Source organism: Pteronotus mesoamericanus, unplaced genomic scaffold (genome assembly GCF_021234165.1).
Source record: "Pteronotus mesoamericanus isolate MK-2021 breed Mesoamerican mustached bat unplaced genomic scaffold, CSHL_Meso_final scaffold_533, whole genome shotgun sequence".
NCBI classification, from domain to species: domain Eukaryota; kingdom Metazoa; phylum Chordata; class Mammalia; order Chiroptera; family Mormoopidae; genus Pteronotus; species Pteronotus mesoamericanus.
Window position 1 is genome coordinate 6,598,036 of NW_026555320.1, and position 139,931 is coordinate 6,737,966.

General features: G+C 58.2%; 1 protein-coding gene across 1 annotated transcript; it reads right to left on the bottom strand.

Moving 5' to 3' along the window:
* Window positions 1-79,731: 79,731 nt before the first annotated feature.
* On the bottom strand, window positions 79,732-111,482 carry LRRN1 (leucine rich repeat neuronal 1). Its single transcript, XM_054594533.1, has 2 exons — window positions 111,083-111,482; window positions 79,732-82,891 (listed from the first exon to the last, which is right to left on the bottom strand). Exon 2 carries the CDS (start codon window positions 82,619-82,621, stop codon window positions 80,471-80,473), a length of 2,151 nt encoding a protein of 716 aa, XP_054450508.1. The 5' UTR covers window positions 82,622-82,891; window positions 111,083-111,482; the 3' UTR covers window positions 79,732-80,470.
* Window positions 111,483-139,931: the final 28,449 nt, after the last annotated feature.

A 139,931-nucleotide genomic window follows, 5' to 3' on the forward strand; every position in this document is an offset into this window, starting at 1 on the left:
ATTCTGGGGGGCGACGTGGGGCGCTGTCCCTCCGTGGCCGCCCGTGCCTGCTGGTTTCAGATTCAGTTTGGACAATGGGCGGCACCCTCCGGACACCAGGATTCCGGAAGGGGCGGGGGTGGGCGGGCTGTTTTCAGGGTGAGGGCGGGCGAGCGTAGCGTGGGTGAACACCGCCCCCCGCCGCGGGGCTGCCCAGGCGGGCTCAGCAGGCTCTTGCCCAGCGGCCGTGGGGACAGAGGGTCATTATTCATGGGCTCAGGCTCCTCTCCAAGAGGCTCCATGCCCGGCCTGCCCACCGCCCAGGCTCAGGCTGACCTCCCAGCTCCATGTGACCATTTCCTTAAGGGAGCAGCGGGCCGCTGGGTGACAGATGCACTGTGGTGGCCGTCTCACTTCCTAGGGGGGCCCCGAGGTGTCCTCCTAGGACACAGAGTCCATGCCCATACCTGCTCTCCTGCCACCACAAAGGCAACCAGCATCCCCTCGGACCCGGAGCCCATTTTCCAGCTCCCATCCGGGGGGCTCATGGGTCCCCTCCTGGGATGGGTCCCCTAGAAGCGGCCACCACACAGGATGCTGGGATGACCTGGCGAAGGCCCGTTATGGAGCTAGCAGCAAGATCAAGGCCGGGGCTGCCCTTCGTGGTGTGTTTGTTATAAACAAGTCCGCCTCAAGACCGATGGCCAGGGAACAGCGGCGCCCCTGCGGCTGGGGTGCCCAGGTCTGGGGACAGTTAAAGACAGAAATGACCTACAGCACTTGTTAAAGAAGGCGAGGAACACTTGCCTGAAGGGGGACCCTGCAGTGGGCTTCTGCGGCAGGGGAGGGGGTCCCCCGAGCACAGCAAGGAAAAGTGGGAACGCAGAGCCGGGGGCGGGGCAGGGTCAGCGTCTGCGAAAGGGCTAAGAGGGAGCGCGAGGGGCCCGGAGGTTTGCGGGGCCCCCTGACCTCAGGGCGTCCTTGCTGAAGGCCGGCTGGGAACACGGGGCGTTCCGCAGGGGATGGCAGAGGACAAGCCCCTCAGCCGTGGAAGGTGGTGAGATACTGGGGGAGGGGGTCGTGGCTTGCCCGACGCAGCAGAGTTCTGGTTAAAACCAGACCCGAGTTGGGGCCTGTTGCGGGGTGGGGGTGGGGGGGAAGAGCGCTCTGATTGGCTGCCTTAAATTTGGTGGAGGAGAGTCGCTGTCCTAAGGAGGGGTGGGGGTGGGCGTGGCCTGCGTTAGGAGTTCCCCACGTGGCTCATGGGAAGACCTCGGCCTCGATGAAGTCCATGCCCCGGAGATTCTGTGGCTCAGAGAAGGGATGGTCCTAGGTGAGGCGCAGCCGCGGACCCAGGCAGTCGGAGGCTGGCTGCCCCTGGCCGCCCCGGGCTCCCCGTGGCGCTGGCCCGTCACGTAGAAAAGGGGCCACCGGATCCGGCGGGGACTGACAGGGTGCTGCCCCAGGACGGGCGTGAGGAGGGCCATGTCTGGGACTGAAAGCACCTGGCCAGGGGACAATGACAGGAAAGAGAAGACCTCCAGGAGCTCAGCTCCTCCAGGAATGGGGATTCAGTCGCCTTATCAGCAAAGAGCACCATCCGCGGGGAAGCGGGCAGGGGTGCGGGCGGACGCAGGGGTGTCGGAGGGAGCCTGCGCCGCGCTGGCCCGTGGGGGCCCTGCGCCCAGCTCCCGCACAGGAGCCGGTGAGCTGGCACGTGGCTTTTTTATGGGGACTGGTTATCCTGCCTTTTACTCTGATATCTCTTAGAGGAGCCCCATGGGTCTTGTGTTTTAGGGTGCGGTTGGGAAGGTGACCGAACTGAGGTCCTTCCGTCCTCGTTTGGTATCTTTTCAACCAGGCTCCAGACAAGAGTGGGTGAGTAGGGGGTGCAGGGTCGTGTTGGATGTCTTCTGTTTCCCTGTTCGGGCGCACTGTTCACCCTCTGCCCCGGGCTCTGTGCCCCGGGGGCTCTCCGGCTTGGGCTGGCTGCCCGAGGCAGCCCCGTGCCCTCTGGTCCCAGGTGGGCCCAGTTGGAGGAGGAGGGGGTGGGAGGCGGGAGCTGCAGGTCAGGAGGCAGGTAGAGAGTGAGGCCAGAGCGCACTCCACCCTCTGTATCCGAGGGTGCAGCATCTGTGGATATGGAGGCCCAACTGAGTGACTAGAGCTTTGGGGGGTTTGGTGTTGGCCAGGGACCACCGCGCCGCTTCCCCTGGCTCACCCCCTACCACGTCGTGGGGGGCGGCTGCTTCACCTGCGGAAACCCAAGGCTCCAGATGCCGTTGGCTGGCCTCTCCCGAGTGCCTGGGTGCTGTCGTCAGCCCCTGGTGGCCCTGGCATTCTCGCTGGGCGACCTTGAACTCTGCCGGCACCTTGCTGCGGAGCTTTCGGCACAGGGAGCAACGCACGCCCGTCTCTCAGCGCCATGGCTGGCACTTGGTATGCACCCAGAATGATCTTTTTGTCCCTTCCAAATTCTTTTCAACTCTTAGTTCAAATGCTTGCTTAAGGAATTAGCCCTGTTTGAGGACATAAATGAGATAATGTAGGGGAACGTGCTTTGTAAAATGTAAATCTCTCTGTAAAGGCAAGGTAAAGTTGTAGTAGACTCCCTGAACCTTAAAAGTGTCATTTAAAAACACCCCGGTCCCGCCAGCCTGGCCTCAGTCCCAGGCAGTGACCGTTTTCCCAGGCGAGGAGTCGGGTCCGAGCTGCCGATTCCCACGCAGTCTCGTTGAGTTAAACGACTCTGCTCCTTGTCGTCGTCAGCACCAGGCCTTTGGGTTTGGATTTCCCGTTCCCATCTTCTCTTCTTTCTGGCTCAACGGAGCACGAGGAGCAAGATGAACAGACGGAGAGGTAATTGCTTCTTTGTCTCATTGCAGAAAAAAGCAAAAAAAAAAAAAGGCAATGAGGAAAAGTGTGCAGAATGTGGAAGAGCCCCCGAGCCCGCACCTGGCTTCCCCAGGACCCTCTGGTGCGGGAAGGGGACGGCGGGGCAGGTGAGCCGGCCTGACTGTCCTCTCTGCAGCTGCAGTCCCCTTGGTCAGAGCTGTTAGGCGCCTTGAGGGACAGGCGCTGCAGGCCCGGCCGTGGCCGGGCGCTTCTGTCTGCACGGGCCCGTGGCCTCTCGGGCGTCTCCTTCCTTGCGCTGCATGCGCCCCGCCCGTGGCAGGCGACTCACCTCTCTGTCTACGGCTCCAGGCTGCTTTACTCTCCTTCCAAATGAATCATTTGTAGAGAGGTCCGAGCAAGAAACGGAGCCTTTGTTCCGTAATACCGGGCGGGACACGGTCCTGCTCGGGCGGCAGCGCTGGCCTGGAGGCCGCGGCCAAGGGCGTGCGTTCGACAGACACACGGCCCTGGTCCCTCTCACCCCCAGTTCCTCGCGCGGCCGCTTCTTACCGGCTTCAGTTCCTTGTCTGTCAAATGGGGCTAATGATGGTGTCTTGTTGGGACAATGAAATGCCAAGGGTCAAGGAATTCACCACTCTGTTGCCAGCAAAGGGCTTCCCCAGCCCCGCCCCTCCCCTTTACCTGGCTTCCCTCTTACCTTCCCGGACGCCCTCAGCGGCGCCTCCTCCGCACCCTGACCACGTGCCCCCTCGGTGTGCCAATCACCTACAGCGTCTGCTTCTTTCTCCTCACCCTGTTCATTCCCCCAATGCTCCGGCATGTCGCGGCCTTGTCTGAGGTTATTTAACGAGTGCTTCAGGAGCCTGTGTCACGCACACGATCCTTCGGAATGGGGCGGGGCGAGGACACCGCCGAAGGGCGGCCTGGCGGGACAGCCTTGTGCACCTGGTGGGGACAGGGCGGCCCGGAGGTGACAGGCACAGAGCCGGTGACATGCTGCCTGGGTTTGACCCTTGGCTCCTTCCTCTGCGCTCTGTGTGGTTGCAGGTGAGTCTCTGAGTCCCCCGGTTTTCTCATCTATAAAAGTGGGGACAACCACCTCACATGAGTATCAAAAGGGTTTGATTAACGACTGTACACGAGGTGCTTCTAACAGTGTCTAGATCAGAGGAGACGCTCAGTTATAAAGGCTGGGGAGCTAGGCTCCAACGCCCGTTCCTTCGTTTCCTCAAAGTTGGGGATCTCTGGCGCCATAGGGTGATGCAGGCAGAGAAAAGAGCCCGGAACTTGCAGCTGGAGGACTCGAACCCCAAGACTCGAGACAAGTTAGCTCACCCCTTGGACCCTCAGCGTTCATGCCTTTGACCACCGTTTACTCTCAGAAGCCACCCCAGTGTCCGCCTGCCTCCCGCACCTGAGCCCTCACCTCAGCGCCGGGCACCACGCCGAGGCTCAGGGTTGTTGTTATTTTTGTTGTTTGCTTGCCGATGGCCCTGGAACACTGGGTCAAGAAGGCCGGGCAAGGAGATGACAGGCCGTCCGCCTGTCACCTGTGATGTGAGCTCTGGGAGCATCTCATAAATATCGCGTGGTGCCAGGGACAGGCAGGCTCTGGAGGCAGGAGGGCTGTGGCGGTCAGCACGGGGCAGAGGGCGAGGGGTCTTTATTTTATTTTTAAAAATTACTTATTTTAAGAGAGAGGGGAAGGGAGGGAGAAAGAGAAGGAGAGAAACATCAGTGTGGTTGCCTCTCTCGCGCCCCCTGCTCGGGACCTGGCCCGCAACCCAGGCAGGTGCCCTGACTGGGAATCGAACCAGCGACCCTTTGGTTCGCAGGCTGGCGCTTGGTCCACCGAGCCACACCAGCCAGGGCGAGGGTGACGTACCTTTAAAAGCAAGCGAATAAACTGTTTTAACTGTTTGCTACAGCACTCGCACGCTTCAGAGGTGTGAGCACTGATGCCAGACGGGGCCAAAAATATAGGTATTTTACATAGATATATATATATATATATAATTGGACAGGGTGGGCATTGTTATGGCATTTTTGCTGCTGTCAGCAAGCTTTTCAGTTTCTACTAAGCTTATGTTTCTGTTGACGATTTCTGGGCCCAAGACTGACATTTGAAAACACTTCGTCATTTAAATTGGAGCGGTGTCGTGCCAGGGGAGGCACGATGGCGCTGGAAGCCGAGCTCGGGGCCCGCACCGAAGTGAGGCTGCCGGGCGGTCCTGGCCCTGCCGCCGGCGCGCGAGTGTTTAAAAGTTGTTTATTTCCCAGCGTGTCGGCCACGCAAACGGCGTTGCTCGAAAGGTCACGCCGCCTTTCCTCCGATGTGACTGGCTTTACTGGCCTTTATTAGTTCTCAGACGTTCTCTTCGGAACGTGCGTCCATGGGTTGCTTTGGAACCTGATCTGGCGGACACTGATTTTGCAGAGGATGACAGTTTCCCACCTACTGAGAAGGTGACCGCAGGGCTTCCGCAGTGTTTGGGAGACAGGGATTATGGTAAGACTTCACTTTTCACTGGAAGGTGTCATATTGTTTTCTAAGCTTATGCATGTTTCCTCTTTGTCTTATCCCAGGAGGAGAAATTCTTAGCCGGCCCGGCCACGCGGAGATAGGGACCGCTCCCGACGTTTCGTGTGCGTCTTAGACACTGTTTGCCTCCGCCCTCCCGCCCACGCTACGTGACAGGCTTACCTCCCTTCCAGTTCTGAAGTCTCGCGGCTGTCCCTTCCCCCCTTCCAAGGCCCTGTCACGATGGGGAGAGGGGACAACGGGGACTCTAGCTGGGATGGGGCTTCTAGTCCGGCTCCTCGTTGTGCTGCCGAGTGTGCCTCCCTCGTAGCCGCTGCGACCTCGTCGCCTCTCCTGCGAATAACAGCGGCTCTGCCCGTTTCTCAGAGAAGCGGCGAGAGGCCGATTCCACGTGCAGACTCACTGGAAGCGCCGAGAAACGGCAGGCGGTTAAGTAACCGGCTCCAGGTAGCTGCCCCAGTGGCGTCCGCCTCCCCAGCCCGTGGTGCTGTCAGCACCTCTGGGCGAGTTCGTGAGCTGCGAGTCCCCTGGGGCACCCGGGGCCGGGGGTGGCCCCAGACCAGCCGAGGGTCGGTGTCAGGATGGCGGGTGAGGACTCACGGCTCCTCGCCCGCGGTCCCGCCCCGTCCTCCTGGGCTGCTGGGCTCCTCACCTTCCGGGAGGACCCGCTGGAGCCTCACTGACCGTTTAGCCCAACCTGCCGAGTCAGCGAACGGGCATCGGCGAGGTGACCTTTACAGACCGGACCCCCACCAGGGGTCGGTCGCCTTCCTGCCCGTCCCGTGCCACCAGGTGACCCTGCGGGGTCGTGTCGTTTCCCATCCAGCTTTCCTACGTGTAACGTGAAGAGGTTGGACTATAGATCTAGATGTTTTCTGTAACCTCTTTCAACCTGTTAATAATAATACTGTCTGAAAACTGAGTTCATTATGGGTTGTTTCATGGGTCGAATTGCGTCTCCACCTTAAAAAAGATACGTTGAGTGTTGCCCGCAGGGCCTCCCGCGGGACCTCATTTGGAAAGGGTCCAACTGCCGATGGGAGCGGTTAGGATGAGCTCGCGCTGGGGTAGCGCGGGCCCCGAACCCCGTGTCCTTGTGAAGCGGTGTCCCAGTGAAGCCACCGATGCCCGGGGGCCCCGGGGAGGGCGGGGGCAGAGGTCGCAGTGGCGCACCTATAATGCGGGGAAGGAAGGCCCCGGAGGCCCTGGGCGGCCGGGAGGGGCCCTGCCACAGGCCCCAGGGAGCCCCGGGCCCGCTGGCGCCCCGACTCTGGGCTCCTGCCCTCCAGAGCCGAGGGACATTCGTCTCTGCCTCGGGGAGCACCCGGTCCGTGGCGCTCGGAGGAGGCGACCCCGGCAAACGCACACAGGCTGCCGCGCGGACAGATGGGGCCGGCGGGTGAGGCACCTTGTGGAAACGACATTGCCCCGTGGGGACCCGTGGCTGTGTCAGCCGGGGTCCCGGGGGAAGCGTGAGCCTTTCTCTGGGCCCGTTTGCCGCATCCGCTGCGGGGACAGAGATACAGAAGCCGGGTCGCCTCCCGTAGGGGACGGTGCCCACAGCCAGCTGTCCCGGCGGCGTGAAGGGTGCGGGGACGGAGGGAGTCCGCGAGCCGCGGGGTCTCACCCTCTGGTAGCCCCCCCGCCAGCAGGCCTGGCCCGGTGTCCTGGAGTCGGGAGGCGGGAGGAGCGGGGGCCGCCCTCCCTCCCTCTGAGGACAAGAGCGGCGCCCGCTCCGCAGCCCGGCCACGAGGAGGCGGCGAGAAAGCCAGGCCCCCCGCTGGTTGCAGGGCCTGTGCGGGCTCGCCCAGCAGGGAAGGGGGGCCTCCGGGGTTGGCTGTTGTGTTCTAGGTTCCGACTCCTCATGCCTCGTCTGACGGCAAGGGGTTGTCTGCCATCAGTCACGGAGCCCAGCGTGAGGTTTACTGCCCCCTTAGAGAACTTGTACCCGCCCGTGAGTGACAGCCACGGAGCCCTGGGCTGCATCTCCCCGGCTGGGGTGGGCGGCACGGCGAAGGGACGGGCTCGCTGCTCCTGTGGCCTCCCCGCTGGGCCGCCTGAGGGCTCGGCTTTGTTGGAAGGCGGTTCAGGGATGTCAGGGCCCGGGGAGGCCGTCCCCTGCGCCCCCCGGACTCACGGAGCCAAAGAACGTCCGGGCCGGTCCCCAGAGAGCTCCGGGTCCCCGCCTGCCACTTACAAATGGGGATGACGACAGGGTGAGGGAGGACAGCGAGGCGAGCCGGTCACGGTGCCGGGGGACATGGCGGTGACGAGGGCAGGCAAGTCCCTGCTCCTACAGAGCTTGTGACCCAGCGAGGGGGGCGGACACACGACGGGGAGACACGTGATTCCCAGGGGAACAAGGTACAGCGACAAAGAAAGAGACCTCGAGGGGCTATTTTACAAAGGTGGCCAGGCAGGGCCCGCTGAAGGGGTGGCGCTTCAGCGGAGACTTGAATTATGTAAAGGCACCGGCCGAGCAAAAGCCTGGGACAGGCGTGTGCTGGACAGAGGAAACCTCGAGGTCAAAGTCTCTAAGTCAGCGACACACGTGTGTGTTTGAAGCCGGTGAGGCAGAAGCCCAGCGAGCGAGGCTGGCATTGCCCGTCATCTCATGTTATTCTTCCAGCGGTCCCGCAGAATGGACAGCGTTATCCCCACGTGTCAGCCAGATACAAGCAGGAGAGCAGAACCGGTAGGATGGGTGGGTGGGTCGATAGACGGGTAGACTGAGAGAGAGAGAGAGAGAGAGAGAGAGAGAGAGAGATGTAGGTAGGTAGGCAGGTAAGTAGATAGGTAGACAGGTAGATAGGTAGATGGATGGATGGATAGGCAGATAGACAGACAGACAGCAAGGAGCTAGCTTACAGAGGCAGGGGGCGGGGCAAGCCTGAGACCTGCCGGGCTGGCGCTCAGGAAGGGGAGGCGGGAGCTCGTGGGCACGCGCTGAAGGCGCAGGTGGGGCTTCTTCCCCAGGAAGGGGGCCTCAGTTCTGCTCCCAAGGACTTTCAGTGGGTCAAGTGGCCCCCCCATCCCGCCGGATTATTTTAGGATGATCTGCTTGACTTACGTCAACTATGGGTGTTAATGGCAGGTATGAGATTCCTTCACAGCAAGACCTACATCATCATACAGAGTTGAACAGACGATGGCCAAGCTTCCCTAGTCGTCGGGCTCCACTTACAGGCGCAGGAACAGAGGCGCGGGGAGGGAGGAGGCTGCCAAGCGGGCCATGCGGGCTTTTTCTTTCCCGTTACAATATCCTCTGTTTTTCAGGTTTTTAAATTTCAAGTTCTTAAAATAATGTTTGCATCAGGATCCAAAGAAAGGGCCCGGATGGATTTACCGAGAGTGATCCAACTGATAGAGTGTTTAAAACCCAAGAGTGAAGAAGCCCTTCGCCGCCTTTTCCCCCTTGGAGCCTCGTCATGAATAATTTCACATGTGCATAAGGCTTTGATTTTTAAGAAAGTCAGTGATGGTAGAGTTTTCTTCTTTAATTCTTCGTTCGGGATTGCAAGAAGCCTAGGTTTTTAACATCCATTTCCAGCCCTGAGGCCAGACATGTTCCTGGTTTAATGACAGAGTTGAACTTTCATCTTTCTTTAATTGAGCAGCGGTAATTCGTACCTGGGATCAGTAGCCAGCATGTCGTGAAGTCTCCTGCCCTTGAACCGCAGTAACGATACCAGGTACTTCGTAGACTATGCGGTCATCGCTGCGATGTGCCTCTGTTTCAATTTGTTGGTGATTATTGTCAGTGCTTCATGATGAATGGGGTCTGGAATGTGTCACGGGAGAGCTATGTTCCTTTTGGTGGCAGCGGGCACATTGAGGGAGTGGAGGCCAGCGAGGAGGCAGACGCTGGCTTCCTGGGCCCACGGTTTGAGTGACAATCCGACACCGACAGGTCAGGATGCTCCACGGCGCGGAGCGGGGCGGGGATCAGGGATCCCGAGGAAGTGCCAGCCCCGGGCCCTGCGGGTGTGCGTGCGAACGGAGGGAGGCGAGCGCGGCCTCACTGTTTTCTTCCCTGAAGTCACGCTCCGGGAAGACAGAGCCATTATTAGAGGTCCCATCTAACCACCGAACGGACGGCCCTCGTGGGAAAGCCCCGTAGGGGCCGATGGCTACCGGGCCTGGCTCTGCCCTGAGTTTCTAGCGTGGAGAAGAGTGTTGGGCGACAGACGGACTGCAGCCTCGGAGGGGCCGGCGCCGTGTGCCCAGGACGCCGCCAGCCCGTCTCGGGGAAGCCGGCCCTCGTGCGTCCAGCCAGCTCTGCCCCGCCTGGAGGGAACAGGCACAGGGCTGCTGGGTTTGTATCGCTTTTAGGCAGAATTACTTTTTCATGGTAAGAAAAGGTTACACATTTAGAGTTGAAAGAAACACAGGGTTTGAATAGAATGCGTTTTCCCTGCGGTATTCAGAATGGGCTTTAAATGCCAGCCCTGAGCCCGAATTACACAGAGGGCCTATCGCTGTGGGGAAGCCAAGCACGAGGCAGGAAGGGGGGAGCGGGGAGCAGGGCCTCCAGAGAGGGCTCGGCGGTGTTTACCTTAATCAAGAAGAGCTGGGACCGGGCAGGCGTGCAGACCATGGCGCGTCCCTGCTGGTGGCCGCCCGCGGGATGGCGGGGTCTGGGGACCGCGCGTGTAGGGCAGAGAGCAGCTAAAGCAAGTTTCCCTGGAAAAGCGGAGTTTGCGGGTCAGGAGCCCAGCAGAGGAGAGCAGGCACCTTGCGGAGGATCTGAGCGAGGCGCTGTTCAGGGGTGCGCGGCCGGCGGGGGCCGAGTGTTGGGGGAAGGCACGCAGGAGGCTGCCGTGCCCTCGGGAGGAGGGCCCAGGAGCCCGCGTTTCTGTCAGGAAGCCCGGATGATTCTGAGGCGGGTGGTGGGCTAGCGACACCTTCCGAAGCAGCGGTTGACGACTGAGGTTAGACACCCCCATGGGCCCGCCTGCGCGAGGGCACCTTCAGGGTTTCCCTGCGGGCGGGGGGGGGGACCGAGGGACCTGAGGCTGTGTCCGGCTCGGGACGAGAAGAGCCGCATCGTCCCTGAAGACGTTGGTCCAAAGAGGCTGCGCATTTGCTCCGTCTAAACTCGGCGGCCGTCGCCTGAAGTCGATGTCGTGTTTCCTGGGCTGCCCGTGCTTCTGGCTCTCGGCCCGTCTGTGGGCAGGGCTGTCTTACCCAGGGTTCTGTCTCTGGAACAGTGGGGCTCTCACGTTTCTGTGCTCCCCCGCCCGTCCAGCTTGGCCTCACAGAGCGCCTGCCGCCCCGCTCCAGGCACCACCGGGGAGGCCGGGCGGCAGAGCATCGCCGCGCACCGAAGGAGCGGCCCGCTGCGCTTTCTTCTTTGAGGCCTCGTGGACTGTACCTATAACTCATGTAATATTTACTCTATGCAAAGTGCCCTCTATCACTTAGTGATGGTGGTGGTGGTGATGGTGGTGATGGTGGTGATGGTGATGGTGGTGGTGATGGTGGTGGTGGCGGTGACGAAGGCTCACTGTATGCACTGTCGACACATCCTGTCCGTTTTATCTCGTGCTGTTCTCTCAGCATCCCTTGAGGGAAGCAGTCCTAGGATTCTCACTTTAGAGTCAAAGCTAATTACCTTCTTCAAGGTCACCCCACTACTTAAGGCAGTTCGAGTCCCAGGACTGTAAACTACGACTGAATAGCATTATTTCCATCTTTCAGCCAAACAAATCAGGGGACAGGGGAAAATTAAGTAAGGTGTCCAAGGCCACTCAGCTGGCAGTTCTAGGACTTGTTCCAAGTTTCCTGCCCTCTGTTTGGAGGTGGTAATGTTAGGGCAGAATCACAGGGAATCAGAAAGAGCTCGTTTACACCACGATGCTGTCGGGCACTGCCTGCGTGACCTGGGGCGCACTGTGGCCGCCCTCAAATATCAGTCCACGCCCCTCGAAGACGGGGACGACCATGCCTACGTCCTGGCGGTCGGCAGGGTAGAGGCGGTGCGTGTGAAATGCTTGTGGGCGTGGCTGCAGCCATTATTGGTGGCTGCCCCTTCCAGCTGCCCCCTCAAGTGAGAGCCTGGGCCTGCTGGGATGGGGGTCTAGTGAAATTGCCGCGCCATATGTCGGGCTGCGGGCTGCACCCCAAATCCGACTCGTCGGCACTGCGTCTGTAGCTGAGCTGCGAGCGACTTCCCAAGGGTCACCATTAAACACCGCCCACCCCGTCACGCCGCGCTGCGTCCCCGCAGACCAGTGCAGCAGACACTGTCCCCACCGGGGACGATGAAGCTCAAGCTGCCGAAAGCAGCCAGACGAGCAAGAACAGCCTCTCCCCGTCCTGTTGTTCAGAGTGCGTCGGGGAGCGGGCAGGCCGCGGCCAGGGGCCTGAACTCGAGGCGGGAGCGCTCGGCATCTGCGTCTCCTTCCGCTTTCCTGAAGGGCTCGGCGGAGCTTCCAGAGAACGGGAATGTACGCTCCGGAGCCCCGTCGCCCTACACGAATTTAATGTGGGTCACACGTGCAAGCTGGATTTATTTTACCTTTCCTGGCAGGGGCCACGTTTTAAAAGTGGGAAGAAACAGGTGAAATTAATTTTAACAATATAGCCAATAATCTATTTTAGTTAAGCCAATACACTCAAACTGTTACGATTTTAACATATAACATACAATATTTAACACAGACATGATCAACAACTATCTCACAGTATTTTCATGCCAAGGCTTGAAAATCTGGCATGCAGTTCATGCTTATTGCGTATGTCACGTGGGCCCGCCGTGTTCTGTGCATAGCTTGTGGCCACTGAGAGGCCTGGAGACGCCCTGAGCCCACGGGAAGGCCCGGCCCCTCCCTGGGGGGAGGCTGGGGCCCGTGGGCACTGTCCAGGACCGACCGCTCAGTCAACATGGTGAGGAGTGACGTGGTACCAGCCAGGAGGAGCCAAAAGAGTTGTTTCGCAGGATCGAGCTTCTGGGGGTGGGGGTGGGGGACGCACAGAAGGCTGACACCTCTGACCAGTCCCCTGGGCTCAGCCCTTTCCCGCTTCAAACCCCGCTCTCCCTGGCTCCCTGCCGTGCGGCGGGCTGGACGGGTGCTCGGGCAGGTCTGGGTGTGCCGGGGCCGTGTTGCCCCACAGGCTCTGGCCGGGCTCCCGAGGGTGTTTATCACGTAGACACGCCACGGCGGTCCACGCTCGGAATCGAACCGGAGCACTCCTTTCTGTTCGCCAGGTAAGACCCTGCTGGGAAAGCGGTCCTGTCCCTCCTGAGATGGCCTAACGCTGTTTTCGCCTCCGGGGTGAGGAGCAAGGCCTGTCTTTTCTTGGCAGAAGGCTCGTTTCGTCAGCGGTGACAGTTCTAGTGCCGACACTGTGCCTCTGTGTCCGTGTTCGCGCGAGGCCATCGACCTTCACAACTTCATTACCCACCAGTTAGTTCCGAGCGTGCTCTGCGTCTGCTCTGCGGCAGCTGTCCCCTGGGGAGAGGACCGGCGCGCAGGAAGGTCTCACGCCCGCCTGCCTGGGGTGACGGTGGACTGAGGCCCAGGCTCCCTGGATAGGGACTCTGATCGAGCGCGGCCTCTCGGGTCTCTGAGGACAAATGGCTTCCTGCCCTCACGGCCTTCTGTCTGCCCCCTGTCCCTGCCCCTGCCGTGGGGCCGCCTGTGAGTGTGGATGCTCGGGCCCCGGGACCGGGGCCTTGGGTGTCGGTCTGAGCGCCGCCTCTCGGCATAGGACCTCGAGCGCAAAGGCTCCAGGCCTCAGCTTGTCCGTGTTGGGCACGGGCCTGAGGAGCTCCCTGCCCTGGAACTGCGGGAGGCTGCGGCCTCGGGTCACTTCCAGTCTTAGCTTCGTTATCGATTTTGGAGTAAAAACGGCTAACGCCGCGTCCCTAAGTCTGTGATCCCCAGCACTGGTCTGTCGATGACATCTAGGCCTTCTTCCCCCGGAGACTCGGTTAGGGCTTTGTTTTTAAAAGACTCCAGGTGTGACATTCACAGTCACCAAGCAGCCGCCCCGCCAGCGACGCTGCGGGGAGGGCACGGCAGCGCGTGTCCTGAAAACTGGGCCGCGTGAGTCTCCGTCATCACGACACAGGGCACGGTGGCGGCCGTGGCACGCGCAGGGCGGGAGGGCAGGGCCCAGTGTGTTGGGGCTCGCAACCGCCGCACCGGCTCGTTGGAGGGCTTCTTGCTCGGGGGGAGCAGCGGGATTTGCGGGTGCGTCCTGAGAGACGACGTCTCACCTTCAGTAAATGAGGACACACGCCGGAGCAGTAGCAAGGGCTGCATTTGCTTCCGCGCCCCGTGCCCATGGCTCTGCCCTAACGATGGTGCAGCCAAGGGTCGGATCCCCGTGTGGGCCTGGCCAGGCTGACCGCTGACCGCGCTCCTTGGCCCCTCTCACAAAGGGTTGCTGTGCCACGGGGTCCCACGCACTGCGGATTTAAGCCTGCCCTCGCCGCTTGCACGGTGACGATCATCCCCGCCTGGCCCCCCTTCGCTCTGCTCCCTGTTGCAGCCCATCTGCCAGGCCCAGCCTTGCCAAGCGCGTTTTGAATCACGCCTCCTGCTCCATCACGCCAATACAGCCCAGCACGCCGCGGTATTCATCTCCACAATGAGATAATATTTGTGAAACATTGGATCCGAAACCATAAACACCGCGTAGCCATTATTATTATTGATCACACCACCCGCGGAGTGGGGATCTTAGGGCGCAACATGGCTGGGATGCAGTGGGATGTTTAAAGAGCAAAAACAGCGCTTCGCAGTAAAGCCTTGCTCCCCCGGGGTGCGACGCACAGGCTTTCCGGGGCGCAGGGCTCTTTGCGCTGCTCACCCTGGGGCTTTGGGTGGGCGAACTGCTTGGGCATGGTCAGACTCGGCCACGACCCCAGGGAGAACGACCCAGATCTGGTGCATTGGGCATGGCTACTACTTAAGGCCTCGTTCCCAGAGCCCAATAGGCTGTTTTATTTCGTTGGTGTGCTTGCTCACTCGCTCGCTCACAGCCTGTTTCTCCCATGAGGACAAACTTTGTTTTCCCAGAAGTCATATAACGCCTGACATCTAACAAGGGCTCCGTCGGCCTCTGTCGTTTGGCCGGCACACAGGAAAATGCCCCCGTGGGGCGGGGAAGGTGTCACACTTGGTGCATAGCCTGGAGTTTTAGACTGTCCGCGGGCCGTAGGAGCTTGAAATAATCCAGGAAATCTGTGCGGGCTTCACGTGGAAGCCTTTCAAGGCCGTGCTGGTCCCGGCTGGGAGGCGCCCGGCTGCTTTTGGAGGACGCGTGCTGCCCTGCCTGGGGCAGGCCCGAGGCTCGGCAGACGTGCCTCCACATCGACGGACAGCTCTCTGGCCGTCGAGGGGGCTTCTGAGATTCCCACAGACGCAGCAACCCTTGAAAGAAGCCGGGCCACTTGGAAACCATGTTTCTCGTGCCTGCTCCGTTTTGAAAGTACTGCTGTTGCTCGAGATCTCAGGACGAAAGGCGGACGGCTTTGGGGGGGTTTTCCCAGGGAAGGTGGGACCCGGCCCCCCGGATGGCATACGGTAGCTGATCGATGAATGCTTGGTGGCGGAGGAAAGAGTCGCATTTTTTTATTGCAATCAGTAGGCCATCTTACGGCGTTCAAACCCTACGCGAGCGCCTTCCCGCATCACACGGGGTGGGCCTGTGTGACCAGCGGGCTGAGGGGAAAGGGCCGAGTGTGGCCCCTGAGGCTAGGTCACGGCCCCTCACGGCTTGCCTCTTGCTCTTTCCCGGGCCGTCCACTCTTGGGGAGATCAGCGGCCGGGTCGGGGAGACACGCAGGCAGCCGGTGGAGAGGGCCACGCAGTGACAGCGTCCAGCCACCGTCCCCGTTGTGAGCCCTCTGGGCAGTCGGTCCTCCGCCCTCCGCCAGGCCCTCGGCCGGTGCTGCCCAGGCAGCTGCGCCGCTTCGACCCCCCGACTCACGGCCACTGCGAGGTGGCCCGTGCTCGGTGTTTAGAGCGACCGCGTTTTGGGGCACTGTGTCCCACGGCAGCTGATCGGAGGCGCCCGCAGGGCGAGAGCGGTGGCCCTGACCGAGCCTCACGGACGCCGGCCTCCGTCCCGGCGCCTGGGCGCGTCTCTCCCCGGCCCTGCTCCCTCCTGCGGCGGCCGACCCGGCGTCCGCCACGTCGCTGGCCAGCGTGTCCCCCGCTCGCTGATGTGTCTCTGTTTGGATTTCCTGTTGGCATTTGGAGGTGTGGTCGCCTGATGGTGAGGTAGTAAGTCTTTCTCTCCCCCTACCCAGTTGCTTTATTTCCTTTTCCAAAGCTTTAATAAATAGTCAATTCATTTTTAAATGATTTTGGTTTCACATATTTAAATATTTAACATACCTGCAATTTGTTCTGGTGTCTAGTTAACCCCTCCGCGGGTGTGACCTTTACCTCATTTCTATACAATCTAGACCTTCCTCTCCCCTCATACTATGGATGGCACGGAAGACCTTCAGAGATCGCTATGGTCACTGTGGATTACACAGCCTTGTGTCCTTTATTTTGGCAACCTGCCACTTTGCCAAAGAAAACTTACACTGGTCTGTTTTGAATAAAGCCCTGCCAGTTGCTACCTAATACGCTGTGTTTACAAGTTCCTTGCCACTTAAGTTTCAGAGAGGCCTATTTTAGATTTTCTGTGATCATCAACGCCCACGGGTCTGTGACGTCATACATGCCAGCTTGTTCGGCGACTCCCCCGGGAAACGCCCCTGGCGCGCACACACCGCCGCGGCCTCCTCGCTCCCTTTGGGTCAGTGGCGGAGCGGCCAGCCTGAAGTTGCAGGAACGTCAACGCTCCGTTTTCTTTGAATTCATACCCTTCCTGGCGTTGACATTTCATCGCCCTCATTGGTAAGCCTACTAGCAGCGTCCTTAATGAAGAAAACAAGATACACCAGTTCTATTGGTCCCTTTCTTGAAGTTTGGCTGATGTTCAACAGAAAATATGTGTTTGGTGGGAGACGTTGAATTTGTGGAACCATCAGCTTCCGGCTCCTGCGGTCAGAGTCGGCGCCGGGGGTGCGGGGAGTCAGCGGCCTGCGCTGGGGACGGCTTCCCGGCAGTGACATTGGGCCGCGTCCCAGGCGGCCGCTGTCCTGGCGTTTCATCTGTGCCATGTCAGAACGGGTTGGCGCTGTTGCCGGCTCTGCAGCGGGGACTTCTGACAGTTCCTGTTACTTGTTTCCCCTAAAGCCAGGCCTTTCTTTTACACGGTGGACCTCTGCCCTTTCTGCTGGAGGGTTTTGAAGTTGGAAGAAGTCACCGTGGCCCCGCGGCCTCCCAGCGCTGCCCTTACCAGCAGGGTGTCCGGCCACCGAGCAGCGCCGGCTGGTGTCGTAGCCACGGGCGGGGGAGAGCTGTTCCTGGTGACTTGGGAACTCTTACCTTCTTCTCAACGCCTCGCGTGTCTTGTGCTTCAGCGGCTGAATCGCTGTTCCATGCCTTGTTAATGTCACCTCACCAGCTCGCTGTGACCTTCGCTCCACGGCTACAATTTCTCGACATCCAATTTCGTTGGCTTTCTCTTCCTCAGACAGGCTGTGCCTTCTGCCACCCCAGGGCATTGACCGCAGGGCTTCTTCCCCCAGAACGCCCTCCTCCTCGCTCCCCGCCTGCCGCCCAGCGACAGCAGCTTCCCCCGCGACGTGAGCAGAAGCTCTGTCTCCTCAAGGGGGGTCGCCGCGCTCGGTCCGCGCTCCAAGGGGCCATCAGTGTTTAGTTCCCAACCGTTCATTCGCTCGATTACCCCACGCTCACGTCTCTCCCTGGACCACACGTTCCATTGGAACAAGGACTGGGGGTCCGGTTGGGCCCAGCATTCTGTTCTTAGCATCGCGGGCCTGGTCCGGCACACGTAGGCACTTGAGTCCTTGGTGGGTGTTTGTGAAGGCCCAATGGGATCACTTTTGGGGACAGTGCACCAGGACTCCCACATAATCTCTTCGTGCGGGCGAGGGGAAAATACAGGGGAGCCCACGACAGCTTCTAACAATTGAAAAGAAAACTCGGCCTTCCCCAGGGGCGGGCCGGGGTCGGAGCGAGGAAGAGCTGCTGGAACCCCCGCTCCGCGTGTCCTCGCCGTGCCTGCCGGCCTGGGGGACCTGCGGGTTGCCCCGCGCTGCCGCCCAGAGCAGCTGGGGTGGCCTGCAGGGCGGGCAGGGCTGCCTGCAGGGAGTGGGGGTGTGGAGTTAATGGGACCCTGAGGCAGGATTCCTGTCATGTGCCTGGCCAGGCGTTACTCCGGGGAGTGTGTGAGCCTGCGCGCGTGTGTGAGTGTGAGCGCGGGTGTAGGCCGCGGCCCGCCCCCGGTAAGAACTGGGCCGGCCGGAGCGTCTCGACAAGGGGCCCCGGGAGCTCGGACGGTCTGCAGAGGCTGGGACTCTTTGACAAAGGTCCGAGAACGCTCCGACACAGCCCCACAGCTGCCACAGCCGCAAGGCCCTCTCAGGCGGCACCCCGGGGGCCGGCAGCTCGCCGGACACGGAGTGTCCGTGCGGGGGGGCTGAGGCTCTACCGTGAGCCCTCGGAACGCCCGGAGGCGGAAACCTGGTCTGGGAGCAGGCGGTGAACATGCAGGTAAAGTATACAAACGTATTTCGTGTCTGTAACAACAGGCTCCGGTGGAAGTAAGGCCCGCTGGAGTGCGGTTGGTAGGGCAAGACTGTGGGTGTGCACACTTACAGTTTTAGTATGAACATTTCACCTAAAATGTCCTAGGGTGTGCTGAGTGTGACATTGTTGTTACAGAATGACATGCTTATGAATTTGTACTAAAAGATTTTGTAATAAAAAAGGCGTTATTGGCACTGGACCTGGTGTAGTACACATAAGTTTACTTGTGTATAACATATAGTCAACATGTAACATATTTACTATCTAACACAACATATAAGTATATATAAATACATAAATTTATAATTTATATTTATCAGCATAGATACTGTATATTCAAAATATGCATATTTTAAAACTACTTCTCTACATATGATATGTATATTATCAATATATATGCCTTTTTCTGTATATCTAATCTGTACCTACCTAAAGAAGCATTTGGAAGACACATAGTAAAATATATATTATATAATATATTTAAAAATCTCTCTACAAAATAAAATGCTCTGCATGTATTATGATATACGTATTATATATATTCCTCTCTCTCTATGTACCTGTACATCTATACGATGTCTAGATACACAGAGAAAGGCAATTTAGAATGCATATATACTTGGGATATATGTGTACTTTGGAATATATACGTGTGTCTATATACAAAATATGTATTGCAGAGACTCATGTAACCTGGGAGACACCAGATGTCATGGGGGAAAGACACATAAATTTACAGAGCTGCACGTGTATATTTTAACCTTCCCTTTATACTGGTTATCAAGAAGCACTGTTTCCTCCTTGATAAGCATTATCAGGGGACCGGGTTGGGGAGGTGTTGCAGGAACTGGAGCAAACAGCCAGGCCGGGCACCCTCAGCCCCGGGACCTCGCACAGGCCCGCAGGCGCAGGCGTGTGGCTTCCCCTGTGGCGGCCAGGCTCGGGGCAGGGCACAGTTCCCCGCAGGCTGGGCGCCGGATTCTGGGGCACGGGTCCCTACGCTTGGCTTTAGGGGAACCATTAGGGAAGCACCACTCCTCCCTGCTGCCGCGGTCGACCAGCCGGGACCGGCCGGGGCCGGGGCACGGCAGCACCCGGAGCCGGGCCTCCCCTCCCCGACCCCGCCGCATGCTGTTAACTCAGCATTTCTGCTTCGGGGGCGGGGCAGCCCCAGACCCTCCCCTGGCGTGATTGACAGGCTGGAGCCCAAGCCCACCGGCCAGCGAGGGGCGGGATCTGTCACAACAGTGTTCAGCTGGGGAAGCTGGCAGGATGGGGCGCGGCGGCTGGGGTGCAAGACTTGCCATCAGTGACCAAGACGAATGGTCTTAAGCGACAGGCCATTGCCGGGTTTGGAGCTTTGCAGAAAGTTACCTTCTCTCTTGGGGGACCTGCCTCTCAGCGACAGTCCTGGGTACGGGGATCCCTCCGCGCCGGGAGCACAGGGAGGCAGGCGGCCGGGGAGGGCGTGTGGAGCGGGGAGGGTCAGCACGCTGGGCCTCCTGCCACTGCCTCCCCACCCCGGGCTTACCCCCCGGGGCCAAGGTGCGATCACAGATGTGTTCATTCCAGATCCTTCCCCACACCCTCCAGCCCTTCGTCTGCTTTCCTCGGGAGGGGCGGAGCCCGTGGGGTTGGCCTGGCGCCTCCGGAGGATTCTGCTCCTTGGCAACAGCAGTGAGTGCCCAAGGAACCCCAGTGTAAGGGCAAGGTTTCCTCTCGGGTCCAGGGGCCCTCTCCGTGGGCGGCGAGGGGTTCGAAGCCGTGCACACAGCGCGCCTTGTGCACCCCTGTGCGGGCCGCCTCTTTCAGCTCTTTTGGAAGAATCAACTCTTGTTTTAAATTATGAAGAGAAATAACACCCGTTTCGGGCGCACGTCTTGTGCATTTCCGGTTTTATGGCCGTCGTTGGGGGCCCTGCCGCCTGGACAGTCAGTCACAGTTCGCCAAAGCCCCGGCTGCGAATGACAATGGCCGCACGTGTCAGCGTGGAGGAGAAAGTTACAGAATTGACTTCGAATGAAACTGCGCGACAGATGCCGTTCCTGGAAATGAACTATTTCTATGCCTTTAAACGTGTGGATTTGGCAGGAAGGTGTCCGAAGCCGTGCTTTTGGATGAAACAGCCTTTCGATCCCCACGGAGCGCGAAGGCCCCCGGGATCTGGCTGTGCCGAGGCCCCGACCGCGGGCTCCCGGGCAAGACCTCGCGGTGCCGCTGGAGAAACCCACCCTCGCCTGCACTTTCCTCTTGCTTTGAATTTACTTTCCCGCCATCTTTGCCTGTAAAAGTCTTTCTATGCTCACCATCTCTGCTACTGAAGAAGAAGCCTTTCGTAGCCGGTGAGCCCGTGTGATGGGCGGGGCCGGCTCTGAGTGGCGGCGCGCGCACCCTGGCTCGCTGGCCCGTGCGCTTCCGTCCCCTGCTCGGGGCTGCGCGGCGGCAGGCGGGCCAGCTGCCGGGACAGGTGTGGCTTGTGTGCCGTAAAAAGTCAGCAAAGGGCAAGGCCCTGTCAGAGAGGAGCAGGTGCCACGAAGGACGTCAAATAGGGTAAAGTGACAGAGGGTGACTGGGAATGGGGGCAGCTTTTAGAGAAAGTGATGCGGAGGCTTTTTGAGCTGGCCCGGGTCTCCCGGGAACCTGTCCGCTGAGCGGGCCGGCGGCTCCCTCGTCTCCGCCCGCACCTGCGAAAACCACGGGGCGGCGCGGTCCCTCCCGGCGTCCTGTGCGTCCCATCCCGCAGGGGCTGGGGAGGAGCTTCTGCCCGGGACTGCCGTGCCCTCCTTCCAGGCTCTTCTCCTGATGCCCTGCCCCGCCGGCCAATTCCTGCTTTCTGTCCGCCTGTTCTTCCCTTTGTCCATTTTCTCACAGCGTGGGGCGGGTGGCGGGGCGCCTGCAAGGCGGGAAAACAGACACCCAAAATACAGAGTGCCTATCTGGGAGCGACCAGAGCGCTGTTTACTTCCTCCTCTCCTGCTTCCCTTTCCTCCTCCTCCTCCTCAATAGCAGGACCAAGCCCTGGTTCTTCCCTGCTAACCGGCTGGCGCGCCTCACCCTGGCAGGGGTGCCCTCCGAGGCTGCTCTAGCCCACCCACGGCCGGGCAGGCACCCACCTCTCCCGCCGGCACCCTGCGCCACCCTCTCCTGGTGGAGGGGGTCACCCCCTGCCCTCTCGCTGTGCGACCTGCTTCCCTGCCACCCTGCTCCTCACGCCTCTGCCCGGAACCCCGCCGGGACCCGCACCCTCGGGGAGCGGCCGGGGCTGCAGCCCTTGCTCCGCTCGGCGCCACGGGTCTCACCCGCAAACGGAGGGGACACACCTCGCTCAGCTCCTTGGGTGGCTGTGAAGATGGGCGTGGAGGCTTCGGTGGGGGGGGCCTGGCCCTCAGGAAGCGCCCCCAGGGGCGAGCCTTCATGGGCCCCGCTGGGAATTCGCTTCTGCTTTCTGCACAGAAGTCTTTCTGCCCTTCTTCCATGCGGGGTGGTGGGGGGGGGGTCCTCTCTGCCTCCCCGCCTTCTGATTCTGTGACATCTGTAGAATTATTTGGTTGCCTGAGGGCATGTTAAAGGTCCCCAAGGACAGGTGACATGCTCTGGAGGACAGACATCAGCCCCAGCATGGAGCTGAGGTGCATGGCCCGAGGACGGAATCGGAGTTGTCTGCCTCCATCATTTTGTTGGCGTGGCCGTGGGTTCTGGAGGGTTCTGCTGATTTAACGGGTGGCCCACGCCTTTCTCCCTGCGCGGAGACACTGGTATCCAAAGGTGTAACCATGTCCGGCTGCCGGGCTCTGGGTGACGCGAGGGCTGGGCCGCACGCTCAGCAACGACGCGGAGCCCCCTTCGCGTCCCCCCAGAAGGCCAGGACGCGGGCGCTCTGACTGGGCCCCGGGGGGGTCTGCTTTCACGAATGTCCGTCCTCGGTGAGGCGCTGTGAAGAGAAGTTTCCTTCCTCATTTTCAGGGGGCAGGATCAGCAGATTTTCTTTTAAACTGCAAAGAATCTCACTTGCATTTTGCCTCACAAATACCTATCATTAGGCCAGAATTCAGAAAAGCGGGCTTCTGTTTGCAGTGAATGACATTAATTCCACAGTGTCTCCTAAGAAGGTTGAAAGGAAGGATTGATCACTTATTCATGCAAAACCAACTCACATGAATCATTTATTTACCTTGTTCTGGCAACTTCGCAGAGCTCATTTATACACGCCGCGGGCCGCAGGTAAAGCCCCAGCTCGGAGGGCGGTTTACCCTCCTCCCTAAAGGCACGGCGGCCGCGCGAACACACGCTCTCCAATAGCAAATCAATAGGTAACCATGGAAATGGCTCTACGACGGGACACGATTTCCTGATAAACAAATCATCAGAAACGATCGACCGCAAGCTGGAGGGGCTGGGGCCTGAACCCTCGCCACGCCGCCTCGGTGCACACAGAGGAGAAAACGCACCAGGAGAGCGTTGCCGGCAGCCACAGCGAGAGCGAGCGTCCCCTCTGACTCCTGACGTCGGTGGGGGTTTCTCGAGCCCTGCTCTGGGAGGGCTAGCTAAGGGTCTTACCGCTGGTGGCAGGAAGACTGTTCCCAAGCACAGGAGGCCCGAATTCTTGCCCTAGCCTCACTCCAAGCAGCCGTGAGGCCTTTGAAGGGCAATGTAACCTCACGGGGCCGCGGTTTCCTTGTCTGGTATATGAGGGGCTGACGAGCCCAGGCCAGCGGGCAGGTCTGTGGCCGCTCGCCTCCCGCCCCCTTCCTTGGAACACATGACTGATCAACTTTGGCATTCTTTACCCCCCGAGCCTGGACAGGCCTCAGAATCCTTATTAACACACGTCTCCGGGCAGCTGCTTCCGATGGGCCAGGGTCGTCACATCTAAGACAGCCGTTGGCTTCTCTGTGCCCTTGAAGGCTCACCGAGCCCTGAGGTTGTAAGAATTTGCAAACTGCCTGTCAGTGCAGAATGTCTGTTCATGACCTTTCAGCTAGACTGCAACTCAGAGTCCCAATGACAACAACAAAACAGTTAGAAATCTAATTATATTATCTATATTAAGCTAAGGGAATTGTTTGGTCTTATTAATGAGGCAAGATATTTATTTCCAGGAAAAAAAATTAGCCTTGAGCCTCCGACAGACACAAGTGCAGCGAGGTTTGCTGCGCTGGGAGGCTGCCGCTCTTTCTGTGGCTCAGAGACCCAACTTCGGAGCAGCGTTTGCTCTGCGCCTGCCTACTCCTCCGTCAACAGCAGAGGGCAGCACCTCTGTTGCCAGGCGTCCCGGGAGGGGGCCGTGGTGCAGATGCGTGGGCTTGTACGCAGGGGGTGCAAACATGTGCGGTGGGGGCTGCGGCGCCCGGAGAGCACGCTCACCTGTGACGTGGACCCAGCCCCCTGGGCGAGGGTGTCGAATCGTCCCTTCCGGCTTTTCCAGAAGCCGCCCTCACCCTCCTTGTAGGCCGCTTACTTCCACGTTCTGGCGTCTCCTGTTGACCCTGTTCATCAACATGATGAACGCGTGGCGGCGCTACGCGGGCGCAAAGAGCCCGGCTTCGGGCTGCTGCCGGTGCAGACGTGACCCCGCGTGACCCGGGGCCTCCGAGACCTCGGGGGCCTCCAACGTCAAGCAAACACACACGCAGGGCGCTCCCCAGCGCCTCACAGGCGGCCGTGGCCATCCGACGACCTCAGCGCCTCTGAGGGCGTCGGAGGACACAGGCTGCGGAACAACTACCAGTCGCTCCAGGCCGTCATTGTGGATGTGAATCCAGCTTTTAGGTCACGTCAAGTACGCGCGCCACGTTGAGTCTCTTTTTGCCTGGTAGCACGCATCCGTGAGAGGGTGGTCTTGGCTGCCAGGTGCCCGGGGCGTCCCTGGCCCTGAACGGGCACGGCGGGGTCCGCAGGGCTTGTGGGAACAGTCCCCGAATCGTGACCGAAGGCTACCACCGGTACCTCGCCCCGTCAGACCGACGGTTCCTCGTCTCCGCGGGTGTTTGGTGGTGCCCGCGTCCCTCTCAACGATAATCTCACGCACAGATAAGAAAGTCTATCTGCATATACAATTTCACACGGGAAACAAATCAATATAGCTCCCTATGTTTAATACAAAGGGCTAGCACATGTAAAGTAATACAAAAATAACATGATAAATCTTTCAAACGGGTAGGCTCGTGGGCCTGCTGACACCAAAGGACTGGACAAGCCGCCCCAGGCTCGAACGCTGCCCCGTGCAACTGGCCATCTTTTACTGGGGGGGGCCACTTCTTCCTAGTACCACACAGGCACCCCGGGAACGACTGCGCGTTTGGAATTACTGTTAACAGCAAGTCCAGGCCTCCAGTTTCTGCCATTGGGTAGCGGGGAGAAGGGGCAACGTGAAGCGTGCGGTGACCTAGGTGTTCTTGGGATTGAGGCTTGAGTGCCAGGCCGTTTCACAGCGCATCTGCAGACCTCCGGGACGGCCGCTGGGATAGGTCTTTGACCCTGGAATTGAGCAGCTGGAGCAGCTCACTAGGTCCAAGGAGAGGCAAGGCCCTCAGGCCCTTCGGCGCACAGCAGAGGTGAAGAAGATCGTTATTTGTAGGGCGGGCGGCTGTGCTCCGCTCAGATGATTGACGCGTGTCGCCAGGCGGGACAGCAAGGCGCGGAAGCTGGGGATTTGCGAAGCCGTCCTTTCTGCTGACTGCCTCGTTGCACTTTTTGTCCGTAGACTCATCTCTCATTTTCATACTGCGCCGTGGCTGTAAGACCTTTTTAATGGACTGAATGACCGGCAATGAAAGCAAGCACAGGCGGTCACTTTCTGCCCTTGGCACATTAGTTTGATACGACTACGTCGCAACGAGCTATCTGCCTCTCAGGGCCACCCGACACGCGCTCTGAGCACGTGACAAGCAAAGGGCCTGCATGTAGGAGCGTGTCAGCGCGGGGTTCCAAGTAAGCGCAGAGCGACTGCCCACGGATGTCTCTGGCTCCCAGTCAGGGATTTATCTGCGTGGAAATATTCCCTGGGGGAAGGAGGTTCAATTCTGCAAATTATTCTTCCTCGTATGAGCGAGGGCACAGCTGCCTGTTTCCCCGCCGGACGGGCCCAGCGCGTGTCCGCTCTCTGTGCCCCTCGGCCCCCGGCTTCCTGTAGACATTGTCGCTCACTCCTTCCTGTGTGTGTCAAACATACGATGACCTACAGGCCAGCTGTCCTCGCGACCTTCATGCACACGTTCAGAGACGGACATGCCCGTAAACCCGTAATTAAAATGCTCTCTGGCAAGAGAGGCAAAGACGGGTGCGTAAACAAGAGGCACGATAACTTCTCCTGAGAGCCTGAGAAGCGGCGGTGCCGGCGACCCATTGGCGGGGGCCGGGGCAGGGGGAGGGCCTCCCGGGGGCTCAGCGTGGGTAACCGCAAGGGGCCGGGGCGATGCCCTGCGGGATGCGGGACACGGGGCGCAGGGGTGGCGAAGGGCGTGCTGCTGTGAGGGCGCTCCGTCGGGCCCGGCGTGCGGACAAGCGGAGGCCCCCTCGTTCCCGACGCGGACGTCCCTCAGGCTCTCTGCCGGCTGCTCCTCAGACGGGCCGCTCCCGCCCGCGCCTTCGCTCCGTGGCTCCTTCTGTCCGGACACGCCCGCCGCCCTTCGGGGCCTGCCTCCTCCGGGACACCTTCCTCTGCCCTCCGGCACAGGCCGGCGCGGCCCTGCGTTGACCACGTGGCTCCCGGAGCGCACTGACCTTTCCCCGGCTGGGTCGTGCGCCCTCCGGGCGCCGAGACTGCAGATTGTCCTCTTGTTTTGTGTTCTCACCCGGGAGCCTGTGCTCGGCAAAGGTGGGATGGACGTGGGACTGGCTGCTAATGCTCCAAACTGAGTGATTCTTCGCAGGGGAGCAGCTTGGTGCAGTGGAGGCGCCCGGAGGAGAATGCTGAAACCAAGGCCCACTTCGCGCTGCTCCCTGGCCGGGGCCTGGGCTGGGGGGGGGGGAGGAGTTTAGCAGCCTTTGTTTCAGGTGTTCCAGCATCTTCTAGTGGTAAAGAAGGCCGCTCTCTCGCCTCCCCGGGCTCGACAGGACCGGCCTGCCGCCTGCCATATGGACGGACCCCCACGCCCTCGGACTAGACCCTGGCCCAAGCCAGCACTGCCCGCCGGCTCTAGTCTGTTCACGCGGGTAACTTGAAACAGCAGGAGAACATTTTTCTGGTTATAAAAATAATATATTATTATTGTAGAAAATTTGGGGAATAGACATCATTAAGCACCAACAGGAAAATAAGAGCGAGCCCACATGCCACCGCTGAGAAATAACCTCTGTAAAGTCTACGCATTTTAACAAGAACGAGCTCACAGCCGGTTCACTTCTTCCCTGTGAACAGGACATCCTGAGCCTTTAAACATGCTTCTGCGTGATGATTTTTAGTAGCTGTTCTACATGAAAGAAGACCCGTAGTTTACAAAACACACACCCTGCTGAGTTCATTCAGGTGGTGGTAAAATTTCCTGCTTATATGTTCTTTCAAAAAGAGCGACTTTGCACAGGACCTTTCTTCTGCTCACTAGACTGTCGTGAGTAAACGCGATCGCCCCAGATCACACCGAGGATGATTTCCCAGAAGCAGGGCTGTTACATACGTCATGACAGGAGCATTTTCAGAGCTTCAAGCCCGAACCGCACCCCGGAGCCGCTGCGGCCCCGCCGCCTCTGTTCCGCCCTCGAGCCTCCGCCCCGCACACCTGCGGACGGCCCCCTCGGAGTGCCGGGCGCCCCCCCGGTCTGGGCCGCTGGCGCCGGGCAGCCCACCCGCCAGGCCTTTGACGCTGAGGTAGACCCTGCAAGGGATTTCCTAGGAAGTGAAAGGAACGGGCGTATGTGTTGTAGGCGTTTCTAACCCAACCGGGAGAACAAAACGGAGGCCGCTGGAAAAATCAACGGATGACACAGGATAGACCCTATGCGTCTTTCTTCGTAGTAAAGCCGCCCCCCCGCCCTGAGGAGCCGGAGGCCTCTGCTGCCCAGGGTCTCGGGCGGGCGAGAGCCCCTGCCGGGCCTGGTCCCCCCATGCTGCGGGGTGTCCGGACGGCGCCCACCCTCCTCTCTCCTTAAGGGACGGCATCTCGACGCACCGATGGCTTCAACGCCCACCACCTTCTCCCGGACAGCGGCACGGACGGTGACGCCGCGTAAGCCTTGCGGAGCGGCCGGAGGGAGCCTTCCCACACGCGTTGCCTCACGTCCCCCACCCGTAGCCTGTGAGGGGCCGCGTCACCCCTGTGTTAGGAGCGATGGAGCTGGGACCAGAGGGGTCAGGATGGTTCCCCATGGCCATGCAGTGGACGGGGCGGGGGGAGCCGAGGTAGCGACCCAGGCCTGCCGGTCCAGGGCCGTCGGCTCGGACAGGGCACTGCACTGCCTCTCCCGCCGGGAGGGCCGAGGGAACGAGGGCTGAGCCTTTGCCGGGAGAGGTTCCCCGGCCGGGCTCTCCGGTCGGCGTCTAGCTGCTCTCTGCAGCGGCCGCCCCAGGCAGCGGACTGGCCTGTCGTGTGGGGCCGTGACCTCGGGAGTGGCCCTCCTTGGTGTCCCTTGTGGGACTGTCAGAGCAGCTCAGGGCCCTGCCGCCTGCTGGAAGCAGCCTTCCGGGCTCCCCACGCCGGAACACTCCGCCTTGCCCTCAGCCTGGCCTCCAGAGGGCGTCCCTCCTCCGTCCCCAGCCCTGCATCAGGTCACCACCCTGGGCGGGGAGGAGGAAGCCACAAAGCGCCTTGTATTCCATAGCGGAGCACCCAGGCCCTTGGCTCCTGGACAGAGGGACCGAGGCTCGCCCTCTCCCCAGGGTGCCTTCTACAGAGCCGCAGGCTGTGAGACATCGTGTTGCCTTTGCAAAGGTGCAGTCCAGTCCTCTGCAGACGCGAGCAACCCCGAGCTCCCCTTCTCGCGCCCTCCCCGCGGCTCCAGGTGGAAACCAGGCCTCCGCAGTACATTCCTGAGCTAGATGCAAACTCAGCTCTGGCCCGGACCCGTGCAGGAGGTGCGAGGTCTGACATTGTAGGAACTCGAGGGAGATGCCAGCAATGGCTGCCGTGGGCAGCGGACCTCCTGGGAGCAGGTGGACCGCGGTTAGGACGGCGGGGCGTGACCAGGGAGGGCACGGTCAGGGCGGGAGAGCCAGGGCTGCCCAGGACGAGAAAGCTGGGCCGACCGCGGGCCCCTGCCCGGTGCTCGGAGAGGACTTCTTCGCCCCCGGCTGGCGCGTGTCCCCGGCTGCTCTGGGTCACGCGCGCTCTGCGAGGCCACGCCGGCGTCCGCGGATGAGACAGCCCTCGCGCGTGGCCGCTTGCAGGCCGGCGCAGCAACCGCCTCCGGAACAGCGCCCCGCCCCCTCCCCGCCCCTTTCCCAGGAAGCCCGGCGGCCGCAGCGTCAGCGCTCCCTGTGGGGTTGCTGTCCAGGCAGGTGGCCCTGGGTTTCCCTTGTCGGGGTTTTGTTGTTGCTTTGGTTGCAGATATCAGACAGTTATGAGAGCTCAGCCACCACCCGCCGAGAAGTTCCACCCAGGTCTCAGGAGGGGCTGAGGCCCGAGCTCGGGGCGGCGGGGGGCGGGGGGGGGGCGGGGGGGCGGCGCGCGCCGCTTCATCGCTCCATCCAGCTCCCTGCTCACGCTGAGTCTGGCTGTGGTGGTGTCTCTGGAAGCTTCCGGCATTCTTTACAGGTCCAAACATGGGGAACACAGGACTCTCTTTGTTGCTGATCAGTTGGGGAAAGGGTCCCGGGTCTGACCCTCCGTGGAACAAATTGCGTTTTGTGCCCAGATCCGAGCCCAGTGCTGGGGTCAGGGAGGCCGGCTGCTCCGGCTGGTCATCGCTGGCCCTTGAAGTTGGAGGTGAAGTCCGTGCACCCCGGCCGCGTGGGCTGAGCACCGAGGCCACCCGTGGTTCCCAGGAGAAGCGGCGGGGGGACGTTAACAGAAAAGAGGGGAGTGTATGCGAGACAGTGAGAACACAGCCTGCGTTTACCAGAGCGAGTCCTGAGCCCCACGTGTTAGGCTGGACGGTCGTGTGGAGCCAGAGGACCGGCGTTTTCTCCAGAGGGCACTCTGCCGCGGCCAGGGTCCCGGCAGGTCACAGGCCGCTCCTGGGTGCGTGTGCCCGCCTCTCGTGGCTGCTGCAGAGCCCCTGAAGGTGACAGAGGAGCGAAGCGTCACCTGGATCTCCACCAGGAGGAAGTGCAGGGCGCTCTGGATGCGCACGGGATCTGGAGGCAGGCTGAGTCCCCTTCATCACCAGATGTGACTGTGTGAACAGCGGCCGCGAGGCTGCTTCGCTCAGTGTCGCCGTGGCCTCTCTGTCGGAGGAGCGGAGCGTCCTGGTGAAGGACGTGGGCCTCTGAGCTCAGACTGCGCGCATCTGCCTCTTCCCTCTGTCTGCCTTGGGGCTCCAGGGGCGTGGGTGGGGCTGTGCGGGTGAAGGGCTCGGCCCGGCGGGTCCCAGCTGCCGGAGCCCAGGCGGGTCTGTCTGCCAGACGCAGGCTGCGTGCGGGGCGTGTGTTCTCTCAGTGCGCACGGAGCTTCCCCCTGCGTTGCCCTTCCGTGTCCTGGGGCGAGTGGGTCGGCCCACAGTCTTTCCGCGTGTGCTCAGACCGCCAGCGGCCCTGAGGTCACTGCCTCAGCCCACGCACCAGCTGGCCCGGCCCTGCCTGTGGGGGCTCTGAAATGTTTCTGCAACCGGCCGGCCACCCCCACCCCGCCCGCTGCCTGGCGAATCCAGGCACCTCCAGCCGACGCGGGGGCGCTCGCCTGCTCCCAGCCGGTCTGCTCCTTTGCTTTGCTACACGCCCTTGTGCTCGGTGTTGTCCTAATTCCTGAGCAAGGCTCCGCCGTTCAAAGCCCTTTCAGCCTGACCCCAGCCCCCTTCCGTCTGCCAGCCTCGCCCCCGCGGAACATCCCTTCCAACCCCAGCCACGGGCGTCCTTTGAAACCTCCAGGCCGGCAGGCTCCTGCTGCTCTGTTCCTGCTGCCTGTCTGCCGCGCCCGTGTCCCCGTGTGGCCGGCTGCCGCTGAGCTTCTGAAGTTCATTTCCTGCCCCCAGGGCCCCGGGCGCAGGTTCCGCGGCGCGGCGTGCAAGCTCTGACCCGAGCCTCCGTCACACTGCAGCTCGACGACCCTGTCCACAGCACGGGTCCCTGTGAGGCAAGGAACCCGGCGTGTGCACGTTCCTGTGCCTGGGGCCCAGAAAAGCGCTCAAAGCAGCTCATTTCGTGCCGTGGACACAAGGTTGTAAATCAGAAAGTATAAGACACGCTCCTATTAATACATTTGTGTTAACACACCTGGGCTGTTTCCACTTTTTGGCTGTTATGAATAGCACTTCATGAACACGACTGTACAAGTTTCTGTGGGGACATGTTTTCAGTTCTGTGTTTGCACCTGGGAGCGGAATGGCTGGGTTCTGTGGTAGCTCTGTGCTAACTTTCTATTTTATTTTTGTTCTGTTTCATTGTATCCTTTTTATAGTGTTTTTTCCATTGCCATTTATCCCCCGTACCCTCTCCCATACCCCCCCCCCACCCCTCGAGATCACCGCTCTGTCACCCCTGTCCGTGAGTCCTTTTCCTTGTTGGCTTGGTCCTTCTACCTGCCGACTCCCCCCGCCTTAGCGCTCATCTGCTCTCCAGCTGTGAGTCTGTCCCCATTTTCCTTGTTTGTTCAGTTTGTCCATTAGATTCTGCTGTGGGTGAGAGCCTGGGGTGCTTGTCTTTCTCGGACGGGCTTATTTCACGCAGCACAATGTTCTCCCGGTCCATCCCCGCTGTCGCAAGGGGTAAGAGTTTCTTCTTTTCTATGGCCGAGTGGTGTCCACCGTGTCAATGTGCCATGGTTGTTTCATCCACTCATGTACGGGTGGGCACGCGGGCTGCTTCCACGTCGGGGCGCCCGTAAGTCGCGCTGCAGCGGACGCGAGGGTGTGAACGTTCTGCGGAACTGCCGGCGGGGCGGGCGCCCGCCTCCCACCCCCCAGCGATGCCTGAGGACTCCAACGTCTCTGCATCCTTGTCAACACTTGTTCTTGTTTGTTCCTCTGACTCCTGTCGTTGTAGTGAGTGTGACGTGACGGCGCATTGTGGTTTTGCCTTTCAGTTCCATGGTGACTGGTGACCTTGGGCTCCTTTCCTGTGTTCACGGGCCATCTGTGTGTCTTCTTTAAAGACACGTCTGTTCAAATCCTTCCTCCGCTTTTCCATGGCCGCGTGTCCTTGTGCTGAGTTGTAAGCCTTCTTTACGTGTCTTTGCTACAAGTTCCTTATCAGATAGTTCATTGATCAGTATTTCTCATCACTTTTTCATAGACATTTAAAGAAGTATTGATATGCTTTTGTGCATATATACACATAAAGGCTTGAGCCGGTGTCTTGTTTTCATCCTGTGGGTGGTGCTCTCCGTGCGGCTGCACAGACTCATGTCCCATGTCGTCGTCCACGTGAATCTGCACAGGCGTGCGGGTGGCCGCCGCTGATGTGGGCCTCCTGATGAGTCGCGACGCTGGGCCACTGTGAGCAGCAGGACAGCGAGCGCGCCCGCGAGGCTGTTCCCACGCACGGCGCCCGTGTCTCTGCAGGGCGCCCTGAGGAGGGCGCGCTGAGGGTCCGGGCGTCTGCGCTGTATGTTCTCACGTGTGCCCCCTACGTGCCCAAAGGCGCTCTCGTGCTGCACGGGCACGCTATTCTCTTGCCTGCAAGCCAACGTGCAACCTTAAGCGTTCTTGCCTAACGGGTGAATGAAAATGCTGCCTGATTGTTCTAACTTGCCTGGCACTGTCTCCAGAGCATGGCTGCTGTCGTGCCCACCCTTTGGTGTTTAGGGCAGAGCCTGCCTCACCCAGTTCTGCGGTTCTGTCCCTCTCATGGAGCCCCTCGTGGCACGGGATGGGGAGGGGGCCTGGAAGAGCCTAGATTTATGTTCTCGCTCTCCTCTAGGTGGGGACCACCTTGGAAGAAACGTGGCTCTTGAAGGACTTCCCATTGTACTTCGAGGTGACCGTGTTTGAGCCACAATCCGGAGACTTTTAACTTCGCACAGACGTGACATTGTATTTTAATAGTGCTCTTGACAATGCTCCCTTTTCGAGGGACTCTTCAAAAGCATCTCTTGCCAGCGGAGGGCTTTTGTTGGCGGATGTAACCTCGCTGTCCTCTGCGTGCGCTGGGAGAGACAAGGCGTGTCCTCGGGCACCGGGCCCGGGAAGCGCGCCAAGCCTCCCCAGCGCGGGGGAGCGGGCGGCCCGGGCTGCATTTCTCCCTCTGTGCTGCGTGTTAACCAGAAAGGAGGAAGCTTTTCAACGCTCACATCCGGAAGGTGAAGGTTTACAAGATTATGCCTCCGAACTGGCAGTCGTATGAGAAGAAATCACAGAGGATTCAAGAGGGGCGGTGCGGGCTTAGCCGTGAGCAGGGGTTGGGTCATCTCAGAAGTGTCTGGCCAGAGCTCCTGAGCGCCAGGTGTTAGGCAAAAAGTCCAGGTGCGAGAAGCACAGCGTTGGCTGTGGAAGAGGAAGCCAGCTGTCGCGGGCTTCACCGGCGTTGTGACCCGGGCGAGCATGGCCCTGGGCACAGGCCCCGTGGCTGCCAGCGTCGTGGTTCCGGGGACCCCAGCGCTTTGGTGTAAGTGCTCGGGGAGCGATGGGAAGTGGGGGGCTTAGACGGGCGTCAGGACGCGGGAACCTCGGTTGGGACTGCAGCTCAGCCCTCCGCGGTGGGGACAGAGTTTCCTCTCAAAGGGGGATCGGCACACAGCCTTCAGCTGAGCGGCCTCATTGAAGAAGCCACGAGCAGGGAGGTACGCGGGGGCCGCGGGTGGCTCTTCTGTTCTCTCAGGAGCTGACTCACAGCAGGCGGGGCACCTGCAGACACGCGTGGGCCTGAGCTCCCAGCCGAGTGGCCGGAGGAGGCAGGGAGGAGAGTGTCGGCCCTGCCCCGGGCCCCCGAGGCCAGCGCGGCCTTTCTGTCGTCTTTGCTGGGAGCGGGGAGGCAGTGGGCTTGATGCCTGTGAGGCTCCAATTCAATTTGGAGTCCATAATTCAATGAAGAGAGATATAAAAATGGGTGCTTTTTCATTAAAAGGGTAATTACCTGCTTATCTGTGTGCTGGAAGGATGCGCGAGAGCTTATGGATTTTTTGCACAGTTGTAAGCATGTGCGGGGCTGGCGGAGGAATCTCATTCTGCCCTGAGCGGGCTGGAATGACCCCCCGACGGGTGGGCGCTGTCGAGCCGGGGCCTCTGGACGGCAGGAGTGGGTACTGTCCCAGGCTCTCACGAGCCTCGCCCTGTGGGGCACGCCGTCCGTGGAGCGCGCTCACGGAGGAGGGAAGGCCGCGTCCTTTGGGTCCTCTCTAGGTGGAGAGAGCAATGCTAGCCACGTCCTGCATTTCCACGAATTCGAAGACCACGCACGGAGAGCCCACTGCGTGCTCGACCTGGGCGACGCAAAGCCGAGGCAGCAGACGGGACGGAGCTAATTCCCGTTGGCGTTTCGCTGCAAGGCATGTGACGGGTCATAACGCACCCACGTAGATAAGTGATTGCAAATTGTAACAAGTTCTTTGGGGGGAGTCACGCAGGGGCTGCTGCAGGGCGGGGCGGGAGGGGACGGAGGCCCCTTCTCCTGCGTGAGCATCAGGTGTAAACGGAGCCGTTGGCGCTGGAGCAGAGAGAAGGGCGTTCCCCGCGGGGGAGCAGCAGAGAGCGATGGAGGCGGGCAGGGCTGGGCGCCGGTGGGTGCACAGCGGGGCTCGGGAAGGGGGTTGGGGCCCAGTGCCTTCCGGCCTTGAGGGCAGGCAGCCGGGGTTTGGAGTTTACTCTACAAGGTCGCCTGGCTGCTGTGCGGCCGTGTGTTAGAGGAGGGGGGGCTGTAGCAGGGAGGGCAGCTGGCAGGCCGTCGGGGGCGCGGATGCTGGCGGCTGGGACGGAGCTGGTGGCAGGGAAACTAGAGACACACCGAGGTGCACGTCGGGGGTCTCACTGATGGGTGGGACAAGGGCCAGGCTAGGGGAGGACGCGGTGTCTGGGCTGACGTCTGCGCTCGGGCTGGGTGGACGAGGGGAGCGGTAGTGCCACTGAGTGGGGGGAACAACTGTCGGGAGGAGCCGGTCCGTGGTGAGAAGGACGGGACTCGGACGTTGGTGTTTGCGCGTGTCACGCACGCGTGGGACGCCCGGGACCCCACAAGCAGGACTTCGGGCTCTAAGTCTGGGGCTGAGAGAAGGTGCAGAAAGACGTTTGGGCAGCATCAGGCTGTCCGTGACAAAACCTGCGGGAAAGACGGGACGGCAGAGGGAGCGAAGCGGGAGGGAGGGCCCAGGCGTGACCTCCGGGGACTCCCGCCCCTGTCACGCAGTCCCGAGAAGCGCCGAGTTGAGTGGAAGGGTGCCCTTCGGCCACCTCCCGCGGCTCCCGAGCCAGCTCCCGACCGGAGAGGGGTGCGTTCTGCTCCCATTTTTCAGAAATGCGATGCCTTTGGGCGAATCGCTGCCCCTCTCTCTGTCAGTGTCTCTGTCCTTGAAGGGCGGCGTCCGGGGGGCCAGTGTATTGTGACTCGTCCTCACTCAGTGCACTTGGTATTCGGCTCATTTTCCGTTACGTTGGCCGTTTTCTGTAACCCCCTCTTCAAATTGACACTCTTAATTTTAGGTGCGTTACGTTCATGCACCCCTAGATCTTTCTCCCTCGAGGCCGCCCTGTTCTGGCTCCCTGGGGCGGGGCCCTGAGGCCCAGGGGGGCTGAGGAGGGCTAAGGGGGACGGGGCGCGGGGCGCCTCCCGTAGGGACATGATCCTCTCTGTTTTTGCCATTTCTGTTCAACCCTGTTTTCCGGTTCCCGCTGCGTGAGCTTCAGGCATCTGAGGCGCGCCGGTGGGATCGCCCTCCGGCCCCGCTTGGTGCGTGCATTCGGGGCAGGTCGTGACGTGAACCGCGTCCCCGGCTCAGCTCAGTCCCCAGCAGGCCTCCCAACCCCGTTGACCTTGGGGCTGCAGGATGCGTTTCTAGTTGAAACACAGCGGGTGTGTTTGCTGCAAATGGCATTCCAGAGCACTGCCCCAGGACCTCCGCGTGGCGTCGGTCACACACACGTTAACGAACGGACACGGTCAGGTCACTGGTTTTGAAGCGGTCTTAACCAAGCCCTGTCGTGATGCTTTGATGCTCGTTTTTCTTTGCAAGATAGTTCTTCCTGTTGCATTTTCTTTTGTTTCACAATGTACCGTCCAAGACTGCCGAGAAAGGTGGAACAAGTTTTTAAAAATTCATGCTGAAAAACAGAGGCTGCTGGGTAATGAACACAATGGGTAAAATAACAATTAGGTGTCTCATCACAGACTTTCTTCCTTACCCAACAGAGACTAAAACCGCCACTGGGGCCTCTCAGGAGAGCGGGGACGCGATTACTCCGCCACGACGTCCTTCCTGCCACAGGCTAGGCTTTGTCACCATTTTACTTCTTCGACCCGTTGCTGTTCTCAGGATGCAGGGCTCTCGTCACGAAGGACCCGGTGATCGGAGCGGAGGAGGCTGGCTGGAGGGAGAGCAGCCGCCCCTCGCCCCAGGCGGGCTGGCTGAGCCGGGCGACGGAGGGCGAAGCTCAGGGCGCAGGGCGTGGCGCGGAGAGGGACGAGCCTGGGGGGCGGTGCTCGTGCTCAGGCAAAACGGGACGAGACCGGTTTAATTTTGTGGTTCTCCCCGAGGCCCTGGGGCTCAGCGTGGAAACCCCCTCACCTGATCCAAAATCGACCCAGCTGGGCTTGGCTTCTGTGTCTGTGCTTCTAGGAGGCACTGTTTCTTAACTGTAGCGCATGAGAGTGACTGTATTAATTGCCCCACCTCTTTTCCACTTGTAGCGAGTATATTGTAGCCCCCCCAACCCCCCAACACATACCCCAAGGATACAACACCTCCGAGTCCTAACTCTCAGTCCCTGAGAAGGTCACCCGGCTGGAGAAAGCGTCTTTGCGGATGTAATCCAGGGAAGGCTCTCTAGATGATTTCACCCTGGAGTGACCGAGTGAGCCCTGAGTCCAGTGACAAGTGTCCTTGCGAGAAGCGAAGGTGCACACGCACACGTGGGCACAGAGGAGGAGACTGGAGGGCTTTGTCTGGAAGCCAGGCACGGCCGGCTGCTGCCAGAAGCTCGGGAAGGGAGCACGATTTTCCCTCAGAGGCTCCGGCGTCTTGGCTCTGGATTCCGGGTCTCCAGAACTGGGAGGTGACAAATTTCTCTGCGCCGCCTAGTTTGCAGTAATCGGCGACAGCAGCCCCAGGACGGTGTGCCCCATGCCCTCTCTGTTAGGTGACCTGGAGGAGGCGGCGGCGTGCTGGACGGGAGGCAGTGAACTTGAGGGTCAGGGAGCACAGGCTGCGAGCTCCGAGCCGCTCCCAGGCTGTGTGACCTCAGGCGAGCCGCGGGGCGGCCGTGGCTTGGCTGTAAAATGAAGACGTAGGCTTCCCTCCCAAGTCCTTCCAGCTCTAGCCTCGCTCGCCCACGCCTTACCCACGGGCAAGTGAAGTGACAGGTGTCGCCGATCTCCCGTTAGAAACAGTGAAGCCCAGAAGACAGCAGACAGCTCTCCTATGCCGGGCAGAGGAAACCAGACCACAAAACCTTATTAGCTTAACATTCTAGCCTAAGTAGAAATGTCCTTCAGAAGTGACAGTGGAATAAAGACATCCTCAGACGAACGAGAGCCGAGAGCCCTCGTTATCAGCACGTGTACACTCTGAGCGATGACAGAGGACATGTCAGGACGAAGGGACATGCTGGGCCCTCGCACCTGCCCAGAGGGATGGCTCTGCCAGTCGTGGGGAAACACAGAAGGCTCTTAATTCTCTCCTCATGTGCGTATCTCTGACAATTTTTATGGCGAACATAGTAATGCGTCGTGGAGTTAGTAACACACGCAGGAGTTGGGTGGGAGGGCGGCACGGGGGGGCGGGGGAGGCGGGAGGGGCAGCTGGGCGTGGCCGGGCGGCAGGTCCTCCTGCTGCCTGTGAGGTGGCCTCGTGGCATCCGAGGCAGCCCTGATGAGAGGAAGGCGCGGGCTGCCATGGCCGGAGCCCCAAGCCACCCTGCAGGGACAGCCTCCTGCCGTGTCTCCTTGCCTCCGCCCTCGTTTGCTCACTCAGAGCTGTCTCGCTTCTACGCAAAACTCTCCAAACACTCCCCACATCAGAGCCAAGGCTGACGTGTTATAAATCTATATGCACCCGGGTCCGAAATGGCTCCTGGGGCCTCTTGCCCGGAACGCTGCCCGCCCGCCCGCCCCACCCGCCGTGCTGCCGCCCTGCTCGCCCGGCCACATCCTGCCGTCCCTCCGTGGGGCCTCCGCCCCGGTCTTTCCTCTGCCTCCAGCTCCCTCTGTCCCCAGCCCCTGGCTCCCTCCTCTTCCCTTCCCACTCCTTTGCCCGACTTCCCCTTCTCGCCGGCATCTTTCCGAGCTCCGGCTGGAAAGGCAGTCCTGGTGCCCCACACCCCGCCCTCCCCTCGTGGCGCTTGCAGCGTCTGTCTTCCTGGCGGTGCGTTTCCTTGGCTTCATTTCCTTCGCAGTCCTTCTTATGTTCGAAGGCGATGTAAACATCACTAACTCGGTTTAGTCATTCCCAGTCTCGCTCCCCAGAACCCACTATGACGAACGTACCCTCTGCACGAGCAGGTGTCCTCCGTGTTCCTCCTTTGCTCACCGCTGCATCTGCAGGGCCCCGTAGGCCATGGCTACGCCACGCCTGCCGCACTGAGCAGAGGGTCCCCCCGGAAGCTTGGGAACTGCCAGAAGAGCACTGGGACTCGCTTGCTCTGCCGAGCTGCCCTGCATGTTGGGCCCCACATGCCAGGGCACAGAGCGTGGCACGTCCCTACCCGCCAGCCATCTCCCTGTCCCCTCCCCGCCCTCGTTTACGTCAAGACCGCAAGGCGTCAGGAAGCGGTTCCTTATCCAAAAACTAGACTTGACATCCCGGCTCCAGGCTTCTCAGTTGCCCCGACAAATGGGACCACCTGCGTTCGTCTTTAAAGTGTTTGCGTGCCTGGTAGGAGCCGCTCTGAGAAGGTGGTTCTTCTGGATTTCAAAGGGAACCGTGAGCTTCTTGGGTCTGATGTCCAGCTTTCGGAGAAGTCGGCGCCTGAGGCTCTTCTGCTCGGGAGGCTCGGACCGCCCCTCCCTGGCCGAGGAGGGCAGGCGGGCTCACCTCGGTCCACTGACGGGCCTGCCTCAGCCCGGGGGGCAAAGGCGAGGGGCCCACGAGACCTGCTTTCTCCGGGACCAGACTTGAGGGACAGCTAGAGCCCGGCTGCCGTACCCTGGGTCCTGCCCTTTGCAGACGTGCTGTTTGGAGGGCGGGGTGGTTTGCGGGGGACCCCATTTGCCCGGATGAGCTCCAGAGGGACGCATGGGGCACTGACCGCAGCCTCCGGGTGCGGGGCCACGCTCCTGCCGTGCAGCGCACAGAACGGAGGGGCGGCTCGAGGCGGCGGCAGACCTGGGATGGTCTCGGGTTCTGGCTGGCGCTGGAGCTGACTTCGCGGGTGACGGTCACATACCTTTTGGGTAGTGCGTTTGCATCGTGTCTGAAGGCTTGGAGGTTGGGCGGCCCGTTGTTGTTTAACCTGGTTTTGTTTTTGAACTGTGTCCAGGAAATGAATCGTGACTGTTTCCATTATTGAATTTAATTTTCTTTTGAGTTGATTATGAACATGGCGCTGCTTCTCCGCTCCCCTACCTTGTCCCATGTGGCCTGCGAACCGAAGGGTCGCCAGTTCGATGCCCAGTCAGGGCACGTGCCTGGGTTGTGGGCCAGGTCCCCTGTGGGGAACCCCGTGACAGGCAACCACACAGTGATGTTTCCCTCCCTCTCTTTCCCCAAACACAGGGGCCCTACTTCTGCGCTTCTGATACACTAAAGTCAAGCTCGTTGTCGCCGAAACGCTTAGAAAAATGCTGTGTCTCCTGCCTGAGAGTCCTACCTCAGTTCCCTCCACAGGAGCCCCATTCCGGTCATTAAGTCTCAGCTGGGAGGAGCTTTTCTCGACCGTCGTGCCTGTGGGTGCGCGATCCGCTCCCCTGTCCTCATCCCCGTCTGTGACCTCTCTCTTAGCTTGGTAGATCTTCCTCTGCCGTGCAGTCGTTCCGGTCGCTTCTTTTCCATCGGTCCTCTTTTTAGAATCACCAGACCAGCCCTCTCGTGTTCCGTCTCATCGGCCTCTGAGGCCACGGCGCGTAGGAGGCGCTCCGTAGATAGCAGTTGACTCTTCACAGGCACCTTCAGGAAACACACGCTTCTGTGGTCATTTGCACGCCTACATTTATTTCGGAAAAAGTGTCCTGACTTTTTAAAAAGTATTCGGAATGGAGAATGTATGGGGGTAACCTGGGCTCCCCGCCCTGGGATTTTGGCCCATGTCTGTCTCCGCTGATGGGTTGGCCTCCCTCCCTCAGACCCGAGTGGTCTCCTTCCTGCTGACAGGCGAGGCAGCGTGCGAGCACGACACGCGGGCTGTCACGCTCAGGCCCCGGGATGTCATGTTTTATTGATGTTGGCTGTGTGGATGGTACTTAATAAAAAATGAAACGCTCTACAGGGCTTTTCACTCTTCAACAGTTGCTTTTAGTGAGTCAGAGTCGAGATGAGAAAGATTTTTAGATAAACCTACTGGACTAGTGATAGGAGGGTGGCACAGGGAGCCACTCTGTCACCTCCTCCCTGGCTTTAAGAGGGTGTCCCGTTAGTCCCAGGCAATCTTTCTGAACGTTGTGACGCACTTCATGAGAAGAGGTGCTGAGATGGTCCCTAAGGGTTCAGTTTGGGGGGGTGTGTGCTGTCTTCCGAAGTGAACTGTTCTTGCCTCGTCAGGGACGTGTGCTCCTTAGAGCAGCTTGAAATGTGTTTCTTGACGTGGCCGTGATGCCGGGCAGCTCGGGCGGAGGCGCCGTTTGCGCGTCCGGTTGTCTCATCTGGCCGCGGTTTGGGAGCCGCGTCAGAGCGATCGTTTCTATAACTCAACGTTGCTTTGCTTTTTCATTTTAAATGACACTGGGTTGGGAGGAGGGTGTAAAATTTACTGAAAACACTGCCTTAGTTTTAAATCACAAATATATCGAGCGTCTTTAGAAGAATTAAGGCTGAATTCTCTTGGTCGTTTCAGGGCGGTTTGGTGAAGTTGCTGAACTGAAATACCTCTACCGTATGACGGGCCCTTAAGGCACCAGGAGAGGCGGTTCATACCCTCACACGCCAGCCCGTCAGGGGAGGTTCCTTAGGAGCCTCGCTCTTCAGACTCGAAGGCAAGTCCCCCGCAGCCGAAGTCGCCTGGTCAGGGCTCCGTGAGCAGGAGGGCAGAGCTGGGGTTGAATGTGACATCCGCCTGGCCCTGAAAGCCTCCACGGTCCCACCACACTGAACTCCCTTCTTCCGGGTTCGTACCCTCCTAAGCGCCTGCCCCCCCCCCCCCGCCCCCCGCTCCCGCAACATCTGCGAGATCGCGACGAAGGGCAGAGGCCCCGGAAGGGGGCTCCGTGTAAGGCTGCGGCGCTCAGAGGGAGAGTAATCGGAACGCCCCCAGTTTGGGACGCTGATTCCCACACTGGGACCCAGCGTTTCGCAGCAGGGGGAGGATTCCATGGGCACGGCCCACCTCTCGTCCAGCCTCATTTTTCAGGCGCCGAGGTCGGGGTGCCGGCTGCGCAGCCTCCCACCACGAGAAAGAGATGAACCCAGCTGGAACCAGGCTTTTGGCTTCTGAAAAGGCCTTCCAGCCCCGGGGAGACCCGCTCCCCAGCACCCCCAACAGTCCTGAGCTGCTCCTCCCTGCTCAATGTGCTGGCCCTCTGTGATGGCCAGGCAGGTGGCTGGGTGCTTTGTGTGGAGGGGCAGCTCGTAGAGCCCCCGTTTCGCTGCAGTCACCCCTGGGTCTGAGGAAGGCCGCCCACTTGCCTGGCACTGGGCGACTTGGGGGTCCAGCCTCCGTCTCTCGGACCCCAAGCCGCGGTGGCCGCTGGGAGCGGTCAGAGGTAGCTCCCAGCTGCCTTTCTGATTTGGGAGAGGAACCCTGAGAGTCCCCGGATTGAGGGATATTATGGGGACACCCCCAGCCCTCGATGTAGCGCTGCCAGTGCCTCCTTCCCAAGCCGCCCCTGCGGAGGAACGACCTCGTCACGTGTGGCCTGCTGACGCCGGCGCCCAGGATGCCGACCCGTGCTCGATGTTGAGACCCTGCTCCTCAGACTGTTGCTGACTGGGACTCTCATAAGACAGGCAGCGCCCGGCAGCAGCAAGGCCCGCCGGCGTGTGGTTGGTAAGGTGAGAACGTGGGTGCAGCTATTTGTAGTTGTAATATGAACATGTCACTTAGGACGGCATAGCGCGTGCCTGAGTGTGATATTGTTATGTCACAGAATGACATGCTTATGATTTTGAAAATAAAAGGGGCGTTGTTTGGGCCGGACCCGGTCTCTTAGGCTATTTACGGGAAGACGAGGAAGTTCATTTTGAAGCCGGGCGTGTTCCGGCGGGTTTGCCCGAAGGAGGCTGGCGAACGCGCCCCGCTGACCTTCTGAAGGAGCGACCCACTTGAAAGACGGGGGTGGGGGGGGGCGTTCTTCCACTCCCGTATTCCACTGTCTTTCTCCTTTCTTCACCTTGTTCTTGATTCTCAGCCCTCTGTGAACACCACTCTGCGCCCGTCCCGTCCCGTCCTGGGGCCTCCTGGCTCCTCCTCCACCAGCCAGCGGGCGCTGGGTGCTCCCAGGCTCTGCTTCTGCGAATCCACGCCTGCCCTGCCCTCTCCCTTGTGTTCAGGGCTCCGTGTCTCCGACTCCAGTACTCACGTCATGCCGGGGAAACGGCTGCTGAGGACACACCGGCTTGGCCTCCTCGAGCGGTCATGCTGGCGCAGGCGGGACGGCGGCTCGGGGCAGAACAACCGTGAGCCCGCTCTGGCCTTAGCTGATTGGAATCGGTGCAACGGCGAACTTGTAACAAAGGCGAGGGACTCAGCATTGGCGGCTTTGAAGGACCGGTAGACAGGTGGCTTCGTCCTCACTTGGCTGGTTCGGCTTCCGCTGGGACGGACCACGGCCTGGCCGGCACTGACGCCGTCCTCTGCACGTGGGCATTTCTCAGGGTCAGTGTAAAAGGTGTGTGTACACAGGCAGAGCGCTGCCTTTGGCGTTGAGGCTGGAGGACACCACCAGCAGAGGTGGAGTTATAATGGCTGTTTGGTTCCAGGAGTCTCCCCATTGATTCTTTCGGGTTTCCTGCGTCGACAGTCCTGCCGCCTGCAAATGACGCCATCTTTAGGACTTCCTCCCCAGCTTCGAGTCCTTCTCTCGTCTTGTCTTGACTGGCCTTATTGCATTAGCTAGAGCCTCCTGGGTGGTGTTGGGTGGCAGAAGGGGACGTCGTGGCCTTGCCCCTGGTCTGGGTGGGAAAGCTTCGCGTCCCCCTTCCTCAGGAGGTCAGCTGCAGGCTCTGTGCAGATCCCCTTTATCAGGTCGAGGAAGAGCTCCTCTATTCCCGGCTCACGGAGAGGCTGGGTTTTTTCCATTTGTTAATATTATCATGAATGAGTGCTGGATTTTGCCAACTGCTTTTGTATGCATCTATTGATACAATGCTGTGTTTTTTCGGTCTGTCAGTGTGATAGATTATAGTTGAACTGTGCTGGTAGCTGCTGCCATAAGGCCCGGTTGAGCTGTGGAAGAACCAGTCTGGTGTCCAGCGGACACTAATGCAGCCCAAGCGAAAAGACTCCCCTTGTACAATGTCTACGAGACCCTTACCCATGGTTTTAGGTGACTTCGATGATGAAAGACTAGACATATTATACAGATCTCTGGACATCGGTCCTTGGAGTCATTTCCAGCATAATGTACCTCGTTTTATTTCTAGCCATAACTACTGAGAGTCATGAAAATAATTTGGGGGAGAGCCTTGTAATTATTTTATCTACAGATGGTCAATCAAACTAAGATAGAGACATTATTATATGCATTTTCTACTCTTCGGTTTCTGTCTGTCTGTCTGTCTATTTCCTGATATATATGTATAAAGTGTATTATGTATACACTCTAATATACACTCAATTTGCCAGTTTCTATTGTTTAGACCTGTACTTCATCTACAGCTTAGACTATTCCTTGGCGGGTTGCAGTTTTATTGGGTGTCAGGATGGCTTACAGTGTTTCCCCTCAGGGGTTTTGGAACTGAAGCGCCCAGGCGCCCACCCACGCTTAGCACGCGAACTTCATGGTTGCGCACGGAGCACGGCCTTCGTTCTTGGCTGCAACTTGCTCACACCCTGTTTCCCTTTGGCTTCCTCTTCATTGGTTTTGCTCTTTTTTTGGGCCTCTTTTAAGTTTCTTTAAAATCCCTCTAAAATAAGACACAATATACAGAAACAATTAAACGTGCCTTAGAATTCAGTGTTTGCACTTCGCATTATCACGAACTATTTAGAGGTACGTGTAACGCTCTTAGCGCAAACGCAGCCGCCTGCCTGCCTGCGTAAGCAGAAAGACTGTTCCTTGCACTTCATTTGCTGTCTGCTTCTGGCCCCAGGGGATTGTGAAATGGGGGGAAAAGATCAGAGTTTACTTTTCATTTTAAAAATAATTTGCAAGGCTCTGCATACTGAGGTATATTAATTTTTCTAAACATGTTAACAGTCTACTTAAAATGAAATTGGTTTTCACCCTTAAATATTTTGAAGAGGTGGATACAATATCCCAAAGCGTTTCCAAGAAAAAAAATTAGTTCTCCTTGCAAATGTAGCATGCGCAGCGATGTCTAGGCAGCGAATGGATCATAATTCAGGAAGAAGAGCTAAAGGCTATTTTCTGTTTCAACAAGAAGTACGAAGAGTTGGATTTTCCCTAAGGAGCTAATTATTTGCTGAGATTACTACGGTAGCAGATTTTACAAGAAGTTCAAGATCTCTGTAAATAGCCAAAAAAAACCATTTAAATGCAATTCTGAGACCATATAAACCAGTTTGTTTTTAAAAAGTGGCTGAATGTGTATAAATGATTGACTAGGGAGAATTTTTTAATTAAGAAGTTGAGTCGTTCTTACGAAGCAATAGTAAATTTTTTTCCCCCTGATTTTTCAGTTCCTTGGCCTGCTGTTAAAAAGACAAGGATGTTTTATAATTTTCCAGCTGGCATATAAAGTGTGTAGCCTTTCAGAAGATGACTTCATCTGTGCGGTACTAAGATTTGTAGTACTGACCACGCAGAGAGCACTGACACCTTCTGAGAACACCACCTTTGGGGAACTTCCCTCCGCGACGTGTGGCCCTTCCTGTTTCCTGCTGCCCTGACCAGCACCCATTCTCTCTCTGGTTTTCACGCTGACGTTGTGTGGGCGGCCCTGGCTCCTCCTCTGACCCTGAAGGACGCAGCCTCCCGGACTGGGATGCAGACAAAGCCCCCGCACTCTGTCAGGGGCGGGCGCAGGGCCCTGACCAGGGCGTGGTGAGGGGGCGTCCTTCCTGGCCACGTCGCTGGAGTTTCTGGAAGGAGGTGGCTTCTCTCTGCCAGGTGGCTAGACTGAGGGGACGGAAGTGGGGGCCACATGAGGAGAGAGCCCCGCTGAGGATGCTGGGAGAGCAGAGCCCTCGTGCGGGAAGGAGAGCGTCCAGATCTCCTTTGTGAGCCCCTGGATCCAGCCGTTCCTACAGCCCGTTACCCCTGGACCGCGGGCTCTGTGAACCCCCACTCTACCTTGTGCTGAGGCTGGTTGGAACTGTGCTCGTGCAATTAACCAAAGTTCTGGAAGGTTCACATTGAAACTGTGGGTTCTAGAAGGAGATTTAACCATAACATACAGTTTTACTAAGCGGAAGCCTATGTGGTTTTTTTGTTTGTTTTTGTTTTTGTTTGTTTTTGTAGAGGGGATTAGCGAGGCAGTTATCCTGATAATTCAAGGACAAATAGCCTTAACTACTTATCGATTGCCCACCAATTTTTTTGCATTTAAACAATTTTAAATAGCAGAACAATCTGACTCGGACTAATATTAATCTTCAGTGAACAAAAGGAAGAGAGCAACAAGATGACGCGGAAACGGCATCGGCAAGAAGCAGGGAAACAACTCCGCCGGGCGGGCGGGCCGGAGTGGGCGGGGTCTAGCGGCTGCCGGACCTGCGGGCGCTCCGGGGGCGGTGGCCTCGGCCTCGGGGAGCCCCGGACTCCCCTCTGGCCTCCTCAGCGGGCCTCTACATCTTGGTGGCAGCTCCATTTTCGAACCCGTCACATGATTCCCTACAGAACTTTCTGTTGGAGAACATTTTGCTGTCTCCGCTTATGATGAGGATTTAATAATGCATGAGACCGGGGCTCTTCCTTGCCTTCTTTTCGCTGCGCAGTGTTTGTAAAGCTTGGCGGGGTGGGGGGGGGGCGGGGGGGGGGGTGTCAGTGTCACGTCATGGAGGCCACGTGAGGGGTCTCAGGGGTGTCTGTGACTGACCCCGGGGAGTGGGAACTACCTGGGTTCAGCTGGGGGCACTTTTGATTCCTAACAGGATCGTATCATGGAGGCATGATCGTCTATGAGACAAGATCCTTGGGTGTTTGAAGAGAGAGAGCAAACGCTCCCCTCTTTTGCTTTTCCTCGGCTTGGCCCCCACTCTGCTTTCTGTGAGGTGTGGTTTGCTAAGGTTATAGTCGAGGGAAGAGCAAAGAACTGGGAGGGGACTGGGAAGAATGTTTCCATGTGTGATGGGGTTATGTATATACACACACAGAGACGCACATGCACAGTATAGATCTTCCCACGGGCACATGTGGCCGGTCCAGAAAAGGTCCAGCCACTGTTACTGTAACAAGAATAGTTTGCGCGACATTGATGTAAACTGGCAGCCGAGGAGAGTGGACTGGAATGCGCATGTGTGAACAATATGACTTCACTGTATGAGTAGACACTGTTGAGTGAGCACGTGTACTGTGTGCCCGTGACTTTCAAAATGACCGAGTGAGTAGAGCAACGAATCTGCATCACATTTTACATTAAGCTTGAACATTCCTCTGTGGAAACTACTGGGATGACTCAGAGGCCGCGGCTGTGGGCAGCTGGTGATCGGAAGCTTCATCACGACAACACACCTGCTCATGCATCACGTCTCCTACAGAGTTTTTTGGTGAAACGTCAAATCGCCCAGGTGACTCAGCCCCCTACAGCCCAGACCTGGCGCCCTGCGACTTCTGGCTTTTCCCAAAACTAAAAGCACCTTTGGAAGGGAAGAGATTTCAGACCATTGATGAGATTCAGGAAAATACAGCAGGGCAGCTGACGACTGGGAGAACTGTGTGAGGGCCCAAGGTGCCTCCTTTGAAGGGGACAGAGGCGTCCTTGTCCTATGTACAGTGTTTCTTGTGTTTTTGGATCTTCTTCAATAAATGTCTCTATTTTTCCTAGTACATGGCTGGATACCTTCTGGACAGACCTTGTACACTTTTACATATACCCAAACATATACATATATGTATTATACACCTCTACACACACATGCATGCACACCCCCCCCCTTTTTATGTGTTACTCCTTCGATTGGGGTTTGTGGTGTGATCCTGCCTGCCCATGTGCAATAATATGAAGAAAGTCTTTTAAGAAATTGAAAACTAGGTGCATAATTGATCTATTACCCACTGACCACTTGGAGGTCAAAATCACTGAGCCAGGCCTGTTATTGGTTACAGGTTCTGTTTCTGGCTGTTAAAACACTCTCTGGCTCTGTGACCTTGGGCGACACACTTTACTGATCTGGATATTTGCCACAAAGATATATTCTGTGCTAAACTTTTTATTCTCTGCGATTTTTTTAGGTCATTCTAATATTAACACCAGACATATTTTGGGCTGAAGAGCGTGGGAAGTAGTCGCGCTTGGCCTTCGCCAGCATTTGCTCTGGCCTAGTTCGGCGGCGTCCCTGTCCGCGCCTGGGGGGGGCCCTGCCCTCCCACGCACTGTCTCGCCGCGGCGGAATCTGAGCGACAAACCTGCAGTTCCCGCTGCTTATCAAGGAACGTGCGGGTGGGCCGCGCGGCTCCCGGGGGCGCGTGGTTTCCTGGTGATACAGCTTGTCCCTCCGATTACTCCGACCTTGAGTTCTCTCGGCTTGATGATTCCAAATCTGAGCGGTGACAATGTCAAACGTTCCTTGAATATTGCCCCCTGTGATACGGACCCGTTCCTGACGATCAGGTGGGCGTGTGGGCAACACGTTCGGAAGCAACAGCGTTTCTAGAAGCGTTCTGGCTTCTGGAAGCACCGGTGGTGTTTTCCTGCCCGCCAGCCTGCCTCCTTCCACGTGTCCCCCAGATTTCTTATCAACGCTGCCTGGGATACGTGAGCAACCCTGTATTCCTCTGGAAATAGGATTAGTGTCATGTGTCTCTCTGAAATACAGTGGAAAAAAGAGGTTCTAGAACCGCAGTCTTTGGGACCGAGTTAGAATATGAGCGTTCCGGCGCAGTCATGTGCCCAGCTATAAACAACGCTCACTGAGCACCTTTAATGAATCATGTTAAACATGAAAAGAAAGAAGAGACACTTTCAGAGTCGGCGTCACTCCCCTGGCAGGATAAATTCGTAACTCTTACGATGCGGAGGTTCTGGGTGATACGTGTTTCAGGATGCTTAATAAACAGGATTCCTCGGTGTGAGAGCTACCCTGAGCTGGGAGGACCCGCTCTCTGCGGCAGGAGCCTGTCCTGCGTCGACGCTGGCTTTATACACGGGGTGCGGAAGCTGCGCGGGACCTCGTTCACTCCCTGCGGCGCATAGACGGGGAGCTGACTGCTGGGTGAATGACTCGGTTCAAGTGACACAGTGACGGAGAGGAGATAAACTCACAGGTCTAATGATCATTTGTTGACACTTTAAAGGAGGTGTTTTCTTGGAGTCTCCCTTATTTAATGTTTTAGTGACATATAGAAAAAATAGTGGTGTTTAATTCAAAGCTACAGAAGATCAGTGTATGACTAAGCATAGATACTAGTCTCTGCCAAGCATTATTTTTTTCTTTTTTAATACCTAAAGCTCATATGTTCAAAAAGGAAAGAGTCTTTGGCTCCTTTCACTTTTCTTTCATATATCTGGGAAAGTTGGTCATATTTCTTCAGTCTGGAAGGGCTGACAGCTTTTTAAATGATTTTATTCAACATGAAATCACAAGGAATGAGGGGGTGAAGCCTAAAAAGGGCGACTTACAATACACAGACGTAAGAAGGATGACTTAAACGCATCTTTTACAGGGCTGTTCATTTGTTAATACGGTGGCTGTTTCTAATTTCATAAGTATTTAACTTTTTAGCTTGTTAACTCAGTATCACATTTAAAATCATTTTCGGTCTTTATATGACTATTGGTGCATATGTGTACTTTGAGTGGGATTGAATGATGGTTGGCAAAACAACATACATTCAAACTGGAACATAAATACTGAAAAGGTACCTCTGAACATTCAGAAAGTGACCCTGCCCGTCCCACCGCCTTCCGGACCAGAAAAAACGTCACCTGCCCTCTCGAAGCCCTCGCCCGGCACGCTCTCACGCCCAGGGCCAGCAGCTGGCTTTTCCTGGGTTTGACCCTCCTACGGAGGGACTCGTACCCGGGGGCTCTTTAGGGGAAGGCTTTGGTCGTCTCTACCTGTGCCGCTCATCCCTGGCGTCGCGTGTGGCGGTGGCTCGTTCATTCTCATTGTGGCCTGGTGGTCCATTGCATGAAAACGCCTTGACCAACCTCTCTGTCCCCTTGTTGATGGATGCCCAGGGTGCTTGGCTACATCAAGCCCGCTGTTGCGGCTTCACCCGCACGTCCTTCGGTGCATAACCATGGGCGCACTTTGGCGGGGTAAATCCACGGAGGGAAGACAGCCGTAGTGTATGTGTGTGTCCGTTTTCGTCAGTCCTGACGCACAGTGTTCAAATTCGTGCTTCGAACAACAACGTGGACGTGGTAGCTGTTCTTCAGCCTCACTGGTCCTTGGCATGGTCAGCCCACCCAATATCGTCACTCTGGAAGTTTTGTAAAGTAGTTCGTTCTGGTCTGAACGTGCCACTTCCAGAAAAAAAGGCAACCGCACGCACCCAGCCTGCGCAGACCCCGCACGGCTGTGGGACAGGCCGGATGCTCGAAAGCGCTGACATCCACGCAGAGTCCTCGTCTCTGTCAGGCATGGAGACTGAGAGCAAAACACACGTGGGCCGAACACGACCAGCTGTCTGCATGACTCACCGCGGCACAGTGGCCTCAGCACTTCAGGCTGGAGCCAAAAATCTGTAAAAAATGACTTCCATTTCATAGGGACAATAACAAAAAAATGAAATGTCACACCTAGGGATCCAGCTATCGATTCCTGTCTACTTTTCCCTGTCATTGGAGGCAAATTGAAATCTATGCTACTGAACGTAATCAGGGAGGAATGTCTGTTCTTTCCTTTTCTCATCCACTAGGAACGATCGCCTGGAAACCTGATTGGTTTTACACCGCGGGGCGTCCGGAGGAGCGAGGGTGTGCCGAGGCCTGTGGGCCAGGGTGGGCGGGGGCCTGCTGTCGGGCGAGAGAGGAGACTCCGCGCCCCCGCGAGGCTGGCCTCCCCGCAGGAAATGGGTAAGCTGTCTGCCAATGTGCTTTCTCCATTTAACCCCTCGACGTGTGAAATTTTTTTTGGTTCACAGTCCTGCCTTCACCAAGTGAAGGAAACACTAAGGGGAGACACTGTTCTCCTGCTGTGTGGATGCCGAGCTTTCTGGGGCTTGGCCTCCCCATCCCTAAAGCATGGGGGTTCAGGAGAGTGGACCCCGTCGCCTTTGGTGGCTCCGTAATGTGGCTTATCGGTGGGAATTCACGCTCACAGATAAATGACGGATATCAGATTTCTCCTCAGAGTGGATGTGGGAGAGAAGGCAAAACGCGGGGGCTGGGAACCAGGCTGGGAGGCCCTGCGGGCAGCCAGGGGTAGAGAAAGGTGCCCAGGCTTCTTCACCGCTTCACCCCCACGTTTGTCACCCGCCACCGCCACCCACGTGAAATGACACGGAACAGGGCAGGAGGCACGGAGTAACCCAAAACTGGTGTCTCCACTGAAGGACCGGCCTGGGTCCGAATCTTAGCTTTGTCATCTCAGTGGCAGAAGGAGGCTACCGGACGGCTCCAAGCCTCAGTTCGCACACCTGCGATGCGGGGCTCCGGTATCTCCACGGTCGGAGTCCGATGTCCTGGGAAGTGGCGGCCAGGAGGAAGCTGTCCCCAGGGAGGAGGACCCAAGGCCTCCCCAGCCTGGCCTGGCCCCGGACGCCACGGAGCGCCCCTAGCACTGACCATTGGGCCCGGGGCCTGCGGGTGTGAACGTGAAGAAATTGGTCTCGCAGTTCTGAGGCTAGAGGTCCTGGAGGAGGGCGTCGGCAGGACAGGTGACGGGGCGGCCAGGACGACCTGCTCCGTGCCCCTCCCCGCCCCCGGTGGCTTTCCGGCAGGCCGTGGCATTCCGCCGCTGGCAGGGCTGCCTCTCTGAGCTCCGGGCGTGGCTTAATGAACAGTGTGCCCAGCGACTGTCTCCGTTCAGGCCGCTCTAACAAAAATGCCGCAGGCTGGGGGTTTCAGAAACTGGCGTTGGTTTCTCACGGTCGAGAGGCTGGAAGTCCAAGGTCAAAGTGCTCCTGGAGCCGGTTCCTGGGGACGACGCCCCTCCTAAACATACGTCCTTTATTCCTCCATCAGCTCTGTGAGAAATGGTCTTCCTTATCGATCAGCAGAGGACGCTGCCCTCAGAGTTCAAGTAACTCATCCAAGTTGCGTACACAGAAGCGTGGCAAGGAAAGTCAAACCAAGAGAGCGTTTGTTTGAGGGCGCAGGTCCGAACCCCTGGGCGGCCCCAAACGTGCGTGAGGAGCCAGCTCTGCTGCTGGCGTGGTCACCGCCAGGAAAATTAGCGAGGGCGAGTGACAAAGAGGCGCGCCAGGCGCCAAGGCGTCGTGGGGACACGCTCGTCCTTCCCTGGGACCAGCTCTGGTTGGAAATCTAAAACCACAGTGAACCTGCCTTTTTAACTGCTGTGCTTGGATTGTGGCCGGTTTCAGAGTGACCGCCGCCAGAGACACAGACACGTACTGGAAATGTGTGATTGTCAATATTCGTCATTTAAATGTCAGTCCTTCTCACAAAACTCAGGACGGCACGGAGATAAATACCAGACACGTGACCAAATGTCTGCTCTTGAGAAAATACTTCGCCCATGACATCACTTCTATTAAGAGGCTCATCGGACTATTTAAAAGATCCTGACTTATGCTAATATTATTTTTATCAATCAAATGCATATTTTACTAACAACTGACAGGTGCTTTTCGGGAGTCCGTTACAGGAGAATGTGACGCGTGAGCTGCGCTGTGCAGGCGCCAACCAACCAGGAGGAAACAACAGAAAAGGGCACGTTTTTAATGACCTGAAGTTTGGGTCAGAGAAATAAAACAGGGACGTTTTGAGCTAAGAGCCTGCCACAGGCTCGGAGACTTGCGTGAGGCCGGCATTTGTACGTTCTGGGGGCTGCTAATTTGAGAGCAAAAGCGGCTTCTGTGAAACATCGCCTTTTGTGAATTAGACAACATCCAGCCTTCGAACATGAATCATTAACTGCTGCCCTCACCCGAAGGACAAATGTTCTCGCTCTCCCGGGGCCGTGGGAGAGAAAGCAGAGGAAAAGCAGGGCAGACAGGGAGGCGCTCCTGTCTCAGGCTCAGACGACCCGATTGCTTCCGGCAGAGGAAAACCCCGCGGAGGCTTGCTGAGCACGGAGCCACGCGGGAAAGTAGGAGGAAAGCCTTTCAGTTGCAGCCATGGCATCTCACGACAGTTATCAAAAAATAAAAAGTATTAAAAAATGGCTACTTACCCTTGCAGCGGTGACGGGAGGCTAAAGCGTCTCTGGGCCCTGTAAGTGGGGAGCGCGGCACGCGCCGGTGACCTCCACGTCGCCGCTGGGGCTCTGTGTGCGCAGACTGTCACTGAGGGTCCCTGGGACACTCTTGGCAGAAACCGCAGACGCAGAGGGAAATTTCATGGGGTCATTAAACATTTAAATGCTTGGCTTCATAGTTCGCTGCTCCCGAGCGGCCTGACTCTCATTTCGATTCAAGTTTCCATTATTCCTCAGGCCTGTACTGATGATGACTTTTGCATTTATTACATCGCCCGGAGAGGGACATTTTCCCCCTGTGTAGGTTCGCTTTGCCCGTGCTGTGTCTATTGCTGGTAAGAGGGCTTGTCCCGGCCACCCCGAGGGTGGGTCCGACTTCCTGGGAGTGGCTGCCGAGTTACCTCCCTGAAGCCCCGGTGTCCCCGTCCACTGCGCGCATGGCGGGGACAGGGACACCGCCCTACGTTGTGCTGCAGGACTGTGCCCAGGCAGGCTCCGCTCTCCCAGCTCCTGGGGGACACAGCGTCCGAACAGGAAGAGGCGAGGTAAGTCAGGGACGAGGCCCCGCTGCCGTCGAGAGGCTCGGCCCCCAGAGCGGGTGGCCAGCGGCCCGTGAGAAATGGAGGGGGGAGGCCGCACCAAGGACTGACGGCGCTGACACGCTGTGAAGCGAGGGCTGCCGGCCATGAAGACGGCAGACGCGGTGTCACCGCTGTTGTGTTCCCTGGGCCCTCCCTGGACGGGGGCCGGCGACTGGGCTCAGCCCTTCGTCCCGACCCTGCGTCTCCCCCTCCTCCCTTCTCTGCACGTGTCTCCCCGTGCTCGGTTCCGAGGAGGCGTCGCACGGAGTCCCTTTCTCCTGCCTCCTCCCTCCGCCCCTTCAAGTCCCAAGAGAGCGGGTGGCCTGGTGGCATCTTCGCGGTTTTCTGCCTGTTTCGCAGCCGTCCCGCACCCACAGCCTCCCTTCTGAGTTGCCTCCAGGCTCTGCTCCAGCACCCCGGCCCTGGGCGTCTGCCTCTGCTGGGGTCCCCTCCCTCCCAGGTCATGTTCCTGGGACCTATTCCTTGCCTCCAGGGCGGGGTATTTTTCTTTTTCTTTTCTTTGGGGGGCGGGGCTTGTACACGCTCTATTTTACTAAAAGGGTGGCCGTTTGCACTCATGGGTGGCATTTCATGCCGGTCTCCAGGCGAGGAAGCAGAAAGCGCATTCCAGGTAGAAGGGGAGGCCCCAAGCGTGCAGGCCACCAGTGCGGGTGGCAGCCAGCGTGTGTGGCTGACGGCCTTCACTGTGCCGGTGCTTATAGCTGGTTAACAACCACGGCCGGGAGCGCTGTCCACGGTCTCCAGTGTGGGTGCGCAGTCTGAGACCTGGCCGCGGGCGCTAAGGCCTGGTTGCGGGAAGGCATCCTTCTAAGGACTTCCAGATGAGAGCCCACGCAACGATGAGTTTTTGACTTCCATGGACCTTTTCTTTTCAGGGGGGGATAGGTTTTGGGGAGTGGGGCTGTTTTGCCAATAATTCTTATTACTCATAAAATAAGCATTCACCGAATAGTAAGCACTGGGGTATTTAGAAAGAAGGGAGATACAAATGTTTGGAAAGAAATCCTGTTTATCATTTTATTTATGGAGGCAACACATAGCTTCTCTTGATGACAGATCTGGGCTTCTGTCTTCTGTTTGCCTGGAACCAAAGCACAGAATTGATTCAGAAGGGACAGTCATTGGCAAGCAGAACACAAGTGCTCGGACATTGTTGAGTGGCCTTGGCAGGTGCGCAGGCGCTGCGAGCGACATCCCAGGCGCGCGGGCGCTGTGAGCGACGTCGGCAGGCGCGCGGGCGCTGTGAGTGACGTCAGCAGGGGCATGGGCCTGATGAGTGACATCATCACGTGTGCAGGTCCCGTGAGTGAGGTTGCCAGTGAGCGGAACCGGAAGTGGCGACGCCTGCCGCTGAAGAGGTGCGTTAGTGCAGACCGCGAGCCTTGCTTGGTCCCTGCGACCCCTCTGCGCCTCGGCTTCTCCGTCGGTAAAATAACGGGTCCGAATCGGAGCAAGGCCTTCCTGGCTGCAGCTCTGTGCGCCGTCGTCCCCTAGTTGAGGGGTACGCTCTGAGGCCCCACCCCCGGAGTCTGGCCCAGGACGTCAGGAACCTGCGCTTCTCACGCGGGGGGTTCTGGGTCCGATGGTCCGTGGACCAGACTCCGAGCCAGCCGATCTGGGAGCCGTTTAGGTGCCTTTGCAACTCCTTCTAGTTGTCCCACCGCCCCCGTCGAGTCACCGTTTACGGCGCCGTGCCCAAAGCCCCTTTATTCCTCCCCGTCAGTCTCAGTCGGGAGCGTGTCTGCGGAGCGGAGGGCTCCTGTTCGGCGGGCTCCGGGGCGGACCGCCAGGCTAAGGGCCGGCTGCCCGGCGCGGGGCACAGGTCCTCCCCTGCCCGCGGCCCTGCTTCCCTCGCTGGTGTGGGCTGCGCGGCGCTGTGGCTCCCCCCTCGGCCGGGCTCCGCGGCGCGGCTCCCACGTGCCCGTCTCCCCGGGGCACTGCTGTGGGCCGTGGGCGGGGCCGCCCCGGTATTTCTGCCGGGCTGAAACCACAGTGGGTTCCGCTGCTCGCTGTGCTGGTGAGGAACCTCCGTTTCCAAGATGCTGTGTTTTATGTTAAAAAAAAACAAAACCCCAACAGAAAACCAGCTGACAAGACTTCCCCGCGAACCTTCGCAGATGTTGAACAACTGGCTCCCACAGGCAGCCCCTCGCCCTTCCCTAGACCCCACTGGGGTGTGCGTGTCCTTCGGCTGGTCTGTGGGCCCTGCCACTCCGGCTGGCGTGCCCTGCACAGGCCTTTAGTAAGATGACTCCATTTTTCTTACTCCATTTTCACAGGATTTTCAAAGGAATACATTTCACAGGTCTACTGCCAGGTAGTCCTGTTCCAGCTCTCCCTCTCCTTTGAGCGCGCTGGGATTTCTTTTTAAATTTGATGTATACTTCCAATCAGATGGGCTTCCTCCCACCTCTCGCCCAGGTCTCCTAGCTCCCCGCCGTCCACGCAGGCCGCCTGTGACGCTCTACGAACGTGTGTCGCTGCCTTCTGGGAGTCGCGAGAAGCGTGCGTTGTTGCCCTTTGGCTCAAGCTGCAAACTCTGTCGCCGGACTTCCTGTCCGAGACGTGGGCCGGAACCGGCCGGCGTCTGAGAAGAGCGCAGCGCGGGCTGGAGAGACACCACGAAGGCTGAACGCGAAGGGGCCAAGGCGGCGGTGTCGGCGTCCGGAAGCCGAGGTCTGGTCCTGGCTGTGCTGCAGGTGAGTCCTCTCCGCTCGGGCCTCCTTGCGGGGTCTCCGCTTCCTAATCTGTAGACGCGGCGCTTGGGTCAGAGGGGCTCCCGACAGAGCTCCGTGTGTGACAGGCCCCAGGGGGCTGTGGCTGCAGGCGGACGGCCCCACCTTCCAGCCGCAGAGTCGAAAGAAGGGTGCCCTCCTCCCACACAGGTGGCTTAGCCAAGGAGCACGTTTATCCTCTCGTGTGACAGGAAGAGGGGCCGTGGCTCAGTGACTCCGTGGCTCCCGTCATGGGGATCCCTGTGACTTCATTTCCGGCCGAGTGGCAGTCCGGTGACTGCCCAGTGGGCGAGGAGAGACCCCTGGCCAAGCACAGAACGCGGTCCCTTCTCCGGGGGCCGTCTCTCTGTCTGTCCCAGCGAGGCCGAGGGCTCATTCTGCCTGTGGCCCAACTCCGCCCTTAGCCCAGCTCGCGGCCAGTGAGTGTCGCGGGGAGCGGGGGCCTGTTTGACTGAAATGGGTGAGGACCCGGGTGGCCAGCCCGCACGGGACACTTTCGTGCTCGCCCACGTGCTTCAAGAGGGACGGCCCTCAGCCTGGCCTCGCTCCTTTCAAACCAGGCCTCACGTTCCCCTCCAGGCGCCGTCTTGCAAATGGGCCAGCGTTCCCATCACGGCAGTGGCGTCTGGCCAAACCGGGGGGCCGGGTCTCCTTGTGCTTCTGGAGGTGAAAGCTGTCCACGTGGGGAGGAATTCCGTTGCCCCGCCCGGCCCTGGGAGGGCGGGTCGAGCAGAGCAGCCCTCGCATGGTGTCGTTCCATTCAGCGGCCACTTGTCGTTACAGCGTTGTTAAGGGGAAACAGGCAATTCTTGGTGCAGGCCAACTGTCGGTGGCGCTTGCGGGTTCTCCCCACGTCTGCGTGGGTTTTCTCCGGGGACTGCGGTTGGGTCCCCCGCCCCGAAGCTGCGCCGTGACGTGAGCGGGCGTGTCTGAGTTGTCACAGTGTGTGAGTATGGGGTGTGGGCGGCTCTGCGGGGGCGGGGTGTCCTGCCTCTAGCCCTGAGCTCCCGGGGGGCGAGGTCCGGACCCCGCGGCCCTGAGCGAGCCTCGGAGGCTTGGGAAGCCACGATCTGGCTCTCATTCATCTCTCTGAAGCTTGTGTGGGGCCCGCCTTCATTCCAGTGTCTCACATAAGACGTGTTTTTGGTCTGTCTTCGGAAGTGCGGTGATGTTTTTGTGGCCAGAAATATGCTGTGGAAACTTAACTCTTGTGTCTGTCAACTAGCCTACGGTAAAACTGGCTTCATTATATGTCGTTTTGCTTAATGATGCAGTTTCCAAGAACCCACTGACAACATGAAGTGAGGACTTATAGGACAATAAGATATTTGGAGAGGGTGACCATATTCACGTAACTTTTATTGCAGTATATTGTTACTGTTGTTCTGTTTTGTTGTTATTGTTGTTAATCTCTTACTGTGTCTAAGGGAACCTTGTCATAGGCAGGCACGAATAGGCAGTTTTTGGCATCCAGTGGGGATCTTGGGACACATCCTCTGTGGGAAGGGGAGGCTCTTGAGTCTGCAGCCAGCCCCGTGCTCCTGTGAAAGAATCCCCCCAAAGAGCTTTAGGATTTTTATCCCCTGCCTTCTGTCCAGAATGTGCCCCCTCCCTCCTCGGCCCCACAGGGCCCTGGGCCGGGCGGCCGGGCGTGGGAAGTCTAGATCGCTCCGGCTGGGGTCCCAGGCGCCAGCACCCCACGACCCAGGGCAGCAGATGGGGCGTGGGGCTGTGGCCGGTCCCACGCCAGCTCTGTTGGAGTGATCACGGGAGGGGCTGCCGTTCGGTGCCTCGTAACGACATCCTTCAATGGGCCGACTGAAATGTATCTAGTTCCGGGGCTCTCTGAGCAGCCATGACTATATTTCACTCTGTGATTTCTATAAATTCAAGGTGCCAGTTTTTTTTTTTTCCAGCCCCAGAACTCCGATGGACCAATTATTCAAACGCAGATGTAATCAAGTGCGTTTGTTTTCCCCTTTGGCAAGCACGTGCTGCCTGGGCCTGCCAAGACACGCAGGGCCGTCGCCCGATTGGCTGAGCGCGGCTGAGAGATGGGGCTGTCAGGGTTTATTGCTAATTTGGCTGTTAAGCCTTGACAGGCCTCGACGGCAGTGCCCCACGTAATGATATTTAATGTCTGGCCTTGGCTTTGAACTTCCGTCTTCCCGAGTGTGGCAGGCACACACCTTCGCCCTTCATCTGCAGTGTGTCCTCGCTGCTCGGTGGGTATCCTTTGGCGGAGGGCAGTCGGCAGGTGCGGCGGCGGCGTTGGGCCATCGCTCTGTCCCCGTCCTACCTGAGTGTGGTGGTGCACGTTCGGCGTGTGCTGCTCGTGGGTTTTAAGTGACAAGTCTGACTGTGACGTGGGAAGGCTACGGAGGCGGTACGAGGAAGACACGGCGGCCTCGCGGCGCTCCCTGGGATGAGGGTAGGAGGGCCGGCGAAGCCCGAGAACCGTCGGAGTCCGCCCGAGGAGCAGATCGCGGGGAGCGGTAGGGGCTCACGTATCTTTTGAAGAAGCAAGACATATGAAGAGCATTAGGCGGTGTGTGCAGCGCCCAGGACCGCCTGCGTCCGGGTCCCGGCCCCGCTGTGGGCCGCGTGGGTGGCCCCCGTTCCCCCTGTGACAAGAGGTTGGCCACGCAGGACTGTCAAACAGGAACGGGAAGGACAGCAGTTGTTTCTCCCAGACTTGTTGCGTGGAGGTGGCGTGAAGTGACCGCCACGGCCTGGGAAGCCGGTGCCCACCTCATCTCGGCTGTAGTCGCTGTCGGTTGAAGGGCGCGGGACCGTTCAGTAACCGCTGCACAGGAGCCGTGGACAAAGGGGTCCCCGCGGAGCAAAGACGACAGGTTCAAGGGCCAGGCAGCGGTTCTGTCCCGCCTTCCACGCGCGTTCACGGGTTTGCTGCGTGCATAGCGCTGTAATATTGTCCCCAAATGGAATAATAATAAAAAAGGAGCAAGGCCTTGCTCCTGAGAACTCCGTGATCTAGACGTGATCAGACTGAAGGATCGCGAAGGTCTTTCTCTGCATAAAAGTCTGTGATTTGGGGTCTCTTCGCATTCACCAGGGTTATTACCCCCTAATCCCTCCGGGGACTCTGAGGCGACCTGACAGTGAACCCTTGGGTACGAGGACTTCGGACGTGCAGCCAGAATGGCTGAAATGGGGCACGGACAGGAACCGTCCGCCTTGAGCCCACATACTGAGTTATCCAGTCAGTCAGTTTAGAAGATGACCTCAGACGCTGCCCCCTCCGCCCGGCCGCCGCTGGCTCCGGCGCCTTCAACGCGGGCGCCGACAGGCTCTGTCAGAGGCGCCCCCAGCTGCGCCCGCCAGCCCTTCCCGCGTGCTGCAAAGGCTGCTTTCTCAGTCAGAGCGTACTTGGCGCAGAAGAGTCGCTCGCTGTGTTAAAACATCCCAGCGCTGCCGAGTGACAGGAGGTGGCTCCGCCACTCGACACGCGAAGGCTCCGCCTTTCCTCTCCAAAGGCCCTAGGTGGGCAGGGTTGTTTCCTCCTTGAGAACCAGCAGCAGAACGTAATTCCGAGAAGGCGGACGGCACGCCGTCTCGCCCAGCGGTGCGTTCCTGGCGCCCAGCCTGCTGCCTCGGCGGCGGCGGGGCTCCCCGGGGGTCCCCGCAGGGCCGTTTGACCGGCGGCGGCGGAGTGGGAGGGGGCGGGGCTGGCTGTGGGGGTGCCGGGAGAGGCCCGGGTGCTGGTCGACGCCGCAGCCAGCCCGCTGGCTGCTCACGTTGTTCCTTCAGGTCTTTCTTTATGTGGCCAGGTGACAGAGAAGGGAGGGGGTAGAGAAGAACGAAGCGAACGGTATCCTCCAAGGTCCGGGAGGTGGCCTCTGAGTCTGTGTTTATTCTCCCGCCCATTTCATTTCCTCTGCCCTGCGGGAACCGGGAGATGAGCGGCATGAAGGAGGAACACGGGAGTGTTTCTAGATGTCACGCTGGGGTTTTACTCTAGAGAGCTGTGTCCCCCTCAGGGGAGTGTTCTTCAGACCAGCCTTCGAAAAACGGATGCGAAACCCGGTCCCTGTTGGCAGCCTCGCCTCCCCCCCCCTCGCCGCCGCCCCCTGTGACCGTCAGAATTGTGCACACATGACCATGTCTGCAGCTGGACAGACGGCCGTCGGGCGCCTTTGCCTTAGTTTCTTTGTGAGACAAATGTGCAATCCAAGGTCTTGACGTCTGGGGGCCGCCATAAACAGTGTTCGAAACCCCATCGCTTTGTGTCTGCGGTCACTTCGCCAGCATCGGTGAGAGACACGACGGGTCCGCACAGTCCAGAGACCCCCCGATGGTGTCGGTACCGGTCCACTCTTTGGTTTGTAACCACGCCCTTCTCCTTCCTGACGTCTTTTCGTTTCGTTTCCTCTTCCGAAGCCCCCTCGCTGGGCCGCTTCTCTGCCAGACGGCCCGCGGCTCCGTCCGGGTTGCCGTCGGCCCCACACGATGGGCTGCAGGCGGTGTCCTCAACGTTCCACGTGTCGAGACCCTGTCCCCCGGGTGACAGTGTTGGTCAGAAGGCGGGGCTCTGGGAGGTCGGCAAGGCCATGGGGCGGCACACTCACGAAGGGGCTTGGTGCTCTTCGAGGTGCACGAGGGAGCTTGCTCTCCGCTCTCTCCGCCTTCCCGGGGGCACAGGGAGAGGCTGGCGGCCTGCAGCCTGGAGAAGTGTCCCCAGCAGCGCCCGCCCGCGCTGCCGCTGACTCTGAACTTCCAGCTTCTGGTTGCAGCTGTTCATGAGCCACCAGTCGCCTGGATGAAGACACTGCCCGTGCATGCAGATTTTCTTGCTTAGCGCTGGGATGAGTGGGAGGGACGCATCCTCAGAGACACACTTAGCAAGGAGCACAAGCCCCCTTGTCCGCTCCCCCGACGGCCACGACTCCCTGACTCTCCAGGCTCCCCTTGGGTTCCCTTGCTGTGCGACTGCCCTGTTCCTCCACGATTTCCGACCGTCCCCCGCACTTAACTTACCTGACTTTGTTTACTCTTTATTTCTGCTAGCCGACTTTCATATCTCTCCCTCCCGTTTACAAAATCGCCCGTTCAGTGTGGAGCACTGTTAGAGGAAGAGCAAAGGTTTTCCTGGAATTGGCTTCATGAGTGAGGTTCCAGTGCAGACTCTTACAGGGCCCGGGCGGAAGGGCTCAGCTGGTGAACAGGTGGCAATGGGCTGGGCTTTGAAACTCGCCCGGCCCCCTCCCGCCCCCGGACGGGCTGCCGAGGAGTCAGGCACGAGAATCCTCCTCCCAGCGGAAGCGCAAGGATTCTGCCTTCTTCCCTGCTTTTCTTGGCCTTGCATTTCCCACCTGTGACCAATTTTTTCACACAGTTTGTTCTCCTGTTGTTGAGGTTCAGGATAGTTTCTCGCGGTGGGAAATGCCAAGTCAGACCATGTGGCAGGTCTTGCCGAAGGATGGCGTCAACGCGTGACCATGGATGGCGTCGTCAGCCACGGCTGCCGAATGAATGAGAAAAGTTAAATTCCTTTTCAGCGGTCGAGAGAGGCTCCCCCTTGTGATTCGACTTCACGTGATTGATGGCCAGTTTTCCACCCTCTATCTCAACACCTTGGATGTTGGAAACTACCTGCAGCAGAGCACCACTGAAGGCAAGCGACCAGTGTCAGAGAGAAGCATGCTGCTCCGGTCTGAGGCGCAGCGCCGGAGACAGGACAGCCCGCCGGGGACCCCTGTTGGAATCTGGCTGGGTGACCTTGGGCGTATCACTGAACCTTTGAAAGCCTTGTTTTCTTCGCCCCTAAAAGTCAGGTCATAATCTTGCTTTATTTCAGTGAACAAATAAATAACATGATTGATATGAAAGTTTGCAACCTGTAAGGCCTGTTGTGAATCTATTGTCTATGACAATGCACTTTTTTTTTTGTTTGTATGATTTTATTTTGCTTGAAATTTTCTCTCAAAACTGTCACCTTGACTAAATTGTCCCTGAAGATCTCAATCAGGGCTATATTGGACCCGCGTTGCACAGGAGAGTGCTTGCTGTAAGGGATATTTCGTAGGAAATACAATACTTCCCAACAAAGGGCAAGCAAACTTTCCTTTAAAAAGGATCCATGATATGCCTGAAAGACGGAGCAGAACTGTACGCCTGCCGAAGTGGCGCGGGCGCATCCCTTACCTCTCGCTGCACACACGCCCACACTCAGCAGCTTGAAGCAGCATGTGCCTGTCATCGCGCCGTGGCCCCGGGTCAGGACCGGCGCAGTCGGGGGCTCTGGCCGAGCGCCCGGGGGCTGCAGTCAGACGTCCGCTGTGGTGACTGTCAGCGGAGGGCGCGGGTGCGGCTGTTGGCGGGCAGCCTCCATCCCTCGCCAGTGTTTTCTTGGGGCTGCCGTTCACCACGTGGGCCTCTCTGCGGGGGTTGCTTCCGTGTCTTCACAAAACGGTCGTGGCCTCCCCAGAGAGGAGGATCCAGAAGGAGAGGAAGGAGCAGGTAACAGCGTGTTTTATGGCCTCCTCTCTGAGCTCCCACGTCACTAGGTTGCCAGCTACGGACCAAATACCCAGCTCAGCCCGCATTTCAGGTAAACAGCTCATACATTGTTTAGCATAACTATATTCCACGCGACAGTTGGGATGTACTTACACTAAAAGTACTCGTCATTTATCTCACATTTAGCTCGGCATCCTGTTTTTCCCCCTCAGTTCATGGTACCTTCATTTAGAAAACACACTGAATCGCACAGGCTAAAGCCAAGGCTTCCTTTTCTCTGTTTCTCTCCTTCACCTGAGAGACAAAGTCAAATCTACCGTCATCCATTGAGCAGACGGGGTTGCCGGTTGCTCGGAAGAGCCGTCCAGAGTCCAGGTCGGGGCCCCGGGCCCGACTCCGTTGCGGCACTGCCCGCGTCACGTGGTCGGTCAGGCCTGCCTCTTCTCCTGCGTGGGTTTCGGTCCGTAGCCATCGGTCGGTAGAACGCGTCCTGCCGCTGTCCCCTGCCGGTCACCTGAGTGCCGCCAGCTGGCGGGCAGAGCCTGAGCCCCCACCCACCTGCGCCGCTCAGTGCGCGGCAGCGGCTTTATTGGGGGGGGGGCTGCGGCCGCCACCGACTCCCTAATCCCCGCCTAAGGAGGGGTTTTCCTCTGGAACTGTTTTGTTTGTGTTTTTGATTCTTCAAAAAGATTTGTTATGAAAGGGGATCATGCCTCACCGTCCTGCCACGCAGCCCACAGCCTCCTGGAGAGCGAGCCGGGAAGGGTACGCCGCCAGGCGCGGCCTCGCCACCTCTGGGCTCGCCAGGCCCGCGCCGGGCGTCCGCAGAATGAAGGGCGTTTGCTTCTCTGCTGTTTCCTTATTGAAAAAGGACACACGGCTCTGGGAGCCGGCGGCCTCTCTCAGTGCCTCCAGTCACTCCGCACAGCCTGCAAGGTGCGGGGTGAGGGCGGGTCTCCCATGGGGGCTTTTAGGACGTTGCAAAGTCGTTTCTTTACTAAGGGAAAGGACATGCAGAAAGATTGCAGGGAGTCTGGTGGGGAAAAGCCAGCAGAAATGACTAATTACAGTCACCAAAAAAAGAAAAAAGCTCTTAAAAATTTTAAATCCATTTATGTGCGTGTGTGTGTGTGTGTGTGTACAGCTCTCAGCATGAGTGACATAAAAACAGTACTGGAATTGCCTTCCTACTATAATTCAGAGTTGCAGTCTTAATACATAAACAGTGTGCAGTAATTCATATTTTAGCACGACGGTGACTATACATGGTTGATAGATGCATTTACCTCTCATCATAAGGAAGATTATGTGAAAGTTACTAACAATATGAAAACACATTTAATTTTCATTTAAATGCCTGGGCTGTTTCCCTTGGCTTCTTTCGGAATGATTCATAATTGCTCTGTGCCTCAGTTTCCGAGGGAATTCAAGAGGACAGCCATGTCGCGAGAGCCTAAGGTGGCCGTGTCCACCCTTTTCCGCCTCACGCGTCCTGTGTCCATATTTGCCGAATCTGACGCCCTCACGTCCGTCCCCCTCTGCTTGTTAGAAAGCAGTTGCTGAACACCCCAACGCCAGGGGTTCCCCACGGGGAGCGCTCGCTTTTGGCGCCCGCGTGTCTGGGTTAGCTGGGCGTGGCTGGGCCGCTCCGGACACGTGCCCCTCCTGGCAGAAGGCAGGCGTGCGGGGGGCACCCGGCCACGCAGGCACATTTTAAAGTCTCTGCACGGCTCATGTCTGCTAGCATCCCGTCGGCCAGAACAAGCCAGCGGCTGAGTCCAGAGGCAAAGGGCAGACGGGCCGTAGCCAGGGCGTGGGTGCCGAGGGCGTGGGTGCCGAGGAATGGGAGCCGAGGCCAGCGAGGGCCCCACGGTATGTCCGCAGCAGCCCCTGCTCTGTGCCTTCATGCTAGTCTTCATTTGCAAGGCGAAGAAGCTGAATTAGATCAGCAGCTCTCAGCCCCCCATGTGCCACAGTCGCCGGGGAAGCTTTTCACAAGCTTCGGTGGCCTGGATGCCGTCCAAGGCCAATTACCTCGGAGTCCCCCGGGGTAGGGCCGGCAGATCGGCATGTTTGTCAAGCTTTCTGGATGATTCCGAGGTGCAGCAGGACCGGCCAGCACTGTTGATACAGGGTTTCTAGTGTTGCTTTTAGCCTAAACCCAGTCTGGGGCCTGATGGCGCTGGCTGGCTGGCGACGATGACCTGTCTGAGGTGGACCCGCGGATTTGTAGGTTGGAAACGTGTGTCCTTCAGTAATGGCTGAGTCCCCGCGCAGAGCCGCAGCTCCGCTGTCTGCCCGTCCTTTGCTCAGACGCACCCCTGCGTCCCCACGGACGCACCTTCCCCTCCTCCCACCGACCGTGGTCGCCCAAACTTTCTGAAGTGGGCGCGGGCTCTTCCGCCGCCTCCGCGTCGCTCCCTCTCCAGATCCTGACTGAACTGTCCTTCACACGCTACCCCCACCCCTGCCCATTGCCACTTGGAACTGGCGTCACCCTGCTTCCTGTCACGGTTGACACCGACGACCGGCGCACCCCACGGGCCGCCCCGTGCCCCCGCGGCCCGGTGCCCGCCTGTGCCCGGGTCTGCCTTCCACCGCAGCTCTGGAATGGGATGCCACGCAGCTGTTGCCCCGGCGCCTCGGGCGGGCAGCACAAGAGGCCGTTGCTTGGGGCGGGGGGCGGGGGGGGGGTTCCTGCAGGGACCACGGGAACGTTGTGGGACGTCGATCCTAATTCCCCACGGTGGCAGTTCATGGGGACTGGCAAGTTCCTCTGGCACGTTCCTTCATTTTCTTGCTCTCTCATAAGAATTATAATTTGGAGTCTAAGTGAATGGGAAATTTACAGACAGATGCGAGTTCACGGATAGATTCGTTTCATGAGAAATTTCCGGCTTTCCTTTGCTTCCTCTCTCTCCTCTTGCATCCTCGTCCTGTGTATTTAACGCTGTGGCAGCTCATTGCTTCTAAGGCGATTCCCCGCGCCTTTCTCGCTCTGCAGCGGGGATGGGTCCCACTGGTTACGGTCTGTTAGAACGAACTGGCAGACGTTTCTCCTTTCTCAGAGGCGCACGCAGCTTGCTCAGCGCGGACGGCTTCTCCGAGGCAGGGCCAGTGGGGGCGTCCCTTCTCTCATTTAGCCCTGACCGCGGTCCATCGATCAGTGCTATTCCTCGCCGCCCTGTAACACCGCAAATGTTTACAGTTGTCACAAGTAACGTTGGGGCAGCACCTTACTATTTACAATAGGCTTCTACAAACCCCTCGTTTAATCCCAGCCTAGTAACCTGGCAAATGCAAATTCTTTATATGTTCGGTGTGCGAAGATGTAAACGCTGTTAAAGTGCATTCCTAAAAGCTTGCTTTCAAAGGCCTTCGCAAACGGAAGAGACACCCGCGCGAGTGAAGAAGCGGGAACCGCTCCGCTTCGCTAGACCCCGGGACTGGACGCTGGGTCAGAGTCGGGGCTCTTGTGCCTGAAGGGCCACCGTCCCCTTCGTTATGGAAGAGCGAACCATTCATATGATGTCCTGTCCGAAATGTCCTGTCATCCGAAGTGCCCGTCTGATCCCTTCAGTAACGGGGTAGAAACGGGATCTTTTCTTTAACAGTGGGCTTGAAATCTTGGGAAAACAGGTCCCCCTCCCCCAGAGCGCCGCGCTATATGTAAGAGAGGAATTGCGTCCGGGCCCAGGTGGCTGCCTTTTAGTGCAAGACCCCAAGGGTGAGCGTGGCACCTACCAGCTAGTTGCAGGGTCAGTGAGTGACCAAGACGAGTCAACGGAGTCTTCCTTTTATCCGATTCCAGGCCCTCCCTTCTCCCTGCCCCCCAGCCCCTGTGGGGTTTTTACAGATTCCCACGAAATAAGCCTTGCAGCTTGAAGTAGCTAGTGATTTCTCCGGTTTATAGAACACGAACACTTTGCTAGAGTCTGTTGTCAAATATTTTTATTTTTAAAAATAACTCATACCCATCACAGAATTACGATAGATTCAGGACTGGAATGTGCCCCCGAGATCACACATCCCGGTTCCCTTACCGGCCAAGGGGAGGTGTTGTTACTGGGGCGATTCAATGCCGTCCCAGGGGCCCACAGCCACTAGCGGCGGATGGGAGGCCGGAACCCCGGCCTCCTCCCTCCCAGCTCAGTCTCCCTGAAATCTTTCAGTTCATATCTGCCCTTTCTTGCAAATAAGACCAATGCCCATGAAACTCTTTTCTCAGGAAAAGCAGCAAAAGATCCTGACTCAGCTGTAAAAGAGATTTCTTTTTAAGCCAAGGCTTCAGAAACGGCCTTGGAGGGCATGCTCCCTACTTGTGATTAGTTGGGTGCGGTAGCCTCTCGCCAGACAAAAGGGCGTCCAAGGCGCAGGGCCAGGGCGAGAGACCGCTCTGGCCGTCGCCAGCCCACGCTCCTGGATGGACAGAGCAGCCAGCCCTGGCACGGGCCGGCCTCATGGGCCCCGCGAGGCACAGAAATGTCAGCGCCAAACAGCTGGGCCGTTGTTGCCATCTCAGGTTGAAATACAGTAAAAACCAGACAAAGTGCCTACTGTAAATGGCATTTTCTGTATAGCTCTGTGCTACTGACCCTGGAGAATTAGCCTGAATCTTTCCGTTGCTGGGAACCACAGCCTCATCTCTGGGAGGACGTCATGGAACCTTCCTAGCCTACCTCAGGGGAAAACAGCCTACCTCAGGACCGGCTCTCCTGGGCCGGCCCCTCCCCGAGGGTTTTGAAGACGCAACAGCTTGAGTCTCGGTCCGCCTCTGGTTCGGCCGTGGGGCCGAGCGGGCCCCGCCCCTCCACCCTGGGACAGGCCCTTGGCGCCTCCGAAGTGGGACTGGCTGTGACGTCTTCCCCCGAGGCGGTAGCAGCTCCCCACCCCCGCTTAAAACAGGGCTGTATGTGGGCCAGTGATTTGAAAAGTCCTGTCAAGTGAAAATAGCCACGCCTGTGCGGTACCTTTGTAGACAGACTTCTCCATGCCTTAACAGGACGTTTAGCCAGGATTGTGAGCAACACTCTTTCCCTGAGTTGGAAGCGTTCTTCCTGAGCCAGGTACTAAGGTATCAGCCCAGCTCTGCTACTCGCCTAAAAATCCCTGTGTTCCAGTTTTGGCCTCTGGGGACGGGGCCAGAAATGCTGTAAGGCTCTGGGGGGCCGCCACGGGATTCGGATCCGCCCTGCACCGAGCACTGCCCGGGGCCCTCAGGCGCCGCCGCGCATCCTGCGCCCGAGCCGTGTGAGCTCCGCTCCCCGGCACGCTCCGTTGCCAAATTAAATTGTTTCCCTGTGTTTTCTTTTAATAATCCTTGATTTCATGCTTTAAGGCTTGGAGGCGTTGAGAAGGAGCCCTGCTGCTGGGTGTACGTGAGGGTTTCTGTGCAGTCTCAGGGTTTCTGAAGTTGCCAGAAGCTGTAGTCAGAGCAGACCAGCAAGGCCAGAGCGTCTCTGCCTGCGAGGGAAGCAGCCGGAGAGACGCCGAGGTCTTCCTTGGGCCCGTTCTCCCCAGTTCTGTCGGAGGCTCCAGGGCCCCTGTCAGCCTGGTGCCAGAGCCCCTTTCGGAGAAGCTTTGACTCGCGGTGAACTTAACAGGCTGCAGGCTATTGAATGACCGGCTCTTGTCATAACAGCCCCCTCTCTTCTTTGTTTAAAGGATTGAAAAACGGAACTCTTACCGTCGAAAATCCCTGGTTACTTTACCTCAACCCCCCTGGGAGACGCAGGGCTTGAGGAGCAGAGTCTTAGTTTGGTTTCCTTAGAAGCAGAGCAGGAGAAAGGAATCCGAGCGAAAGTGCTTGTATGGGAGGCGATCTCAGGAAACACCATCCCGCGTGAGTGGGGACGCGAGACAAGGCAGGGCCGGGGACGTGCGTCTGCCACGCGTGCGGCCACCGCGGCAGCCGGGGGCTCGGGAGCTGCCAGGGTACACGCGCAGCTGAGAAGAAGAAGATGGCAATTGCTCAGTATATCCTCTAAGTCTGTCTGTTCCTCATTTCAAAACCCCTGGTGCCCCAAGATTTTTCCTTCCTTTTTTGGTGTTTCTTTTTGCCCAGGACGAGCAAGGAGTGATTGACATGCAGCAGTAAGCGTCCGGCACAGTGACACGGTCACACCACGCTGGGTGAACGGCCTTCATCACATGAAGAGAGAGAGAGATGTATATATAAAAGGAACGGCTGCCTGAGGGCAAGAACTCCTGGGATCTGCTCTCTTAAAACGTCCTGTACCCCGCCCAGCGGGGGTAGCCGGGGCCATGGGGCGCCTCGCACCCCTGGGACCCGCTTGTCCTGCCGCCGGGAGTCTGCACCTTCGACGGTCTTCCTCCAGGTCCCTGATCCCTCGCCCTCCACTCCCCTCTGGGACCATAAATCTGATCTTTCTCTTTAAAATGAGTTTGGTGGCTGCTTTTTTTCTTTTTCTTTCTTTTTACTAGATTCCACATATAAGTGAGGTCTTACAGTACTTGTCTTTGTCTGATTTATGTTACTGAGCATAATGCGTTCACATTTATCCACGTTGTGACACATGGTAGGATTCCCTCATGTTTTATGGCCGAATAGTACTCCATTGTGCACGTATGTGTATGTATATGTGTGTGCATTTACATGTACATAAATGTGTGACTCCTCCCTCTGTCCACAGGTGCTTACTGCTTTTCTGTGTCGTGGCTGTTTTGGGGAGACCACACTGAACATGGGGCGCGCCCAGACTTCAGCCAGGCGGGCGGGTGGCCGTTGGGCGGAGTCGGGGGGCATCACAAGGCTGGAGGGCTGTGTCAGCAACGGCGCAGGTCCCCTAGGACCTAGTGGCCAAACCACAACAGCAAAACCACCACCACCGCTCGAAGCCCTGCCAGGACGGTAGGGGTGGGGAGGGGAGTGGGTCGCGGCCCCAGCGTGTGGGCTTGGCCGGCCTGGCCAGCCTCTGAGCCCCGGACCCCCGAGGCGCTTCAGGGCCATGGTCCTGCAGAGTAACTCACACCGGAGTTGGCCTGGCCCTCACGGCCGCGCACTCGGGGGGTGGGGGGGCGGGGCTCAGGAAGAGGCCGCCCATTCTTCCCCAAACTCCTTGTCTTCCCAGAACTCCCATGAATGCGGGCCCTTGGGGTGAGGGGCAGGGTGGGGTGCTCCCCCCAAGGTGGAGTTGGCACTGCCCATAACCGTTGACAAAGAACAAGGCCGCCTGCTACGGCATTCGGGTCCCCGGTCGCGGGGGTGGGGAAGACACGTAACTGCAGGAGATGCCGGAGGGGACAAGCCCTCGGTTAAAGGTTTCAGTTCTAGAACTAGAGGTTCCTGTGCTCAAATGCCCTCTTCCCCGCTTACCAGCTGTGACTTTGGGCAAAGCCCCTAACCCGACTCCCTTCCGTGTGCCCGTCCGTGTAACAGCCGTGAGCGCTGTATGACTCTGTCAGACCGGGAGGAAGGAATGAAGAAAATACAAGTGAAGGGCGTGCAGTGTCGTAGGTGTTTGGCCAGTTTCACTACTGTTAGTATTCAGATTGCGGCGTTGGCTTGGCAAGATTTACTCAGCAAAGTACATTCATCCCCTAGACTGGGAACTGGTTCCTTCCTCTCCTCTGTGATTACGGTTGGAGCCGCCAGGGGGCGGGGGGCGGGCAGCGGGGGTCCCAGGTGGGCTTCCCCGCAGGCTGCCCAAGCAGAGCACCTGTCTGATCGCCTGTCCTCTCCAAGAACCGAGAGAATGTACCACGACCCTGAGCAAACTGCCGATCTTCTGAACCTTCGTTTCTGTGTATGTAAATTGAGATAACGCTTCTCTTACCTCGTTCTGAAGAACCAAGTAACAAGTGAATTACGTGGTAAACCATGTTGTTTCTGTAGCTGTGAGCTCCGTGTTGTTCTTACTACCAACAGTAGGCTTGTGATCATTTTAGTGACTACCGCCCCAAATATCTGACCGCACGAGGCTTTTGAAGCTCGGGTGCACGGAGTCCTGCCCTTTCCTCACGCGGCACCTCCGCGCAGGCCTCAAACGGACAGAACCTCCGTGCAGCCGCGGGCCCCGCTTCGCGAGAGGGCAAGTCCGCGAGGACGCAGGCCACGTCCCCCCCGGTCCCCGCTTTGCCCAGCCCGTGCTCAGGGAGCCTTGCGGAGTTGGTCGGCCGATGACGGTCGCGAGGTCCGCCGGCCACGCCCGGGGGCACCGCTTTTCCAGCGTCACCACTCCTGTGCTGAGATCCACTATGTTTTTCAGAGACACATTTTAAATATGCATCTTTATGACACCCATGCATTTTTCATGGACCGTTTGCATTTCTCAGAATGTGGCGTTTACTTGTACACATGTGTACTTTGCCTGTATCGCGCTATCAATTCGAATTTTTACCTTTGTTTTCCCAAATGGTAAAATCCTACTTCGCCTCAGGAGCCAGCCATGAAATAACCTCTGGAGCTTCCTTCGTTGCTCTTACCAGACGTTGCTCGCACTCTGCCCTCCCTCTGCGAGGCGCTCCACGCGCAGTTCCGTGCGTACCGACCGTAAGGCCCGTCCTGCTACGGGGGCGGGGGGCGTTGTCGCTGTTACGGGACGGGCTCCGGCCGCGACGTGAGTCTCCCTGAGAACGGCGCTTGCAGTGGCTGCGAGCGGCCTCGTGCTGCTGGTTTTACGTGTGTCACCGTGCGTGTTTTTCCAGCGGCCTCCCACGGGGTAGTTGCTAGCACTGTCTCATCCTACAGACGAGGGAAGGGCCCCAGAGGCTTGTTCTTGTCCCGGGTCTCTGCGCAGGGCGAGCCTGTGTCTCCCTTTCGGCTGTTTGGCCCCCGATGTCTTTGCGATGGAAATGACGGTTTTAGTACAGTGCCATCACCTTGAGTATCTCTGGTTCATGCTGCAAGATGCCAGCGTGGCAGATCACTTTTGTGAAAAACAGGGTTTGCCAAAACCGTGTAGGCAGGTCTTGTTCTCTTCTCTGTATGGCGTACAGTGACTGCTGCCTCTCGGTGTTATTTCTTTGGGTAAAACAAAGTCATTTCTTTTAACCTCTCCTTGAAAATTTAATGTCCAACTCCCGGAAGTGCAGCGTTTTCTAGAGAGATGGGGAAGGAGTGAAGTGTGCGAGAGCAGCTGGAAGGACAGGCTGTCAGAGTGGAGCGCGGCTGCGCCGGCCCCTCCGGGGTGTACGGCGCCGCGGGTCCCCACCAGTCGCAGGAGGGCCTTGCACCGGCTGCCTTTGCCTTTTGGGGAAACTTCCCCGCCCGCTCTCGGTGCAGGCATCTCGGAGACCCAGTGCAGTAGTTGACTTTGTGCTGTCTTAAGCGCTTTTGCACTGTAAGATTTCCTGAAATTCTAAGCCTTCAGAAAGTTAGAGCTAAGAGACCTTTCGGGCACCCTGTGTGCGAGGCCCGTGTTTCCGGGGGGAGGGTGTCAATGCCCTGCGAGGTCGCATGGCAGGCGGGCGACAGGCCAGGGCCCAGGCGGGGCCGCCCGCGCTCAGACCCGGAGTGCGGCCCCTCGCTCACGCCGCCGCTTGCCTGTCAGAGTTTTCAAACGTCTCCGAATAGCCCTTCCTGCATTCAGCCAGCACGTGTACAGAATGTCCCCCGTGTGACGTGAATGCTTAAGGTCCTGGGCTACAAAGAGTGAGCTGTGGTCCCGTGTCCTGCCCCACGCCCAGGAGCTCGGGCATGGACAGGAAGCGTGTCCCATGCTGCAGGCGGCGAGCGTCCGCAGGGTCGTGTGCGGCCCACCCTGGGCCTCTCTGTGCCAGACACCCCGACCCAGGTGGGAGGCGAGGGGTGGCGCTGCAGCGCCGTGACGCCCGGAGGAGGGCGGGGAGCACGGAGGCCGGGGGCGTCGCGCCGTGAGGATGAGGGGGCCGCGTGGGTGGGGGGAGCCGTGTGGGGAGTGGTGGGCGAAGCGGCTGAGGCCCGGGCCGGGGCTGAACTGGGCGGGGTGCCAGCTGGTGTCCCCAGGACAGACCTTCTCCCGTGGGCACAGGGGTGGGGGTGGCTGCAGGTGCTTAAGCAGAAGGACCACACAACTGTGACGTGTCTCCAACCCCCGCACGGAGTCGGGCTGGGGCTGGTAGAGCGGAACGCGGACGGAGTTGACTGAAAAGCAGACACCAAATCTAGTGCCGAGTTTCCAGTCACACGTGCGCATTCCCCGTCAGGAACTTTCTGGAAAGCAGCGTGCTTTATTTATGAGCAGTTCAGCAGCGTTTTGGGACAAGCGCAATGTTCTATGTACACGGCAGTGGCTGTCAGCCTGCAGCCTTTGACATGAAGGAGTAGCCTGCTTGTTCTTCCTGTTTCTCTTTTATTTTCTGTGTTTTTACTGAGCTATAATTCACATCCCGTAAAATTTACCTTTTAAAAAAAATACACTTGAGTGGCTTTTGTTCAGTATGTTTGCAGAGTTTTGCCACCACGAGTCCCAGAACATCCCCATTGCCCCAGAGAAGCCCCGGACCTGCCGGTGGTCCTTCCCTGCTCTCCGCTCGCTCCCGCGGCCCCGGCCGCCGCGACCCGCTTCCCGGGGCTTTGCTCCGGGGATCAGGCTTGTCACCCAGAGAGGGCCGTGCAGCCCGTGGTCCTCTGAGGGCGGCCGTGCGCCGGGCCTCGGCGGTCTCCGGGTCCGGCCACGGCATCGCGGGCATCAGCACGTCGCCCTGCTTTGCGGCAGGGAATGTGCCACTGTAGAAATGCACCCCGTTTTCTTGACTTGTTCATCAGCAGATGGCCATTTGGGCTCTTTGGCTTCTTGGCTCTTAGGAATCGTGTCACTAGGAACTTTCCTGTCCAGGTTTTTGTGTGGACGTAGTATTTTCGGTTCCGCTGGGTGCATGCCTGGGAGCGGGACAGCCGGGCGGCCTGGAGGCTCCCTCCAATGCCGTCCCTCCAGCGCGCACTCAGGTAAAGGGAAACGCGGAAGAGGCTGCTGGGCCGGCGCAAGAGGCTCAGAAGGACCATCAGGGGTCCCTGCTGGGCACCGACTTACATCAGCATCAGGGCGCTTTTCTCACCTGCTGCTCAGAGCCCGTGCCTCCTCCTCCACGTTGTGCCGTATCGTGACGTCCCAGTGGTTTTTAGAAGGTTTGCGTCGCCTCCTTCCATGAGTCTAGTATCAGCGGAAATCTGTCGCTTTTCCCAGGCTTGCTCTGCGGGTTCTCGTAGGCTGCCCCTTTGTCTTATCGCTGATGCTCGGGTGTTAACCCTCGTAGAAGATGTTGAGAAGCTAAGTTTTCTCGGTGACACCAACCCAGGACAAGCCCCTGTCCTCACCGGGGCCTTGTTTTCAGTGAAAATAGACCAGGCCATTTATCTCAAATCGCACCCATAGCAGAAAGGAATATTCTAAGAAGCTCCCCGCGGGGAGGCATGCCAGCTGTGCTCCTTTGCCTCTTTCGGTGACCCCCCTCCTGACTCTCAGTGACGAGGTCACCGTGGCGGACGAGCGGGGTCCGCTGCCCTGGGTGGGGAGGAAACGGGCTGCAGTTCCAGCGGTGGCAGCGGCGGGGGGTTCTGCCCCACCTCTGGCGGGTCCCCACGCAGCCGCCCGAGGCGTGGCCGCGAGACCCGCGTTTCCCGACCTCCCCGGGGGACGCGGTCGCAGCCTGTCAGTCAGCAGGTCCATGACCTAAACTCTGTACGCTCTTCCCAGTTTCCAAATTTTGCTGCCGTTAAAACATATGTGAAAGTTGCAAGCATAGCACAGAGAACTCCCAGGCCCTTCCACCCGGGTCTTCCAGGGGCTGACCGTGGACGACATTGGTCTCGTTCTCTCTCTCGGCCTCCCGGACGTTTCAAGGATCAGCTTCAGAGGCGTGAGGAGTCCAGGTCGCGGAGTCTCCGCCCTGCCGCCCTGCCGGAGGGGACCATGTCCTCACGAGAGATGCGCGATGCTCCCCGCGCTCGGAAGCCGCACCGTCTGCCCTCGCCGCACCCCGGGGCGGGCGGGCCGCTGAGGCGCGTTCCTCACGTCTGGAACACAACACTGGAGTTCACATCGAGAAGCTGGAAACCGAATTCTGGCCAGTGGCTGTGCGACAACCTTTTCCTGTTCTTGGCTTCCACCCACGTCTGCCGTGTTAAAGATTTGCGCTCACCGATGGTCCCTCGTCTGTCCCAGAACCCTCTGTAGGATTCTCCCATGCCCTCCAGGTGTTTGAGTGACCGCGTCTTTGTGGATGTGGCCCAGGGCGGCTCTCGCCTCCTGCTAAGTCCCACCTGATGTGGCCACGGTGGCTCCCACCGAAGTGACTTCTAACAGGGGGTCGTTTGCTTGGTTGGTGGCCGTTACTGGTGTAAAGGAGGAAAAGCCAAGGGGAAGCCTCAATGCAGCTACTTCATCTGTGCTGCCATTTACTCGGTGTCGCATGTAGGAGGTTTTCTAAGTTTAAGTGAACAGACTTCATACGGAGAACCGTTGGTGTCATGGAGAAGCCCTTTTGCTGAGTTTGGTGTATTTCCACTTAAAGCAGGGTTGGGTTGGTTCCTTCCCAAACCCCCAGCCCCGCGTGGGCTCGGAGAGACGGTCTGGGTGGAAGCAGCTCGCAGGGACCGGCGCTGGCCGCCTTGCTCCGCGGCGTCTGGCCGGGGCTGGTTTGTGGCCACCGCCCTTCCTGTTGGTAAATGGCGGTAATGAGGGGTGCCCTCTGCCTGCTTCTCAGAAGCGCTGTGGGGACGAAAGACGGGCTGTGTGTGCTCTGCCGGGGGCAGGGGTGTAGGGGGAGACGCGCCGGGAACACGGCCTCCTCTCGCGAGCCCGGCCCGCTGCCTCCCCGGCGCCGAGCCTTCCGTAGCTGCGGGCTCCAGGGTGCGCCGTCCATAGACCGGACACATGGGGACAGCAACAGGTCGTCACCCCCCCAGCCCAGCTGCTCCCGTTGCAGCACTTTTAGTTTCTTCACAGCACTTCTCCGAGGTTTGTTTGTCGTTGGGTAACCCCTGAGGACGTAAGTTCGGGGCGGGCGGGAACCAAGGCTGCTGTCTCCCCTGCGCCCCAGCGCCCGGCTCAGTGCCTGGCATGCAGTAGGGGCTCAGCACACACTTACTTGGTGATCAGTGAATTCATTACATCATCCATGACCTACCCTTGCTGCTCCCTTACGGCAGAACCTGACATCGTTTGCTAAGATGCTTGTGGTTGCCCATGAGCTTTTGAACCCCAGGAACCAGCAGGCCACGTTGCTTGAACGCAGTTTTGAAGACAACGCTTACGGCCCACAGAGCAATAAGCTGACGCGTGGTGCCTAATCCTGGGCCTCTCATCCATCAGGGGGAACTCGTTAAGGAGCGTCCGCCTGGAGACCCGCTAGCGATGAAGTGGACAGTTCAGAACGTGGGTTCTCCTTCTGCAGAGTAATTGGTGTCTTCATTTTTCTGGCGAAGAACCTCCCGCACTTTGTTGTGTTGAGTTGCTGTAAAAAGTGCGTCAGTTTTCATCACGTCTGACCATGTGACCGGTGCACAGTTGCGCAGGCAGGAAGGTGGCAGCGGGGCCTGGGCACCCACGGTGGGATCAGCCCTTTGCCCCAGAGGGACCCTCGCCTGTGGGCCATTGATTTTGGCTCTTGTGCAGCTTCAAGAGACGAGGCGTTTGTGTGTTAAAGTTCCCCACAGCCAGTTTTGAGCACCGGAGTCACCTGTCCCTCCAGCCTCCTTCGTTCCGGTGCCCAAAGCCTGGGATGGGGGCAGGGACGGAGGAAGGTCTCAGTTCCCAAAGGGCAGTGACGCTAGAAACCGCCTTTGTTCCGGAAGGCTGCAGTCTTCTTTCACTTTCTGTGAGAATGCTAGGAGGTCGGGTTTTTTTGGCATGTGTTTTGGATACTTGTTCTGCGGTCGCTCATCCCTTTGTCTCCTGAGGAAGGACATTGATTCCGTGATTCTTATTGTTCAGCCTCTTCCCTGGCTCCCCAAGGTGCACAGAGCAAAACCAGCAAGGCCTCAGCAGGCCCCTGGCACACAGCTCCCTTGTGACTCAGACGTCAGGACAGGGCCGGGGGCCACGCGCGGACCCTGGGATCGAGCACCTCATGCTGCTTCTTGGGCGGCCCTGGGCTGGCCGCTCTGCCGGCCGACGCCGCCTGCTCCCGGGACGTGCAGTCACGGGCCGCTTGGGAGACGCAGTGGCGTTAGGCAAGGGCGGCGCTCGCCGGGGTCCTCGAGCGAGCGACGCGGGGCTCCGTGCACATTGCTGCTCTCGCGGCCCCGCCTGACCGGCCACAGAGCGGGGTCCTGCAGCAGGTGCCCTGGGGTCCGCGTTAGCATTCACGCAGCTTTTCCTCACTCTTTTCCCTCTTTCGTAAGTTCCGATGATTCTCAGTCCCTGAAGCCCTGTCACAGGGGACTCCCCGTCTGGGCGCTTCTAGAAGCCATCCCGCCTCCTTGCTGTCCAGCACTGAGGGACCGCCACGCCCCTCTGAGGGGCAGGAGGCAGCGCCTGAATTGAGGACGCTCGTCTGCCTCCCCCCCGGGTGGCTGCGACCTGAGGATGGGCTGTCCTTCCCCAGGCGACGTGGGGATGAGGTAGCGGCCCTGGGCAGCGGTAACCACCCCAGCAGGCTGCTCGGCCCCGTGACCCTGTCCACACACAGCAAACGCCCAATAAACATTTTTTTTTCAGATTTTTAAAATGTTAAGGTGATATGGAACTTCCCTTATAACACTCAAATTCTGCCTGAAAGTCAATAATACTCTTACTTGGCCCTGACCGGGGTGGCTCAGTTGGGTGGACGTCGTCCCGCGAAGCGGAAGGTTGCCGGGTCTGTTCCACGCCAGGGCACAGGCCCGGGTTGCGGGTTAGGTCCCTGGTCAGGGCACGTGTGAGAGGGAACCGATCGGTGTTTCTCTCCCTCTTGTTCTCCCTCCCTTCTCTTCTCTCTAAAAATAAATAAATTAAATCTTAGAAGAAGAATATCCTGAACTGGGATCTGTCTTTGAAAGTGATACATTTTAATGAGCTGGTGGCTGGTGGAGGTCAAGTTCTTCTCTGTTCCCTGGCGAGAGGGGCCCTGGGCCAGACGCAGGAGGGGAGACGCGGGAGAGGGTTCTTGGCGGATTTGAGAGGGTTTTCTCCACCTGCTGCGCGTGTCCCTTATCAGGAGACCTGCTTTCATCCTAAATTGAAATTCCTCACAAGTGTGTATAGTGAGATTCCAGGAGCCTTCGAGCTCTGAGCCTGGGGAGCTTCGGGGACACGTCAGCTGTGCTCCAGGCTGCGCGTCGATGTTGGTGCAGGGACTGTGCATGTGAGGGCGGGCTGTCTGCAGATTTAATTTTCTTCCCCACGGCAGCTGCCGTTTCCGTTCAAGGCTCAGGTTAAAAACGGCGCGTGGGAAGCAGGGGGCTTCGGGATTTGAAAAGGTTACGATGGATGATTTCTGTCTCGCCACGTTGTCCTTTCACAAGATGGCAGAAAGAAGATGAAGCCCCGTGCATTTTGGGAAAAAACGCCTTTTCTCGAGAAGAGTCGACATGGGCTTGAGAGGGGAGGCCTGTGGGTCTGCTCGGCCCGTTGGCCCGGGCTGGGCGTGGGGCTGCGGGCAGCGGGCAGCGGGCAGCCCGGAGCTTCCGCGCACGTCACGGGAGCCGGAAGCAAGCCTCCCATGGGCGAACGGTGGGCGGCCACAGCTCGTTCGCCTGCGACAGCCTGGTGACGCGACGTAGGAGAATTGGGGGCGGAGGGTGAGCTTAGGGTCCCCATTTGTGAAATTCAGGGGCTCTGAGGTCTTGCTTTGGCTTCCTCATCCGCCGCCTGGGAGACCCCGGCCAAGAGGATGGCTTTCCCAGGTCTCAGCTTCCCCATCGGCAAAAGGGGGGCGTCGAGCTAGCTATGTGGTCTGTAAGGGCGTCTCCCGCTCGCACTTGTCAGCAGGCCTGACGGGGACCCGCGGGCGGAGGCAGCACGTGGTGGCCGGCAGGACGCCCTGCACGTAGGCCGTGGAGACCCGGCTCGCTGCCTGCGCGTCCCGAGGCACAGTGACGGCCCCTTTTCAGCCACACAGTTGGATTAGAGAAATCGGTCTCAAACGTGGCATTTGTTTTTGTATTCATGGCATCTGTTTACTTTGTCATGAATTGAATGGGCACGTTGGGGAAGGCCTGGGGGAAGGCCCTGCCCCCCAGATGGCCTCACATATCAGGGCAGGTGCCCTGAAATCAGAATGTAGCCTGTGCCCGTCGCTCTCCCGGCAGGTGCAGTGACCCCCGCCACCCCCACCCGTGGTCGGTCAGGACTGGCTTCGCTGCCCAGCTCCCCACATCACGTTAAGTTCGCAGGAGGGGGCGCTTGGCTTGGGAAAACAGCGCCATGCCATGTTGCCTTCTCCCAGCCGAAAACCCAACCAATTAGCACAGGCGAGGACAAATAAGCTACAGTATTTTATTGCAGGAGAACAAGTTGAGAGAGGTTCCCAGCTGGCCGGGGAAAGGTAGCTGCCAGCGACACTGGGCTTTCTTGGCCTTGCCATGGGCCCAGAGTGGAGCGCTGGCCGCTTTCCTCCGTCTCCCGACTCCCGAGGGCCGGTCGGGTGCCAGGTTGACAGTAGCGACCTCGGGCCCGAGGACGCCCCCCCCGGGCCTGGCCCGGTGCCCTGGGGCCCTCCCCCTCCCCCCAGCCCCGTGCAGAGCCGCGGCCCTCTGTTAGGCGGTCCACTGCTCCCTGGGAAGGGCGCGTGGAGGCCAGGACCCCCGCAGGAGCGCCCGCAGCTGCGCCTGCGCATCCTCCTCCTCTGCATGCCCACGGGCATTCCCAGGGCAGCCACCCTTGTGCTGACGCCGACCTTGCTAAGAGGCCAGCCCAGGTCGCCATGAGTGCGTGCGCATGTGGCCCTGGCGGCGCAGGACCTGCCGGTGGGCGAAGGGCAGAGGTCCCAGCAGGCAGGCTGGCCTGACCGGGCCAGTCCTGGGCCCAGGACTCCCAGCCAAGGACAGCGATGCTGCTCACGTGCCGTGGAGTCTGGAAGTCCTTTTTTCCTTGAGAAATGGGAGGGAAAGGGGCAGCCTGGCTGCTGTTCTGAGTGCCGCGCGAGACCGGGGATTTAATAAAGAAGGAATCCCCTCAGCCAGCCCTGCCTGCTCCGTCCGGCCCTTCCCCTCGTTGCTGGGCTGGCACCTGCTTGCCGTCTCTTCCCTCCAGCGCCGCCATTCCAGGGGCTGCGGCGGTGGCCCCGGGAGGCAGGTGCCGTGTGCGACACACTCCGCGCCTCTCAGATGAGGCCCCCCCTGCGCTGCTGTTGCCTTTAAACCGCCCCGCCCCTGGGGCGGCCTCCTAACCAGCCCCGCCTCCTCCCCTCCGGCCCTCCCACCCTGTCGCCTGAAGCGCTGGCCTGCGGGAGAGCCTCCGCCCGTCCCCCGGAGGACCCCTGCCGGCTGGGCCGGACCCGCCCCGTTCTCCACCCGCGCCCGCTGGCCCAGGCAGCTGTCCGCACGTCGTGGACGGACGTGGCCATGAGCAGCCGGACAGCTGTTAAACAAGGAGCAACAGGTAACGCGTTAGGGACGCTTCCTGGCTCCCTGTTTTAGTCTTTGATCCGGAGTGTGGCCACGACTGCTGAAGAGTCAGACTGGAACAAAACCTTACGGGACAGGAACGTGACCCCTCTGTCTCTGTTTTCCTCGCCATGTGTAGTTACGCGTAGGACACGGCGATACCCCGTTTTTCTTCATACGAACTTTTCCCTCCATTAGGTCCAGTCAGCAATACTTAAAATATAGAAATCCTGCTCAGTAAAATAGCTTCATTAAAAGAAATATTTCTTCCCTTACAAAAAGAATTCACAACCGTTTAGGGCCCAGTTTTTCAGAGCATCACGCTTCTCCGGTCGCCTTTAGTGGCCACTTTTGGGGATGTGAAAACCATCACCCCCGCCCCCAGCGAGAGAGAGAAAGGATGCGTCGTTGCAAGGGTTCTAGAAAACCAGAACAAAACTAATTTATTACAGTGCTGTCTTCATTATGCACCGCGTGTGCGTGAGTTAAACACAAGAAAATTATTGTCTTTTCTTTTAAAAGTGTCTACTAAAGATAAAAAGAATAAGGTAACAATTAACATGTAGTTTGTTACATTAAAAAATCTGATATACATATTTCTATTGCCTGTTAGCTTGTTCTAAGCCTCTTTAACTATTCCAAAAAACAAAAAGGAGAGGGAGAGAAAAGTCATTGTTCAAAGGCAAACATTCAATTCAGTTGATACAACATTACAGTACAGTCAACTAACATCGTTCAAGGAAGGTAGCAAGTCCGGCCTTCGCTGCTGGGGCGGGAAGTCGGCAGCCCAGGCTGCTCAGGCAGTTCGCGGCGGCTCCGCACCTGCACGTCCGCGGCTGGCCGCGTGGGGCACTCTCCCGGTGGCCGCGGGGGGCGGGGTCACGCCACGGGCAGAAGCACAGGGCGACCCTGACCTGCCATTCATCATTTATTGAGCACTGCAGTTAGAACAGCATGGTTGAGTGGAGCACAACTAAAACAAAATAATAATATAATCATCATGATAATAGCGATAAGGATAAAAATGCAATACACCCTGGAAGCCGAGGGGCGCTGCCGGCCGTGTCAGACCCTTGCGATGCGCTTGACTGGAGACCGAACCGAACCGAACGAAGCTGCTGACACACCCACCCGTCCTCCCACGCTGCTGCCGGCCGGCAGAGCCCGGCACGCGGACGTCGCCCACTCGTTCCCTCTGCAGAATAAAGCAAAAACGTCTTTGTGCTCCTTACTACCAGAAGCAAACGCCCGCCGAGTCACCACATGTAGTAGCTTCTGGACGTGTCCACCTGGGCGGGCTTCGTGTCTGCGGACCCTTCCTTGTCCTTCTCGTTGTCCCCCTCCCAGAGGTTGATGAGCGGCGGGTAGAGCTCGTTCAGCGGGATGGAGGAGGTCTTCTGCATGTACTTCTTCAGTGAGTGGTGGTAGTTCTTCCTCTTCAGCCTCTTGGCCACGTACACGGCCACGGACGCGAGGCTGACGAGGGCGAACAGGCAGCCCATCACGGCCGCCAGGGCGGTGCTGGCCTCCTGGTCGGAGAGGGCCAGCGCGAGGGCGGCGTCCTTGGTCGTCACGTTGACACACGACTTCTGAGTCTGCTGGTGAATGTTGGACACGGTGAGGCACACCTCGTAGTCCGTGGAAGGCTGCAGGTGCGTCAGGTTGTACTCGTGGACGTCCACCGGGACCCGGGCGGTGTAGGTGATGTGGGGGTTGTCAATCTTCATGGTGGCGGACGACCACTTCAGGTTGGACGTCATGACGTTAGAGTTGACTTTCCAGGACACTAAGATGGAATGGGACTCCGTCTGCTTGACGTATATTTTCAGCACCTGGGCACCATCCAGGAAGGTCCCATTCACCTTGATTGTCACCACGCGAGTGTCTGCCCCCTCGACATTTTGGGCGACACAGGTGTATCTCCCGGAATCTTCGGTCCGTATGTTAGATATTTCCAAGGTCCCTTCGCTACTCAGCTTGTACCTGTCCAGCAGCGTCTCCACGGTGATCTTGTTTCCCAGGGGACTGACCCAGTAAATGTCGGGCTCCGGCTCGGCCATGGCCCGGCAGTCCAGCAGCACCGTCGTGCCGATCTCCACGTTCAGGTGGCTGGGGAGCGTGTCGTGAGCGATCATGGGGAGGCACCGGTCCCCGGGGTCCTGGGCGAGGACCTCCTTCACCTGCTGCCCCCGGTACTCGGGCGGCAGGGCGCAGAACATGGACAGGGGCTCCATGAAGCGGATGCTGGTCTTGTTGGAGCTCACCCAGTGGATGACGCAGTCGCACCGCAGCGGGTTGCTGTGGATGCTGATCTCCCGCAGGCTGGGCAGGGACTCCACCGTCTTCTGGTAGACGGCGTTCAGGGCGTTGTTGTTGAGCATCAGGCTTTCCAGGGCGGGGACGCTGCGGAAGGCCAGGCGGTGGATGTAGGACAGCTTGGGGTTGTTGGTGGCCTCGAGCTTGGTGAGCTCGGGCAGGTTGTCGAGTGCGTAGCGGTCCACGGACACCAGCTCGCCCATGTTGTTGAGTCCCAGCTCTTTCAGCCGGAGCATGTCCTTGAAGTCCCCCTCTTGGATTTTGTGGATGGGGTTTTTGTTGAGGTCTAAGAACTTCAGATTCGGAACCTTTTGCAGCGCCAGTTGGGGGACCTTGACCAGTTTGTTGTCATAAAAAGACAGGCTCTCGAGACTGTCTAGGCCCACCAGGGCATTCCCGGGGACGTCGGTGAGGTACATTCCTGCCAGCACCAAGCTCCTCAGGTTGCAGAGGGGCTTGAAGTTCATGTCCAGAATCCCAATCACGGGGTTTTCCCCGATCATGAGGATTTCCAGGTTGGGCGTTGAATCGAACCAGCGGCTGTCGATGACTTTCAGCTTGTTGGAGTTCAGGTGGAGCCTGAGGAGGTTTCTCAAGCCCGAGAAGGCGTTGGCCGAGATGGTGCTGATCTGGTTGTGGTTGATGTAGAGCTCCTGGAGGTTGCCCAGGTCCCGCAGGCAGTAGTCCGTCATCTCTGTAATCTGGTTCTCCTCCAGGTGCAGGGTGGTGAGCTGCGTCAGGTTGGCCAGCCCCACCTCCCTGATGCTGGTGAAGTTGTTCTGGGAGAAGTCCAGCTCCGTCAGGTTGAAGAGCTGCTGCAGCTCGTCCACGGTCCTGGCGATGTTGTTGCTCTGGAGGAGCAGCACTTGCGTGTCGCTGGAAAGGTTGCCGGGGATGCGGGTCAGCCGGAGGTCGTTGCAGTCCACGGTGGTGGCTTCCCTGTACGTCGACTGCGGGGTGAACCAGGGCCTGATCTCGCACACGCAGAGCTGAGGACACTCGCTGCTTTGCAGGGACGACCCAGTTAAGGAGGTCGCCAGCAAGCCCAGCACCAGCCGGGAGGCGGCTCGGACCCAGCTCATCCTGGCCATGCCGCCGCCGGGCCAGCCCGGCCCCCACCCGCGCGCTTCACCAGCAGGCAGGCGCTCGAGAGCGGCGTGTCTGGGAGCCAGCGGGGAAGGCAGACATCCAGGCCAAGTCCCAGCCACGCTGCGGAGGGTTCCGGGGGCTGACGCGGTGGCTTTCCGGAGTTTCCTAAAGGCAGGAAGCACTCGGGTGTCGTTCAGCCGTGTTGCTCGGTCGCAGGCGTGCCCAGGGTGGGTGGCACAGGGGGCCCGGCCACGTCCGAGCCTGCAGGGTGCCTGGAAAGTAGATGGGGACAGATGTTACATCCGTTCCTGAGACTTCCTACATCACAGCCTTTCTTCAGTGCCCCTGAAAAGGCATAATAATCACTTGCCGATCAATTAGCAGAATGTTCAAAGGAACTCAAACAAGCGTTTGAACTGCAGGACACTTTTACTACATTCCACTCACAACACTAAACTAGTTACCACTTTTACAGTTAAATTGGGAGCTTATATGATTGGGTAAAAGACACACACACACCCCCTAATAGAAACACTTAGAAAAACCCACAGATGTCATTTTTTAAAAGCAAAAGTGACTTTAGAAACTATGCATGTTTATGGCACCAGAAAAAAGTTGAAAGGTCAGAAGCAAACCGCGAGAGGCAGGGAATTAGGGGCTCCAGGTGTGTTTTGGTTATTTGTGTTTTAATCACAACGTCATCTGTTTCCCATAGTTCTTTCCTCTCCAGATGGCACGCCCTGTAGACGCATTCAGCCGGTGCTTTTCCAGTCTGATGATCCTGATGCGGAAAATTAATTTCATACAACTGGAAGAGGATGACGTCGGCTTTCCTTATGTTCCAACAGCCACGTCTGGTTGTGACTGAATAAAGTAGTAAAAGGACCCTATTTGGCCGCACGACTGCTCTTCATTAAACACAAACATACGTAGCCCTGGCTGGCGTGGCTCAGTGGGCTGAGCCTTGTCCTGAAAGCTGAAAGGTCGCCAGTTTGATTCCCGGTCAGGGCACAAGACTGGGTTGCAGGTCAGGTCCCTGTGTGAATGAGAGGCACCTGATCAATGTTTCTCCCCTTCTCTTCCTCCCTTCCTCCCTTCCTCTCACTCTAAAAGTAAATAAATAAAATCTTTAAAAAAATAGCAAGCAAACATACATGTATGTAAACAGCACATGGATAATTTCCTCCCTCGCGCGGGGACGTCGCTGCCCACTCAGTGACCGCAGACCGCGGGTATATCGAATTCGCTATTTGACCGGCTGGAGACCGAGCTGCTTCAACTGTAAAACGCGGCTGGTCGCAGTGTCACCGAGGGGACGATAGGACTCTGCGGGAAGCTGTCAGCGTGGCGCCTGGCAGACTGTACGCGCTCACGGGCATGAGTTTTCTCTGACAGGGCTCGCCAGACAGTGGTCGTTGGGGGGCAGGGGAGTGAAGGGGGGCCGGAGCTGTTGGCTTTTCCTTAGCCATCGCGTGTGGGGTTCCATGAGGTCCTCGGAGGTCCAGGACGTGTGGCTGAGCGGCCCGTAGAGATAACCTCATTAGGTGACGGCTCTGGTTTTCCAGGTTCCAGGCAGGTGCAAGGAGCCGCTGTGGCCCCAGGGCCGGCACTGCTGTCCGAAGACGAGGCCAGCCGCTGGCTGCGGGAGGCAAGGTGGGCGTTAGGTCGCCTTGCACTTGTTTCCCCGTAAGGAACGTCCGTGCGGAGTATTGCAGGGGCTTCAGCGACCGGTGTTTCCTTCGCCTCCTACGCCTGCCGTGAGGACTCGGTAGAACAGCGTGTGACATGCGTGAAGCCCAGCTCAGCCCCCGGCAAGCGCTCCACTCAGGCGCTGCCATCGTTGCCGTCGCGCTTTGTGAGACATAGGTGTCCTTGTGTGAGCGACCGGGAGGGAGAATGACACAGGGCCCTTCCTTAAAGCCCCATGTTGCCCGTGTGTTAGTAGAAAGAAGGAAAAGTCCGATATATTTTTTGTTTCAAAAAATATGCAAATCAAACGACTAGTCTGACACGATAGAATCTTAAAAACCCATGCAGTGCAGGCCTGGCGATGTGGAGGCAGGAGGCGGAAAGGCCCGCGTCGCGGGGTGCTTTGCCCTCGCCTCGCGTGGCTACTCTCCACGGTAGACGTGTGCGAACCGCCCGTGTTACAGAGCCCGTGGTCCAGGCCCTGTCGGGAAATCCTATCAAAAGAAAACGTACCGCAGAGTCAGTGTTCTGAATATTTCCGTTACCCCCGCACACTTATTCCACTCTGTTTGCAGTTAGAGTGGCCCTAAAACAGGTATGGGGCCACGATCCGTGTGCACCGAGGGAAACCGCAGCCGCGTGTGGCTCCTGAGTCTTAATTCAAAACCGAAACCCAGGAGGTTAAAGCTACCTTTCATAACTCAGGTTTGGAATGTCAACAAATACTTGTGTTTTGATGTTTTTAAATTTAAGGACAGAGAACAAAAAGTAAAATATGTATTCGTTAAACTCCCCAAAGAATCTGTTGCTATTGGAACGAAAGGTTTTTAAGGGGCTCCGCTTCGAATACTGCTTCGAATACTATCATGAGTAATGCCTCCATTCTAGTTTAAATTACATGATTCGAGGTAATAGTACCGCAGTCCTGAAATTCCTCTTTGACACAGACACACGTCTCTGTAAATGAGTAGGCTGGCGGGCAAACAAACCGCCCAGCGCACAAGCGCAGGGTGTCATCTGCAAGATGTCAGGGTCAGAGGGCAGACCCTGTCCTCTCCCCAGCCTGCGTTTGGCTCTGTTTCAGGTGTTTCTCTTTGCACCCCCCTCTGAATTCTATTTAGCATACTTCCCCAGCCCAGATTTTGAATGTGGCATTATATACACAACAAAGCTTCAAAGAATTCTCAAACCACCCCACGCATTTAGGACAAAAGGCGCATCTCGGGAGCGCCTTGGGAAGGGAGTAGAAAGGAGGCCCGTTATCAGAACAAGAGAAGAAAGTGTCCCTGATGCCGGAAGTGCATTTGACAAGATTTAACACCCTTGAGTGCTGAAAACACTCAACAGCCTAGGAATAAAACTGCCTCAACATAATAAAAACCATATATGAAAACCCCACAACCAAACTCATTTATTGGTGAAAGAGTGTAAGGCTTTCCTTTAAGATCAGGAACAATGTAAGGATGCTCACTCTAGCCACTTGCATTTAACTTAGTACTGGAAGTCCTAGCCAGAGCACTTAGATAAGAAAAAGAAACGGCATCAAATGGAAATAAATGGAAAGGAAAAAGTTAAACTGTCTGTTTGTAGATGATGTGATCTCACCTGTAGAAAACCCTAAAGATGTCCCTCAGAAAACCCCCTCAAACTGTTACGACAAATAAATAATTTCAGCAAAGTTGCAGGATATAAAATAAACACATAAAAATCAGTTGTGTTTCTGCACCCTAACAACGACCAATCCAAAGAGGAGGTTAAGAAGATGACCCAGTTTATGGTAGCATCAAGAAGAATAAAATATTTAGGAATAAACTTATTAACCAAGGAGACAAAAGACTTGTACACTGAAAACCACAAACATCACTGGAAGAAATAAAATATACAAATCAATGGAAAGACATCCCATGTTCATGGATCAGAAAACAATGTTGTTAAAATGTCTGTAGCACCAAAACGATCTAGAGACTCAATGCAATCCCTCTCAAAACCTCAATGGCAAATTTTGTAGAGACAGAAAATCTTAAATTCGTATGGAATCTTAAGGGACCCCAAATACCCAAAGGCATCTGGAAAATGAAGGGTGTTCGAGGCCTCCCACTTCAGAACATGCACAAGCCATCAGTAATAATGGTGGCGTGGCACTTGTATGAAGACAGACATGCAGATCAGTGGAAAGAGAGCCCAGCAGGAAGCTCTTCTGCACAGGATCCAACAATCTGATGAAGGGGCCAAGCACACGTAAGGAGGAAACAGTAATCTCTCCAGCAAACAGTGCTGGATTTCACGTGCAAAAGAATGAAGTGAGACCCTGACCTGACGCTACCTACAAAAGTTAACTCAGAATGGAATAAAGACCTACATGTAAGACCTAGAGCTAGAAGACTCCTAGAAGGAAACGGGAAAAGCTGCAGAGCGTTGCGTTTGGTTGTGATTTCTTGGCTACGACGCCAAAAGCACAGGCGACAAAAGCAAACATACCCATGGGGGACTAAATGAGACTTAAAAAGTTCTGCGTATCAAAGGAAACAACCAACGGAATGAAAAGCCTGCAGAAGGGCAGGAAGTGTTTGAAAACCATGTTTCCGATAACACGTGAGAATCTCCTGCAGCGCTAGAATAACAGCCTGATAAAACACGCAAATAATCCAATAAAAAGAGGTAAGGTATTTGAATACATAATTCTCTAAAGAAGCTACACAAATGGACAATAAGTATAGAAAAAGATGTGCAATATCACAAATCATAAGAGAAACACAGATCAAAGTCACATCGAGAGGCCACCTCATACCCGTGGACATGGCTGTCCTCAGAACAGGAAGTAGCAAGCGCTGGTGACAACGTGGAGAGGCTGGAACCCTCATGCACGGTCAGTGGGAGTGTAACACGGCGCATTCAGCAGGGAACATAGCGCGGACGCTCCTCCATGAATCAAACCCGCACTCCCACTCCCGGTGTGTATCCAGAAGGCTTCCAAGCAGGATCTCAAAGAGATGTTTGCACACCAGTGTTCATCGCGGCATGAGTCACAGCAGCCGAGGGACGGGAGGGGGCAACGCACAGGTCCACTCGCAGGTAAGTGGACAGAGAAAAGGCACAGACACACGTGAAACGGGCAGTCAAGCAGCCCAAGGAAGGAAGGGAGTCCTGGCCGAGCTACGATACGGAGCAACGTCAAGGACAGTATACAGTGAAGTAATTACACAGGAGGCCATGTATTGTAGGACTCCACTCCCATGAAGCATCGAAAGTAGTCAAAAATCACAGGAGCAGGAGGGAGGACGCGGTTGCCAAGGGCTGGAGGAGCGAGGAGGGGGAATTAGTGTTTCGTGGGTATAGACGCGGCTTTGCGAGCATCTGAGATGCGTCACACACAGCGCAAATATCCCGAGCACTACTGAACTGCCTACGGAAGAATGGAAGGTGGTGAATTTAATGTTTTGTCATCATCATTAATAAAAGTAAGTCATAATTCAGTCCAGCTTTTATCATACACATACAAATTAATTATCTTAAATTCTGCAACAAATAAAAAATGGCTGGCACAGCTCTTTTTTTGAAAGGTGATACTGCTTTTCCCCAGGGCTGGCTGGACCAAGCCGGTCAAACGCGAGAAGAAAGTGCCCTGCCAGTGGCCGGAATGACGCTCCACAGACGAGTCTGGCAGCTTGAAGAAGCAGCCCCTTAAATAACAAAGCCAGGGCTTTGAGGGCCCAGGATCGGCAAGGGACACATTTCAAAGAGGCCGACAAACAATTACATAGTTAGATCTGAGGCTTTTTTCCCCAAGAAGATATTTTCGGGACACTCTGCTCTGAACATAAAATTCCACAGGAAGCGGCTGCGTGGCCATTCCCGCCAGTGAACTTGGCAGTGACGCCCGTTTCCCAGGTAATAGGTCAGATGGGATGTCACGTTAACACAAATCACGCTCTTCGGTAGGACTTCCAGCTCCGGTCTTTATGCCTTAAGTTCTTATGGAGTTGGGAGAAAGAAACGCGCAATCGCAATAATGTGGTGGTTACGTAAATTCCAGCAACAGCAAAAACCAGACAGCTCCCAGCTTGGAGAAAGAATTCTGTCTGCTGGGGTCGGGGGTCTGAATTCAGATTCTGACTTTTCACTCAGTAGATGTGTCACCTTGTACAAACGGTATATATTTCATGTCTCAGTTTCTATAGCTAAAATTAGGGCCTGTTCTACGTACTTCATGGATGAAAACGATGATAATGTAATAAAACGGTCCCCGTGAAAGGCTTCGGCCCAGGACGCGGGAGCAAGGCCAGCGCGGGGCGAGCGCTCCAGCGCGCCTTTAAATCTCTGGAAACTCATCAAGTTTGCCATTAAATTTCACCCTCCCCTGGCAGGGCTGCTGGAAGGTAATGAATAAGCAAATCTCTTGGGCATGACAGGTGTTTGGAAAAAGGCACCATTTTTACTCTTTACCGTTTCCATGATACTTTCAACCATTGTTACTGGAATTAATAGTGGCAAAAACTCAGGGGCCAAATCCTGCACGGCGGCGGAATCAAAGCCCTGTGCCGGCAATCAAACAGGAAAGGCAGGCCTCCAGCCTGGAAGTTGTCATCATCGAACTGACAACATTGTGGTTGCAGTAATGCACTAAAATTTGATGCTCCAGACGGGAAGAAAAACACCTTTTGGGGACATGCACTTTCACGGGCTTTCTTCGGTGGTCAGATTTACGCCATGTACATAATGTTTAGAAAAGTTAATTTTTTTTAGCCTAATGGGTCCCCATATAGATCCCAGGCTATTGCAGCATTCAGATTTGCTTGTTTTCTTTCGAAAATGGCTTGAATAGTGGGGAAATGGGGTTTTTGTTCCAGTCAGCTTTTCTTTTCTCCCAGTTAAAAATGCCCTGTCTCAACATGCATTCTCCCTCCTGGCAGGGGCAGGGGGCAGGGGCGGGGTCGGCACTGCAAGACCAGCCGGACTGGGCTCCAGGGGCCGAGCTCCCCGCCCGGCCACACCGGCTCCTGCGGGTGCGAGCAGCTGACGGCGCTACTCCCACCGAGGCCTGCCGGCTGCTTGAGCTGGGAGCCCGGCAGGGAGGTGAGCGTGGTTTTCAGAGACAGCCCCGGTTTCCAGTTCAGGCCTGTGACCTTAAGCAAGTCACCGGGCTTGCTTTCTGAGGCTCAGTTCCCTCACTTCGGAAAATGGAGATCATGAAAGCTCCTTTGCAAGGGCGGTGAGAGCTGGGATGAGATGCTAAGTGCGCAGTTTTGGCGGAGGGCCTGGCACCGGGCCTGGTAGGTGCCGGCTGCTGCTGTTTGCAGACTGGACGCCTCCTGCAGGACCTGGGCCTCCTCACGGGTACGGGGACGACCGGAAGGAGGGGGCAGTGGACATCAGCCGAGCGTCTTTCGTGGTATCGGCGACTGCGCGTTTTGGAAAGGCCCGGCCGGGGCCTCCGGACAGTGTAGGCGGCTGGGGCCAGCAGAGCGGGCGAGGCGGCGGCGTGTTCCTCAGGGCGGGTTGGCTGTATCTCCTTTGGGAAGGAGAGAAGTCTTGCAAGCGCACCCGGCTGTTTTCATTTGGGGACGTTGGTTTCTTGGACTTGTGTGTAGCCTCCAACCCTATGTAAGTCTTACATTTTGTTCTGCAGCCATTTGCCACAACTATGTCCCTCACTCACACGTCACTGAAAGCGGGACCCCCCCCCCCCGGCCACGTGGTGTCTTTGCGAGGCCCGCAGGGGAGGGCGCATAGGGAAGAAGAGCCGCTGCAGGCTCCACAATGCATTGCAGCCGGGACAGGATGGTGCTGGGCCGGGGGCCGCCCCGGAGAACCCCTCTCGTCTATCAGCGAGCGTGGCCGAGGGGACCCAGCGGCCGCGTGAGGGCGCCAGGTGAGGGGCCCTTACTGTGGGGCTCGCCACAAACTTCCTGTTGATTTGAGCATGCCTAGAAACACTGCGTCCTGTGTTGGTCCTCCTAAAGTGAGTAGGTTGAGAGGAAAGGCCGTGGAAGCTCCCAGGCCGGGCGGCGGGGGCCTCAGGAGGCCATCAGGCCGCCCCCTGGGCTGGAGAGCTGCGTTCCTCGGCCTTCTCCGCGAGGCGCCCCTCCTCCCCAGCTCTGTGTGGCAGTCAGTTGCTAGGGAGGCAGGGGGTTTGGCGCAGGGCCAGTTTGCAGCGTCTGAATCGCAGGAGACCCCCCTGTGACGCCTATTAGCTAATGGGAGTGTTCGATAACTAGGCGATCAGATAGAAATTTAAAGGTATTGTTGGCAAATACTTCACATGTGGAAACCTGCGGTTAGGAAGTGTTTCAGTGCACATCTTTGACGAAAACTTTAGCGTTTAAAAGAGCATTGCATTTACAGAAGTTCAATTCACAGTCCCTTGTCTTGGAAAACCGACTTTTGAAGGAAGACAGAACCTTAGCGGTTCCCTGGGTCAGTTGGTCCCCAACCTTTTTGGCACCAGGGACCGGTTTTTCCGCAGACCGTGGGTGTGGGCAGGAGGCGGCGCTCAGGCGACCTTCCCTCGAAGCCCCGTTCCCAACAGGCCACGGACAGTACGGGTCCGTGGCCCAGGGGTTGGGGACCCCTGTCCTCGGTGACCCGAGACGACCCAGTTAATTGGCAGAAGAATGCAATAAAACCCCAAGGCCTTGATCCCGAATCCACCATTTCCTAATCTGACCACTTTAAATTCCTATGTCGATTGTCCTTCATTTTATGTTCTTGTGTTATTATTGTTATTAATTGACAAAGTCTCCAAACGTCTCTGACGTGCCGGGTGGCATCAGCGCACCGATGTACCGAGGGGAGGACGGACAAAGGGCCTCTGGATCCCCCCATGTCCCTCCCTGTTCCGGGCCAGGGCACATCCGCCCCTCGGCCAGGGCAGGGCAGGCCCAGCCCGCACGCGGGGAGAAGCCCAAGGGCGCGGCCGGTCCTGAGCCGAGCACCAGAGCAGCACCGCGTTCCCTCAGTGCCTGATCCAAGTCCAGGTCGGAGGCATGGTGGGGAAGGGCGCTGCGGGCGAGTCCCGGGGAGCAGCACCTCCTTCTCGCCAGGACGGGGCTTCGCTGGTCAGAGGTGAGTGGGCGGGCTTCCCTGGGACCCACGGGAGCCACACGTGCTGGGCCAGGCCCTGGGGTGCCCGTCAGCACCGCCTCCCAGTCTGGAGAGGAGCCCCGCGTGTGGGAGCCACGCCCGACTCCGTTCCTCCTCTCCCAGCAGCGCCCCACCGGGCCTCACGCGCTTCAGGGTTGGCTCGATCCCCCGGGCAGGGCCTGAAACCCTGTGAAGGACACTGGCCTGCGGCGCCCACTGGTCACTCAGCATTGATCAGAAGCACAGGAACACGTCATCCCATTCCGGGAGAGCGCAGCGGTTGCTGAGGGCCCTGCCCCGTGACCTGCGCCTGGGCCGCCAAGGGTAGGGAGGACAGCGCGATCAGTCACTCGATGGCCAGCGGGTTCCAAAAAATTAAGTCAGGTCAGCTAAACGATGTTCATTGATTTTGGCAGGGAATCGATCGTAATGGCTGATCTATTCCACAAAAGCATGGCCAAATTGCGAGTTTAATTTGTAAAACGCATACATTAAACTTCTCTTAATTCACAGATTTTCCTACCTTGGGGCTGACACAAACCACGTGCTTATAAAAGCCACACTCTTATTCTTAAGAAACGAGCAAAACCTGCGGTTCCGCCCGTGTCTGCTCCCGACTCGCGCTACGAGCGAGGAGGGACCTGCCTCCCGGGCCCGGCTCTGCAGGCCGCGAGGAGGCCCTGTTAACGGGCGTCTGATTTAATGAGATCGGAGCCCTGGGGCTGAACGCATCCTTGGTGGGCGCTGACAGTGGGCCAGGGCAGCAGGACCAGCCCCCGCCCCCGGAGCCGACGGCCCTGTGGGGAGAGGCTGGGCAGGCGCAGGCACCGCCGGAGCGGGTCCGTGCCGAGGGGCGCAGGTCCTGCGTCCGGGGAGGGAGATACGAGCCCGTGCCGCCTTCTCCCCACGCCTTGTGTCCAGCACCACAACTGGCAAAGACAGAAACTGCCTACGGGGCGGGGGGCTGCTGAGGACGCAGAGTGTGGCTGGTGGGAAGGCGACATCCTGTAATGTTTTTGTTTTATTTCAATTGTACCTGCATAGCCAGATGGGGCCCGTGGCTACCATGCTGGGCAGCGCGGCCCTGCGGCCCCAAACTTAGCTGGTCCTTAATCCCGGGAGTTTAGAAGACGGTGGGTTTTCGTGCCCGACGGAGATTTCGGTGGAGCGGGCCTGGGAATGAGCGCCACTGTAGAAAGCCCCCGGAGGGCCGCGCGCAGGCCCCGCGTGCCTGTCCCCGCCTTGGGCCGTCCTGGCCCGGCTCTGCTCGACTGCCGCTCGCGGGCTCGGGGTCGGGCAGGCACCTCGCCCTGGGCCTGGCAGCTGCAAGGACGTGGCCTGGCTTTGCTCCGTCACTTCGTTTCCTCTCGCTCCCTGCTCTTCCTGGTGCCCCTGGAGACGACCCGAGTCCAAGCTTGTAGTCGCGGTCCGGGCTTGTTCTGTGCGTCATCACGGGCCCAGGGCCTGCCCCGGGGCCTGGCCCGCGAGGGTTTAGTGACTGCTGGCTGAGACAAGCAGGTGCGATGTCACAGGACCTGGTTTAGAGGCTCTCCCACTTACGGGGCTGGTGACACCAGGGGACAAAGCCCACCGGGAACAGGTGCGTGGACGGCGGAGTAAGAAGCAAATGCAAGAAAGCCATGCGTGCTTAAAAATGCTCCTAATTTGAATCCAGAAGGAAATTCATAAAGGAAGAATTCTTTTGTCCAGAACGTCAGGGTGAGGCAAACAGAAGTTTCCATCGAAATAGGGCCCGTGTTCAGACCTGGGGTCACTGTGTACCCCTGTTCTCCTCACTCCAGCCTCCAAAAGTAATGGCTGGCAAAGAACATCTTGCGTAGAAAACTGCCTAAACAGAAAGTGTTGAGCCCTGTACCAAATGCCACGGCTCTCAGCGTAGTTCCTGAAACTCTTGGCAGACAAGAGTTTGCGATGGCGCGGCTGCTGCTCGGGGCCTGGCGGAGAGCTGGGCGCAGAGCGGACGCCCAGAAAACATTCTCGTATGATTCCGCCTTTTCGGGTGATGAGGCACCTATTTGGGTGAGATAATCACACAAGATGTGAGGTCTACGGGAGCCTCAAAACTGGCGAGGCCTGTTCACATCGCTGCGGCAAAGGCGGTGGTGGTTCTGGAGGACGCGGGAAATTCCCTCCCCATTCCCACTGGGAGAGGAGAGGCGGCCCCCGAGGAGAGGACGCAGGCTTCAGAGCCTGCAGGTTGGGTGCAGGCCCGGCTCGGCACGCCCGGCGCTGGCCCAGCGCCGGGTCTTCCTCCGAGAGGCGGGGTGGGCGGCCGTTCTTCCCAAGGCTGTTCAAAGGCTCGAGGGAGTCGACGCACAGAAGATGCCCACGTTGGAAGGTCTGTGCGATGTGACGCACGGAAGGGCTGTCCACGGGTCCTGCGCCTGGGACAGAGTCTTCCTGTGGGGTGGATTGTTCTGCCCCCGAGAGACCCGTTGATGTCCAAATCCCTGGGACCTCGGAATGCGACCACTTTTTGGAAATAGGGCTGTTGCAGATGTAATTAGTTGAGATGGGGTCCTGCTGGATGGGGGTGGGGGGGTTAATCCAGTAGGACCAGTGTCCTTACAAGAGTGCGCATGAGGTGAAGACGGGACACAGAGCAGGTGGCCACGTGTCCCCGGAGCTGCAAAGGGACACCCAGGTGGGGCAGCGACCCCAGCACACAGGAACGGGCAGGAGGGGTCCCTCTAGCGCCGCCTTGCTGGCACCCTTGTGCCCTGAGGGCAGAGAGACTTCCAGCCTGCAGCCCTGAGAAACCATCCCTTCCTGCCCTTGGCCCCAGGCCGTGGCGCCTCCCCAGGGCAGCCCAGCGCCACTGACCTGGCGCCGTGCGGGCCTTAAGTACCTTCCTGGCTCTCTCGGAGCGAACGCTGATTTCAGTAAATACGGCAGGTGCCGGGGGGCTTCACCCCCCCGCCCCGTGCTGCAGACCCGTCAGACGGAAGAACTGGCTGCCCAGGCGCCCCGTAGCCACTGTGGCTGGAAATCCAATGAGGGGGAGGTACCCATTTCTTAATTTTAAAAGAAACGTGTAACCCTGATCCTTGCAGCTTCTTCTAGGACCTAGCAAACAAGACTAATGCTTATTCATGAACTATCTCAGCTCTCTGCCAAAGCCGTTTTTCCTCCAATATTTTCAAAGTCATACACCAGATACAGTGTGAAGAATTCTTAAACCTATGGTTTGTCAAATCCCTTTTAAATCTGAGATTCTATGCAGGCAAAGGAAGTAGAACCAGAAAAAAGTACCTTTTTTTTTCTGTTGAAATCCCTTAAAGGATCAAGAAATTTTTTTTTTTCTTTATAAGAAATGAGCTATTTGCATTGCCGGAATCATGAGGTAGCAGTTGGACATTATTGAACAGAAAAACTGACAGACGGTGGAACAGAACGAAACATGAGCTGACAACTGGGCTGTTTCATTGCTCCTTTATTGTCCCAGCAAATGCAGTGACATCACTCCCCCTCCCCGGAATCCATGCGTTTTAGTCCTTTTACAAATTATTTTAATTCTCCTCGTAATAGGCCTATATGAAATAATTGCATTGTGATCACCACCGCGATTCAGTGTTGAATAGATGTGAAACCTTTATTTTGGCAGCGTTAATATGCCGCGAGGCTCCGTTTCATCCTTCTGTTCAACCTTCACACGGCACGGCTTGGCGCCTCTGCCGTAGACGTGGGTGTCCCCGCGCCCTGCCGATGAACGCTGCCGAGAAAGGGCCAGGCGCCACGCGGCCCTCGATGACACGGCCACACTGCAGACTGACCACTGGAAAGAGACTCGTGGGGGCCGCTGGCCCCAGCACCTCCGCGTTGGGGGTGCCGACCACACCCAGCAATTCCGCAGGACGCGTCAGGTCGGCGCCGCCCCCGGGCCACGTTCAAGTTGAGTGTCACGGCAAAAACGCGTCATCAAGAAAGTGGCGAACGTTTATTTTCACATCCATTTCAGAATATTTTTTGCAGTTTTCTTTCCTCAAGGAAAGCTCTGTACTATTTTTTGTTGTATATGTTAATCTGGTAGTAATTGGTATCACCTGCCTGACATTTTAACAAAAATTTTACTGAAAAAATTAAATACCTCATGTCTTTAAGGGGGGAGCCAGTGCCTTTAGCTCTGACCTAGCGGTGTTGCTCTGGAGTTCGCCAATTGGAAGACTAAGCCTTTAAATGTACGACTGGGAAAATGTCAAGAACACAGCCCTTTCACATAAAAATGTTCCTTGGAAATTTGCAGAGCAATATATGGAAATGTACGTTATCTTCAGCACAAAAGCTCTGCCACTCGAGGTTACAGACAGCCGTGTCCCGGGGAATGACAGCATTTGCCCTTCGCCTCGACGGACCTCAAGCTCACTGCACGCCCGCCGACTGCCGTCTTTTTGAAAGAAGCAAAACAAAGCCATCTGTGTCTGAGCTCTGAAAATAAGCTCGGTTTCAAGTTCTTTTCCTAAATGACTTTTATATGGCTGTTTGTCCTAATGAGGACTTAAGGAACTTGATTTTTCTTCATCGTTGGGAGAGAATGAACGTGGTTGAAACCTTCCTCCCCCCACCCCCCGGAAGGTCCGGGGCCCCGCATGTCTCCAAGGAAGAGCATGGCCCGGGCCGGAGGGCAGGCGTGGGGGGTGGGACACAGCGCGCGGGCCAGCAGCGCGACAGGCGTGTCCCCTCAGCGCCCAAGGAGGCCGGCGGGGCTGCTCTCGACCTGCCAAGGGCACAGAAGTGATGGACCAGCCAGGAGCCGCCCAGCAGATGGGCGGGCCTGTGGAGGGAAACCAGGTCGGCTCCATGGGGAGCTGGGGGCCCCGCCTCCAACACCGCCCGCCTGGGTCGCCTGGGCTGCTGGGAAGAGGGGCGCCGGCAGCCCTCCGTGACACGCGACACGCGACACGTGACACGCCAGCCGGCTGGCTTGCCGATGAGTGACGCCGAGGAGACCCAGGGGAGGGGGCGCGGGGAATCTGCAGATTGACCTTTCTGGGCCGCCAAAGGTCCTAGAAAGTCTCCCTTTCAGCCTTCCGACCTTTCATACCTGCGTCTTGTTTTGGTGGGGGTGGGGGTGACCATTACTATTTTTGAGGACATATTTCTTCCAGGTCCTGATAAGGAACTCACATTGGAAATATTCCCTCCCAAATCGGAAGTCTTAGTTATTACCTTGCTTTCTTCCAATTTTCCCCTTTCCCCTAAAAGTGGACTCCAGAGGGGGCAAAGAAAATTCCGGTTAATTAGGATTTCTGGCAATCAGGTTTTTAAATTGTTTTGGCAAATTAAAATCAGGTGAAGCTGAAACAGCGCCTTGCTAGGGATTCCCCTGGGAGCCCACGTGTTCCTCTCTGCGCGCTCGCCTCGCTGTGGACCTGCGTCCCTTTCGTCCCTTACGTCCCTTCTGTGCACCGGAGCCCAGGAGCAGGGCGGAGCTTCATTACACTTCCAGCGTAGGTGCCAAGGAACAGCCGAGAACGTTAAAGGGCCAGCACACGTCACCAATCGGGGCACTGCCTATGGTCTCCCTCCCACTCACATGCCGTCTTCAAAGTGGAGAAACTTTAATTGAATATCCATATTGTCCTTCATAACCATTAAAATATGAAATAATCCTGTGCTGTTATGAGAGCATCTTTGTTACCTTACCTTCTAGGTGCTAATGGAAATGGTAGTTCCTTTTTGAACTTTACGTAGAGGAACCATCTTTTTGACGATGCAGAATTAAAGCTGCCCCTCAGAAGGGCTACGGAAAAAGGTTGTTTCTCAGTAAGACACATTTGGGGAGACGTGGCCGTGCACCCCCAGCTGCCTGGCGCTAACGTCCCCTTCAAAGGTTTCTGTCGAGTGTCCTGTTTCCGGGCACACAGTTTAAACCTGGACTGTGCACGTGGCTGCGACAGCGAGGACGCGTATTTCCGCGGCGGTTTATTATTACTGCAGATGAGAATTATTTCATGGAAAAAGCACCGTAAAGCCACGAGCTTCGGCAGCCTGGCATGAGGCACGGGCAGGTCGCTTACTTTGGCTTCAGGGCTTTCACGTCTCAAAAACCTAACCGGCACCTGTGCCAGCCCCCAAGGGGCAATGCTGGGCTCAGAAGGGCTGCCAGTGACGTGGGGCTGGTGATGCAGGGCCGCCTGAGTGCCCAGCGCGCGGCAGACGTGACCTACGCAGGTTGTGGAGCAGCGACTGTACGCGAGGCCCTGGGGAAGGTGCAGGGGCCAATGGGCGGCAGGGAACCTGCTTGCAGAGCAGCGGTGTCCTGAGTCAAAGGCGTGCCTTTCTTCCCAAATCTGAGTTCAGAGACATTTCAGGGGCTTAAAATTGGCCACGGCGGGTGTATTTACACCACTGGCAGTGGCCAGCACCACAGAGCAGGGCTTCCGTTTGGAGAGCCGGCTGTTGAACCGCCCCCCGCACCCCACCAGCGCACAGGCCCCGGCAGCAGAGGCATGAGGCGCACGGACAGGGGCCGTTTCACTCTGAGTGAGACTTGCCGTCTGCCGGTGAGGGAATGGACAGACAGAAGGCAGGGCGGCGCCTCGCTGGGAGGGCCCTTAGCGCTTTGCCCAGGAGTTTCCTCTCATTTTCATACTTGGCAGATGCTATGCAGAAATCAGGTGGTGTTATTCAAAAGCGAGTGAATAAAGGAGAACGTTTTCTAAAGGAACCATCCAGAAGGCCTGGGCAAGGGGAAGGCGAATCACACCAGACAGACAGACAGACAGCACTGCCCCGGCTACCACAGGAAGCAGAGGCCGACCAGAAACCGGCGGGCAAAGCGCCCACGGACACAGACCCTGCACGTCTGGTCCCCCGGACCCAAAGCAGCGTGGGGAGCGGCAGCACAGTCCTGCATCTGGCGGGGACACGGGCTATCTTCACAGAGGGAACTGGGGCCATTTCCGTAATTCAGAATCGTTGAGGCAGTCGGCGGGGGGGCGCGGCGGATGCGAGGACCCCGCTGAGCAGCCCTTGGAACGCGCTAGTTAGAGGGGACGCAGGCGGGGGTTGGCTGTAGTGCAGGGAGCAAAGAAGGGCCGAGCTTAGGAGGCCTGAGAGGACGAGGGGGGAGGCTCCGGGGGCGCCGCGGGGAAGGGGAGGGGCGAGTCCCGGGAGACTCCAGGGTGTGACCCCGCTCGGCTTTGATGACAGCAGCTGCCCCCGCCAGACGGGCGGAGCAGGGGCGGTTCTCAGGGCGCGGGTTCCCCCCGTGTGGTTACAGGGTGGGACAGAGGGGCCGGAGTGCCTGTCCCTCGGGTCCCAGGGTGTGGGGGCCGCGGCCCCGCTTGCACAGCCAGGGGTCAGCGTGGGTCCCAGAAGCCAGGGCCTCCTCTTGCCTGTCCTGGGCTCTTGTGGGTTTTTAGGGTGCAAATACCCAGTGGACATTGGGAGATGGAAGGCCAGAGCGACCCTCGGAGGTTTTCCTTTGAAGGTTGAGTCTAGAAACCACAAGTCCCGACAGGCCCCGAGAGGGTTCCGGGGAGCGCGGGCTGCCGGGCGCCGGGGAGGGGCTGGCTCGCTCTGGGCCTCGCTGAAAACTAAGGGCCGTCTCCTCCGTCGCCTCGGGCAGCCGGTGGGGGTGCAAATTTAGTTCTATGTCAACACAAAGGTGGCGCGAAGCCAGACTGTCAGAGGGACAGCGGCGGCGCGGACGCCGCGTCTCCATGACGAGCCCTCGTCGCGGAGCGCAGGCCCAAAGGCGAGCTCTCCGCAGAGGACCGATCACTAGCGGCCGGGCTCTACGGCCTTGAGCGCCCTGATCGAACAACTCGCCCTCCGAATCTCCTGGAGGACCTGGCACCCTCAACAGCAGTCCCCCGCGGCCAAGCGTGGAGCGCGTAAGCGAGGTGGCGAACAAGAACGACATTGCCCTGTGCAGCACTGGCGTGCCGAGCCAGGCGGACTTGCTGGGAGACCCCCAAATCCCCGTGGACACGCGCGCCCCTGTGGTGACGGGCCGTCCCGTCAGCCTGCGCCTTAATCGGGGGCTCGTCTACAGTCAAAGGAAAACGTGTTACGGGGCAGGGGGAGACACGGGAAAGTGGGAAATAAAAAAGGTGAGCTAAACTAGACACTGAGGGTGTCACTTCTGCGTACGACGTGTCTTTCACCAAGGGTCCGAGGAGTTAAGCAGTATATCCTAGATCACACGAAAGTGAAGGGGAGACGCTGTCCCCGAACGACCCAGGCCCCAGCCTGCCACTCGGCCAGCGAGGCCCCTGAGCCCTTGCTCATGCGATTGCCTCTGCGGGGGTTCGGGCCTCCTGCTGCCTCCCCGCTTCCGTGCGTAGAGTCAACACATCCCCCCTTGTCCGCGCATCACGCGAACTCTCCCTCCGCAACCGTTGTTCCGGTGCTGCCTTCTCTGAACCCCGCATGTACTTGAGGGGAAGGGGAAAGGGAGTGACCCCCCTTGTCCTAGTCTAAGCCACACGGGTCTCCTCTTGGTCCCTCAGAGCCATCAAGCTCCTGCGCACCTCAGGCCAGGCTCGCGGGGCTCCCCCCCGCCGGCCCTGCGCCCGGGGAGCTTGTGCTGGGAGGCGAGCGTTGACGCGCCTCCTGGTAGCATCGCCTCGTCTTTCACTGGGCCTGAGGCAGCCAGCCTTTCACGCCTCCTCGTGGGGTCCTGGTCTCTCTTGCTCCCCGCCGCACCCCAGCTCTCGGGGACAGATCTGCACAGACGTGGTGCAGTCCTTACCTGCCCAGTGACGGAAGCCAGTGACTGCCGGGGGGAGGGGGTCAGGCCTGTATCGGGGGCCTCCCCGCGGGCTCTCGCCGCCCCTCGCTCTGCAGGCGGGAGACCCTGGAGTCGCGTCAGTTGCGTCTTGACGGAGATCACAGAGCGAGTGTGCAAGAGGGTTGAGACTCAAGCCCAGTCCTGTGTCACCTGAGCCCCATGTTTTGTTTTGTTGGGAACATCCGGACAGTCGCCTCATTATCGACTCTCGCCTCTGTCCGTTCTCTCCCCCGGGGGGGCTGGCCGCTCACCTGGGGCAGGAGCAGCGCCCCGTGCACCTCCCTCGTCCCCGCGCCGCCCTTCCTGCAGCCCTTGGCGCTCTGGGCGCACTCACTGAGTGCTTCTTGATCGGCAACACTTCCTTGGCATTAATACCGTAAAAGCCTCCCCACACAACCACCTCTCCGCAGTGAGGCCCTGGCACGCCTGCGTGCGGTGCAGGTTTGCGACCGACTGGTTGCTGCCGTGCCTCAGGGGAAGGGGTTCTGTCAGAGCCCTCGGAGGCAGCAGTGGGGCGGAGTGACACGATGTCGGGGAGGAGGTGGGAGGCCCTCGCGGCGCCGAGTTGCCGAGGATTTGCTAAGCGCGTTTTCTAGGTGCCGAGGGTCCTCGGGGAGCCAGGGACCTGAGGCTGGGTAAGCCAGGCTCGGTCCCTCCTGGAGCCGCATGGCGGCGGTGGAAGTCGAGCAGAGCGGGACGGGGAGGGGCGGAGTGAGTTCCTCATCCCCTGTCCCCTCCTCAGGGCGGGGCTAATGCTTACCTGCCGGAGCTGCTCTGGCCTGGAGCACGCCTAGGAGGTGCTGTTTACTGGCCCCCAAGGGTAGCCAGAGGTGACTTGCGGGCTGTCCCCAGAGTAGCGATGTCTCCAATTTCCTGCAGATGCCGCCGCCTACCAATCAGGGCGCGCTCATTAGGAGGATTCAACAAGACCCTGAACACGAAGTCCTCAGTAAATAATTATTCCAGCTCCCAACGAATTCAAAGACAATGCGGCATTTACCTAACAGCATTCTCCACTCTCCTTTCCTTCTGTAAGTGAAAGTCTGCTTGTTGAACAGGGTGGGAGGCACAGAGCAGGGGGCCACGCCCTGGCCGAGCGCCCGGGCAGGTCCGGGGCCGTGAGGACCTGGCTGCACAGCAGGTGGTGCGCGCCAGGGAGGGAGCTGTGTTCTCTTCACCGCCTGAGCTCCGCCCTCGCCGCGCCCCCTTGGTCCACGGCAAAACTGTCTTCCACAAAACCTGCCCTTGGTGCCAAAAAGACCGGGACTGCGGGTGCAGAGGCTGAGTCGCAGCCACCCGTCCCTGCGGCAGTCCACCAGGGTCCCCTCACAGGCCCCCAGCCTGGCTCGCCTGGGGGCGTCCTCTCGCTTCCTGGCGGCTCAGCTCCCGCCAGGACTCCTGCGTTCACCGCCAGGCGTCCCGACTCGGCCCCAGCCACAGGCCTTGCGGTTTGGTGAAGGAGCAAGACGGTGACGATGCAGAGAGGGTGATGGTGCTAAGGATGCACAGTGACAATGGTAGCGCAGGCTGTGCCGGCACCTTCGCGACGCTTGCTGCTGCTGCGCGCACCGTGCTGCGTGCCCAGCGCATTCGTCACAGGACGACGGAGCCACCGGGTGGGCGCCAGTGGTTCTGTCCAACCCAACAGCGCCTTGGTTCCGTTCCTCTTTGGGGAATGGCGGTTCTGAACCAAACCTGTTCTCTCTGGTTAGAAAGTGTGATTCTGTGAATTCCAGCTTCGGGCTATTTTAAGATTTGCAGAGAGAGAGAGAGAGAGAGGAAGGAGTAGACACGGGACAGAGCCTAGACTCACAAAGGCAGGGAGCGGCCACCGTTTGCCAGCGCTTCCCAAGCGCGTCAGCCGATGCGAGATTCCTGGCGTGCCTGGGCCCGTCGAAAGCTCTCCCGAGGTCTCCCTCAAAGGCGACTGTCATGTGGGCCGCCAACTTGCGCCCACGTCTGCTCTAAATCTTGTCGTCTGAGAGTCTCCCCCACCGGTGGAGGAGCATGCTGTGACCGCAGGCCCCCAGAGACACCAGGCTCCACCATGAAAACGCCCTTCTACTTGTCGCCGCTGTTCGCCAAGCACATCCCTCAGTCCAGCAACCGTGCCAAGGGGCGCACGTGCTGGGTCTCACCACACGGGCCGGGGTTCGAGAGGACAGGTCCTATTACTCCCTGTCCCCCTGGACTGAGGTGGCTCCCGAGGCTCATGGCGACCACCCCAGAGCCCAGCACTGCGAGGCGGTTTGGGAACGAATTCCCCTCAACCCCGAGACCCGTCCCGTGACTCCCTCCCCGCGCCGCCCTGGCTGCCTGCCCTGTAACGCAGCCGCGACGTGCACCGTGGACCGGCCACCACCTTGTTTCAGGAGGGCCACCCTCGGCACCGGAGGCCGGCCTCCGCCTCCAGCGCCTTTACTGCCGCCGCCAATTCCGACTGAGCTCCTGTTCAATCGTTCGGGGCTTTTCCTAAGACACAGCAATCACCTTGTCTCTGTGAATATCGAAGCCAGTCACTTTTTCATAATCACTCTTTTCCTGCCTTTTATTTCCTGTGTTGCCAAAAGATGCTTTGTAAGTTTTTAGAAACCACCTAAATCTGCACAATGATGATATAACTCCCTGTGCGTTGTGAGGGCATCGGTTGGGAGAACGCTTTTAAGTAAGTGCACGTTCACCTGTTTAAGGTTGTTTATCTTAAATGCAAGGTTGAAAACACCGCTAATAATCCCAGTGTAATTTTAAAGGATAATTCAGTGATGGTTGGTTAAAGTAAAACACTAAGCTATGTTTCACACTTTAAAATAACAAAAAGTCCATCACGTTTTATTTGACATAGTCATACTTGAGAACGGAATCACAGGATTTCTGGAACCGGATGGGCCTTGGGAGCCAGTCCGGTCCGATCCTTTTGTTTTATAGCCGCAATTAAAAAGGAAGGCACGTCGCCCAGGGCCTAGCAGTGCAGGTGCGCGTCGGGGGGCACAGGCCCACGCGCGCCTGGCCACCCGGCGGCTCTGAGCTGCACCTGTTGCCCACGGCCACACCTGCTGCTCGCTGAGGACTCCCTGCCCTGGAGCAGACGTCTGTCCGTCTGTCTGTTCATTCCTTCACTCATTCAACAAGTACCAACTGAGACACTCGAGCTGTGTGACCCTGGACGAGTGACTTAGTTGCTTTGTGCCCTGGTTTCCCGCAGTGACGCGGCGTCAGAGCTGCTGCAAGGATTCAGGGGTCGCGTGTGTGCAGGGGTGGGAAGGTCCCCAGCACGCCGGAAAGGGACACCGTCCTCTCTCTGCCGCTGCTGCCGCACCCTGCGTATGAACAGGCGGGGACACAGGGGGCGCGGCCTGGGAGCCCGGGGTGAGGTTTTCCTCCTATTTACGACTTTCTCCCCCAGAGTGCACCCTGAGAGGAAGGCCATCTGGAAGTCCCCCCGTTCCCTTCCTGCCCGAGGAGGAGGCGGTCTCACCAGCATGGCCTGCACCGTTGGTGTTTTTCCTCCTGATGGCTCCGAAGAGACCCATGTGTCCCGCCTGGCCTCCCAGGCGGGGCGGGGGTTGGCTGGGATTCCAGCGGCGGGCTGCCCCGCAGGACACAGCAGAGCTGACTCACCGGTCCCGTGGGGTTGGGCCTTCCACGCCGTCCTGCCTGCACATAAACACAATCAGCCGGAGGCCCCGTGGGGAACCTGGCCAGGGGCCGGCCAGCGTCCGCCGCAGTCGGACGGTCAGCGTGTGTTTGTCTGTGTCCTGGACACTCTCAGGGCGGAGCTGACGTCCTGGGGACGCTCTTGGGACCACAGAGTTATGGAGATGGGGCGAGCCTCGGGCTGGCACGCAGCTGCGCAGTCCTCCTCACAGGAGACAGGACGCCACCCGGGGGGCGAGGGGCGCTGCACCCTAACGGCCTCGAGCGAGGGCTCGCCCAGCCCATCCGATGTGCAGGTCTCCCTGGTGACAACAGGAACACGCACCTCTCCCGTGGAGCAGAACGTCTGCTCCGTCGTGCACACGTGCATGCGCGTGCGCTGGTCACTGTGCTCTGGGAGGAAGGTGAGAGGAAGGGAAAAGCCCAGCCCCCCCCGAAAGGGACACCCGCGGTCAGTTCCACCTGTTGCGGTCGTCTCGCTGGTCTAGCGTCACTGCATCCCTCTCCTAGGGACCTATCTTCCCAGCTTGTCACGGACACTTGCTTAAATTCCCAAGGTCAGCGTAAGAGATGGTGAAAGCGCGGCGAGCCCTCAGGAGCCCTGGACATCCAGTCAAAGTTTCCCTGCGCAACACACTTTAATCGTGTGTCCCGGGTCATTCCCTGTGGCCGCCCAGCCCTGGCCGCAGCCTCAGGACGCGCGGGTCCGAGGAGGGCAGGCAGCCTCAGGTGCGGCGCTCCCAGCCGCTCCCAGGGCGTGTGACCGAGCCCAACACCTGAAACCGCTCCTTTCACCGCCAAACCTCAGGATGGGCGAGGGGACGTGTCCAAGGTCGCGCGGAACCTCTCCAAGGCCCTGACCGCGTAGTTATTGCTGAAGGGAGGAGGAATGATAGTGCTTGGTGTCTCAGAAAGTTGTAGGTCAAAAGAGGCAGATATTTAGGGAGTCTGCGGACGCTGACGTTCTAGAACGGCAGGCGTCCCTCGCTCTGTCCGCCCAGCCCCATCTTCCCTTCGTGCAGCCACACATCTGTCCTTTGTCCTTGGTTCTCTGCCCGGGCTCCTCTCTGGCCTCTGCGGGCGACTCTGAGTTCTGGCCGCGTCCTGCAAGGCCTCGGCAACCCCGCCCCCTCACAGCACGCTCCAGCCGTCTGCCCCCTGCCGGCCAGCCCGCTGCGTGCAGTGAGGTCACGTTTAGGACTGTCCCCTGCTCAGCACCTGTGTCCCGGGTGACGCCGGTGCCTGAGTTACCCAGGACACTCCTTAAAGCCTCCGCAGGCAGCCGGGCTGCAGCGGTTCCCCCGGACTCCCGCAGCCTGCCCTTCCGCCATCGCAGCCCTGTCACTGTGCCGGCCGGTCTCCTTCCTGCCACCTCTCCCGGCACTGACCTCACTGAGGACAGAGCCAGCGGCCCCCGGCCGTGGGCTCCTCCACCGCAGCACCGATGCCACGGGGACCGGGTGGTTCTCTGCTGAGAGGGCGGTGCCGGTGCATGGCAGCGGGCTCAGCCTCACCCCTGCCTCCTACCCCTCCACGCCGGGCCCGCCGCCACCCTCAGCAGCTGCAGTCGCTGACAGAAGCGTCTCCAAATGCCCCAGGGCGGGGTGCAAAGTCGGCTCTGGCTGCACATCTCCGAGTCAGAGTTGGCGGCGTGCCTTTGGCGTGCGGGGCGCTTGGGAAGCACTGGCGGGGGAGTTCACGGCTGATGGGGACTGGACGCCCACGGCGGCTGGGGCGTCCAAGGCACAGAAAAGCCCAGCGGCCTGCCCGTGGCCAGCGCCTGCCGGGGACGGCCATTGCGCAGGCGGTGCCCGGTGTGCGTGTGCGGGGTGAGTGCCGTTCCCTCAGTTCTTTCCTTCGAGAGGGCCCAGGTGAGGTGGTGGGAAATGGTCATATTAGCGGGGAGAAAAAACCTCCCAGCTGTGGGGTGAGGGACCCGAGGCATCGCCTACAGAGCAGAGCGCCGTGGGGTGCACCTGACCCCCCGTTCTCCGTCTCACCGTGGGATCGTGGGCACAGCTCCAGGCCCTCGAACGGCGACGCCAGAAACACCCGCCGGCACACCAGGGTCCCTCACCCACATGGGCGGGGCGCCGGCTGAGCCCCAGGGTGATCACGGGCACCTGGCCGGTCACCCACCAGCTGCCAGTGGAGCTGGGAGCGGAGCCCGCGCCTCCCGGGCTACCACACGGCCCGGCCCTGGTTGACAAGGACGGTGACACATGCAAATGAAGACACAGTGGTGGTGTGAGCTGACAGCGCAGCTCACGGCCCCGCACGCACGTCTCCTCCGGAGGGCAGGTTACGGGCATGAAGCCGACTAAACCGCCTCTCCCTCCGTGCCCACCTCCAAGTTTTCCTGAATGAAGATCCGCCCCGTGTGCGTGCTCGCCGCCTGACGGCGCGGACTGGGCTTCACCCCCAGGCCTCGGGCCCGCCCTCCCCGCACAGACCCGAGGGGCTGCGCTCCTCACGACTCACAGGCGCTGCCAAGAGCAGCAGCGGGGTCTGAAATGCGTGTGTGGTGATGGCCCCCCGTTGAAGCCGGCGGGATGGACAGGCCTCCCCGGAAAGCTTGATTGGCTGGAGGCTTGCGACGGCCCCTTCCTGGGCGCCCTCGGGGCGGGGGGGGGTCCAGAAAACAACCAGCTACTTCACGTTTCCCCAAACTTTAAACAGTTGTCCTCTGCTGCCAGGTCTACAAAATATCTGCCACAAAAACCTTTCACAGAGGAGGACAGGGAGTCACATGTATATTGTTAATGTAACCATGGTAACCCACAAATGCCACCAATGTGTTTGTTTCATACACAAATGAGGGGACAGCTGCGGAGCCACCCGTCTGTGTCTGCCGGTGTTAAAATCAATGCGAGCCAGGATGGCCGGGTCGGAAGCCTACACCTTCATCTGTCTTCATCAGGGCTTTCAAGGACTGTCCCACCCCCCGCGCTGTGAGGAGCGGCTTGCAGGCCTCGGGGTTCAGGAGCGAGTGTCCTTGGTCCGTGCAGCAGCGCCTTTGGAGGGGATGCCCCGGGGGGAGGCGCCGGACCTCCGCGGGCGTCACTGCTGGTCGGAGCAGTTTCCCAGCCTCTCGGTGGCTTTCAGGGCTTTGGAGCCATGGATCCCCCCAGGCTCAGGGCTGGGCTGCGCTGTGGCGTTGGCGGTGCGGCCCCCGGGAACCCCGGAGCAACCTCGCTGAGTGCGGTGACGGGTTCTGCCGGCCCTTTGCCCGGCCCCACCCTGTTAGAAGTGAGGAAGCCGAGGGCTGGTTCCAGGTCGCCTCGCTATGATCCGGCACTAGCTGGCTTAGCTGCCCAAGAGCGGATAGACCTGCTAATAACAGCCTACCTTTGGCAGACGTTTTGAAAATATTCAAAAAGTGAAAAGTGTAATATGCAAGCCTGAATAGTTTCTTTAAAAAGGAAAAACGCTGTAACTATATTGAAAATACAGTTAACAGTTCTACAGGGCAGACATAAAGTCTGGGACTCGATTCTGCATTACGACAATAAATGGTTTTTTACGTGCCGGCCTACGTCTCGAGACAGCGGGCTGTGCGCTGTAACACAGCCTAAGGTAGGTGAAGGGTGATTCGTTAAAACAAGAACATTTAAAAAGCAAACCGTAGGTAAGACTCGTGGAACGAATGGCTCCCTGGTCACCAAAGCGTTCAGTTTCACAGATAGGTGTACCTTTTGCCTCTGTTCTGCACTTTGGGCCATAAGAAAAAGAGAATACATGTTTTTCCTGAATTCATTTATATAATTATAATTTCATCCTGAATAAAATATTAATCAAAGCTCTGTTCATGAGTTGAAGATACTTCCATTGTTCCCAGAAACCAAAATAGCTTTCTAAAACGGAATACGCTTTATCTCCAGATTGGCTTAACCCAAAATAGATGCTCAGCATAATATTTCATAATTTTGAAAATTAAATACCGTATTTGAGCAACCTTACATTAGTGCTCAAGTGAGCGCTTCAAAGAACTTACCATTTTGTAGCTTAAAAATAACTGATAAAAACTATGAAAATCTAGTAAAAAGCGGCATCTGGCTCCCGTGATGCATCGTAGTTTACACATGGCGCCTGGCTTATTTACGGCAGGGTAACAAGCCCACCCTTCTGTTTACTTATAGTCACGCCCAACGGGCTTGGGAAGTAGCAATACAATTCTGTGGGGCCCGTTTTCTTCAGTCCCCACCGGGTTTGTGCCCATCGATGTCACTGCTGTGGAGTGGGCGGCCATTTCTGCAGTAGCAGTTCGGGTCAGGAAGCTAGCCTCCACAAGGCCCCACCACAGAGGGACCACGGGGGCCGTCCCCTTGGTGCTGGGGACTCCCCGACACTCCCCGGGGCTATGTGGCTGTTCAGAACCAGAGCCTGCGGCTGGCGCTGGTCTGAGGTTTCCTGCAGCAGAGCGAGCCTTTGCTAACGCGCACTTTATTACCTGTGTTTACCGAGTCATGAGCGCTGACCTTCCCTGACTCACTGGACTTGCAGAACGCAGGTTCCCCGTTGGCGGGACCATGGCCAGGAAGAAGGCCTCCCAGGGGGGAGGCGTCAGGCATTTTAAAAGTCATCAGGTGTGTTTAACAAAATCCGTAGGCGCTAACTCGACAATAAAAGGGTTTTTACCCTCGTTTTGAAATATCAACTGTATTTCAGAGTTCTTCTCCAAGTCCACAACGAAGACAGAATCTAGGCCCATGCCACACGGCAGTGTATCATCATCATGGGTTACTTTCTAATGTCTCCACAGTGCTAAGACAGAGAGGTAGTCGGCTGTAACACTTTCTTACTTAAATTTGACTCAGTTAATGGTTCACCTCCTAGGAAAATGCCACCTCACGTGTGAAAGTCACCAAAGCAGCAATGAGATCTCAGGGAAATGCGGAGGACAGCGGAGGAACATCTGTCGCCCCTCTCCGCCCCCCCCCCCCCGACACCAAGCCCTCCAAACAATGTTGTCTTTTTTTTTTTTTTTGGTTGTATTTTAATGTCCCCTTCTGTGAGTATGTAGAATCCCGGGGCAAATGCTGCCCCGGGAATAGGTTCCTTCTCCCGTCAGCCAGCGGGGCTGGAGGGGGCAGAAGGCGAGGCCATGGGGCGGGCTTGCGGGTGTAACCCCGGCCCGGGCCACCCACGCCCCCACCTCCTGTTCACGGCCCCACGAGCCAGGAGCCGCGCGCAGTGGCGGTCTGCTAGCTAAGGTCAGACAGGGCGGGCACCTCCCCGCGCCGGGGTCCACTCCACGACGGCCCGCCCGGTCGCTGTGCTGTCCTGTGACCTGTGACCCTCTCAGGACCAGGGAAGCCCGTGGGTCCACCACCTGCAGGTCTGCACGTTGGCGGCCTCAGCAACTCCAGTAACTGTGACTGGATGGCTGGGCAGCGCGCAGCTGGGTGCCGCTTCCTGCGGGTCCGCGGCGACCCTCTCCCCCTGTGCTGCTGACCTCGGGGGACGGAGAGCAAACGTGAGCGGGAGGTGACATGACTAAGAGGAAGAGAAACCCTCTAAAAGTGGAGGGGTCAGTTCAGAGATCCCCTCGGAGAGCCTGAAGAGGGCGGAAGTTCCCGCCTGCCCCACTTCCACGCTTTCCTCGCGGGCTCCGAACGCCCTGCTGGAAGGCAGCGCGGGGACACAGGCCCGGTGGAGGGCCTGGGGTGCGTGAGGTTCCAGCCCGAGGGCGGTCGCGCGCGGAGCCCCGGGCTCCTGCGCGAAGGTGTCCCCATGCCTGGAGGCCCCAGAGAGAACGGCTCACACTGCGCCTTTATCCCACGTTCTGAAGGTCTATTGTGAGCGGCAGGCCCCTTGCCTTTTCGCACTCCCTCATGTGACTGGATGGGGCCACACATCTGCCGGCCTCGCTCACATCTGCATGCAGAGCAGGGCCCAGGGGACACGCGCGGCCCCGAGCCCGCGACCCCCCGTCACCCAGGACCGATCCTGACCCAGGCACCCTGCTGAACTTTCCACACCCCCAGTCCGCTCTCTGAAAAAGGCGCTCATGGGCATATTCAAGACAGATTCATTATTCAGACCTCCGTGTCCTGCCAAAGCAAATTGCAAAACAAAACAACATACAATGTCTTACAGAAAAGCCTGGGAGCAAAACCCCGAGTCAGCACGACCTGCCCCCTCCGCTGAACCCCTTTCCCTTTATTGTCGTGGTCTGGGAATGGAGCACTTCCTGGGCCTGGGGTGCGGAGAAGCGTCCGTTCCCCTGGGCTCGGCCTCTGCCTGTGCAGTCCCAGCGCCTGACACACTTTCTCCCCCGTCCCCACCCCCTCATTCCCACGCCGTGCCAGGTCCTGTGCTGGGTTGGGGCCCGGGCTGCAGCGGAGCGCCTGGCAGGCAAGGTGCCCTCTCCCGGTCGCGCTCCCAGGCCAGCTCCCTCGCCAGGCTGGGGCGGGGGGTGCCTGTTTTCACACGTGTCCCCGGTGCGCGGCGCCCCCTGGGCCCCTGGGTCTTCCCTGTCCCCCCCGGCAGGGACTTCCAGGGCCGCAGGCGGCAGCTGCCCACTCCCCTCTCCACGCGGCACAAAGGGCGAAGGCTGGCAAACTTTTCTCCCTCCCCGCCGCGCTGGCCGCGCGGGGAACCCGGCACGGCTCGCCCGGGCGCGGACCGAGGCTGCCCCGACATTTCATCATCGCTGGCGGCCGCCCGAGCTCGGGACGGGTGGGGTGAGGGCTGGTCCTCACTTCGATCGCCCACGGGAGAGTAGACTGTTGAGGATGCTCGGACTTCCACACGCTCAGAGCTTTGTGAATTGCGCCCCTTGTCCTTTTCTTTACCCACAAGGCCACCGCCAGCACATCATCTCTTCCCTCCCCACGGCCGGCCTCCTCCTCCCTCCCCTCGGCCCTCTCTCCCACCGCCCGGGGGGCCCCGTTCCGCGCTCTGCGCGCCCGGCCGCCTTCCCAGTCCACCTCCCCGCCGGCGGCCCTCCTCCCCCGGTCCCCGGGCGTCGCCTCCCCCGCGCGGGCTCACCTCCCGTCGCTGCCTCTGGCCCATTCCTGCCTGGCCTTCCTGGCGAACTGGGGCTCTCCCCACCCCCGTGGGGCTTGGGGGCAGAAAGCGGTTACTAGATCCCGGCTTCCCCGACTTCGTCACCGTCCCCAGCTCGGGGAGCCGCGCCCCCTCGTCGCCCGTAGGCCCGCGATCTCTCCCCGCGGTTCCCCAGACCCTCCTGGGCTCGCCGGGCGGCCAAGTTTGCCTCGACTTGCCCTCGCTGCAGCCCGCACCGCCCGCCGCTGCCCGGCCGGGCGAGGGCACTTACCCGAGGCGCGGCTGGCGGGGTGTGGACCAGAGCCGGCTGCGGCGGGAGGAACCGGAGAAGGTCGGGCTGAGCGGCGTCTCCCGCCCGGCCCGCAGCGCGCCCGGCTCCTGGGGGGCCCCGGCAGAGCCCCGAGACGGGAGGAGAGGCAGCCACGCGAGCAACAGCTGCCGCCGGCCTGGGCTCGAGCCGGCGCTCGGGGATCGGGCAGAGGCAGGCAGGGTCGGGAAGGACGGCGGGGGAAGTGGGGTGCAGAGGGCGGGGCAGCGTGCGGCCCGGTCCGGGGGAAGGGCCCGGGGCGCCGAGGGTACCGGTGCCGGTGCCGCCGCCGCCGCGCAGGCTGAGGCCGCCGGCCCCTCTCCAGGCGCGGGCGCACGGCCTCGCTGGCTCCGCGCTCGCCGCCGCCGCCGCCGGCCGCCTCGGTGCGCCCGCTTTGTGCTCCGCGCAGCCGGCGTGCACCTGGTGTAAGCACAGGCGGTCAGCTGACGGGCGCGCGCCGATTGGCTGCTCCGCGCGCCCCGCCCGCCCCGCGCCCGCGCCCCCTCCCGCCCCGCGCCCGCGCCCCCGCCCGGCTCGCCGCGTGCTGGGCACCATCTGGGGCCGGCCCAACAAAGGCGCAGCGCGGGGCTCGGCGGCCCGGCCGCCGCTTTTTGTCTCGGGGACGACAGGCTGCAGCCGCGCGAGGTGGCAGAGCACACCGCCGTTCCCGGCAAAGGGCGCACAAACGGAAGAATCGCCCGGGCCAGGAGGCCCGCGAGGCGCGATGGGGCCCGACCTCTGCGCACTGGAACCTCCGCCGTGTTTAAAAAGGCACGGCGACATGCCGGGGGCGGGGAGCGGGGGCGGCGGCGCGACACGCGTGGCCGTGGAACGCCTCTTGCCGCCGGAAGCAGGATTACATGGACGGCGAAGCTTTCAGATGCGTTTCTGAAACTTTGTAATTACGGCTTCTGGTGTGCTAGGGGTGGAAGTTGCGTTCAGAGAAGCGGGGGTGGAGACTGCAGTCTGTCTGAAGTGGGAGCGTGTCCAGCATCGGTTGGGGATGGGTCTGTGGAGTCTCAGCTTCCAAGGGCCCGGGTGGGAGCCAGGCTCCAGCGAAGCCCTGGGCCCTCATCGCTGGCGACTCTTTCAAGCTGGAGCATTGCTGACCCTAAGCACTAAACGGCTTTGGGCGAGAGAAGGTGGTAACATGGCTTCATGACGCCCCGGCTCAGACCTTCTGGGGAAACTGGAGGGATACACTGTTACGCAATCATATTTGAGTTCCTTCAAGACATAGTTAATGTGAATTTAACCCAACCAAACAATTATATTTGGGTCCCTGTGGCATTTGTTGGTGTCTTTCACAGACATTTGATAAACACTTGATGCTCCTACATGTTCATCTCCTTTATTTCATCCTGAAACTGTCAGGAGGGTCCCAATGGGTCCTGGAAGACTCTAGGCAAAGAAGATACGCTTCCTGCTACAAGGGAGGCGGAGAGTAGGACGGCTCTCCCAGTAGGTGCCTGGCAACAAGGGGGCGGCATGCTGCCTGTGAATAAGATTTAAGAAGTTCCTACGCAAGCAGAGTCCAGGACCTTTCCCCAGAGGCGCCCTTTTGTCTCTGTCCCCCTTTCCTGTGCTGATTACACGTGCTTGGAGCTTGTGCGCAAGAAGGCAGGCCTCTGGCGGAAACCCAGAACTTGAACAACTGGGGAAAGGGGGTCCCAGGTTTCTTAGGGCGTCTCCTTCAGGTCTCCAGCCAGCCTTTCCGGGAGTGGTGTGTCACGCGCCCCGTGGGGCCCTACAGAGGCAGGGCCGGAGCGGGGAGGGCGGGCAGCCGAAGCAGTGGCTGGTGGTGGGCAGGGACTCTGTCGCGGGCGAGCTCTGTAACAGCTGCCAGGTCGGGGAAGAGACTTGATGAAAATGGGATGAAGCCCAGCGAAGAAGGGACCGGGCCAGCAGTGCCTGGCCCCGTTGTGCCTCGCTGGCCTCCGAATGACAACGAACGGCTGGGCTTCGGAGCCGGGCCACCGCTGCGCTCGGCTCAGCGCTGCGATCCGTGAGCTGTGTCTCTCTGGGCAAGTCATTGTACCATGTAAGCCTCTGTTTCCTTGGCTATAAAGTAGAGTTAATAACAGTAGCTATTCCAAAGGGTTGTGCCGATTGAGAATAAGCATGTAAAATACTTCATGTAGTTCTTTTCTTTTTTTCCTTTAACCAGGTGGGGCAGGCAGGAGCGGGCAAGGCCCAGGCAGAGAAACCCAGAGCAGAAGGGACCCGCGCCCTCAGGTACACGTGGCTGTCTGCCACAGGTCTGTGCCCGCACCGTTCTCTCACCTGCACTCGGACTTGTTGGGATTCACGCACGTTGCCTCCCACGCGCGGGCAGTTGGCTGGTTTCGAACGAGCCCCAAGTTGTTCACGCTCCCCTGCTGGGTCCATATCAGCGGCTCCCGCTCTGTTTCACTGCGCAGGAGCGGACTCTGACCCTTAGTTACTGCAGTGGGTCGTCCATGCGGTCAGATAGGACACACCCCTGGCTACCCCGTGGCAGGTCTTAGCACAGCTCTTGGTATGCAGTAAACGGGGGGCAGTGCGAGCACTAGACCTGATTAGCCAGGCAGGAAAGACGGAGCGAGGGGGCGCGGTCATGGCGGGGCGTGGTCAGAGGTGGGCGGGGCTGTGCCCTGGAGGGGTGGCTGCGGGTCCAGGCGGACCCAGAGCAGGCCTGGCCTTCCCAAGGGAGCCTGAAACGCGGTCCGAAGATCAGAAGTAGGATGGGTCGCCTAAATGGCTCTCCGGCCCCACATTTCAGGAACTGCCACCTTACACCTCTGCCAAGGTGTTTCAGGATTATTCTATCAGCTGACACGTCCAGAAGCTCTTTGTCGCTGGCGTGGATGAAGGGGAACCGGTCTACGGACCCCGATAAGTGGACCAGACCCACTTGATTCTCTTTCAGAGCCCTCCGACCCCCCTGAATCATCCCCGGGGAGCTCGCTGGGCCCTGGGCCCCAAAGGTGCTCGTCCGGAAGGACGTGGCGGTCAGAGTTGTTTACTGCTGTCCCCGGGGAAGACGGCGGGGCTTTGGAGGAGAGCGGGAGCAGGCGGAAGGGCTGAGGGGTCCCAGAAGAGCCGGCGCCCTGGTGACAAAGGAGGAGCTGGCCCTGCAGCCAGTGGCGTGGCCACCGTCCGTCCCGGTTCCTCGCTGCCACGGCTCCCCCCCCCCCCCCCCCGCCCCCCGCTTCCTTAGCTGCGGTTTGAAGCAACGTTATAATGGGCATGACCCTAATGGCACTGTCTGCGGTGACATGAAGGGGGGAAAGAAAAATGAAACTTCGCGGGGCGGTCAGGTTAGAACAGTCTTTGAAACACCCTCTGTATTTTGAGAACAAAGTTACAGCAGGCCATTTAAAACCACACTCTTTCAAAGGAAGAGTGATGCCCGTCTCTAATGGAGGTATTAACCGAGTGCCGGGAGTCTGTGTGTTTTCCGGAGTCCGAATGAACGTCGGAGTTTGAGAACAGCACCACGGAACTCTTAGAGGAGGAAGGTGCCGCAGTTCATTCATAATCAGGTGACCGTTGGGACTTTCATACCGAATGCGTCTTCCTGAGCATTCGGGACAAGTGAACGGGTCTGCTCCATAGTTTATACATGCTTTCCTGTCCTAGTTTTGTGCTGCCTATAAAGTCGTTCCAACAGAAAAAAAGCATTCATTGAGGTTTCTGTAATTAAAGTTATTTTAGCATTTATAAATATCTAATAATTTGACAAAAAAGCAAGGTGACCAGCCACCTCGGTTTGCCTGGGTCTCAGTGCCAGAGGCCGCACGTCTCAGGAAGCCCCTCGTCCCGGGGCGACGCAGGACGAGCTGCCGTCCCGACTGTCATGGGCTCGGGTGGGCCGGCGGCGCTGCTGCAGCGATAGCGGGCTTACAACCTCGCCTCCACCCCGTGGTGTCCTCGTGCCCGGCTGGCTCAGGATCCCGTTTCCCTCATAGAACTTAATGACTGCAGAGCCTTGGACGTCATCTACTCCGACCTCCTTTTCTTTTCATAGATAAGGAAACTGAGGCCCAGAGAGGGGCCCTGCGGGTCTGCTGGGAAGCCCACTCCAAAGAGCCCGGCTCTCCGGTAGGCCCCCCTTCCATGGGGAGCGCGCTTCAAGGCCCCTTCCCCGTAGATGCCTGGAGCCATGGTAGTACTGACCCCTGTATGTACCCTGTTTATTCCTGCGCATGTGCAGGTGTGAAAAAGTTTGCTTGATGAAGTAGGCACAGTGAGGGATTAGCAACAGTAACTAATCATGCAATAGAACAGTTGTTATAACAATACACTGTGACCAGAGTTACGTGAATGTGGTAGGTGTCTCTCCATCAATATCTTACGGTACTTGACTCACTTTTTCACTTACAGGAAGCATTTCCGGCTTCTCTCTGGCGTGCGTGTCTGAACCGCCTGTGTCACTGCTCTCGCACTTGGGGGCCTTGATGAAGTCCAATAAGGGCAACTTAAGCGCACGCGCCGTGGGGCGGGGGCAGGAGGTGCATCTGATCGCCCCGGAGGCTGCTGAGCGACTGGTGGGCGGGGAGGCCGGGGGAGGCCGGGGACAGGGGGTGAGTCGGTCCGGCCTGGGTGGGACAAAGTGCAACAGACAGCGTGGGGCCCCATCAAGCTAAGCGGGATGGCAGTCAATGAAGAGTTACGAATTGTTTATTTCTGGGATTTCCCACGTAATGTTTGTGGACCATGGTTGACCCTGGGCCACTGAAACTGCAGAAATAGGGGCCATGGGCCAAGGGGCAGGTCCTAGCCCAGCCCCCGGCCTGGAGTGGACCCCAGGAGACACCTTGTGAAAGAATAAGTTGAGTCAATTAACACATGAACATCTCTATGTAATTGAACACATTATATCATGTGCATTTTACTCCTAGCTTTAAAAAATGTCTTTGAAACTATGATGCTTAATGGCTATATAGTTTCATCAATCTCCTGTTGGTGAGAAATGAGGCCTTTGTCAATTATTTTCTATAGTGTAATAAACATACTTATCAGAAATGCCCATTTTGGATATTAACTGTAGATACATAAACTATAATATGCATTATCAATTTAACATACTCAGTTATTTCTCTTTTCATTACAATTTATCTTTCGACAGCCAGACGTTACTAAAAAAATAAAAAGTTATTTAGTTCTTTTGCTTTTATATTGCCAAGATTTTGGTTGATAAGAGACTTTTAGAATCAAGGGCCTTTGTTTTCAGTTATTTGCTCTCCATTCCGAGCTCCCTTTTGCCTGGATGTTAACAGCTGACACAGCTGCCTACTCTGCCGGGCACGGCGCCGGGTGATGGCTGCCATGTTGAGAGCGACCGTGCGGCATCATGGGTAGGAGCCGGGCCCTTGATTTATGCTTCCCAGGGTGAGGCCCCCCGCTCAGCACAGCTGGGTGTGTGTGAACAAGCTACGTAAGCTCTCCGTGTTTATAATCACAGGGTTTGTAAGGGTTAAAGATGTGTGTGCACCCAGTGCAGAGCAAGCGTTTGCTGACTATGAGCGTGTGAGGTTATACAACGCAAGTTGCTGGAACAAATAAACCGCAGAACCCCAGGAGCTTAATTAAGGCGCGTTCATTTCACACGCGGGGAACGGAATGTGTTCCGGGCTGGGTGACCTTCCCGTGGTCACACAGGGCCCGGTCTGCTTCTGTCTTTTGGTGTTTCCTCCTCTCTTTCTGCAGAGGATGAGGAAAGAAGGAGAAGAAAGGACCACACGGGAAAACTTTATGACCCAGGCTAAGAGAGGGCTTACCGCACCTCCAGCCACCTGCCACCGGGGAGAACTCCGTGACGTGGCTCGCGCCTGAAAGGGTGAGGGAGGAGCCTTGCACATGGTGACCTGTGGGGTCCGGCAGAAGGGACGCCCGCTGGGGTGGGCTTGGTAGGGTAATAATACGGGAGTAATAATTTGTGGCTTTAATGTGAACGTTTGACCTAAAATGTCACAGGGTGTGCTTGAGTGCGCTATTGCTGTGTAACAGAAGGACATGCCTATGATTTTGTAATAGAAGATTTTGTAATTAAAAAACAGGGGGCGTTACTGGTGCCGGACCCTGTCCATTTAGAAACACAGCAGCGGCTCCTGCGTCGGCCCCCACCTTTCTCAGTCCTCGGGACGAGCCCGATGAGGTGCGGGGAGGCGAGGGCTGGGCAGGCGCCTCGGGCAGGAAAGGGGCTGCCCTCAGGGCTCGCAAAGCGTGTGCGGAACAGCCGCGTGCCCGACAGGGCGCTCTGTTCTCCCTGGCCCTTACGACTGTTCTCGGGGGTCCCTAGCCTGATTCCCATGCCCCGCTGCCTCTCGGAGTCCCCAGGGCCCCGAGCAGGGAGGGCCCGGCCGTCGCAGCCCGCCCCCTCGGAGAAGCAGCAGCGCCCGCTCCTTCCCCTTTCAGCGATGTCCTTCTTCTTTCCCGAGCCATGAAACTTTAAGGGAGTTCCTCCGAAGAACACGCTGGAGACGCCGGGCCTGGAGCTGAGCGTCCCGTTACCGTAAATTTAATATCCGCAGTTACTTACAGCCGGGGGCCGGCAGGCTAGGAGGGGCGGTCGGCAGGCAGAGCGGACCCGGGCACACTCACGGCACTGTCCCTGCGGTTCCCCCGACGCCGTCCTCTGTCGAGTTTGCCCCCCCCCCCCGCCTGTACTTCGTCTTATTTATACAATGGAGACGCGCGCACTTCATGTTTCCGAGCATGTCAGCAGCCTCTTCTGAGCAAAACGCGGTCTGCCGCCGATTTTACGCCCAGAGTTCATCCAGCATCTTTACCTGTGTTGCTGCGCCATGGCTCGGTTGGTCTAAACGATGGCTCTCCTCCCCTGGCGATGGAATCAGCTGGGCCCGAGGCTCTTCTGGCGCGAGGCGCGGCCGATTCCGGGAGACGGCCCGTCACTGTGGCAGCGTGCTCACCCCCAAACCAGGCTGGAGGGGTGTGTGGGAGTCACCTAAGGAGAACTGCCCCTTCTGGTGCCGGGACGGCGCCCCTGCGCTTGCGCCCGTAGACGACAGGACCCCATCCCAGTGTTTCATTGTAGGGTGGAGGCGGGGGGTGGTCCCACAGACTGATTGTGGTTGGTGAGAGCCGCCGTGACCTCAGGCAGGTGGAATTAAAAGAAGGATTGTGTTTGAAAGAGAGGAGAAGTTCTAGCAGAATACGAGCAGGTGTCTTCAAAGGAAGCTATTCACTTATTCAATGGCACGTGCACGGCACCTGTGATGGGAAAGGCCGTGGGCTGAGAGGCCCGGGTCCCATCGGTCCTCGTCCTGTGAGTGCCTGGGCCGTGCCAGCCGGGCTGGGCACTGCCGGAATCTCGCCGCAGCAGTCGGTCGGCTGGCCGCCCGCCTGGGGGTGTCCGGGAGGCCCAGCCGAGGGGCGGGACCGGGCTGCGCTGCGGGGAGCCTGCCCGGTGGAGCGGGCAGCTGCTCGTCCGTCCTTGTGGAAATGCGGGTCTGGTCCTGCCAAGAGACACTGGAGCTCCAGAATTCTACGCGGGACATTTCCTAGAAAAACCCCGTCGCGGCGGCAGCCAGTCCGGGCGTTTACAATCTCTGTCGACGCCGCCGTGGTTACCGGCTCCCCCGCTCCGGGCTTCCAGTTGGCAATCTCTGCTCGTGCCCGGGCGGCTCACCCGGCGGACACGTGTTTGCCCGTTTGTGACATTGTGTGAGTGCCCAGCCGGCCTGGACTTTCGGGACTCGCAGCATGGACGGCTCTGTCTCCTCAGCGTAACCCGTAGCAGAACGTAAATGAGCGGCGGGCGTGTCTGTGTCCGATCTCGGTGGAGGCGGTTGGCTCTCCACTCCCCACGGACAGTTCTGGCACGTTTAGCGGCCCGTCACGGGGAGCATCGCGTGCTGCCGCTGGCCCGGGGAAGGGGCGGAAAGGCTCTGGGGCTCCCTGTGCTAACCCTGGGGCCACTGCAGCCACGTCCCTGGAGGTCGCAGTACGGACTCAGGTGGCTCAGGCTGAGTCCTCCGGTGGCATTTCGAACTCTGTCCAGAGCCTTGAGTCCGGGACAAAGCAGCCGGCCTCCACCATGTCCTGGGGACACATGCCGCGCCCTGCCACTGGGCCGGGCGGCCTGAGTCCCGGCCAGAACTGCCTAGGAGGAGCCTCGAGTCCTCGTAGGCCACAGTCAAACTCCGTGTCTTTACCTGCGGCCTGTTTCATGCCGAATGGGGACATGCCCCCGCGAGCCCACGCTCAGGGCCTTGCCCCTTAACAGGGAGGCATTGCGGGGGCGGGGGGGTGGCGTTCTCCTCACCTCTGAATCAGGCACTGAAGCTGCGGTACCGAATCCGGTCACGGCTACAGCTCGATCCGTTCGCGTGGAGCAGGGAGGGCCGGCAACGCGGGCCTCAGCTCAGCAGGTGGGGCGCGGCGGCCGTTTCTGGGGAGAGGAGACCGCTGGCCGGGTGTGAGGACGCGAGGGCTGGGCGGTGAATTTGCTCGGCCCTGCCGTTCCTAGACAGGGACAGCGTGCCGCCTCCTGCGCCCGGCCGCGCCCCCTACCAGAGCCGCAGCGCCGGCCACGTGCTTGGGCGCTGGGGGCCCCAGGAGCGCCTTTCGTGAGATGAACGGTCGAAGCTCTACCAGCTGTAGAGCCTTTGCTTTTCTCTTCTTAATGAAAGAAAATTCTGATTTTTACATAATAAAGAGAAGACTAAAGGATGCTGCTCAGTGGTTTGCGGGCAACGTAATGGGCTTTGGACAAGCCTGTTTCCTGTCCAACATTTGTAATGTTCTCCCGGGGCCGGGGTGGGGCCTGGCGTTTTCGGGCCCTTTTTATCCGTGTGTCTGCAGAGTGTGTCTCCCCAAGTTCCTTCGTGGGCGTGCTGTCTAAGCCCTTCACAGGTCTCGACCCGTTCTTCACGCCCGCCAACCCCTGGGGCGGGTGCCGGTGTCCCCCTGAACCCTGCAGGACCGGGAAGCTTGCCGGCGACAGTCAGGACTGGCGCCCAGCCCCGTCTTCCGCGCGCAGCGACCCCGCTGCCAGCTCTGACGGCCCGCAGAGCCGGCGTGCGCCTCAGGAGAATGGCGTGTGTGTTTACTTTGACCCTGGGCGGCGTTCGTGCGAGCCCAGGTGTTTTCAGCAAACACAGCCAGACTGGGGAGTCAGTGAGCACGTAAGGGGCGAAGAGAGGGCACCAACCCGGGCTTGCCCTCCGTTTAAGACTGAACAAAAATACGGTCGACACCCGTGTCTTCAGCCAAACAGGCGGATGTAACTAAGTAGAAATTCCGCTCTTCCTCACGGAGGCAGTGGTTGGCTCCGGGGTCTCACTTTCTGATCTCGACCGAGGTTTTTGTGAAGAGCTGCCCCCCGTGCCTGGGCTCCTGGGACTTTCAGCAAGTCATTTAGGCCTGATCTCACCAAAGTGGCCACGTCGAGATGTGTGCAGCCACGTCAGAGCTGGACCTGCCTGTAGTCCAGTCCTCAGGCAGCGCAGCCTGAGAAGAGAGATACAGTCCCTCAGTCCAGGGTCACCGGACAGCCCAGACCTCTCCTGGATTCTCCAGACAGCGTCGCCGCTGATACAATCCGAAGTCCCATCAATTGTTATGGAAACGTCTTTCCCTTGCTCCCTCTGAAGCAGTATGTCCCAGACGAGCGTCTTCCTTCGATGGCCTGAGCAGATCTTTGTCTCAGGACCTCACCTCGTCTCCTCCACCGCGCGTCTGCTGCTCCACGAGCCAGCCACTGCCTTGGGTTTCGGTTCTGCCCCCTCTGCCGTGGCCTTGCTCCGGGTCTCCATCTAAACACCCCGGGGCTAGGCTGTCAGAGACAAGGTTCCCGTTGGAGGACCGGGGACAGACAGGCCCGAATAGTCACCCTCTCATCACTTAGTTCTGTCTCTGGTGAAAATACTGGAGTATTTGTACAGTGTCCAGCCTGGGTAGACACTCAGCGTTGGGTGACTACGACAGTGTGATACTTAGTGTGACTTTTAAAATAACCTTTGACGATTTCCGCTTCCAGCAGCATCAAAGCAACCCGTGCTGGGTCCCCGGTCCTGCCTCGGGTGCGCACGCACGTCCCTCCTCCTTGTCCTCCTGCGCGCCCTTCCCGATTCCGGGCGACCAAGGAATGCCCGGCTTGCAAGCCAGGGCTCAGCGGTTCCCGAACTCATACCCGCGCTGCTTTTCCAAAACGCCTGCCGCGTGTCCCACCCCTCCGACATTCGCCTTCCTTCGTTTGCTCTAGAGATCCAGAATCTGTTGCATTTTTTTTTTTTTGAAGTCTCGCACAGTGTTTTTGTGAACTGTTCTGGTTTGGGAAGTGCTGATCAAATCCTCCCCGTCGCCCGCACCTGGCGCCTGAAGTCCCTCCCGGCGGTCGGCCCGGGGACCGTGGTGATGGCGAAGCAGGTGCCGGTGTGTCACGCGCTGACAGCTGTTCGGCGCTGAACTGAGGCTTTGCCGATCTGTGCCGCTGAATACATGGGGCGATCTCAGGAGCGATGTGAAGGTGTTACATACATTTTACCCCAAGGTTTGGATTTGCTGTGAAGGTACTGTCCCCTAGGTTTTCACTCATGTGTGACTTGCTTGGCGAGGCGTCCGTGCCCGGTGACAAGCCCGGGCTGCCTGCCTCCCCTCTGAGCTTCTGCAGCCCCCCCTCCCCCCGCCCGCCCGCCCGCTCCTTCCTTCGGTTCTCCCTCATTCGGTCGGGAGCGCAGCGGAGTTTGACAGGCTGAGGGTGTGCGTCCTGGGCCAGACCCCCTGGGTTTAGGCCCCGCCCCACCGCGCCCTGGCCCCGTGGCTCCTGGCGCGCAAAGCCGCCCAGCAGTGTCCTCACCTGCCAAACGGAGATTTGACCCGGGGCCCCTCACGGGCTCACGTGAGCACGAACGCGCCGGAGCACGCCGGGCGCTCATAATAGACCCAGGATGGAGTTAACGCTCCACGAAACTCACCTGTTATTATCTCATGGCGCCGCATTTTAATTGTCCCGCACTTGTCTGTCTCAACTCCCAGGCTGCGCGCCTCCTGAAGGACATGATTTTATCTTGCTTAATTTTGTGTCTGAAGTGGCTGCCGCCAGGCCCAGCAGCGGAGAGCGAGTGCTCAGGAATTGGTCCTCCTTACTGTCAACCTCGTCTGTAGGACGATTCGGGACAACGCGTCGCAAAGCCCTCCAGCCCGCACGCCGATGCCCCTGAACCTCACAACCCTTCTAAGCGACACCAACGTCCACTGTCGGCTCAGAACAATTATTTTATCGTTTAGTTTAACCACGTGGCCCTGCCGTTTCCTCACCGCTGGCTTCGACTTGCCTGCCTCTCTTGCTGCCCTGACTTGGCACTGCCCTGACTTGCCCTGGACCGGAGGCCGGGGGAGCGTGAGACAGGGCCCGCCCGACAGTCTCAGGGGGGCGCGGCCCCGCCCCCCTTGGCTTTCGACATCCGGCCTCCGGGAACGAGAGAGGACGCACAGGCTCCGGCCGAAGTGGGGCCCACTGGCGTGTGGCTGGCAGGGTAATAATAGGGGGGTCATAATTTATAGTTTTAATTCAAACATTTCACCTAAAATGTCATGTGCTTGAGTGTGATGTTGTTATACTGTAGAATGACGTGCTTATGATTTTGTAATGAAAGGCTTTGTAATGAAAAGGGGGCATTATTTGTGCCGGCCCCTGCCTTCTTAAATTGCGTGAGGCCCTCGGGGCACCCCCCCCCCCCCAGTCGCAGCATCCCGCGGAGACGGGCGCAGGGCTCTGCCGCACTCAGCGGCCACGACTTATGAAGATGAGCAAGTCGAGGTTTTCCCCAGACCCCAGGCTTTTTCATCCTAAAAGCAACTCTCACAGTAGCGTGACTGGGAGGCTTCCAGAGCAGCGGCCAAAACAAGCCCCTCATCTACCACCCGGGAACTGGGGAACTTTTTGTAAAGAGCTAAGGGTCCCAGGAGGACCAGAAAGCTTTTAGCCGTTCTTGTTCAGAAAGGTAAGAAAATCCTGTTTGCGTTTGCTATTCGTGAGCGGAGGCTTCCGCAGGTCATGTGGCCTTGTGAGCCTTGCTTTTAAGAACCTGCGAAGGAGCCCAGATTCATTATTTTTTAATGTCAAGAGGATCATGGGGAACTTTGCAGTGCACAACCCGGCTGCCCCTCTCACCCTCAGACCTTATTAGCATCGCCCGCCCAGGAACGCGGGAGCTGCACGCCACGCTCGCGAGCCTCGTGCCTGACGCAGAAGCAGCCCTTGCTGGGGACCGCCTCCGAGGGCTGCACAGCAGCGTGCGGTTCGGGGAACGTCTCCAGGTTGGAGCGATTCCGCGGTAGGAACGCCCGGGCGCAAGGGGCACACCGAGCGCCCGAGGGAGCGCACGTGTCTGCGACAAGGACACGCGCCAGCGCTGCCCCCACGTTTCTCGCCCAACAAGGGGGCAGGTGCCCTGACGGCTCTGACGTTTCACTCGACTTCCAGGTGCAAAGAGAAAGACGTCAAGTGTTCCAGGAGAGAATTCTTTCACTTTCTATTTATTTCTAGAAAGCATTTCTTCGGGGGAAAATGCTTTGTATCACTGGCCCACAGAGATGAAACCGGGAACCCACTCCTGTCCTCAGAAAGCTGCCGTCCCCTGTCCTTTGTGTGTGTGTCCAGCTGTCCTGTATCCGCCCTGACCTCAGGTTCAAGGGACGCCATCAGCGCTGGAGTGATGGCAAGCTCCTCCCTTGAAGTTCCTGCAGTAGAGATTTTGGGGCCCAGGTTACTACTGCACAGTTGTGACCTTTTTAGTTTTTGTTGTTGTTTTTTTTTAATATATTGCCATTTTCCCCACAGGATTTACCTAAAAGGCTGGACCATCATAGTATATTATTCCCTCCTCTTGATGCCCGCTTTCTGTTGCTGCTGGTGTCACCTGCCTCTGTCCCCTGCGGCACTAAGAAGCCGTCTTCATCCATCCGTCCGCTCCCCTCTGGACCATCGCAGTTGACACATTATGGCCATGTTTGTGCTACTCATGAGCTAAGGATGTTTTCCCTATTTTTAAATGGCTGGGAAGAAAAAAACAACAAAAGGAGACTATTTTGTGACATATGAAAATGACATACGATTCAGATTTCAGTGTCCAGCTGAAGGTTTTTTGGAACACAGCCCCACTCAGCCGGTCGCCCTTCCCCTGGTGGGTCAAGGCCTGTCCCCTGGGGTGGTCTGACGCCTCCGGAGTTCAGCCTCCGCCCCCGTCCCCCGCGCTGCCGGGACCTCTTGCTCCTGTGAGTCACGTTGCCGCACATCGGTTTAGCTCTGCTCTTCCTGCCCCTTTTGCGTGACGCTCCGGGTGGGCTCTGCATGGCTGGACCCCAGGTTTGCGCCTTTCCGGACAGCTCTGCAGCCATGGCGTGGCGCCCCCATTCTTATCCAGCCCCCCGCCCCTGCCCCGCGCCATCTTCCCCCTGCTTACCCGACAGCGCGGCCATCCGTCTGCGTCCGCCAGGGCTGCTGCCGCAAAATACCATCACCTGGGGCAGGGGAGGGTGTAGCCAACACATACTGCTCAGGGGTCCGGAGGCCGGGGGTCCAAGATCAAGGCGCCGGCAGGCGTCTGATGAGGGCCCGCCTCCCGGGTCCATAGACGGCCGTCTCCTCCCTGCGCCCTTGCACGGTGGGAGGGACAACAGACACCTGGGGCTCTTTTACAAGGGCAATGACCTCATTCATGAGGTTCCACCCTCATGAGCGAATCGCCCCCAAAGGCCCCCAAAGGTACCATCACACTGAGGGACTGCAGTTTGGGGGGCCGTAGACATTCAGTCCCTATCAGCACCGCGAGCTCTCTCCTGTCTGAAAGGGGAGCTGAGGCAATGAAGATGCGCCATGATTTTTTACAAAAGGAAGGGCTCCCAGGCTCGGCCTCCCTCTTCTTGCCTCTGCCTCGTCGAGGAAGCTGCTTACGTGCTTGTGAGTCTCCTTCCGACTGGCAGCCGCCCGGCCCCGCAGCCCACGGCCGGTCATGCAGCCTCATTTGCTGGCCGTTGCGCGGCCGTCTCTCCCAGAGTCGTGGGTTTCAAAGACGTTTCTGCAGATGCACATATTTTACGTCTCCATCTGATGCCCCGATTCAAACGCCCAGGTGAGGCGGGCCTCACAGAGAGCTGGCGGCGCCGCCCTGGGGACTCCCTCCCACTCCCCACGGGCCTGTTCAGCAGCGCCCGTCGGAAATGGCTCAGAACACGGCTGATCCCCGTGGCAGCAGGTGACCAGGGGGGACGGACGGGGCGAGGGATTTGCCCAGGAGGACCGGAGCGGCACCTCAGCCGGCCCCCTCTGCCTTCAGCCGCCTGCCGGTACGGCAGGGCTGGAGGGGAACGTTTTGGAGTTAAACCAGGGCTCAAAGGCTGTGTCTGCCCTGACCCGCGGGAGTGCTCCCCAAAGCTCAGTGTGGCGGGGACGGCGGCCATGGCGGAGGCCGGCCTCGCAGAGACCGGCAGAGCCCGTGTCACCTGCCGCAGCAGCTCCGCCACGGAGGGCAACTTGATTGCTATCGGTAGAGGAAGTGTCAAGAAAGGAGTGAAATTATGTGAGAACAACTTATTCTCAGTAAACTTATAACGGCACCCAGGGAAGAAGAAATTCGTTTCTAAACATTCAGAGATCATATTGTGATCCTTGATTCTTGTCGTGTGCACGGTTCCGTATTAACATGCCATCCGCTGAAGTCGATTCCCGCTTCTCCAGTTAAAAGTTGTTGCAAAACTGCCCTCAGCGGTGTAGCTCAGTGGGTTGGGCATCGTCCCGCGAAGCGAACGGTCGCCGGCTCAGTTCCTGGTCACAGAGCACATGCCTGGGTTGCGGGTTCGGTCCCCAGTTGAGGTACGTACAAGAGGCAACCAACCCGTATTTCTCTTGCACATCCATGTGTCTCTCCCTCGCTTTCTCTCTCCCTTCCCTTCTCTCTAAAATAAATAAATAAATAAAATCTTTTAAAAAGTTGTTGCGAAATTAAAGGAAAAAATGTTAGTTTTGAATGACCTCTCTGAACCTTAGAAATCAACGTGTCCTGTGACTAACTGGCGATGGTGTCATTTAAGATTTATTTATTTATCATGGAAATATCATTAAACCTGGCAAAAATGCAACAAACTTCAAAATCTATGCACTTCTTTGCCTAATCTATATATTCATTTTAATTATTAATTATGCAGCGCTCCATTATACAATAAAATGAAAACATGGTGAAAATTGTTACAATGAAGGACTTGAGAGAAATACATTCGTTGAGAATTTTTGGCAAAAAAAAAAAAAAATTACTGCTGTCAAGTGTCATAGATATTTCTGTGAGCCCCCCGGGCTGGGGAAGCTGGGCTCCGGGAGCCACCGCCCAGACAGCACCACTGGGCGGGACTGCCCGAGTGGGAATGAAGAAAGCAGCGAAGGGACTAAAGGTTGGGGTCGCTGGGGGGCCGTGCACCTCCCCCCGCAGGGGGCCAGCACGCCGGCGGTCCCGATGAGCGGCACTCCGCGCCGCCTCCCTCCTGGGGCAGCACTAGGAGCTATTTCCTCACCTCGCCCTGTGCTTTCTTTTGAAGCCTCCTGGCCGTCCGTTCCCGCCCCACCGCCCCTTCCTTCCCTTCTCTCCGTACCTGCCTCTGTTGGGATCAAGGTGGGCGCGAGGAGGAGGCGGAGAAAAGAAATGCCGCTCCGTGTATCAGGAGCACCCACGTGTCTGTGCGCGTCGTACACGGGATTACTATTCCCATCGCATGTAACCATTATCCCCGCGTATATGGCCCTTCCTTATTTTTCCCTCAAAAATGGGGGCAAAAAAGTACGCATTATACACGGCGAAGTACGGTAATGGGATGACACAGTCCACTGAGTAAATACACTGGAAGGTAAGAATGGACACTGAACAATGGCAGGTCATACACAGTACAAGGCGCTGTGCCTGGGATACAGGAGACTCAGCGAAGCACCAGGAAACACCGCCACGCGAGACTGCCCCTTTGGCAGGAAGCCACGGTAGACGCCTCGGTAGAGTTTCTCCATCTCGGAGTTCTTTGTTCCGGTAACACACGACGTTCGTCCATCCGCCGTGCCCTGAGAAACTTGTTAGCTTATGCAGAATGGCTACATCGGAGCAACTGGAAAGGTGGCCGACGGCGAGGAGCTGCCAGAGACGGTGGCTGGTGCGCCACCCAGCGGCCGGGGCTCCCCGCGAGCGCGGGCTGATGGCTGGGCTCGGTTTGCTTCCGGCCAGAGGTCGCCGGTGAATCTGTCCGTGGACACGTAGACAGACTCGACTTCCCTCTGAGCTGTCCCCTTTGTCACCTGAGCATTTCCCTATCACTCATCCTCCACCGCTTTCTTTGCTCATGAAACACAAGCCACCCTCATCTGTAAAACCCACTTTTTAACGGGGTTGCCACACTGCACACTCGCGTCCCTCTGCCCACAGAAGGGCTGAACACGATTCGGTGTCATGGAGACTCATCTTTTGAACCTTTGAGTGTTTTGACCGGGAACGTTCCGTTGTCCCCGCCTGCCTCATTGGCAGGCACAGTGTGTCCTATTTTGTGATCTTCTCTCTTCGAATCACCGTGAAAAGGGGAGGCCGCCTGTTGCCACCTGGAAGTACAGTCTTTCCTCAGGTGCTGGGCTCCTCAGGCCTTTACACAGGCTACAGGTGACAGCGCTTTCCTGGGGCAACGGTGTGGTTTCTAAAATGATGTCACATCCATCCCAGTCTAGACGGGAGTGGTGCTTGAAATCCCCGCGCTCAAGGGGGATTTAGGGCTCATCCCCTGCGGGGACAGGGTGCGTGCTGACCACCCCGGGCCCTTGTCTAGAAAACAAGGAGCCCATCTCTCTCTGGCCATCTGATCAGCTGGAAGGGCCCGCCCCCCAGGGTCGAGAGGAGTCCTGGCCGATCCGGGACGTCGGGTGCGGGCGGGGGGATGGGGCAGAGTCCTGACCAGGCTGCTCCTTCTTTCGAGGCTTCTTAGAGGTGAGAGAAGGATTCGCTTCGGTCCCAAGCACACTTACGTCCTGGCTGAGACAGCAGGGTGGCCAGGGGCACGTGGTGACAGGCCTCCACCCAGCGCCGCCCCCTTCCTCTCTCTGAGCTTGACGGACTTGCCACCCCTGGGAGATCTGAACAAAGAGCAATTACTGGTCTGAGCGGAAAACCAGGCAGGGCGACGTGTGCACCTCCAGATAAACATTTTCCGCAGCCCTCCTGGCGGGGCCTCCGGGGGCGGGGGCTTCATCCCCGGAGGGGCTCGGGCTGCCGCGGCGTTGGCGCCCGGCGCGTTTGCCGAGGCTGGGGCCACGCCACGCCTGCGAGGGAAGATAAGAGGCGGCAGCCGAGCCAGCGGCCGCGGCCGGCAGATAAGCCACGGCATCTCCTGCCAGAGGTTCGTGGGGACTGCCGGGGTGCCGGAGATTTTCCCAATCCTTTGTCCCCATTTGGACAGAGGACATGGTGCGACCCAAACACGGGATCTTATTTCCGAGAACACCTGTCACTTCGTGGATCAAATGTAAGAGACACTCTCGGCAGCTCCTTTTGTCCCAGAATACCACGTCTCTGTCCTCCCCCGTCTGCATTCCCGGCATACGCGTCCCCGGCTGCTTTCTGTTGCCAAATAGCTAATCTTCCCTGTGTGGCGCGTTGTTCCCTTGCAAAGCCTTAAAAAGGTTTCCCAATGTCTTCCTCCTGGGTTTCCGAGCAAGGTATCTAAATGACAGAAGTGGATTCCAGCTCAGCGCTTCCTGTGTCTGTCAGCTTCAGCAGAGTGCTCTGGATGCCCCCAATCCACAAAGGAGTCCAATGCGGAGTTCAGTTTTATGTTGGCATTTAGGAGACAGCTAGCAAGACTCCCATAAACACAGCCGCCTCACACCCAGGGCTCCCCTCTGCGTGGCTGGCATCGCGCGTGAATGCAAACGGAGGGAACCCGGCCCTTGGGACCGACTGTGTGCGGTTCGGACTCAGCAGCTACATGACTGGCGTTACTTTTCAGGGCATTGTTTTTCCTTCTGCCTCTCTGAATAGCTGTGAGTGGGGTCTATTATTTTAAAAATGGAAATGTTTAGTGGACCCAGCTATAGCATGACAGGTGCCATTTATGAGCCTACGGGAAGCCATTCGCAGTAACCAGGCCATTCCACCGGGGAAAACCAGGAGGGGCATTTCGGGGAAATAATGAAGGCTTGCCGGCTGCTTCGAAAACATCTGTCTTGGCATTCATTGTCCCCTGCAGTCATAATGCCACAGCCCCTTAGTGAGTCCATGCTGTGAGCTACGCACCGCACTGACGTTTCCCTGTTAGGGAAGCATTCCGAGGCCGGTCTAGAGCTTTCTGTGACGGACGAGCACACTGACCTCGAGGGACGAAGTACCTGGCTGAACTCACCCAGCTCAGGAGACGTTGCTCTTGGTCTTTCTGCCTCTGTTGCCCACAGTCTTTCCTGCCTCCCAATGAAGCAACAGGCCTGGCCCTGACCAACAGGGCCAAGGCCTCTTTCCCTTGAGTTCTTGGATGGATGAGTGGGTAGAAGGATGGATGGATGGATGAGAGGGTAGAGGGAGGGATGGATGGATGAGTGGGTAGAGGGATGGATGGATGGATGAGTGGGTAGAGGGAGGGATGGATGAGTGGGCAGAGTGAGGGATGGATGAGTGGGCAGAGGGATGGATGGATGAGTGGGCAGAGGGAGGGATGGATGAGTGGGTAGAGGGAGGGATGGATGAGAGGGTAGAGGGATGGATGGATGAGTGGGCAGAGTGAGGGATGGATGAGTGGGCAGAGGGAGGGATGGACGAGTGGGCAGAGGGAGGGGTGGACGAGTGGGCAGAGGGATGGGTGGACGAGTGGGCAGAGGGAGGGATGGATGAGTGGGCAGAGGGAGGGATGGATGAGTGGGCAGAGGGATGGATGGATGAGTGGGCAGAGGGATGGATGGATGAGTGGGTAGAGGGAGGGATGGATGAGTGGGCAGAGGGATGGATGGATGAGTGGGCAGAGGGAGGGATGGATGAGTGGGCAGAGGGAGGGATGGACGAGTGGGCAGAGGGAGGGATGGATGGATGAGTGGGCAGAGGGATGGATGGATGAGTGGGCAGAGGGAGGGATGGATGGACGAGTGGGCAGAGGGAGGGATGGATGGACGAGTGGGCAGAGGGAGGGATGGATGGATGAGTGGGCAGAGGGAGGGATGGATGGATGAGTGGGCAGAGGGATGGATGGATGAGTGGGCAGAGGGAGGGATGGATGAGTGGGCAGAGGGAGGGATGGATGGATGAGTGGGCAGAGGGAGGGATGGACGAGTGGGCAGAGGGAGGGATGGATGAGTGGGCAGAGGGATGGATGGACGAGTGGGCAGAGGGAGGGATGGATGGATGAGTGGGCAGAGGGAGGGATGGACGAGTGGGCAGAGGGAGGGATGGATGGATGAGTGGGCAGAGGGAGGGATGGACGAGTGGGCAGAGGGAGGGATGGATGGATGAGTGGGCAGAGGGAGGGATGGACGAGTGGGCAGAGGGAGGGATGGATGGATGAGTGGGCAGAGGGAGGGATGGATGAGTGGGCAGAGGGAGGGATGAGTGGAGAGAGGGATGGATGGATGAGTGGGCAGAGGGAGGGATGGATGAGTGGGCAGAGGGAGGGATGGATGAGTGGGCAGAGGGAGGGATGGATGAGTGGGCAGAGGGAGGGATGGATGAGTGGGTAGAGGGAGGGATGGATGAGTGGGCAGAGGGAGGGATGGATGAGTGGGTAGAGGGAGGGATGGATGAGTGGGCAGAGGGAGGGATGGATGAGTGGGTAGAGGGAGGGATGGATGAGTGGGCAGAGGGAGGGATGGATGAGTGGGTAGAGGGAGGGATGGATGAGTGGGCAGAGGGAGGGATGGATGAGTGGGCAGAGGGAGGGATGAGTGGAGAGAGGGATGGATGGATGAGTGGGCAGAAGGAGGGATGAGTGGAGAGAGGGATGGATGGATGAGTGGGTAGAGGGAGGGATGGATGAGTGGGCAGAGGGAGGGATGGATGAGTGGGCAGAGGGAGGGATGGATGAGTGGGTAGAGGGAGGGATGGATGAGTGGGCAGAGGGAGGGATGGATGAGTGGGCAGAGGGAGGGATGGATGAGTGGGCAGAGGGAGGGATGGATGAGTGGGCAGAGGGAGGGATGGATGAGTGGGCAGAGGGAGGAGGATGGATGAGTGGGCAGAGGGAGGGATGGATGAGTGGGCAGAGGGAGAGGATGGATGAGTGGGCAGAGGGAGGGATGGATGAGTGGGCAGAGGGAGTGGATGGATGAGTGGGTAGAGGGAGGGATGGACGAGTGGGCAGAGGGAGGGATGGATGAGTGGGTAGAGGGAGGGATGGATGAGTGGGCAGAGGGAGGGATGGATGAGTGGGTAGAGGGAGGGATGGATGAGTGGGCAGAGGGAGGGATGGATGAGTGGGTAGAGGGATGGATGGATGAGTGGGCAGAGGGATAGATGGATGAGTGGGAGAGGAGGGATGGATGGATGAGTGGGCAGAGGGAGGGATGGATGAGTGGGCAGAGGGAGGGGATGGATGAGTGGGCAGAGGGAGGGATGGATGAGTGGGTAGAGGGATGGATGGATGAGTGGGCAGAGGGATGGATGGATGAGTGGGTAGAGGGAGGGATGGATGGATGAGTGGGCAGAGGGAGGGATGGATGAGTGGGCAGAGGGAGGGATGGATGAGTGGGCAGAGGGATGGAGGGATGAGTGGGCAGAGGGAGGGATGGATGAGTGGGTAGAGGGATGGATGGATGAGAGGGCAGAGGGATAGATGGATGAGTGGAGAGAGGGATGGATGGATGAGTGGGCAGAGGGAGGGATGGATGAGTGGGCAGAGGGAGGGATGGATGAGTGGGCAGAGGGATGGATGGATGAGTGGAGAGAGGGAGGGATGGATGAGTGGGCAGAGGGAGGGATGGATGAGTGGGCAGAGGGAGGGATGGATGAGTGGGCAGAGGGAGGGATGAGTGGAGAGAGGGATGGATGGATGAGTTGACGGAGGGTTGGAAGGAAGGATGTATGGATGGACTCTTCCGCTTTCTTCTGACTTCTTTGCTGCTGTTTTTCAGGGGGTTTGGCTGGCTCTTTCTCCTTTGCTTAATGTCTGATTGTTCTGTGTCAGGAAAACTTACTGCTTGGTTACATCGCCATTCTAGAGCCTGCAGCTGAGAAGTGGAATAACGTGGTCCTTGCAGTTTTAAAATAGGCTCTCTCTCTGCATTGTGCCTGGTAGTATTGAAGTTCACCGTGGACAGTGGCTTCTACAGGAATGCAGTGACCTGAGGGTCTTCGTGTAGCTGGTTTCAGTCCCTCAAGTTCACGCTGGAAATAGCACCTGACGCGCACACGGGCCCAGACAGGTCAGAGGAGGTAGCGGAGGTGGCTGCGGGGCGAGGGGGGACAGTGACAGATTGGATGCGAGAGCTCCATTCTGGGGACAGCCATCACTCAATTGCTGTTCGTTCTTGTCACATCAAAGCCCATTTTGCAGATCTACCAATATTTCAAGAGAACCTAAAAACACACCTTTCTACATCTGCATTTACATGTCAAATTCTTCTATTTAAAAATATTATCAACTGATTATTTTACTTTTGTTTACAAATTATGTCCCGACCCATAGTTCTAATGGCTGACTCCACCCACGGGGAGTCTGTTGGAACAGCTGTGTCTGTGGAACCCCAAATCATTCACTGTCAAGTGAAGGAGCTAGCGCCCTGAGTAATGTGAGAAGAGCTACTCCAACATGCCCGCAAAGGGCTGGGGCTGCAGCCGCTACCACCGCCGGCTGCGGATTCCCACAGATCTGGGTTTGCAGTGTGAGCTTGGAAAAACAGCTTAGCCTTCGGGAGGCTGTTTCTCCTGATAAGGTTCTTTGATTTCCTGGGACTTATTTAACAGAGCGGAAGATAAACTTCTACCCGTCGTTTATAATGTGCTCAGTTTATTAAATGTATACACTCAGTAGACAAAACATGAAACATGAAATTGAACATTTAGCATTTATTACAAATGCGATTCATTAACCTCTTACCGAAAGTGCAAATTACAATTAAAACGCAATGTGACTGTAAACACCTTAAAGAGTAGACAAAACAGCCATCATTACAGTGTTTCCTAAACCTACTTCTGTAATTACACTTACCCTAGTCACAGCTATCAGTGCTCTGACATGTCTTTATTGTTTCTAGATGTAGTCTCAAACACCTTCGTAGGGTTACAACGGTATCTGTTGGCTTTAATTTATAAATTATAGTAGAATCTATATTGATGTTTTCTCAGAATTATAAATCTTTACTAGTTACCCTAAACACTTCCAAAATAAAACAACCCCCAAGTCTCCCCAGCCCTCCTCAGCTGTAGAATCTGGATTATTAACAGCCGATTTCTGACCTGTGAATAGGACAGCGTTCATCCCAAGTCGGCCTGAACCAGAGCCACTGGCCGTGTGGCAGGGTCCCCTATAAAGCTACGTTTGTGCATTGGAGCTGTGGTTCTACCTGCCTCTTCCCCACAGGTTTAGATACTCGCATCTTAGGTTTTTCCCCCGAATGAGGCACGGCTCACGCTATACCATCAATTATTCCGTCCTACAAGTATTATTAGCGACTCATCTATGCCTCATTGGAGTTTCATTGGGTTGGGTCATCTAGCTCTCTGAGGACATTTGGCTGACCAGTCATCTCAAAATGCTGTTGAACCCTCTTACCGCTTGGTCATTGGGTGTGACCGCCTGTGACCGTAATCCACCTGCCTCATTTGGGGATTTAGTTCCAAAGTTCCTTGGAAACAGTTGGTTGACTCATAATTCCTTTAGTTTCCCTTCTCTAAGCAGAAGCTTGTATTTGCACCTATGAACAGATGCACAGAAGAATAAATGGAAAAAAACACACCCACGTGTACTCTTCCTTTTAATTATTATAACCAATTAAAAAGCAAATGTGCGTACATATTTTTAGTCACTCCTCTTTTAGCATCAGAACTACCTTCCCGTTCACGTTGTGTTAACTTTCCCCATTTGTTGTCTCGTTATCAAACTTGTGCTAACAAATGATTTAGCCATGACCATTTTGCATTCTTGATGCCCCAGTGCCGCACCTCGGCCGGCACGAGTCCCGTTACACGAACACTCCGGCTGCTTGGCCCGGCGTCCTCGGGACACCGCTGTCCTGAAGCACAGCTCGGTGTCCCGGCCTCTCCGCCGCGACTCGGGGCCCAGGCGGGGCACCAGCCACGATCCGAGAACGCGGGGCCCCTGTCAGGAGACACGTGTTAGAAACGAACGTCGGTCCCGGACGCGCAGGGAGAGGCGGTGGGGCCACGGGGCTGCGGGCGCTGTTGGGCCAGGTTGTTTTCAGAGAAAAAAACGAATATGTGTTTTCTTTTAGGAAACTGAGTTCATACTCGTGTTTCCAATTTAGCGATCACGTCACTCAGTCTCCCCTCAAATACGATTTTCTAAGGAATCTTTTTCGTGTTAGCGAAGGTCCCCCCTCAGCCCGCGCGCGGCCTTCGCCGCAGCCCGCAGCCCGCAGCCCGCCCTGGGCTTCTCCCGCCTGGGGAGCAGAGAGGAGCCCGCACCCGCGGGGCGGGAGAAGCGGGCCTGCAGCCGTGCGCACGCCCAACACGGCGTTCGTCCCTGCGCTGTTGGCTCCCGGATGTTGGGTTGTCCATCTGTATCGCGACTGTCCATCGACTCGCCCGCCGCCGGGTGCACCGGCCCCGTCCCGACGCAGCGCCCCGAACTCCCTCGGCACCTCCTGGGTGACGGGGGCCTCTTTGTTCTAACGAGGCGACTCCAGGTGGGCTCCTGGGTGGCGGCCGGTCGCCCGAAAGACCAACCCAAGGGCAGAAGCTGGGCGCTTTGAGCAGCCACTCCCTATTCTGCGGAAATGGAGCCCCCACACCTGGGGAGCCCCATGAGAACCCCCACAGCGTGGGGCCCGGGGCCTTGGTGGTTTGCAGGTGAGGGCGGCAGGGCAGGGCGCCCCACGCCCCCGGCCCCAGAGCCCTTGCCTTTGGGACCTTTCCAGACCTCGCCCTGTTCCTTCGTCCCCTCTCAAAGGCCCCTCGTGACAAGCCAGCAGCGGTGCGTAAACGGGTTTCCTGGTTTCCGCGAGCCACTCCAGCGAACGCCTGGACCCCAGGGAGGGTCGTGGGGGCCTCGCTTTCTCAGTCAGGCCAACGCGTGAGGTGCCTGCTCCCCCACTGAGGCCGGCATCTGAAGTGGGGGCACACTTTGCGGCTGAGCCCTCGGCCAGGCAGCGGCGGGGCGACGCGGGGCAAGTGGCTTGGTGAGGAGAGACACGCCCTGCCCTGCAGAGTGACCGCTGACGGCCCCCCGCGGGGCGGGGCACGGACGCCGCCTCGGCGACGGGAGGCTGAGCCGATGGAGTCCGCACGCGCGCCTGCCACACACGCCGACTCTGGCCTAGAAAGCGGGATTCCTGGGGAAGCCGCACAGGCTCCGTTTAAAATGTACAAGTGGCACGCGGGAAAAAATACTTTTCCAAAAATAGACGCCTTCCAGCTCTTTTGTATTGCTAATCCGCTACGTGGCATTCTGTTGCTCTTTTAAATATTTTTGTATTAACATTGAAACGATCCATCTGGGCGGCTTATGCATCTGCTCGGGTGTTGAGAGTCGGTTCTGCTCTGCCTCCTTTAGCGGAGGAGCCTGCCGCTCCGCCAGGGCTCGGCCACGGGGCCTGAGACCGGGGAAGAGCAGACGCGAAGGTGGGGAGATGCCGGTGTATTTGGAGTGGCCGCAGCCACCCCCCGCCCCCCGCCCATCCCAGGCGGTTCTCTTTGTAGCTCTGCTTCCAATCCCCAAACCCCACAGCTCACAATGCGTCCTGTAACAGGGTAACCCCTCTTGTACGTTGCTGGAGAGGCTGACTGTGAGAGAGGCCCCACTTTCTTCGTTAACCAGAAATCTGCCAGTCTTCCCGTACGTCCCCAGGGAAGACCTGCTGTGTGGTCCCAGCTGTCGGGGCAGGGCTGCGCAGTCAGTGAGGCCCCCGCACTGAGCGGCTCTGCGCTGCCACGAAGGGAGCGCCGGCCTCGGAGCCGCGCCTCCCGAGCTGTGCGGCCTCGGGCCAGCTGGCTCCCGGGCCTGGGCCCCTGGGTTGGCCTCTGCACACAGGGCAGAGCACACCCAGCTCATGAGAGGGCAGCGAGGATTAAGTGTAACGAGATAAGGCGCGTGTGCTGTAGACGTGTGCGCACGCGCTTCACTAGTGAAAAGCAGAGGGTAAGGCACGTGGCTCTTCTCACGTAGACGCACCGAGTAAATTTGCTAACTGCGCAGTAGCACGTGGCCACTGCCAAAGAAGTGTCATGTGTGCAAGGTGACTGGTCCCCTCGGGGGAGACAGAGCAAACTGGAGGTGGTTGGTAGCTCCCTAGGAGACAGGCGCTAACTAGGCTTCAAAGAATTGCTCTGAATTCAGGAAGAACACAAAGACACAGGAGTGAGGAACCCCAGACATTTCAGGACACGGTGCCCAGAGCCCTCTGGTTGTGGCCGCCGGCCCCCTGCAGAGATGCTGGCCCATCTGCTCCCACGGGGGTAGCTGCTTTATTTCATGATGGAGTGAGATTTGCCTTGATTCTGTTTTAAAGGATTTTCAACCAATCCTTTCTGTGGCTCGCGAGGATGACTCTGAGAACTGCTTTTCTTTTGCTTGACAAAGGCTACATTTCTGGCTGAAAGCCAAGCCCCGCGTGTTGGCTCTCTACGCCTGCCTCCCCCTTTCCCTTCCTTTCCGTGGACAAGGGTGTTGGTGCCGCCCAGACCTTTCTGTTGCAAGAGCTCCTTGTGCTGCCCTGGTACCGCGCTGTTTCTGGAAGCTTCCACAGCTCCGGGAGCGCCGAGCCCCCGCCCCAGCCCTCAGACCAGGTGCCCTGGGAGCTGGGGAGAGGTTCGTTGAGCAGAGGGAGGAGGGGAAGGGGGGAAGGAGAGGGTGAAGGGACAAAGAAGGGACGTCTACCTAAAAAATGGCAGGCAGCATCCTTGGAACCGAGCAATTACAAGCCCACACGCTGGGCCCCATACACGCTCTGTTCTCCGCGGTTGGGGCAATAAGAGCAGCGCTGGTGAGGAAGATTCATCTTGCAAAATAACAGAACGTGCTTGAGAAACAGAACATCTGAGAAGGCCAGTGGGGAACCACGAATACGGACCACGTGTTCTTGGCCCTGTTTCCCACCCCCCGACCTGGCGCGGTGTGAGAGGGCTCGGGAGCTCCGGGCAGATGAAGCGAGTCCACAAGCACAAGTAATAACTAACGCCGATCTCTTATTTAAAGACATGACCAAGCTCTCCGGTGTATACACGGCTTCAAGTAGGGAAGCGGGGAGGGCAGAAGGTAGCGCCAGAGACCAACACGCCCAGGGGCCTTCGAGATGCCTGAGCGCGTTTCTGCCGCCCTGTGGGGATAAGCTTATTTGGAAGCAGGGGTTTCATTGAACGATACATGGGTGGGCGAGGGGCGGGGGTGGAAAGTCACCGATTTTTATTCTACCTGGAAAATCCTCTAGAGCTTCAGCATCCATTGTAGCAGCCAAAGCCATCTGTGGCTACTTAGATTTAAATTAAATGAGTGAGAATCATGTACCACTGAAAGTCCCATGCCTCGGTCCCGAGACCGCAGGTCACAGGCTCGGTAGACACACGAGTGGCTGGTGACGTTGCTCCCAGGCTGAGTGGACCCAGGACTTTCTGTCGCTGGCACGTCACCGGTTTTCTGAAGGATAAGCGGGCTGCAGGCATCTCCACACCCAGCCGGTGTTAGCAGCCGCATTCCTCTTTCTGGAACGACGGTGACAAGGACGAGGAATGCCCTGCAACGTCCTGCCGGCCCCAGGGCCGCGGCAGTCCTTCCCGGCGGGGGAGGCTGTCCCGCCACGTCGGCGGCAGGTTTCGTCTGCCCCTTCGCAGCTGGGTGCATGGGGGTGCTTTTTGTTATTACATTTCAGAACCTTTTTCTGTTCGTAGAAGTAATCCAGAAGCAGCGTTTACTAACCTTTTTAAAATTGATCAGGTTTTTAACCTTTAAGGTTTATTTACTTGCCGGGAGTAAGGTATGTCTTCAAAGCGATTTTCTCCTAGTATGAATGGATGGCAATATTCAAATAAAAAGTGGATTTTTTTTCCCTAAGCACCTAGTTCCTTGGTAAAACACAAGATGTAAAAATCAGCTCTCCCTGGTAAAAATCATTACGCCCTGCAGAGACGGAGGAAAATGGCAGCAGCCTGGGCTGCCCGTCGGGGAAGAGCCGCAAACCTGCGGAGCCGCGGAGCTCCCCGGCCTCGGCCCCAGCCTCACCTCATCCCCCGGCAGCGCTCTGAGGCCAGCGCGCCCCGCACCCCACTGCGTGCAGCGGGGTGAGGCTGGGGAGAGGCTGGGTAGCTGGACGGGTTGAAATGTGCCCCACCCCCCAGAAAGCTGCGTCGCAGCCCTGACGCTCAGTGCCTCCAAATAGGGGCTTTACAGAGTTAGGTTAAAGCGAAATCCCTGGGGTGGGCCCTAATGCAGTATGACCGGTGTCTTTATGAAAAGGGGGGGACGTTTGGACAGAGACTGAGATTCAGGAAAGAAGGGACCGGGTGAGTAGAGCCGCGCTTCTGCAGGCCACCAGCCCCCACGGCTGCGGGCGGATCACAGACGCTCTCCGAGGCTGGGAAGGGCTTCCCTGGGGCCAGCTGGGAGCGCGGCTCTGCTGACACCTTGGTTTCAGACGCCAGCCTCCGGAACTGCCAGACGATACATTTCTGTCATTTAAGGCCCCAGTTTAGGGAGCAGTGTTACGGCAGCCCCGGGAGGCCGATCCAGTAACTTTCCAAGGTCAACAGGACAGCGGTGGGGGGTGGGGGAGCTGAGTCCAGCTACATGTTATCTGCTGTTACCGCTGAGAACACTAATAGTAACAGTTACTGTTAATAACAAAATGGAAGACTTTCACCTAAGCCTGGGCTGTTACCCAGCGACTGGGCTGCAACTGGGGCTTGCCTGTCACAGATTCAAAAACCTATTCCTCTCACTCGAACCGAACATGAAGCCGGTTATCTGTGCTTGAGCAGCTTGCCAAGTGCAGTCACCAGATCGTCCCCACTTAAGGAAACGTGTCCTCAGCTGTCCACACGAGACATCTGAGACTTTGTCGGAGAGCGTGTGGGAAGGGACCTCTAAGTTTAGCCCTGGGCAGCGCGCCCCACACCCTGAGCGGGGGGCGCGGGGTGCAGACTGCCGGAGCCCCCCGTTCGGACGGGACTTACCCAGGCAGAATTAGTAGCGCTCTGGGCTCGGCACTGCTGTCTAGCATCTGAAGGGGCATCCATGGAAACATAATTCAGCTTCTTAATTTTCCAGGCCTGAGATAATTGGTTCCACAGAGACAGAGAGGCTCCGCGCCCAGCTCACGCGTCAACACATACGGCTTCCCAGGAATCAGAGGGTTGGCTCCCTTTGAAGTCACAAAACTGTGGGGGGAGGGGCGGGGGGGCAGGGAATCATTTCTGGGTTCTTTATCATAATCACAGTGGATCATGATATTTTTTAAGGTTTTAAGGTGAAGGAGGTTTAGCAGAACGAACCCGAATTTGTCACCTTCTCTCTGCTCCGCACCTCGGCTGAGGTCTCACGGGGTCCGCGCAGTGACAAGGGCACTGGAATTTAGTGGGGGACAAAGTGACCATTTTTCCAGTTTCAGGATTGAGCCCCGTCCCCTCTTTGGGGGACTTGGGAAGAGTAAGTGAGGGCAGAGCTGCGCGTGTGGCAGAAGCCGCAGGCGGGAGGTCGGGGATGC

Bases quoted from the DNA above. Each gene is read 5' to 3' on its own strand.
- LRRN1 (XM_054594533.1), bottom strand. From the start codon at position 82,621: ATGGCCAGGATGAGCTGGGTCCGAGCCGCCTCCCGGCTGGTGCTGGGC.